Genomic DNA, 144179 nt, shown 5'->3' on the forward strand with positions numbered 1-144179 from the left:
AACCTAAGCTGGGTCAGGGCAAAAATAATGACACAAGGAAAGTGGTAGATTTAGGATCAATGAATTAGAAGTCCTGAAAGTGTGAACACTTGCTGGAGTCTGAGTATTAGGGATATGAGTTGGAAAGAGGAGTGGTCACAGATTTGGGTACCAAGTCAAGTTTCAGAGGTCCTCTGGTATCCGTGACCCCAAGCTCCATGGTGATAGCGGGGGCTGGAAGCACTGATTCCTGGAGGTGCTGCCTCACTTCCCCAGCTCCTAACACACCAAGTGACTCGCTGATGTCCCTCTGAAACCCCTCCGAACCTTCACCCCTGTTCCTCCCACCTGTGTGCCGTCTGGCCCATGCCTCTCTGTGGAGATCCCACTGACCCACCAGGTCTGGGAAAGAACATGGAAACAGGAAAAAGTGCTATTTTAAAAAGCTACTGTTCTCTACCCGCCAGGCTCAGCTCACATATTATATTCCTTTAGTCTTAAATCCTTCTGGAGTCTCCCACCCCTACGTGTTGTGACCTTTTCCTGCTGGAAACAAGGAAACTCACTACCTTAGAATGATTTGTCAGTGCTCCCCCTCCCCCCACCGCACAGACCTGAGCAGCTTGTCTTTAATTAAACTGACTCATCCGGGCAAGTTGCCACCCAGTGATGATAAACAAAGAAGTGCCATTCAAAAGAGTGGCTTTTTAGAGTAGAGTTTCCTAAATTACAGCCCTTTCATACCCCCTTTTCATGTTTTTGCCCTCTGTGTGTTTCCATCTGTAGTCTCTATTTACTTAATACCTTTATTTAAATGACTACCTTTTAAACTTGGAAAAACACCTCACTTTTAAAAGAACCTTCATATAAATAACATATAGATAATATATATATGTTTGGATATAAATATACATATGGAGCATCAATAACCTCTTACCAAATGTAATCTTTAAAAAAAATGCATATAGAATGCTGAGAAAACAGTATTAGTAAACTAGCTGTGTATACTAGGATGCTGAAGGCTCTGGGCCTGGGACTGGCTCTCTGTTATAAGGACACATTGACAAGAGCTGCAGAATTGTTACAGCTCACTAGCACCAACCAGACCTCCTCTCTGACATGTTAGAAAGACTAGAAGAGAACTAACTCAAAAGAAATGTGTAGGCAAGTTTCCCTAAAGACGTACGCCAGAATGCTCATAGCCTCAGTTTCCAGTTTCCAAAAACCCGGAAACTACCCAAATGCTCATGAAGAGTAAGATAAGTCTCAATTTCATTCCTGGACATATATCCACGGAAAACACTAATTCAAAAAGATACTTGCACACCAATGTTCATAGCAGTACTATTTACAGTAGCCAAGACATGAAGGCAACCTAAATATCCATCTACAGATAGATGATTGGATAAAGCACTTGTGAGATATACACACACACACATATATATACACAATGGAATATTACTCAGCCATAAAAATGAAATAATGCCATTTGCAGCCACATGGATGAACCTAGAGATTATCATATTAGGTGAAGTAAGTCATACAGAAAAAGACAAATATCATATGATACCACTTATGTGGAATCTAAAAAAATGATACAAATGATATTTACAAACCAAAAACAGACTCACAGACAGAAAACAAACTATGGTTACCAAAGGGCAAAGAGGGGGAAGGGAGGGATAAACTAGGAGTTTGGGATTAACAGATACACATCACTGTTAGATAAACAACAAGGACCTATTGTATAGCACAGGGAACTTTATTTATTTAAGCATTTAAAAAACCTGTTTATTTTGGTAGTTATGTTTGCATTCATTATATATCCTTTTTCTTTTTTACTATTTTTTAATTTTATTTTTTATTGAGGTGCAGTTGATTTACAATGCTTGTTTCAGTTGTACAGCAAAGCAGTCCTGTTATACATATATATATTTTTTCCTTTCCAGATACAGGGAACTATAATATCTTCTAATAACCTATAATGGTAAAGAATTTGAAAAAGAGCATATATCTGTATAACTGAATCACTTTGTTTTACACCAGAAACTAACACAACACTATAAATCAACTATATGTCAATGAAAAAAATAGGTAAGTCAAGTGTGGTACATGCACAGTATAGGATGCTTGTCAGCCACAAGGACGAGCCACTCTGAGGGAGGGCAGCCATGTGGATACCTTGTAAGCACTCACCCTGGCGTCCCCGATGCCTAGAGTGGGCCTAGCACGTGCTGGAATCTTAGCAGATGTTTATTGAATGAGTGGCCTCACTTTGTCCTCACACAACCTGCGATCAGAGGGACAGGTATCAGAGTTCCTATTTACAGATGAGGACTCTGAGACGTGGAGAGGCCAGGTGATTTCTTCAAGGTCACGCAGAGCGCGGCCGCTGCATCAGGACCCCCGAGAAGACAGCCTGCTCCCTTGCATAGCTGTTCCCTCGCCTTTTAGCACAAATAACATATTTCAGTTTCTTTTGTTGTTGTTAAATCATCTTCTGAGGCCTAACTTGGAGATGTTTATTTCCATCATGGGATATTTTGGACGGGCTTTGCAAAGGGAAAGGGCCAGAAGACTGTGCTTTCAGAGGAAGGGGGTTGGGATAGGGGGAGAGAGCTTACTGGGGAGATTTATGTCACGGAATCACAGCAAACGCTGTCACTCCGTCTGAGTAAGTGTGGCTAGAAGCAGGAAGGGGAGGACAGGATATCATGGTAGCACACGGGCTTAATGGAATGTCAAGGGAACAGATGGGACTGAGCTGTCCTGGCAACTGTCAAAGGAAGAAGTTTGAGACACAATCTCGACACAAAGGCAGGTGGACCGGGGCTGGAGACCCGTGCTTCCTGTGCATTCAAAAAGGGCTCTTAGTGAAGTAGCAAAAGACATCTCTCTAGAATCAATCCATATTCAGGTCGGAAGTAAGGAGGGGTCCAGGGAGCGGGGGTGGAGAGTGGACACATCTATTTAAGTTTTTCTTAGTTTTGTTTTTAAATGAAGTGTAGTTGATTTACAATGTTTTCAGGTGTACAGCAAAGTGATTCAGTTATACACACACAAACACACATATATATTCTTTTCCCTTATAGGTTATTACAAGATATTGAATATAGTTCCCTGTGCTATACAGGAGGTACTTGTTGTTTATCTATATTGTATATAGTAGTGTGTGTCTGTGAATCCTAGACTTCCAATTTATCCCTCTCTTCCTTTCCCCTTTGGTAACCATAGTTTGTTTTCTATTGGACACATTTATTGAGACATAGATTTCACTTAAAAATTAGATTTACATTTTAAGACTCTGAAATGACCAATAATATATTCTTTGATACTCCAAGAATGTTTACTGGGGAAATAATCTTTTTGAAGGACCAGCAGACCCCAAATGACAGGGATGAAATGAACAACACTGTTTGAGGGTAAATAGGGACACACAAGCCCCAACAGGAAAAGGCAAATTCTTGTTGAATACATCTTTCGGGATGAAAAAAATGTTAGTTTGACGCTTTCAAGTGAGACTTACGGAAGACTGACAAATTGGTTTCCATGTAGAATAACAACTTTTGAGTTTTCATGATAAACTTATTTTGAGAAGATGACATTTGAAAAAAAAAAACAGCATGGGGCAGATTCTGCCAATGGTGACAGGGAGCACATTTATTAAAAGCTAATGGAGGGGGGAGGGTAGAGTTTACTGGTAGAGGGCCTGCTTATCATGCAAGAGGTCCTGTGTTCTATCTCCAGTACCTCCATCAAAAAATAAATAAATAAACCTAATTAGCCCCCCATCAAAAAAAAAAAAAAAAAGAAAAAAAAAAAGAAAAAAAGCTAATGGAGGGGGAGGGTATAGCTCAGTGAAAAAGACTCATTCAGAAAAAGTATGACTAGTCTTGATTAACAATTCCCAAAAATTGGGAGTTTGGGATTTGCAGATACAAACTACCATATATAAAACAGATAAACAGCAAGGTCCTACTGTATAGCACAGGGAACTATATTCAATACCTTGTAATAGCCTATAATGAAAAAGAATATGAAAAGGAATATGTATATGTATAACTGAATCACTGTGCTATACACCAGAAACTAACACAACATTGTAAACTGACTATACTTCAGTTAAAGAAAAAATAAAAGTCGAAACAGAACATGGAGCTGGAATCATCTCCTCCGTCCCAATCTCAAATCAGTTAGATTTCACCAGTTGTGGCAGCGTTGGGGAAGGCCTCCCTGTATCCCAGCCCTGCAGCCGCTAAGCCTGCTGTAGAGGTGGGAAGATCAGTCCTCTCTCCCGTGGGCTCTGCAGGAAGGACCCGGACCTGGGGTTAGAAGACGGTTCACTCCCAACTTGGCTAACTCACAGTGAGCTCACCTGATGGCCATTCCTAACTAGTGGGCTTGGCCAGCTGGAGTTGGTGGGTTCTAGTCTTGAAGAAGTCTAAGTGGTGGGGAGGAGCGGGGCAGGGACGAGGCCTGCAGTAGGGAAGGGAGGCCCCTCTGCAGTTGCAGAGGAATTAGCCACATCACTTTCAGCCAGGGGACACTGCCCCTTCAGGACGTCTTGCTGGATTGTCCCAGCCTTGTGTCAGCTCTGCAGATGCGGGACTGCTCAGGTTCACAGAGAAGGAGCAGTGAGGCGTGGCAGTTGGAACTAGGCTGGGACCAGGGAAGTGGCAAGTTTGAGATGGCGTGCAAGTGCTTCTTTGTGGGTTCTTAGGGGGAAGCTACTGGCATTTGTGGCTTGACATTGCTGTGGGGCCAGGGACTGTCCCGTGCATTGTAGGATGCTCAGCTTCCGGACCTCCTCCCTCCTACCGAGTATGTACCTAGTGGCACCAAATCATCGTGATGACCAAGAACTGCCCCCATGTATTACCAGTGCCCCACGGGGTGGCATCTCCTCCCTACATGGGTTTCAGAACCACTGGAGATTAAATGATTTAGCTGAGTTCCCCACTGGAAAATTCCTTAATGCAGCTCCCATGTTTACTTCCAACTTTATTAAGAGGTAGCATTTCCTCACAACCCAACTACTTAGTCCCTGTAAGGCCACTGCCTGGAGCAGGCATAACTCAACCGAGTAACGGTGGCTTCACGTTGAGAGCACATTTTCAGGTGTGCACTTCTGGTGAACCGATCTCAAGCTCACAGTGCAAAGATGGTTAGCCAAGGAGTTTGTGCCCTGGTACCTGGTCTGGCTTCTTACTCTTAATTAACTTTAAGGCAGATCATTTTACATTTTTGAGCTTTGGTAAAACTCAACCATATAAGTGAAAATGAGGAGTTCTCACGTTCCTCCTCTCCCAAGCCCCTTCCAGATCTACCGAGAGAGAGGCCATCATGGACTCAAATATGATGTGAAAATGGAACAGTATATCTAAGACCAATTATTTAGAGAGAAAAAACAGTTTTCACAGGGAGAGATTTTAAAACAGGGAGAAAAAAAATCTGACCACGCAACTTTTGGGAAACATTTTATAATTTATATATAAAATCTCAGTAAGAAACAATGTAAAATGACAGAAATATCCACCTTACATTAAGAGTCCAAAAAAAAAAAAATTTCACACACACTGAATGTAAATTTTAATTATAAAACAAGAATATGAACAAAACATTTTAAAATAATCTCAATTATTTGGCAACTCATCACATCATTGCTAGAGACAAATTTGATCTTAAGAAAAGTTTAATCTTATGAAAAACTTAAGTTGGACAGTTTGCTCATATGGGAGTTAAAACATGTTTTAAAAAGAACCTGGCAATAAAGCCAGTTTCTATCTTGAAATCATTGCGTATAAAACAACATAAAATCCTGAAGCTCGATCGACAGGAGTGACCTAATCTTCAATGCATTTCTCATCATTGAAAAGACACTATGGAACATATGGGTGGAAGCCTCGGAACAGCACAGAGGAGAGGAACGAACACCCACAGAGGCGTTTCTGCTGCGGTGACGGATGTAACTTCACTTGACCCAGAACCTCCTGTGCCGGTGGGGCTGGTAGTGAAGTCACAGATGCGAGTATAATCTAAAAACAAGTGACATTCTTAAAAAACAGAGTCACAACTGTGAGCAGAAAAGCAATGGAGGTCCTTTCTTGAGCTAAACTACTTTACTTGGATACATGCGAGAAGAGCCTATTTCCTGCCAGGTCGGATTCAGATAGTTACAGGGCAGGCGGCATCCTAAAACATCTCTACTGATGACTGCATAACATTTAAAACCCTTTTTATTTTAATTAAAAAAAATAATAAAATAAAATAAACAGATATATAGTAAAGTCCACAGATAAGTTTTCTCTGTAAAATAAATAAAGTGTTCATTGATTAGCATCATACACAGAGTAAAATACAACCTATTTATACATGTTTATATACTGTACATGGGTTACCGGGAGACAGCCTGGTGTCTGGTGGGCTGGAAGGGTTTGCGTTAGTGACGCGTCACATCGGGAAATCCCAATCTCGAATGTTAAAATATACAACTACTTTGTTTAGAGTTCAGATACAAAGTAAACTTATTTTCTTTTATCTGAAATAAATGTACATAATACCTTCTATGAACAATAGTTTATAAAGCTGTTTAGAACATAACAAGAAAAAGCTTGCACCTAGGAACCTGGAGCACATGCACGTCCTTCCCCTGGTTGAAGGCAGCAGCCTGTGGCCCCAAGGCCCGCCCCCTCTCTCCACTGTGTCCCCGAGTCGACCAGCAGGGGCGCTGCAGGCAGGATTACCGCTTGGCCTTCTTCCCAGGGGCCTCCTCCACGCGCTGCTGGCCCCTGGTGCGCGCAACGGGAGGGCTGGCCTCTCTCTTGCGCTTGGCAGAAGGGGAGAGCTGTGCCTTTGATCTGCAGTGAACAAAAGTCGAGGCCGAGGTAAGACTTAAAAGGAGCTGCTTCAAGTAATCTGGGAGTTCTTTAAAATACGTTAGAGTTCTAAACTTGAGAGCCGAGAAGAGAAAACCGGGGTAACGGCTACACAGGAGAAAAGGAGGCTCTAGAGGAGCCCGGCCTCCCGTGCAAACAGGGCGCCAGCGGGCAGTTAGGAAGCCCGTGCCTGCTTCAGCTCTGCCTCGCCCGACATGTTGCCCTTGGTCAAATCCACTTTCTTCTCTAGGCCCTAGTTCTTCTGTCTAAAACATAAAGAAATCAACAGCCGGTCCCACGCTGAGACAACCGGCAAGAACACAGCAGCGCGGCAGCCTGTGTCTGAGCAGGGACACGGCCGAGCTTCGTGCAGGACAGCTGGTGGCGTCAGAGAAGGCACAGGAACTTGAGAAGAGTTTTCTGCCCTGTCTCCCTGCCAGGAGCCTATCCCTGCTCTCCATTCTGCCTTTAGAGTGATTTGTCGGAAACTTCAATTAATCATGTTAAAGTCACTATCTTGTTTATCTGTCTCTACAGAATCAGAGCCTGCATCTTAGCAAGAGCCTCTGTGAGTGGTCTGCACATAATGAACCAGGCTTGCCTGAGAGTCTTCTCCTCACATGTAAAATAAGGAAAAGTGCTACATTGTACCCAACAAGGACGGATGGGACAGCCTATGTGCAACGTGCCTGGCACTTCAGTTTGCCCCCTTTCCGTAAGCTGGGTACGATGACGCATATACCTGTTGTAAGTGTGCTGTGAAGATCAAACGTGATGAGACATCAGAGGAGTTTTTGTATACTGTGAAGTCTTAGTTTTTGATGCTGTAATGTACAGAAAGCAAGACAAGTCCCTGATCTCAAGGAAGACGTTTATAACTCAGAGGGGGGAAGGAAAAGGAACACACTGAAGGCAGTGGCCTCGGCCGCCCTCACTGCGCAGCCCTGACCGGAGGTGCAGCGGGAAGGAGGAAGACGGGCCGAAGCAGACGGGGCGGCGTCCTGAAGGGGGGTGGTGTCTGTGCTGGGCGGAAGGACCTGGCTGCCTGGGGGCTGGTGGCGAGGGGGCTCCTCAAGGAAGAACCAGCACCAGCAAAGGCTCGGAGCAGGCTGGGCACAACTTGTGGGAAGCGGGAACTGGGCGGTGGGGAACGTGCAAATGGGCCAGTGGCTGTGCCTCAGGGGGCTCTCCTGTTGCCTTGCTGCCCCTCCAGTGCTCTGGGCTGTTATCTGCTCGATCATGCTGCACCAATTTAACCAAGCATTCAGATCTGTGACCACTCGGAAAGAAATACGCTTGGCCTTCGGTCCCGGTGGTGGGAGTCTGCACGTAAGGCTCACAGGATCAAGGACAAGCCTGTGCGGGAGGCCATGAGGTGGGACAGACTGGCGAGGCCGCCAGGACTCCTTCTGGCTGCTCTTCCTGGTCCTGTTTGGAGTAGGTTTCCATTTGGGAAACCAAGTGATTCCCAAAGACAGTTATTTGGCAAGACAGAAATTTTAGAGAAACTTAGGAAGAAAGCATCACTGCACCAGAAACAGTCTCGGGGCTAAAAGTGACCCTAAGTGTAGGCAAGACCCAGCCTCCTACTGGGGGAGATTTGCTTTTTTGCTGGTAAATAAATTCTCTTTTACTGATTTTTGGCGCTGTCTAGGAGAGACTGTTTGTGGGCTGCCACGTTTGGACGCTGTGCATGTAGACGGCTCGCTGGGATGCTTTCTGAAACAGATTACAGAAACACCGGGCAGGGGAGCACTGGGCACGCCAGGCCCTGGGACTCAAGAAAGGTCCAGGCTCCTGGAGGGCAAGGCAGGGAATGGGGACCACAAGCAGGAAAACGGTTGGCTTTCTGGCCCATTGCTGGGGAGCAGAGCTGCGTTTCATCATGAAGACTAACTCTGCTTGCAAGACTCTGGCTCTGCCTTCACTGTGCAGGATGGCATGTTGTGATTTGAAGATGAATCTGTGATAAACAGAAAATACCCTGGCTGGTGAGATAAGATCCCAAAATGCTCACCAGAGCAGAACGAGGGGCCAAGACTGATGAAAGCACAGTTCACGAAGCTGAATGGTCAGGCCCCGTTACTGGGTCCAAACAGTCGATGGGCCCAGTATCAGGGAGAGGAGGTCTGACTCCTGAGCTGAGCTGGTGCGCAGCTCAGGCCGAGGGAGCCAGCAAGCCGGGGCGAGCTGAGGTGCGGTGTCTAGGAGACACGGCGGACAGTCCTCTTCCGGATTCATTAGCACACACTTCGTGTAGAACATTTGCTTCTTAAAGAAAATAAAGGTAAACTGAAGCTGAACGAACAAAAGGAGAAGACCTGGAAGCTGGCCCCCAGTGTGTCGGGGCAAGTTGTACGGGGGGCTCCCAGGGGAGAAGCTGCGGGGAGGAGGCTTCCACGGAACACAGGAAGAGAGCTGGGGAGGCGACCTACCCGGGCCCCGAGGCAGCGTGCAGGAGCCGAAAGACCCTTCCAGAGGAGCTGCTGGGTAGTGACGGGGGCACTGACGGGTAGGCAGTACCTCCCCAGACCCCATCTGACCCTGAGAATCTGTGAGGTTGTAACCACTCCAGAGCCCTGGAACCAATCAACTGAGGCCGAGGTATCTGGAGGGGAAAGAACCCGCCTGTAAGTCACAGCCCCTCGAGTGCATTGAAGGAGAAGCACCAGTAACCCAGGTGATTGCAGAGCCACACGTCACATATGGTTTATTTTTGTGGAATGAATTTTAAAAGGCAAATCTGTTAGCTACTTTCAGACACTCAGGGGGAGATGCCGGGAAGAGCTACGGAAACTTCTCTGGGTTGGGCTCCACTGTACTGGACGATCTTCCAGGACTGTTAAGGGGGAGGCGGTGGTGCTGGGCGGTGTCTCATCCGAGTGCACCCCCATTCTGTCTACCAGCAGGAACCCTGATTCTGTGGCTTCCGTCTACCCGAGCTGCCCCTCCTAGACAACACTTGTGCGACCACCACCGCACCTCCAGCCCTGTGAGCGCGAGTCTTCTGGCTCTAAAATCTGATTCTCTCAGAAACTAACCAGGGCACGAATGGCTAATAATGTACAAGTTTGGAGGAATTAGAAATAGGTTGTTTTTTTATGTAAACATATTACTTTATACTACAGTGGCAGGTGTTAGTAAGTGATACTCTTGAAATAAATGTTCCCGAACTTTCTGACTAATCTTGGGTAGTGAGATTATAGAAGACGATGACAAGATGAACAGCTTGTGAACCACGTTAAAAACAAAGTATTCTTGCTTCAGAGAAAGCTAAGACTGTAAAGAGACGCAGCATTTCTCAAAATGTGCTGTGGGGAAAGGAACGCCGATGCTAACAGGCACAGCGACACAGGTGAGGGTGTGCAAAGTCTAACTGACGAAACTAAACAGGTTTCCTCCCTTCAGGACTAGGACAGGCCCTTAATGTCAATGTACAGTGTGGCTTACGAAGGAGAGAGAACTCAGTGGCACTCCCCAAACTCATTTGACCACGGTCCTCTTTTTTCCAGAGGCCTCTGGCTCTCCTAGGGTTTGGGAGAACGTACTCTGGGAAATGTACGCAAGCCCAAAACGGCCGCACTTAGGTGGTTTCAGGGGGCGGGCCTGTCCCAGGTGCTCCTTAGCGCAGGGACGGGCAGGCTGCTCCTCTCGCGCCGCAGCTAAGCGCGCTGCTGCAGGGGCTGCGTTGTATGACCTGTGTTTCCAGCACAGCGTCAGAGGTATCTACTCACGCTCGATAAATATTTGTGAAGGAACTGATCTACCAAACAGGTATCTAAAACCTGGCGAAGAGTCCAAAGTGATCCTCAGAAATGGTTTAAGAAGGAAAACGGGTTCTCCAAGCGGAACTGAAATGTCAGAGGGCTGAGCATGTGCTCTCTGAAGATAAACTGAAAGGAAAGGGCTGATGAGTGGCGGGAGTGAGTCAAAGAGAAGAACCCTGAGAAACCCAAAGCTGCCTGCTGGCTCGGGAAGCTCTCCGTGGCCCCGTTACCTCTGAGCCTCTGATCTGGCGCTGGACCTCGTGGTGGCTCCAGAGGGCTCATCCTCTTCCTCCTCTTCCTCTTCCTCATCAGAATCCTGGTCTTTCTTGTCCTCAGCCGCTTCAGAAACTGATTTCTGGCGTTTTCTTTCCGGCTCGGAGGATTCTGTTCAGAGAGAAGGGTAACACCTGGATTGTACACTTCCCAAGGGCAGAGTCACGCCATTTGGAACATAGGAGATTAGGGACCTGGAGGCAGAAGAAGTGGTTTTCCACTTCCTTTTTGTTTCAGCACTTGCAATTCACAACTGTTTAACTTAATCTCAAACACATTTGGGATAGTTTACTTAGGCAGTTCACAGCCAGCATTTGCGAAAAATTCACATGTACTCAGAAAAGCATCTGGGATGTACCATTTCTGACACAGGATTAGAGCCATTTCACACATATTTATGTAATATTAATACTAGCTGCACCCCACTGGATTTCCCCTCCTCCAAAGAAGGCCTCTTAAAAAGGTGATTCTGAAATGATAAGACTCTGGAATTAAGAATCTGCCAGGAACGTACCAGCATCATCTGACAGAGTGAGCGAACGTTTGGGCTTTCTTCCTCTCCGCCGCACACTCGCCACAGTTTTTTCATCATCATCCTAAAGGCAATAAAATTAAAGTTGAAAGGGTGGTCACTGGAGCATCTACTAAGTTTATTTCTAAAGTTCACGTCTTGATAACAGCGTTAACACTTACATTGCTTCCACTTCGTTCTTGTAGGTTAAGTGTTTCTTTATTGGACTCATCTTTAAGAAAAGGAAAATCTCTGCATTAATACTTTATCAAATTTAATTTCAACAGTCTGGCTTGTAGTCTATGAATGTACCAGAGCTAATTAAGGTACTGTTACACAATTTATCATTATTTTTTACAGCAGCCAAGCAAAGATCGTGGTGGAATACCTAAGCAGAGAGCACAACAGAACAAAAGCCAGGACGCTGAAGTCTGCATATTAGACCTGTCACAAATAAGCTATGTGATCTGGGCTTATTACTTAAATTCCCCAAGCCTGAGTTTTTTCACCTGTGAGATGAGGAGTTGGGCTACACCACCTTCATGGTCTCTCTTTCAGCTCCAATCCCCTGAACCCGAAAAGGGAAGAGGGAGGGGACAACTAGGGAGCCCCCCCAGATGCAGCAGGAACCGCAGGTCAGGATTACAGACTTCACTGAAACCACAATGTAGCTCTATATATAGTACAATTATAGTATATTTCCCGTTTTGTAGTCAGGAAAAATGAGGTCTGAGTAACTAGTTCAGAGTCACATAACCAGCAGGTGGGGTGGTAGGTGGGATTCTTTCGACTCCATGCACTTATATCATGGTATCTAGAGAAGTGACATTTCATAAGTCCATTTTAGGTTGTATTTGCCTATTCTTTATATATTTGCTTTCTGTAGATGTTACCATTTTCTGAGAATGTAGCTTGGTTGAAAAAAAAAAATGAAGCTAAAATTATGAGGATGCTGATGAGACAATCAATAACCCAAAGGTGGACTTAATAGTGAGGAAGACTGTGTCGCTGCCTTTTCTCCAAGTTCACTTTGCTAACACAGAGAGAAGAGTTAAAAACCAAGAACAAGGCCCACAAAGAAGAATCCAGTCTCAAAAGGGTCACCATTACCCAGATTCAGAAAACGACTGATGAACGAGCCTCGAACATAATCACATGGCTTAAAATAGTCTTTAAAGGACATTCAAATTATAAAGATTTCTTCTTCTATGAATTTAATTATAAAATTATGAATAAAAAATGGTTAAAAACGAAACATCAGGAGAATCTTTTGTTAAAAAAAATAAACCTCCTTAATTTTCAAAGAGACAAGAAAAAGCATGATCACAGGATCACACACATAGTTAAATGTGGAAAAACCTTTAAATTACACAGTTGCTTTGCCTTGATATCAGAACATGTACTTTCCTGATCTGACCACGCTGTTTATTTGATTCAAAATAGCTGTCATATTCATCTTTTTTTGCCTATGTCAACACTTAAAAAATCTACCAATCGCTCTTTTTGCTTGTATGTAAAAAAATTTAAACTGTGAATTTAATATATACACGTGGTAAACACTCTGGAAAATGCAGGCAGCAGTAACAACACTGGAGGGCTCCTATCATCTCACCACCCAGAGCTAAACATTATCAGCATTTTGGAATATTTTTTTTCTCCTTGGAATGAGGCCAAAAATACTTCACTGAAACAATTTCCTCTCTTGCATCCTAGCTCTGTAAGCTGCACAGGCTGCTTTCAGAATTCTCCTTCTGAGAACAAGAGCCTCTTGGGCTGAACTCCTGTCTTCCTGATAAGGGTGCCAGTTCCCACGCTGATCTACTTGTCCCTGACACATGTCCTGTAAAGTGTGGTTTGGACACAGTGGTGCCTTCCCTCTTTTGCTTTTTGTTGCCTTCACCCTCCTCCTTAAAGGCTTTCCAGACTAACAGAGAATCTGAGAATGACTCAGATCACAGGAAAAGCCAAGAGCTATGGTCTCTCATGGCTACAAGGACAGCCTTTTCCACCAAGAAAGGCACCCACATCACTGAGAAGCGTGACACTCTACAACCTCCCCTGCCAGCCAGCTCCCCCACCCCTCCCTCAGATCATGCACAGGGCAGGGCTTCAGGTACACACCCGTCTGCATTGCTTTCAGTTTGCTGCCAGGTGGAGACTGTTCTACCTAAATTTAAACAAACAGAAAGTTGAAGTCAGTAGTTTGTCATCATAACACAAAAAGTTAATCAATAATGTAAAGAAGGTTTAGAACTGCTGTTTATTACATAGGCAGCATAGTTGGAGCCTACTTTCTGCAGTTGACTATACCAAGCCATGGCTGCCTATGACTCTGAACACACAGGCCTTTCCAGAAGGAGAACTAGGGCTGCCACAAGCCTCTTCCCTGGCCACTCTGCTGCTGCACCGGGAAACGCGCACCGGAAGTCCCCCAACCCTGGCAAACCATCTTACATGCTGGTAAATGCATTCACACCCTTACATGTGGCTCTTTGTTTCTGTTATCTTGTAAGAATTCTCGTGAGATAATTAATGCAGGTATTGTTATATCCAAGGAAATGGGAGTCTCGAGAGGGTCACATGATTGGCACAGTGTCACAGATCTGCAAGTAAGTGGCAGAGCTGAGGCTTGAATCCCATTTGCTTTTGTTAGGTCAGTGGGCGTGGTTTGTCCCCTTAACAATGCTATCACTGAAACCCAGGCAATGAAGCCTTGATACAATAATTTTGTTGGGTATACACTTCAGAACCAAAGATAAAGAATGTTAGAAAAGATAAAGCAGTACTGTGGATTTTCCTGCACTGAAACTAGCATACATTTTATAAAATTAACTCCACAGAAAGTAGTAAGATGGTGAGACACTTTGAAGGTTTCCAAAAAGAAACTACTATCTAAAAATCATACAAAACAGCTATTTTCCATACTTTAGTCAAGGATGACAAGAAGATAAGCCCCTAAATAATTTTTATATGCCAAGCTCACAAGTGAGGATAGAGCCAGACTGAATTACAACTGATATAATTATGTTTATATGAAGCTATCAGTAATCAGAATATCTTTGGAATGGTTATTTGATGTTTTATTTATGAAAGTCTCTTAAAGCTTTTCAAATACTTAAAACAAAGGTAGTTGAAAATACTAATGTTGCAGTGAACTCTTTCTAGGTCAAGAGCAGACGTCTGAGGAGTTGTCATCTTTTGCAATTACTTACAGTGACGATGCCAGTATCTGTTTTGTAGTCATCTTCTAAAAAATGAAAAATACAAGTCTTAGAAAATCAGTTTGAAAATCTCTTGCATGTGAACTGAAAAGACACCAAATACCTACTTGTTTTTAATGCTATTTCTACAGGGTATTTACGAGGTCTTCCTCTTTTCCTTTTAATAATTACTGGTTGATCTTCCTAAGGGGAAAAGGAAAAAAAAAAAAGCAATAAAAATTTTTCATTCTGTATTATGCAAGTTTGTCTTCCCAAAATAGGATTTAGAGTTCTCTCTTCAGAGGTCTCAAATCCCAGCTGCGTCTCTTAAAAAATACGTGATCCTGGGTTTGGTGCTTCACTGCTCTCAGTGCAATTCCCTCACCTGATAAACATTGCTAACTGGAGTAGAATTTACCGAGTCGTGAGGATTATGGGATTTAGGTAATGGAAATAAGCTCTCAGTGTTAGCTTTTACTTCTGTAATAAATATATGTGTCCATTTAAATGTGGATTTAGTCCTAGTCACTTGTGACCAAATGTGATTACTTATTAAAAAAAAAAAAAGGAGGCCACTGAAAACAAACAGAACTATTAAAAAGTTATATCAAGACTGGCAAACTTGGCAATGTCTAGAAGACCTGGCTGGTGTACAGGTTGTTTCCCTTGATTTATGGGCCTCTGTCTCACGTCACCAGGATTCTGTGCCCTCCTGGTCTCTCGCAAATCTGAAGGGGCCTGGAACGGGTAGTGCTGGAGGTCTGCCTGCTCCTGCAGCCTCCCAGGAGTCCCTGATGTCGCCTTGTCAAACTGGGTCCCGTTCGGCACTTGCCGCAGGCCTTCTGCACACCCTGCTGCTGCCCCCATTTCTTCCTGCCAGACTCCAGGGCTCAGCAGCCCTGTTCTCTGACCTGAACTGGTGCCTGGCCTGGCCGTGCTAAGCTGCCAAGTCAGGAACTAACATGGACACCGAGGTACAGCTCTCGGCCGATCCCACATGGCCGACACAATTAGGTCTCATACAAACGTTTGGATAAAACGAAGATACAGAGAACAGAATTAATCAAAATGACAGTGATCAAGTGTACCGCATGAAATGCTGTCCCAATGTACTAAAAAAAAGCTACTTCAAAAGTACTTAAGAAATATGGGGAATAGCACTGAGTGCATTTTACTTGTTTTTAGTACTTAAATAAATCTGAACAAATAAATACGAAAAACATTCCTCACCTCCTGAGATTTTATGCTGTCATCATCATTCTGCTCTGTCTTTTCACCAGCAGCTTCACCACTGCTATATTCATCTGCAGAGAGAGCAGAGCCCTGTTCACTGCTGGGGACCACAGTCAGCCAGGACACCTACCGAGGGGACCTGTGTCGTCCCTGTCACGTGCACACACAGACTCCGTTCTCAGGCGGACACCACCGAAGTTAATAAGCTGGAGTCTGGTTAGCTGGTAAGAAGCATACTTTGGGTAGGACAGGGTCCAAACTACAAATCCTAAGCCCTAGTGATACTCAGCACATCAGACTGTGTTATAAAAGGGAAGGCAAGTCAGTGAACTGCGGTTTCAGCTGGCGGAGCCTCGTGAGAGATGTGCTGGCTGCTTTGAAGGATTAGTCTCTTCTCAAAACAATTTATCTATGTAGATGTGTTGCTCACCTTTTTCTTCCATGGCCCTTGAAGCAGAGCTGTTTGCCTTAGAACTTGTTTTCGATAACTCTTCCAAATCTTCAGAATTCTCTTCCTACAGAGAAGTTGAACAAGACAAGAAGCTTCTTTTTCATACTTGACCCTACTTCCACTTATCCTCCCCAAAGTTTTCCTTTCAATTTCAACAACATATTCCAAGCAGTATTTTAGATATTTGTTGGAAATTTTTTAAAAGGTAACTATTTTGCTGCTCAGGAGACCATACAAAAAGATAACAAATTCTGCAGGCAGAAAAGCATGAGATAAGGTTCAACTATAAAGCAACAAGGCCATTATTTTTTCCTTGCAAAGAGGAAGTCACTCGGCTCCTTCACCCTGGACTATTTAAGAGAAACTCCAAAGAAAGAACTGAAAGGAATTTACAACAGATTTTTTTTTCTTTGTTGGGTGGTGGAGGGGAGGGGCTGGGGGAAAGGGATAAAGCAGAAGGTAACAAAGAGAACTGCTGATTTCTCAACAGTTGAATTATTTGCCTTTAGTTGCAAAAAAAGTTTTGAGCATGAAATACCAAATTGTTTGTACTATAATACTAATATAATTATAAACAAAAATATACAAATTAAACTTAAAATCAGAATACTGTTTTATAATATTATTATTTGTATATATGATTTTTAAATGAAAATGGTTAAGGTAGAGTATATTTAAATTTAACATTAAAAAATTTACATGAAATTGAAGGGAAAATAAAAGTATACCCTTTAACTGCTTCTCTCCAAATTCAGGAGTACTGTCTCGAGGCTTTTGTTCTGGATAGGGCACGGCAGTGATGGGCTTTTTAAAAGCCAGTTTCTTTCCTTGGCCATGACCAACTGAAATTCATGGCAAAGTGTGACTTTACCACTTTCGTTGTTAAAATTCTTTTACTACGTTTTATTTAGTTTATCAGTTACTGTGTGAAAAAGAGACTATAAGCTGGCTTTAGTGAGCTGGAAGTCAGCTGCATGCTTTTATAAGCTGACAATTACAAAACAAAGTGGAGAAAGACGAATTAGGGAAAGAGAGAGAATGAGAAGAGGGAGGGAGACTGAACAGACAATGGGAAGTACTGAGTCTCAGAAACAGGAGGACACCTAAGAAGATTATCTACCAGGGAATGGAGAAGCCTGGGCCCAGAACAAGAGATGGTAAGAGCAGAAATAAAAAATCGTGAGCCACTTTCCTGAGTCACGGATGAGAATAAGAGTAAAATAATGTCATTTGCAGCAACATGGATGGACCTAGAAATCATCACTCTAAGTGAAGGAAGCCAGAAAGAGAAAGAAAAATGCCATATGATATCACTCATATGTGGAATCTAAAAAAAAAGAAAAAAAGAGGACACTAATGAACTCATCCACAAAACAGAAACAGACTCGCAGACATAGTTAACAACCTTATGGTTACTGGGGGAAAGGGTGTGAGAAAGGATAAATTTGGGAGTTTGAGATTTGCAAATGTTAGCCACTATATATAAAAATAGATTAAAAAGAGCAAATTTCTTCTGTACAGCACAGGGAACTATATTCAGTATCTTATAATAACCTTTGATGAAAAAGAATATGAAAATGAATATATGTATGTATATGCATGACTGGGACATTGTACTGTACACCAGAAACTGACACCTTGTAACTGACTGTACTTCAATTAAAAAAAAAAAAATCCAATCTGGGGGAAAAAAGAACATAGGAGAAAAAAGTAATAACTGAGGAGGGCCCATCGTTGGACTACCTATATTTTAGGAGCTGGAGGTATGGTAAAGAGGATGAATATTCAAAATTTTAAATAGTATGTATCACTGAATTTCACTGTTTGGATACAAGTATTTCTGTAATAAAGCATACTACATTTTGGAAGAAAGCACCTAGAAACCTAAAGAAGTCAATAATACGACTGAACAAAAACCTAAGCAATGATCATATTTAAAATGTGGCATTAATACAATCTTGCAGTTTAAGATTATAAAGTGCAACATTTTTTTTTCTTTGAGAGCCTAAAAAATATACATCTTTTATAATAAAGTGATTATTATTAGAGATACATAAAGTAAAAGGGATACAAGAACGAACTCTCTCTCTATATATATAGATAAAGTAAGTATTCACAGTGATATAATTAGGTTACTTCTAAAACTTAAAATTAAAATGTGGAAAAAATACCTTTGCATCTTGTGGCTCAGTTTCAGAACATTGCCTCTCTGCCGTTTCTATTTTGGAATCCAGGACATCTGGATTATCATCTGTAAATCAGTTTGGACAGAATCACAAAGGAATAAAAGCTAAATGAAAAATGAAATGCACAGTTCTATTTTAAGACCATTTGAGACTTCTTTCTTAGGCTTATGATGCAGTGAAACCAAAGTTATTCTAAACGTCCTTATAATGTCATGTGATTTGAGCACCAAACACTGGCCTTGGCCCTAGCAAACTGAAAAAATAAAAAACAAAACAAAAAAATCTACAAATGCTCAAATGACACCAACAAAGCAGGAGCCTCTATGGAGAGGGCTCAGGACATACAGAGTTCCCAGAGATACCTTTAGCTTCCTGAATGAATTATCACCTAAGAGGCATGGCTTAGTGATTAAGACCATGATCTTGGGAATCAGATTTACTTGGTGGAGATGGTCACAATTTCTCAGAATCTTAATTTCTTTATTTATAAAATGGCAACAATACCTAACACACAGTTATTAGGAATGTGTATAAAGTACCATGAATAGTATCTGCTTACAGCATGAACTCAGTAATTATAAAATGATCACATGCTCCTAACCAAAAAATGAAAGCATTTAATTATCCATTCTTTCCCACATATTATTTAACAAGTGTTTATTAAGTTGGCACTTTGTGTCAGGAATCAAAGTGTAAAAGCCTCTGCACTGTCAGGAGTCATCTGCCACGTGTGGCCACTGAAATTTAAATTAAGTTGACTACAATTAAAAAGTCAGTCTTTCATTCACTGACCACATTCAAATGCTCAACAGTCACACATGGCTGGTGGCTACTACTAGACAAGGCAAACAGAGAACACTTCCATCACTGCAGCAATGGCGTCGTTACGGACCGAGACCACAACCGTATGAAGCACAGAAGGGCTATTATCACATATACGTTACTACGGTGCTTCACTAGTTCGGGGTGGGGGGGACCTGCTTATGATATAAAATAAGGACCTCAGTGACATCTGGCTGGGTCCCAGGCCCAGGTTACAGAGAGAGGCTGGGTTTTTGTGATTTCCAGGGGCTGGGTATTCTGCAGGAACAATCTAGTTTCTCAGTCAAGTCCAGAAAGACCCTGGAGGTATCAAGTAAGTCTGGAAACAAACCAGACTCAAGCGTTATAAAGTAAAAAAATTACTACCCTCAAGAATTTTCTATGTTATTGGCCCACCATTTTGGATACGAAGATAATATGATTCTCAAACACGTCTGAAACAGAAACACAAATACTCTCAGTACCTAGCTCATCTTCTGAAGAGAGGTACTGCTTCTTCCTTTTTCTTTTAGGCATATCCGTTTCTTCCTCTTCAACCTGGAATTAAGAGTGACTATATTAAAGGCAGTAGAATTTGGATCCAAACCTACTAAAAGAGGGCACATATTGTATTAGTTTCTAGCTTTTGGAATAAAATTTCTAAAAATCTAGAATAATACTTCTGACATTTAGATCTGGATTAGATTCATTTTATAAGCTTGAGTCTTCTTTTTTTTTTTTTTTTTTAAGATTTGAATGTAAATCCATTCAAAACATCCAAATCTATTTCTGGTTATTTCTAAAATATGTTAAAATATGCTAAAATAATTCTCTAAAATATATTAAAAAAAATTCTCATTACTATCTCTGAAATCAAGCTATGTCTTATAACTGATGGCATGCCATAAGTTGATTGGCCGCACTTCTCTCCTCTCAGTGGCCCACTAAGGAACTGACGAAAGGCAGTATATGAAAAAACATTCTTGGCGATCCAGTATGGACATGCCCAAATAATCCTGGACCTGCCAAACTACCTAAAGCTTACAAGAGCATAAACAAGTCAAAGTAGTGCGGAGAACTCTTAACATATGCACTCAATTTTTAATACATACAAAGAAGCAAAGCCTTTGTGCACAGAAGGAAACACCACGCATAAAACATGAAATATTTGAATTTCGTATGAAAACCCACCTCTTCAGTAGGATTTTCTCCAACACTATGACCTCTTGTGGCTTCCGTGTTGTCTCTTCCATCACTGGATATCTCTGAGTAATAAATTGGGAAAATGAAAGATCCTGTTTCAACATCATCAGATTACAAGCCTTCAACACCAAAAGTCTGACAACACCAAACACGGGAGAAGGCGTGGAATGACAACTGCCGCACACTTGGGGACAATGCGGCCCATTCAGAAAGCTGAAGAGGTGCCTATCAAACCAGCAACTCCACACCTAGAGTTACAGGGACACTGCATGTACACTGGGAAATTGGTGCGTGGTGGCTCTCTCTGTGGCTGGGACAAGCTGCAAAACCCCTAAATGTCCACTAACAAAAGAAGTAAAACAGTAACTGTGGTATAGTCACACAGTGTGACACTAAAGAGCCACTGAAATAAAGCAACTAGAATTACACATATCAATATGACAAAAAAAGATGGGGATTGTGGAGGGTATAATGTGCATTCAACTATATCTGTAACATTTTAGAAAAAGGTTATGAAGCAAATGTTAACATTTTTATGTCATTTTAAGATAAGACAAATCTAGGTGATGGGTACATGGGAGTTTATAATTATTGCTGCTTTGCTTTGATTGAATATGGCACATAATACGTTATAAAAATAACCGTGTAGGGGATTAAGACCTCTTTCTCCATTCTTGGAATAAGGAATCAACATAATTCCACATTTTGTTTGAGAAGAGCATGATTGCTCTGGAGTTGGCAGCCCCTAGGGCTGCGTGGACTGAGGGCCGGCTCCTGGGTGACGAGCCACACGAATGTGACTCCCTGCTCTGCCGCCACATGGAGGCTGCCTGTCTGGAGGCAACACAGTTGAGTACTTAACACAGAACTTGTCCTACAGTAAAAACCACAGGGACAATACACCTTGTATTTACGCTGGATAAATCCGTTGTGAGGTTACCAGCAAAGTCCTGGTAGCTATTTAAGCACAAAGCACCGTGTACAAGCTACGTGGCCTTGAATGAGCCGCTGGACCTCTCCATGAACCAGTTTCCTCACTGGCACATGTGATGCCAGTCAACATTCACTTCACCAGATCATATGAATTAAATGAGAGAACATCTGCTAGGTAATCGTAATTAATATTAAAAGTCCTCCTATGAAATTCGTAACTTACCTTCCTTGTTACGAGATATGCTATGAATTTCATTTGTTCTTGAGCCTGAATTTTCGACCTATACACACAATAGAAAAGGTTACTTACAGATAATCTCACAAAAATCTCAAAGGTTGGAAAAAAAAAAAAAAAGGAAGGTAATTTACATAACCTGGCCATTTGTGGGAATGTTAAAAGGAACTAGAATATATGTTCTTTTAAATTTTACCCAGAAGCTCAAGAGCACAGGGTAATTTTCTTTCTGAAGAAGTTTCAGTTTAACAGGTTAACATCACACTGTTTATTCTTGTCTTTAAAATGGTTATGGCAAAAAAGCAAGATATAGGAGAGAAAAAGTTTTGGAATTGCATGAATTCTCTTCCCATCTAATGGCCTCTCATGATTTTCTTTTCTCTTTACTTAAAAATATTGAAGGATTCTGTCATTCTGTTATAAGGCTTCCCTTTGGCAAATCTCACCAATTATACTTTTTTTTTTTTTAAACTGAGGGGAAGTCTCAGAATATCCTACAACATTCTAATTCCTAATTACAGAATTTCATATTTGGAAAGGATGGTTATACTTAGACGAGGAAGAGGCAGCTGCTGGGGGACTCGGGGAAACAAGGTAGGACCAGCACATGCTGGGGGAGTTCACAACACTTCGCTGGCTCTGGAGGTTTCAGCCACATTTAGAATTCTTTTAACTTCGGGGTGGGGCTAAACCTGAACAGAATCGGGGGAGCTTTTCTCTTCCTTTTACTCAGCAGACTGTGTGTGTTTCTAGATGCAAACTGGGATGTTTCAACAAGGTGGGGTAAGCCCTCTGATGCTGTGGGTGTCTGGTAGCAAGCAGAGCTCTTCTGAGTCCTCTGGGGCACTGAGAGACTGTGCTGGCTGCCTGCGATTTGCAAGCACTTTACAAAATGCTCACTCCTCTATGCATTAAGAAAAACAATCAAAAAAACCACAAAAAAACCTTTCAAGCACAAAAGGGATTGTGAGAACCGCAGCTGGGAAAAAATTTGTATATATGGCAATTATAGTTCAGTCTGTTCAAAAAAGCTTTCTAAAAACATAAAGTGAACTTTAGTTCTTAAATTCAGTTTGGCCTATAGTACCAGGATAATTTAAGACATGGTCCAATTTGCAATTCCATTATAGTAATAAAAAAAATAGAAAGTTTCTAGTTCTTTGAAGGGTTTCATTAGGATTACCAGGGGAATTGCCTGGTCTGAGGGGCCTGGGCCTCCTTCTGTTTCCTAGTTCTGGCTCACGACATTGGCCTAAAAAGCCACTAGAACACAGTGCTGCTGAATTCAGGCGGACTCCCTTTTTCTGACGTCAGTGCATATAGCTGAGCGTGGAACTGGACGTGTCAGCAGGCTGAACCCGAATGAAGAGCACGTTTCAAGGGTCTCCTGTCTCCTAAAGAAATGTGCAGCGAGCCCCTCCCCTAAACGTAACCACTCTCAAAACACCAAACCCAAATAACCCCAACCGATAACAACAAAACCCAAGCCATGTTGGTGACTTACGTTTAGTGATTCAATCGCCAACGAAGGTGCCCTCTGAACTTCAGCTGTTCAAAAATGAGAAATAAGGAAACTGAATATTGTTTCTGAACCACAGAAAACTAATTTAGAGACTTCTGGGGTAGTTAAGCAGGACTGTGTCACTAAGTGGCCTAGCTGCCTTTGTGGATTATAAAATTCTGACCAATTATTTTCTCCAGTCCGTGTGCTGTCACACTACAGGAAAACAACAAAAACAACGTTGCCTGCATTTTTACAATAATGGCAGTGATCCATTAAATCACTACAGTGACTTAACCATGTTGGTGATCTGAAGCTTCAAAGGAAGGTGGAAGGGAGCCTTTGCAGTTAACTGTTATGCCACAGTGTAACACTGGTTTGTTTAAAAATAATGCCATCAAATGAAAAGTTAGGCCCTATCCCCTCAAACTAGCAATGGTCTATTTATATTCTTTGGAAACTTGAAGTACAAAGTCTACTGTTTCTACTCAACGATGACAGAACACACATTTTTCTTTTAAACAACTTCCTTTTACGTAAGTAGATCTCCTATTGAACTGCACCTAAACACAGTAAAGTAATCTGAAATACTACTATGGGAACAAAGGACTTCTGAATCTAAAAATGTTCCCTCCTTGACAATTAACAAATGGGATGTTAATTATCTGTACTGTAACACACACATACAAATTTTAACTAATGCATCTGTTCAAGTTTTGGGTAGATCAGTCATCGTTAGGGCTTTAGTATGTCAGCATGAATGACTTACCCAGTCTCGGGGTGGTCTTCCAGGACTGTCTGATACTTCTGTTTCTAAGGCTCTTGAGGTCACATACCTTGAAGGCTGCCCTTTCAGATGGTTTTGCCTTGGAAGGTGCCCACCCTGACTGCCCCAGATAGTCCTGGGTGAGGATTTAGACACACTACTCCTTACACGCTGCCCTTCCCTTTGCCTTGTCCATCAATACACACCTATTTATCCTTCAATATTTGGCTCCAAATTAGGGGGAGTGGCAAGTGCTCATGAAAATTCAAAAGTTATATATGCTTGGACCTCTCAGTTCACTTTTAAGAAAATACCTGGGCAAATACATGGTTACATGCATATGAAAGTTCATATTTATAACAGTACAAACTACAAAAACTAGAGACCACTAAAAGGTCTAATAACAAATGAGAATAGTACATTACAGATGACTAATAAAACAAATGAAGTGGACCTGCACACAATGACAATGAAGAATGCCCACAAAATATGGCTAAGTTAAAAAAAATTACAGAACAATATAATATATTCAGGTTCCTAAACTGAATCAGAGTAAGTCTGTCTCAGGGTTTCTGCCATGAATGACAGCAGCAAAGATATCTTCCCAGAGGCCAAGAATGAGAAAGCAACTACCTCCATCTGGGGCGAAGGGAGAAGATAAGAAATTGGACTTTGCAAGATGTATCTTTGCTCCTGGCTCACTGCTTTGCCTGAACTCTTCAGGTTTTTTAATGCTATGGACTGGATGTTTATGTCCCCCCCAAAACTGAATATATTGCACCCCTCCCCCCATACATTGAAACCCTAATCCCCAGTGTGATGGTATTGAAGTCAGGGCCTTTGGGGGGTGATCAGATTTAGACGAGGTCATGTGTAAAGCAGAACATAATCCTGAGACCAAAGTGTTTGAGAACTGCTGCCCTAATCCTGTCTGATACTAGGATCTCCCCTAAAAACTCTTCAGTGGATGCTGAAGGCTACCGCACAGAGAGACTGAGAAGAGGCTATGCAAGCTGGGAATAGCTTCAGTGACTCAGCCACAGTCAGAGTCCAAGGGCCAAGAGTATGAGGTTAAAAGAAGCAGGCACACAGGCTGCAGATTGGCCTTTGGAAATGAGCTGTGATAGCCTCTGGAAGGGCAGGAAGGGCCACAGAGACACAGTTTTGGGACAGAACAAGGGTTTGCTTCAAAGTAAAATTTTTGGGCCACAATTATTTGGAGAGATCTGATTTAAACAATTACCTTTCATAATACTGATTGACACAATACTGATTTGACACTTCATGAGAAAAAGTATACGTTAAAAATGAAAATAGTACAGAGTCTTCTCTACTCTATGTTAAAAAGCGAGAGGTAAATTCATATAGCCTGTCAGTGTTTTATGAATTAGCGATCAATCTTAAGCTGCAATAAAAGGTAAAACCACATGCAAGGAAAAAATTATGTGAATAACTGCCAAAAGGAATTTACCTATTCCACTCAGATTTCTCCCACTTGGACTTTCTGGTGGTGCTGGAATTTCATGATTTTTCTCTTCCTCTGATGGCGCAAATATCTGAAAAGTCCAAAGCATCATAACAGGTAAGTTAACTGAGGTTTTTAAAACAAGACGACTAATCTCGAGTGCGTTAAACAAAATACACAGCATCCTGTGACAATATAAAGGTCTACTTTCAAGTCTGTGAAATTTAAACATGAATATATGTCAACCTTTAAAAACAAACAAACAAACAAACAAAAGAAAATCAAACTAATCTCATATTTCATCCATCAGTGACTCTTCTATTGCTTTAAAGTAAACTCCAGCTGAGTCCAGCACACAAGGCCCTTCCTGATCCGGCCCCACTCCTCCCAGGGCTTGTCTCTCCACAGCTCACCCTGAACCACTGCAGTACCTGGGACTCACTATCTCCTCTGCCCTTTCTATGTCTAGCCCACTATTCTTGCCTGGAAGACTCTTTTTTCTGTCTCCTCTGGTACACTTCCACTCTACTTGCAGAATTCCACTCAAATGTCCTCCTTGCAAGCCCTCCTGCCTGCTGCCCACTGCTCCTGCTGGCAAGTCGAGCCTCCTGTGCACTGCTGTTCACAGCCCCCACAACTGCCATCTTGTCTCGCATACTCGGAGGGTGCCCTGAGATCAGGCTGGAAAGGAGGCATGGAGACTAAGCTGTGTAAGGCACATAGGTTGTGATAAAAAACCCAAACCAAAGAAACCGCTAGATTTTACTCTAAGTATGAGGGGAAATCACTGGAAAGTTCAAGCAGAGCAATGACATGACCTAGTTTATGTTTTTCAAGATAACTCTCAGGGCTGTGTGGGGTCTGGAGGAGGGGTTGGAGAGGAAGGAAGTCCAAGAGAGAAACTACTGAAGTGGTGGCTTAGACAAGGGTGGCAGCTGGAGAAACAGAAACAGATGGATTCAAGCTATATTTTCAAAGTGGAAACAATCAGAATTGGCCGTGGACTAAATGTGGGGTTACAGGGAGAAACCAGGGTGACTCCTGGGGTTCTGGCTGAGTAGATGGAACCGACGATGGCACTATTATCTGAGATTCTGAGGGTCTTAGCTCTTCTCCCCACAGGATGTGACAGTAACAATACTTAAACATCTTAAGCACAATGAGAACAGGGGCTATGTTCTGCTCAAGTGTACATGTGTCTGCGTGTGGGGACAAGGTACTTACACCACTGACAGCTCAGCACAACCGAATCATCAGCCATACCTCAGTTTCCAAGTTGGCTTTCGGTCCCTGTCCTCTCAAGTCACTCGATGGAGACTCTTCACTGCCTAATGAAATTCAAACCATTAGATCAATTTAAGAATCTGTGAGCAAAATACATCCTGAATCAAAAGGTAACAGAAAGTTGTATCTAGCATGCCATTCCCTCTTCCTCCGCTCTCAGCAGAAAACAATAAAAAGGAGTATATATGAAAATTCTCAGATGAAAGGCAAGGGGTCATTGACTCTTTTTTGGGGGGGTTGGGGATAAAAATGCTTCTTGTTCTTAAGATGGCCACCCAGAAAGAATGACACAATATTATTTGTGAAGTCATCGTATTTCCAAGTGCTTTTCTACAGTGATTTGCATTAAGTATGTCCCTAAAAGAAAGTATTCTCTGCCACTGAGATATATTCTCAGTAAAGGTGATTTGTGAACAGACTCACTTTACATGCATCATGCTGATACAGCAAAGCTGAACATACAGTTGAAAAACTGTGAAGTTGATAAAAAGAGAATGGCATTTTCTCTGGTGGAGACTCAAATCTATCTCGTCCTGGCCCTCTCTTTCCTTCTCTCCTCTGTCCTGCGACTCGCGGCTTCTAGCTTCCTTTACCTGCCCACATGCAAGCCTCAAAGAAAAGCCTTCCTTCCTCTAAGAGGCTGCAGGCTTTCCCTTGCTGAAAGCCCTTCTAGTTCTGCTTCTTCAGGGGGAAGAAAGTGGGGGAGGGAGGGAGGGCGTAGCAATAAAGTAGCAGTAGCAATGGTTGAGTCACAAAAACTTCCAGAGCATCCAATTTATCTCAGGCTAAATTCAATGGAAATTTTTAAAGTTACTTATTTCAACTGTTGGAACATTTCTTAATGTCTCCTATAACCAAGAGGACTAAATCTACTGGTCTCAGCCTCTGGAGGCTGCATTTAGATGATGTCTAAGACCCATTCCAGTTTAGAAGTCCAGGATACTACAATTTATAAAATTAGAGTGGAAAAGAAGTCAACACTCCTGACTGCTTCAAGCCCAGCCCATGTGACCCCTGAGTTCTCACAGCATCCTCTGGTTAACCCTATTCTAAGTGCCTGTCACATTGCAGTGTCACTGATTACGTACAAAACATTGCAGAATTCACAGCTGTCTTCCCATCTGGACTATTGTTTTTGAGTCCACAGTGGTACCTGGTGTAACATGTCTGAAGTGGGAGGGCATGAATGACCGAGCTCAGAGCTTGTACGTTTGAAAGTTATCAACTATTTCTAATAAGACCAGCACTCTCTGAAATCTACCAGGAGGAAACACGTTTCTTTTCTTTTTTCAAACAAATTCTAAACCGGAAACTAACTTATTTATGTGAACAATAAATTACAATTAAAAAAAAAAGTGCTCCCTTGATTAGAAGCAGCCAGCCCGCCGGCACTGACACGTCCTTTGAATCTGTAAGTCAGATGGAGGTTGGACTGATGCTTGTTTTTGTACTATTATCCCCCTGTCATACAAGGCTCAGAGCTAACCTTTCTTAAGTAGCATCTGAGTACTATTCAAGTTATTTAAACTCTCTGAACCTTTTTTCCTCATCTGAAAAAGGAGGATGATTTAAAATAAATACCCATTTCACAGGGCTGCTGTAAAGTATCTTCATTTTGATTCATAAGAACCCTGAAGGTCAAATAGGTTTAGTAACTTGCAACCATCCTGCGGATGACACTTGTCCAGCTGACGTCCTGGCTCTCAGCCTCCTGCCTCTACACTCATTGCACGTAAGTAAGTGGGTCTAACTTTAAGTTTTAAACACAATTTTAGAGAAGCTTGACCTTCAAGATGGATGAGAGTTATTCTGTGACATTCTAGAACCAAAACCATCTTTTAAAAGATGGTCTTAAATGTCCTCTACATACAATTATCTTTGTAAAATGTGAAAACTTGCAGTTAGAGATTCTCACCTATGTCATGCAAATTTTCTTCAGATGAAACACTGACTTCAAGGCCTCCTTCTTCCTGGAAGGACTTCTTCATGCTGTTACCATCTCCCGTGTGCTCAGGGTATGCCGGAACGGTCCCTTCGCCACTGGGATCACTCTTGAAAGTCAAGTCCTGTTCGCACTTAGGAGCCAAGAGAGCTTCGTCATAGGTAGCTGTAAGGACTGCCGTGTGGGAAGGAGCAATTTCGGATTCTTGGCCATTAATACATTCGGTGGTGGGGGCTGTCAAGTTGCCCTCAGGCCCCCACTGGTCAGGAGGAAGAGAGGATGTGTCATCAGCTTTTCCAGCACCGGTATTTACTGCACGGCGAACACTGATGGGGGAGTCCTCGGCGGCCTGCTCTGGTCCTCGCAGGTCGACAGGCAGGTCTGCACCCCTCTCCAAGCCCCTCCCTGCTGAACAGCTTGCCGGAGTACTGTCCCCTGAGGTCCCTGCCTCGGGGCTTTCATGTTCTCTCTGAGCTTTGCCCAGACAGCAGGCTTCCCTTTCTTTGGTGCCAGGCCTCTCTTTCTCTGGTGCACACACAGCACCGGCAAAGCACATGCTGACTGACACCCTGTCGTGCTCTTCCCAGGTGCCCACTGCCACCACGGGGCCCGCTTCTTTTCCTCCTGTGGATGGCCCGGGACACTGACAGTGGTGCTCAGGCATGAGGCTGGGCCTAGGGACCTCACACTTGCGCACCTTTGCGGCTGACAGGTCGTCTCTGCCTTCTGGGGGGCCTGCAGTCGGCTGAGCCTCTTCGTGCCTGTCTGGACCCGTGGCGGCCAGCACACATTCAGCTGTGCTGGTGGAGATGAGGGCAGCATCGCCCGGGTCCTCCACCCCCGCGAGAGCCGTCTGATCGTCCCGGGGGGCGGCGCCCATCATGACCGCTTCCCGTCCTTCAGAGGTGCTGGTGGAAATCATGGCGGCGTCACTCATCTCCTCCGCCGGCGTGACCGAGGGACAGACCTCCTCCCGAGGGACGGCACTGGACACTGGGCCGTCGCAGTCCTCCACGGAGCTCGTGGAGATGACAGCGCTCCCGTCCTTCTCTTCCAGGCCCGGCACGGCCGCCCCGGAGCCGGACGCCTCACACTCTTCTGCGATGCTGGTGGAAATGAGGGCGCATTCGTCCTTCTCCTCCTTGCTGGTTGAAGCCAGGGGACTTTCGACTTCTGTGGGTGCACTGGGCATGGGCACCTCGAAGTCATCGGCGCGCACCAGGCTCGGCCCTCTCGCTCTTTCTTCAACCGCTGGGGCGGGCGGCTGGCTTTCGGAGCGCTGGATGGTTGTCGCGCTGGAAATGGGCACTTCGAGCTCCTCCCCTATGCTTGTGGAAATCATGGCGCACTCGTCTTTCTCCTCGCCTCTAGGAGCAGCGGGCTGGCTCTCATCTCCTGCAACAGCGCTGGGCATGGGGGCCTCGAATCCCTCCACGTTCACTCTGGTGCCGTCGGCGATTTGTTCGGTCCTCAGAACACGCGCGTGACCTTCCTCCACGTCTACAGCCGGGCTTAACTGCGCGGTGTAACCATGCGTGGTACTGGTGGAAATCGCCAAGCCTTTGCCTTCGCTTTCGCCCCTTGCTGAACAGGTCTGGTTGGCAAGGCTGTCGCTGGCCGTGGTGGCCATGAGGCCGTCGCAGTCTTCATTGTCCACAGAGGTGATGACACCCTCATCTTCTTTCTCGCTCGGCGATGTGTGATGAGCTTCGTACTCTGGGACGGCCCCGGATACGAGTCCCTCATAACTGCCCCCGGCCAGGCCAGTGGAAATAGTGGTCTCGTCAACCTTTTCCTTTCTGGTGACCTGCCCGCCACTTTGACCTGAAGCTGCACTGGTCATGGGAACCTCACAACCTTCACGAACTAGTGCCGCTTCGCCCTGGCCTGCGGCTGCACTGGTCACGCTGCTTTCCACGACGCCTTTTGCACTGGAGCAGATCTCTGGATCTTTGCTTCCCTTCCCAGCACCGCTCACGCTGTCAATGTTACTTTCGGTTGCGTTTGGGACGGCTGCTCCGGCCTCAGCTTCCACACGCCCCGCCGCGGTACCAACCCGACTGTCCCCCTCCTCTGCACTCTCGCACACTGCTGCCCCGTCGCCTTCCTCTTCCATCCCCGCGCACATCGACGCGTGCCCGACTTCATTTCCTCTGCCGGTACTGGTCACCACGCCCTCCCCTTCCTCGTCCTCCTCCTTCGCGCCGGTGCTGGTCACAACGCCTTCGTCGTCGCACGGGCCGGCAGCGACTACCGGGGCGTCAGCGACGTCTTTAGCTACCGTGCTGTCCATGGCACTTTCTCCGCCTTCTTCTGATTCGGAACTTAGAGCAAAGCCTTCGCTGCTCTCTTCCGAACCTGTGCAGCTTGCCGGCCCCTCTCCATCCTCTTCCGTGATCCCGGTGCTGGTGACAGCGCTGTCACCTTCCAGCCCGTCGTTCACAGAACCGCCTCCCTCCTGGGCGGCACTGGCTCCTGCTGGTGCGTCATTGCCCAAGGGGACTACAGGGGCACCGGTGACCCCGCGCTCTTCCTGTGGCCCCACATCAGTTACCGAGCACAGGACAAAGCTGTCACTTGTCCTCTCTGCCCCCGTACATGTCACAACCCCCTCAGTTTCTTTCTTGGGGCCCATTCTCGTCGTATTTCTCCGGAATCCATCTCCCTCTCCGCTGCCCAGGGACCCCTCTCTGATTTCTGTCCCAGCACTCGTCACCGCCCCGTCACTTTCCCCCTCACTAATAAAAGCGACGGTCCCTTCCGCCAGTTCTGAGTCTCTGCTTGAAGAGCCATCACACTTCCCTTCCAAGCCTGCACTGGTCACAGCGTCGTCCTTCTCTTCCGTCGCCCCGCTGTTGACATCGTCTTCAGTCGTGCCGGCGGGAGTCGTCACCGGCTCTGTTGCTCTCTCTTCAGGCCCCACCACGGCGCACTCCCCACTTTCTCCTTCCTTGGTGCTGGTAAGGAAAGTTTCACTTTCAGCAAATCCTTCCGTGACCACGGCGCCACCTTCTTCAGCTGCGGCAAAGACAGTGCCTTCGCTGGCTTCCGCCCCGACGTGAAGAGGGTTGTCCCCAGAGCGCATACCGGTCGTGAAGCCTTCGTCCGCCTCGATACTTGTGCAGGGCACGGCCGCCTCGCCCTCCCCCATTTCTGAAGACGTGGTGGTGGCATCACCTGCCTTTACGGGGCTTAAGGGAACACCCCTGTCCTCCCCTCCAGCACTGGGGGCAGCAGAAGCCTGTTCTGCTCTAGCAGACCCCGTTGTTGCATCGTTAGCATTCCCACTCCCTCGGTGGAGAACAGAGGACACAGCGTTCCTCCCAGCACTGGTGTCCACCTCACTGTTTTCGCTCCTTCTTTCAACATCAGCTGACGTGTTTTCTATTTCACCTGGGCCTCTGCTATGCTCAAGCCCAGAAGTTTCCGCATCTTTTCCTGTGCTCACGCCTACCGTATGAGCGACAGCAATGCCGTCTTTTCTGCCATTTTCTATGGGAGCTCTAACTGTCTGCTTTGAACTGGGCCCTGTGTTCGTGTCACCCTCTTTCCTGGCCGTGTCCATTGAGCCTCCTTCTTTGTGAACGTTCTCATTTTCCACAGTCATGTCTGCTGACTCACTACCAAGAGGCACGTTCACTTTCCCTTGTTTGCTGTGTGGCATGGTGGCCTGGGGACCTTCTGGGATGTGTCTTCTGCTCCCTGCGCTGGCTTTGGCTGCCTTATCTACTGTGGAAATGGCATCACCCGGTTTGCTGTCACATGCCCTGGGGACCTGTGACTCTCCAGCAGCCAGACTTGGGTTAGGGGTCTCAGAGCGGCCCACAAGTGAGGTGCTGGCTGGGCCTCCTTCCCCAGCAGTTCTCTTCTCAACCACAGGAATTACACTTGGATCATGGGACTGCTTCTGAGGTGCAAATGTCATGGGGCTTAAGGATGGGGAAGGGTCTAAATCTGTGGGACATTCAGGAGCTGTGTCTCCTTGAACAACACACTGCTCACTGGGTCTGGTGGTGTTTTTCAGATTCTTTTGTGCCCTGCAACTTTCTGGGGCCTGGGGTAACAGTCGATGACTAGTTTCTGAGTCTACGTTCATCTCACGAGCTCCTTGCTGAGTGTATTCTTTCTCCCCTGGGTTCGGTTTGGACACAGTGCTTTGGAGATGCACTTTCTTGGTCAGGATGCTTTTGTGGTCAGCGTGCTTTTCAGAATTACCAATGGCTCCTGTTCCACGTCCTGATTTACAGGCCAGGGCTGCTGTTTTTGAATCTACCATAGAAGTTCTTAACTCATCCTTTATAACTGTCGTGGCAGCCTTCTGTTTCGTAACATTTTCCGAGTCGATGTCTTGCTGAGGACTGTTGCTGCTGCTGTCTTGGGTTTTAGATATCTCCAGTGCATTTTCCATGGCTGGCTCTGGATCAACTTCCATTGGCTCCTGTTCAGGCATCAAGGTGGGATCACTGCATTTTTTGGGTTTCTGAAGGAAGGAACTGCTGGGAGTGCCCAGAGGGTTTGCTGCTGGCTTTTCCTCTCCTTTGGTCATTTCTTGGGATAAGCTCCCTCTTCGATTTTCACACAACCTTCTACTTAATTTTTTCTCCATGACTGAACTATTTCCTCTGGCCTTTTCATGATTACTGTCAACTTCTTTCCCATCCCTGTCTTCTGATTTACTTTCTGATTTATTTTCTTCCTTCTTTTTCACATCCTTACTACTGTGCTTCAAGCTTCTGCTTTTGTGACCATCTGATAACCTCCTCTCAAGTCTGGTGGCACTTGAATCTTTCTCACCCTTGTATTTCTCCTTTGCTGGCGGTACCTTAGCTCGGTGACTAGACTCTTTCTGGGCACCATGTGCTGAAGAAGCAGGGCTCTCTGACGCAGGCTCAGCGCCACCTTCCTCAGCGGGTCTGTCTTCAGCTTTGGACTTCCGCTGCCTCTCTGGGTCACCTTCTTCTGTGTTCTTCTCCTTATCTGCTTTTGGAGTGGTTGCCTGTTTTGTGACATTTTCCTGCAATTCTGTTTCAACCACTTTTAACGGTTTACCCTGGCTTTTGGATTTAGACTTTAATACAAGTTTCTCTTCTAACAAGCTCTTGGTTCTTCGCCTCTCCTTGTGAACAACCTCTTCTGGCTTTGAATTACTGTCCATACTCGTCGATTCTGTGTCACACTTATCCTCTGAATAACTTTCACTTCTTCTCTGTAATGTGATTCCATGTTGCTTGGACCCCAGAGAATCTTTCTGAATTTTAGAATCACTTGATCTTCTTGATTTGTGCTCTGACTTAGTTTTCTCGGCTGACAAGTATCTCTCTTTTTTGCTGTTTTCTTTACGAATGTTCTCATCGGTTTTTATAATATATTCAGAGACTGGTTTGCCATCTTTGCCCAAAATTGATAATTTCCTTTCATTCCTGTGTTTACTTTTTCGTTCAGCTTTATCATCTGAAGAAAGCTTTGTCTGTTGATTTGGCTTCTGAATATTTTCATCGACTTTTAAGCCTTTCTCACAAGAGTGAAGCTCAGTCTCATCACCTGTTTTATGTGTGGGGTCACCTTTATATTTATGTTTCATTGACGGTTTGTCTTCTGACAGAGTTTTCTCTTTTTCAGGCTTGTCTTTGGAGGACTTTGCCTCTTTTTTAGGTAGGCTTTTCAAGTGGGGTGTTTCAGAATCATCTTTCTTTGGATGCTTTTCATTCTTAAGTGTGCTTTTCTGTTTCTGGGGCTCTTCTGTGCCAGTTTCTGAGCGTTCTGCTGGCCTTTTTCCATCTCTTGTGTCAGTCTCTTCCTGTGCCCCTTCCACCACAACAGGGGTCGATGTCCGTCTTTTATGTTCCCTTTCTATTTTGGATTCATTTTTATTTTCATCAGCTGAATGCAAAGACTCTGAAAGTCTCCGGGCAGGTTTACTTGGTTCACTTTTTGCATGAATATGCTTTGAATCCTTTGAAGAAGACACTTTTTCCTTTTCACAATGCTGTAAGAAAATAACAGTTAAGATATAAGAAATACTAAAATTAATTTTTATATTCAAATTTAACATCTGGCTTCATTTAGTATGTTGAGTGCTGTCACACGTTACACCTCAGTCAGTCTTTGCCAGCAGCCTATAGTATTAATAACTTCATTTTCTGCAACCGGGACCTGATTCAGCATGATTCAATAACTTGATGCCTAGGCAACAAGTTTAGATGATTTCATCCTGAGTCCAGTACTCTTCCCATGACATTGTAGCATCTTTGTAGAGAGTCTTTCTCCTGAGATGTGTCCATGCCTTTAGGAGGCCTTCTTAAACTCTAATTTGCCAAAGCCCACTAATGCCCAGTGGTCATTTTTAGTGCAGAAGCTTAATACCTAATGAAGGCAATTTAAAAATTTTATTAATGAAATAAAGGTTTCTTGTATCTTAATTTAGAAATCCAAATTATATATGGAAACTTCATGAATTTAGGTAACCTGTAAGACAATGTACTTAGGAAATGTCAAATGAACCCAGTAACTCACAGTAATAGAAATCGTATCACATATCACGTATATATGTGTTTATGTATCAAGGGAAGATACTGATAGACCAAAGCCTCCAAACCTCCCCCCATCCCACCGAGTACGGCACTGAGTGAATTAATGTTAATGGCTAAGCACATTTTAATAAAGACTCACTGACTAGCTGTAAGTATTCTTATTCACACAGTGGGCTGAGTCCTCAGAAGGGCCTCTGGGTCAGTTTATCAGTGCACCTTTTGACATTTTAACATGGAAGATTAATGTAATACTAATGTAGGGACCAGAACATAGCAAGATCTTTAAAAATACTTTAAAATTAAATTCCTCAAAAAAAGAACTAACAGGGATTTCATCAACCTAATTTTACAGTAAGTTCTAACCAATTAATGTGAATAAAATTTTATGAGATCATTTTTCACAGAAATGTCTCATAAAATGGTTAAATATTTTAAAATATGCCATTAAATATCAGAATATAATTATAAATATGCCTCTAGTTCCTGGATAAAGACATCAGGAATAATTACTGGCTATGAATAAATAATTACTAAATTATCAGTGTTCCCCTTATAAGTGTCAAGATAGTTCAGCTAGAGAATTATAAATATGGCAGACTATATAAAGATTTAAACCCAGTGAAAGCAAAAGTTTAACCCAAGAACATGATGAAAAAAGAAGAAAGGTATTTATTGCATATTTTTGGGGTACTTTTAGGTAGATATTTTTACTATCTAAAATTATCAAATCTTGGAAGCAATCTAAGCACCAACTGTAAGGAAATGCTTAAATTATGGTGTATCTGTTCAATACAACACTACGCAATCATTAAATATAATTAGGAAGCTATAAGGTAACATGAAATGAGCATTAGGGAATGTTAAAAACACTTTGCAAGATTACATCTACTCTACAAAATTATGTACATATGTGGATGAGAAATGGAAGAGAATGAAATGGATAATTTGTTAGGTGGAAGGATTTTAGCTTTCTCCCCCTTTTCTTTTTCATTATTGTTACTGGCAGTCTTATTATTGCCAATATAAGAAACAAGAGCAGGGGAGTAGAAAAGTAGCTATTATCCAGATAAAAGATCACATGAATCAACTCACCAAAATGAGGAATTTAGGCCATAACAGAATGGGGGTGCTAGAACGCTGAATGTGCTGGACTTTTTATTCAACTCGGAAAAGATCAAATTGTATTCTAAATTTTACTACAAAGGACTGAATGGTCTGTATCTAACAAAAGAACATTTAAAATGGGATTTTATTAACTAAGACACACCTCACTTGTTTTGAGGGTTTCTTTGGCATCTTCTTCAGATTGCTGTTTCTTTTTAGAATTCTCGTCAATGTTCCTAGGTGGGGGAAAAATGAAATATGAACTTCATTTGAATCGAATGTAAGAACTTCCCAGGAAGGTTAAGAAAAAGGCTTAGCTTTTCTTTACCATGAACACTTAATCCATACAAAGAGACTTGCACATTTCAATTTAAATCCTACTCTCGGACAACAGAGGAGAATCCAGTCCCAACTGTGACACGGACTGTTCTTGGCCCTATAGTATAGCTAAAACAAAACTTCCTGAGTTGTTGCTTGAAGATGAATACTGTATGGGCTATAATTTCATTTTGAAAGTCTTATCTTTTGAATAACATACAGGGTAGTTGTATTTATTCAGATCGACAGAGATGGGGTCTCTAAGAAAAATGAGAGCTAACTCCTCTCACTGAGGTCTGTAAATTACTGATTCAGCTATCAAGTCCAAGATAAATGTACATAACTGCATCACGATGGAACAGCAAAACTGTGGCCCATGGCTGCACAGCCACATTCAGTCTCTTCTTATAGAATTAACTATAACTCAGTGTTAAAGAAAAGTTTGCTTTAGACCTCTGGCTTACAGGGAGAAGCATGAGATACTGGTGAAGTGAACTGCCTGCAAAGATGGGAGAATGGACACAATCACTGCCAGTAAGAGGTAACTGAATGTTCAGAGCAGGGACACTTCCCGGGTACTTCTAGAGGGTCTATAAACTTTGAAACTCTAGGGACAACTGTGTGTTTGCACACATGCATTTTTGAGGAAAGAGTCCAAAGCTTCCAACAGATTATCAAAAAAGACAGGGACCACCCCTCCAATACACTACTTTGAAATATTGCAGGTACTAATACAATGAACTATGATACTGAAAAGGAAACCCTAAGGTCTTTCATGGAACAACATGCACATTCAGGGTCTGGCTCTTTACTGTCACTTTCAATGCCTCGCTTCTAAAAGCGTCCCGAGAGAATGCTACAACGGGAATGTGGCCAGATAAAATATGTACCTGGAATCCTTTTTTCTTTTTTTGCTTAAGGCTACCTTTTTCTCTAAAACTTTCCGTTCCTTAAGAACTTCTTTAATTCGAGGGGCCTTGGGTTCCAAACTCTTTGCTGATGATTCTTCTAAGTCCACACTACTTTTGCCTGGGAAAGAAGCAATTGATAAACTGTGTTTCAGAACAGAGTTTTAGAAATAGTGTAATATTTTTTTCATTAAGATTTTCTAATCATTGTAAAAATGAAAAATGGCTTCAATATCTCTAAGCTGTGCTGGAACAAAAACATTTTAGACAGAGAAGAGTCATATTTTCTATTTCAAATGCTCATATATGTACATGCATGTATTTCTATACACACGATCAGTGTCCAGAGGAAGTTCAACTTTGTTCAATGAAATATTCCAGATAAATGTTTGCCACTTCAGTTAACTTCAAGTATAGATTAATTCCATTAGTATCACTGCAAGGCTTGATGACTCACATGTTAACAATGATTTTTCCAGTGATAATTCATTCCATTATCACTGGAAAATAAATTACTAACATGTGAGTTATATCATCTGGTACATGATAGAATGCTTAATTAATTAATTATTTTTATTTTTTATTTATGTATTTATTTTACAATATAATTGTTTTTAATTGAAATATAGTTGGTATACAATATTATATGTTACAGGTATACAATATAGTAATTCACAATTTTTAAAGGTTATACTCCATCTATAGTTATTATAGAGTATTGGCTACATTCCCCGTGTTGTACAATACACCCATGTAGCTTATTTCACACCTGATTAGAATGCTTAATTCAGATACAGCAATACAATAACAAAAGAAAAGGGACTAAACAAATCAGATTAACAAGTAAGGAAATCTTCTACACTTGAAAATAGATCATTTAAAAAACCTAACAGCTTTACTGAGATACAATTTTGATCATTTTATTGTATAATCATATCTCGTAAGTTATAATAACATCTAGCAAATAATGGAGTATATAAGATAGTTTAAAATATTAAAAGCTCACATCTCCTATACCTTGACTCTTAGCTTTCGAAGACTTCGTCTTTTCTGCTTTCTGTTTTCGTTTTTCTTCAAGTTTCTCTCTATTAATTTGCCTTCTTAAAAGCCTCTCTTCTTTTTCTTTAGCCTAAAACCACAAAATACTCATAGGTGTCCTGAGAGATTATCAGGGAAAAGCAAAAACACTCTGGGATAAAAAATATGCTTGCCCTTCAGATGCTTTTACAAATCTGGGTTCTGCAAAAGTGCATATACAGCCGTGTGTACATGTGTATGTGTGTGTATGTGTTTCAATTTGGAAGCTACCAGGAGACCAATAGAGACAGATGTGAAACGTTTTCATTACTCTTCAGAATGTCATCAGTTTAAAGAATGAGAAAGATGTTATTTGGAAAATGGTGGTTTAATAAACTGCTATTTTAATTAAAAGGATAGCTGTAAAAATATCTATGAGCATCAAGTGTATAGAGGTAGGTCTCCAGAATTTTTTTATTTTCTCTAAGGCAAAAGTTGAAATGCAGATTCAAGAGACAGGCTAGTCCTACAACAAATGTGACCTGCTGGCTATATTGTTAGGACCCAGGTTTTGGACATGGGACTTTCTGCAGCCGTATTTGAAAGCCAGGGAGAATCCAGTCATTGTGTGTTACTCCCACTGTCCTTTTCCCACCCAGAACTCAAAGCCTCCAAGTGCCAAAAATCCTAAACTAGGACTAACTTCTGATCAACTAGCCTCTTCAAGAGATAAGCCACCATTAACATTTTGGTGTACTTCCTTCAGATCATTTTTTTACATGCAGTATTTCCTCATTCTATGATGCACAGCTTTTTATATCTTAATGTTTTTGAAATTGTAGGCCATCTTAAAACTAATGTATACATAAAATGAGGTAGCAATTTTTTTCTCTAAAAAGCTGTTAGTAATTCAATAAACAACAAGTTTATACTCTATAGCACAGATAACTATATTCAGTATCTTATAGTAACCCATGGTGAAGAATATGAAAACAAACATATGTACGTTCATGCATAACTGAAGCATTATGCTGTACACCAGAAATTGACACAACATTGTAAACTGACTATACTTCAATAAAAATATATACATACAAAAAACAATTCAATGGCACATCTCAGAAATATTTTCAAACGCAGGAAATATGTGGACTGACTAATCTCCCCGTTAATATTATGTTAATGGCTGACAACATCTCTCTTTATGGCTGGATTCACACTTGAGTCAAACATTTCCACACTATGAAACACCTAGGCCATTACCAGTTCTTCACTACTATTAATCACAATGATACGAACACCTCCAACACATGTCTATTCTACCTGGAAAAATGACAACGTTCCTGAAGGCAGAACCTACATGTTGCTGTTTCGACTGTTTACCAGTACCTGGTAAAGAGATTTGTCAAGTTTCCCAACCTGATTTAACAGGTGACCACAGCAAGGGATTAAGTCTGACTTACGATGGACTGCCGCCGCTGTTCTACAGTGAGTTCATCATCAGAGTCACTGTAGTACCTTGAGTAAAGATACGGTTTGTGAACGTAAGCATGCCGTACACTTTTTGCTTTCCCTTCACTGGGATCACTGGCTTGAGCTTTTGTTTTGTTCTGCTTGTTCTTTTCTTCATCTGGAAGAGAGTCAGCAGAAAGAGGAGCGTGCCTGTCAGTCAGCAACAAAAGCAACATGAAGCAGGAGAAGTGCTATCAACGCAGTGCGAGTGTATCTGTGGGCCCGACGCAGGGACCTCAGCATGTGAAAACTAAGAAGCTGCCATTTTTAAAGGCTGTAATCCATATCTTAATTTATTTCTTAATTTTCTCTTTCAGCTTCTCACGCATCAAAAAGGCAAAGAAAAATTAGACCTGATAGTTATTTATGTTTTCTTGACAAATAGTTACTCCTCGTTTGTGTGTCAGTAGACTTGGTATGAATGCTTTACCACTGCTAAGTGGAAAAATTCACCTGAAGCCATACTTCAAAGTCAAAGAGATTTTAATGACCACCTGTGATCTCTTGTTTATGGAAGAAGCAAGAAGCAATAAGTGGCCCTACTCCAAGCAGACACTAAAACCCCTCTACTTTAGGAAGGAGGGTCAGTTCCCTGTGACACAGCAAGGAGTAAAGAAGAAAACTGTATGCAAAGTTTTCATTCCCTACCATTCGGTACTCTCAAAATAGCCATCTTCTTACTTTTTGGATCCCAGACATGTAAAATCTAGCCCTGTCCATGAAGAACTTTGAAAAGACCCGATAAAGCATCAAGAAGTAAAATTTTCGTTCGGCTGAGAAGTGGAGTGTTCACAGGATGAGAGCTGCCTCCTACACTGGTACTCAGAAATGACCTCGTGAGGATGATTGTGAAGAGTGGGGAGTGCTGCCATTGCATTTTGGGGCCGCTAATTTAGTTTTTAAATGAACACTAAGAATGAAGAATGGGAGAGACTGAGAAATACATCTTTGGCATTAAAACCTTCTTCTTTTTCTCCTCTATGATTTTCTCTCTAGGCATTCTATCCAAAAGCCAGCAGCAAATTTACAAGATGCTACCTATAAGCAACTGCAAATAATACTCAATATTTTGGATTTTTTGAAAAAGTCATAAACAATATCCAATCATGTGGTAAAGAGCAGCATAAGGTGTTGGTCAGTAGCCCAGACTCGGGTTTGAAATTAGTGCTTGTGGTTGCTAGCTCCAAGACCCTGGACAAGACACCTTCTCCTGGTGACTGTTTCCTCACCTGTACCTGCACAATAGTGTAATAACTGAGCACGCTGCCTGGAATGCCGTAAATGCTTAATGAGGGTTGGCTGAAAAATAAACTCTGTAACAAGGAGAAGTCTAGTCTTTGCCCTTGGTTCTGCGAGGTGATTTCTAACCTTTGGAATGCCATGTATGATAGGAGTGTTCTTATTTACCTGGAGTCTAGATCAAGTCAAATTGCTGTGGGTCATGGGGTATCAGCTTGATCTCCAGAGGGGCTGGAGACTGAGGACAGACATATGTCTACATGATGGAGCCCCAGTAAAAACTTTGGACATCCAGGGTCTAGTGAGTGTCCCTGGTTGGCAATAATCTGTATACATCTTCAGATGTCAATGCCAGGGAGGTAATGCTTTCCACAATTCAACAAGGAAAGGACAACTGGAAGCTCTGTGTTCAAACTTTCCTGGACTCTAGCCTATGTGCCTCTTCCCTTGGCTGATTTTAATGTGTCCCTTGGTGGTAATAAATCATAACCATGAGCTTAACAGTTTTCAGTGAGTTCTGGGAGTCCTTCTAGTAAATTACCAAACCTAAGGAGGGTGGTGTTGGGGACCCTGAATTTGCAATTGGTGTCAGAAGTGAGGGCAGTCTTGTGGACTGTGCTCCTCCAAACACCATCCACACACATGCACACACACACACACACACACACACGGCCCCCAAGATAGCATATTCATACACGATCTCATCTAAAGCTTGTAATAATCAGACAGACAACCTCAGAGCTGGGGCTTAAAGAAAGGTCCCACGGTCGTGCCACTACACCACAGTCTTTCACGATATAGCCATCTGAATATACACTAATACCCGATGGGAAGCTTCAGAGGCATTAAGTAAAACACTTTACCGTCTGATGTAATCTCCCCTTCTTCCATGCTATCAGACATTACAACTTCCTCCTCAGTGTCTTCTTCAAAAGATGAAAGGTCACTGGTATGGACAGAGCTAACTGTGATGTCTGTAAGTCCATCCACATCAGAATCTATCGAAGAGAAATCTTCACGAAGAAAATAAAACATAAAAAGTACATCATCTTGTTATAAGAACATACTCAACACCCACATCTAAATTTTTCTGCTTTAAACACATGTCAAAAAACTTTAACTTCAGAACTAGTCTCTCATCATCAGTAACCAGTATCATCAAATAAGGGAGAGTTGTTTCTGAAAAATACAAAGGCACACTATTACCCTGTGAAATTAATGAAAATGTTAACTTATGATGTAGATGATGTAAGTAAGGAAATCTTAAGTAGCTAACTAAAATATTTACTATCTAATATTTTAAAGATTAGGATATACAAATATGAATAAAGTTGCTTGGAATAATGCATGTGAATTAATTACAAGAGTTCAATTGTAAGGTTTAGAGCTTCTCTGTTCATTTACTCTGTGAACTGGTTAATTCACATGGTTAACATTAATACAGAAAAGAAAAATACAAATATTTATTCCTTATTTTTTAGCAAAGAGGATATGAGTTTTCAGGCTTTTAAACACAAGTATCAGATGTATTTATTAAAATTTGAAGGCAAATTTGATGTGCCCACAATGGACACTCATTGTTCTTTAAACTGTTGTAGATTTTTCTAAGTTTTTTACCTTCTTTTGTCCCTTCACCAGTTTTAGCTTTATTATTGTTCTTTTCTGACAGAAGTTTTGAACATTCTCCCTCTTTTTCCTTTGCTTGTTTTTCATCTTTTACTTTTTGTACATCTTCACTCCTTTTTGAGTGATCGAGTTTCTTTTCAGTCTTTTCCTTCTTTTCTTTCTTTCTTTCTCCTTTTTCATTGCTGTCTGGTTTCTTTTCACCTTTATCTGTTGATTTATTTTTTTGGTCACTGCTTTCCTGTTGAACATCCTTGTTTGGCAGAACTGAACTATTACTCTCTTTTGTGTGACTTTTAACTTCTTCAACTGGACAAGGGAGATCACTAAATTCTTCAGACTTGGGGGCTGTTTCCTGTCCTTCCCCTGCAGGGTCAGGTGTAGATTTCTCTTTGTCAGTTGTCTCCTCTGAAGTTCTCTCCTTCTCGGCAACAGTGTCAGTGCTTGGCTGAGAGGGTAGTTTTTTGGATATTCTCTCACTGGACTTGGCGTTTGACGTTTCTGTTGAGGACCTGGCAGCACTAGCTTCTTGGTTAAGAGATGTGATGGTTTCCAAGATTGACATGGCATCACTGGCCACGTTCGCACTGGGTCCAGGGGCAGGGACACCTTTGCGGGAAAGACATGTTTTAGAATAAATTTACGCAGAAGGTAAACCCCTCTGCTGAACAAGGTCACTTGCCACTGTCATCTTTATATGACACATATGTCTTTAGCCTTTCAGGTACTGGTGCTAGTGCCTCACACATTCTAAATTTTCTACCTCGCTACTATACTATCTTAGGAAAGGCACCATGCAAATCTGACAACAGTCTAGTTTCCAGAAAGAGTACGTTCTCTAATTATTTTAATTATTCCCTCTATTGAACCCCCCCTCCACTAAAAAGCCTATTATTCTGTATTAATTTTAAAAGAGAGAAATGTTATGCTAGTTGAGGAATTTGGGTGATAATTAAGATAAATACAATCTCACCGGACTGGCCAAATAGAGAAACGCTTTAAAGAACTAAATACCCCTAACTTGATACTCAGTTCAAGAAGAACAGCAATGGGACTGACCAACAGCAAAAGCAGCACACCTGGTGTGATGACGGAAGAGTCTGGTTTCTCCTCGTCGGGAGCTGTGCTGCCACTCGCTTCCTCTCTGTGATTCAGTGTGGCCAAAAACTCATGCACAGCTTTTTCCACCTGAGGTCTGAATGTGTGGTTGATCTTTGGATCCACAACCTGAGAAATAATTCGGTCAATGCCAGACTCCAACATTCCTGATCTGAAACACAGGATAATTAACAGAAAAGTAAAACAAACAAACAGACAAAAACTGCATTATGTGCATTAATTACTTTTAAGCAAACTTGTCTCTATTGCATATATTTTTAATCTTCATTTGGATATACACAAAGAATACAGAATGGAAAGTAAGTTTCACACCATAGTGGCACTTAATATGCCATACTGCAAAAAGTGCATGAACTTTCCACCACTGTGTCACTAGTGGAAATTCTAGAGCAGATAAAACAAAACCAAAACAAAACAGCCCTAGAACTAGACACAGCACGTGATCTAAAGGCCAGCCCTGTGGGTGATGCTTATGCCGCCCCAACCCTGCCCACGGCCGACAGGAATAAATGATCACTAAAGCTGAGTTCTGGGTGTAAAATAAATCGATGGGCTCTGCAACTTAAAAATGTAAGCCTCTGTAAGAATTAGAGTCTTCACACAAAGTGTAAATTCACCAAACTTACAAAATTAAAAAAAAAAAAGAAAAAAGAAAACTTTAGAAGAACAAAAATACAATATAAGACTTCTGGCCTTCTTTTGCTTATCTTCCTGCTATAAAAACAAAATGACTTATTCATTCAACAATTATGTTGTGAGTGTCTTCTACGTAACAGGTACCACATGAGCCGCTGGGCTGCTACAAGTCACACCTGGTCCCCATTCTGCAGAGCAGACAGACATACACAATCAAAATACAAGATGACAGGCACTGGGACACACCGCACACTGTAAGAAAAGAGTAGGATAAGGAATTATTAGCCATGTCTGAGATCATCTGGGAATGCTTCACAAAGGAGATGACATTTAAACCGAGTCTTGATTTCCAGAGAAGAAAAGGGGAAGAAAGTGTTCAAAGAAATACCATCTATAGAAAACGGAGGAACCAAAGGGACACAAAGTCTGAAGAGTGCCCAAAGTCACAAAGGCATCTGAGCAAAATAAGAGGACAAGAATTTATTTTAAGCAACGCACTTAACCCTTGTTTCTTTCTAACCAAGCACTGGAGGATCACGGCTCCCTGGACGGTGCTGGAAGCCGGGGTGCTGGGCCTCTCCGGCTTCCAGGCCTCAGGCTCTCCCTGGAGAACGGGTGGGGTGTTTCTCCTCACACTCCACAATGCTATTTCTGAGTGCAGCTCCGTCTGGCGTGGAGGATGGATGGGATTTTCATTTCCGGAGGCACCTCGCAGCCCCGGGATACTATAATTCCACTTATGTAGGCCAAAGAGAAAAATGAGTCAACACTGCATAAAGTAGGTAACCTGCTTTCTAAGGCTCTGCGATTGGGAAAAAAAAAAAAAAAAAAAAGAGCAAGTCCTGCAAACACTGTTACATCTTAGAGGCGTCTTTAAAATGTAGCAGGTGGAAAAGAAGCTAGGACAAGCAACCAAAAAAATGTTTTAAGACACAAGTACAAAGGCACAAAATAAAAAATAAAACCCGCCCAACCCCAAATTACTGATTCAGTCTCTTTCCCTGTGTGTGGATACTGTGGGCCCTCATTTACTTTAGTCCACTCTCACAGGGGTCAGATTGGACCCTAAAAACAGAGGCCATACCATACTACGGGAAGAAAGTCAGAGAAAGACAAGTATCATATGACATCACTTATATGTGGAATCTAAAAAATGATACAAACGAACTTATTTACGAAACAGAAATAGACTCACAGACATAAAAAACAAACTCAGTTACCAAAGGGGAAAGGGTGGGATTAAAAGATACACACTACTATATACAAATTAGATAATCAACAAGGACCTACTGTATAGTACAGGGGACTATATTCAATATCTTAACCCAAAATGGAAAAAAAAATCTGAAAAAGAATATAAACACACACACACACATATAAACGGAATCACTTTGCTGTACATCTGCAACTAACACAACATTGTAAATCAACTGTATTTTAATAAAACAAGGGAAAAACAGAGGCCAGTGCTAACAACCACTCTGCTCTTTCCGGGCTCACTACAGTGAAGTGCGGGCAGAGACGTCTCACCTGAGGGAGGCAAAGCCACAACCCAGCAGACTGCATTGTCCTGCTTAAAGCTACCTCCCTTCCTTTTAAATCCTGTACCTTTAAGGTCGTTATTTTTTTGCTCTCTTGCATTTTTTAGATTCTGTTGCACAAATGAACGCAAAAATAGAATAAAACTTTTTTCCACCTATTGAGTTGGCAGGTTAGTTACTAAACCTAAACATCCAAAATTGTTGACACTACACTGCTTTGTCCTACAAAAATGGCAATTGTAGATGCTTCAATCTAACGCAGTCAATTGAGTATTTTACAAAGTGTATAAGAAAAACTGTTTGAAATTGTATTTACAGGTGCTAATCCATCCCTATCGCATTAGTTAGACACAACTAAATAGTCTTTAAAGAAACTGTAAAATGTTATGTAAGAGACATAAATTTATTACTGGAATTTAAACAAGAGAATAGTTCAATTAAAAATAAATAAGATAGCTAGAAGGAGATTTACAGAAGTCCCAGGAAGAGCAGTCCCTAAACTACCCACAAGATCGCTATCTCTCCGATTCTGAAACGTCCCTAGGGGAGTCCTCTTCACCCGCAGGCAGCCTGCTCCGGTGCTAGTCTGACAGTCACAAGAACCCCTTACTGATGTGTATAGCAGTCCCTCGCCAAGCAAGATTCCGTGAAAACAAGGTCTCATATTGGCATAATTTTAACTTAAGAACCCCTTACTGACGTGTATAGCAGTCCCTCGCCAAGCAAGATTCCGTGAAAACAAGGTCTCATATTGGCATAATTTTAACTTAATAATTTTAAGTGTCTGATTTTACATGAGCAAGACTGAGTTTAGTTCCCTTTGAAGAACAACTGCTTTCGTGCTTTATAGGTTTTGTATGCCGAGGACAGGCAGTTCCAGGAAATTTGCCTTCCATTTAGCCTCTCAACATATGAGAAAAAAAAAAAAAATCCAAGACCCTCTTTTCCAAACGAGCTTTTAAAGCCCTGGTATCAACTGTGAAAAGGGGGGAGCCATGCAAACTGACGTGACAGCACTCCGTGATCAGCAGAGTGCTGTGTGAGCGTGTGGGCACACCAGTGACACTGTCGGGAAGTTTCCCTCTCCCATCCCACCCCCTCCCCCCAACCAACCCTAATATTTTGGTTACTGTTCTCCTGGAGGTCTGGAGATGAGGTACCCCCTAGGTCTGCCACCCAACAGGAAAGGCTTCGACCTTCTCCCACAAGGCATTATTATGCAACCCTCTAATGGCATCTTTTGATCTCACCTGGACTCTTTTACAGGTTCCTCAAACATCCTTTAAAATGTAGACAACAAAGCTATTGTCAAATGTCCCTCTTTTCTTATTCATTAAGAGACACAGGCTGAGCCCCTAGGCTCCCGGTGTCTAGTATTACCTGCGGCTAAATGGGCCTTTGAGTCAGAGGGTGAAGTTTTATCTGTGGGGCTTCCTGTGGGTGGAACTATCAGTGGAGTAGCACACAGGTAGGTTTGCAAGGTTCCTAAGGGACAAGAGGGAATTAAGAGGTAACAGCTATAAAATAGGTTTGTTTAACTGTTTAAAAGCCACATTTCATTCTAATAGATGAGCCTAAAGGTAAGTATTCGTCAAGGCAGGAAGACTAAGGCACTTTTTCAATTAAGTAGTCACCTTTTCTGGGGGGTACAGCAGGGACAGAAGGTCCAAGTCTTCTTGTTTTGGCAAATACAAAAACAAAACCAAAAAAAAGCAAAAAAAAGAAAAAAACAAAAAAACCCAAAAAACCAAAAAAACCAAGAACAAGATAATACTGTAAATCTGTTTTTTGGGGGAATACATACGATTTTTCTAGGTCCTTCTAAACATTCCAGTTTTTTAAACCCCCTTTAGGCTTACCAAAAAAATGGCTCTGATGTGTCCAAATGCACTTTAACCCCCTTTTTTGGTTACAGCATCACTACAAAGCATAGGTAAGAATAATAGTAAAATGCCAAAAAAAAAAAAAAAAAAAAGAGAAAGAAAAAAGAAAAAGCAGGGGGCTATATTAGAACACAGAAGACACAGCCTCAAATCAGGAGGAAATATTTTAATTTCAATGATCTTTAATGTCTTTATTTGTAAAACAGGAATAATAAAGTCTGCTTTTTTAGGGCCAAGAAAATAATTGTGAACCTAACAGTATAGGATACATTAACCTACCTGGCATTTACTATCTATTCATGTCATATCTAGAGGTTTTTTTTGTTGTTGTTTGTTTGTTTTTTGTTTTTTTAAAGTCATACTGTGATTCCCTTCCTTACTTCCAAAGGACTACAGGAGAAATCAGATTGTTGAACGTATGAGGGAAATGTGAAGCGATTAGAGCCTGCTCTAAAACTACACTGAATCATAATATGAAGTAGCCACAAGAAAACTGACAAACTTCACAATTTATCATGAGGTGAACAAACTTCTGCATAACTTCTCTGCTTGCAGGCAGAGTATAGCGCGGCCTTCCCAAGCCCTCCGAGGAGCTCTGCAATTCTGAGACTCACTTGAGCACTTGCTGTCTAATATTGTTTCTTAGCTGGTTCTTATTGAGGTGGGGACTCCATGTATGAGTTGCTAAATGGTTCGCAACAAAGTTGTCAACGCGTTGTCTCAGATTCTGATAGGCAGGCTAGAGAGAGAGAGAGAGAGACAAAAGACAAATGTTAAAAATCTCCACTGTTACACAGTATCAACACTGACAGCCTCAGGAATTTGAGTATCTTTAATAGCGTTAACAATTCTTAGGTTATAGTATCAATGGGGCAACAAGCTTTCACAGTTTATGACACTCCTGCTTCAGGATAATTTTTAAGTCATTTAAACACCTTTCATTTTGTTTAAGACAAGAAGTTTGGAGATGAAGAACAAGAAGAAGACAAACGTATCTCTTATTTAAAGACAAGGGACTAGAAAATAAGGTACCAGTAAGTATTACTGTTAGATGATTTGGAGCAAAGAAAGGGAGAGGAACAGAGGTAGTAAGCCTCCATTGAGAGCATGGCATCTAAACTGGACCTTCAAGGTTTCACAATGCAGCTGGGATTAGGAAAGGCAGGCGTTACCAGTATGGCCAACAATATACACAAAGAGCAAGTAGATGAGAAAACACGGGGTCAGGAGCATTAGGGAGCCCCACGTTGTTAAGGTGGAGAAGGGAATACAAAAAAGTAGAGCAATGAGGCTGGAGACATAGCTTGGGGCCAGAGTCTAGAAGGATTTGGGTACCTGTATAAGAAGTCTGGAATTATGGGAGAGAAAATGGGAACCCCCTACACATACAGAGTGCTATGTGATAGCTGAGCTTTCTGATGATTAATCTTCCTACAGTGAAAGGGGAAACTGAGACAAAATATATTTAGGAAAGTATGCAATAACTAGAATACTGAAGGCCTGTACTGGGATGGTGAAAATGGGCTGAAAGGCATGGCTCCAAGAGAAATTATGAAGGGTCAACTACTGGAACTAGGCATTAAATTTGATGTAAGGTACTGGTTCTTAACTGGGAGCAATTTTGCCCCACTCTCACCCCAGGGGACATTTGGCAATGTCTGGAGACATTTCTGATCATCACAGGTGAGGGGAGCTGTTACTGGCATCTAGCGTGGAGAGGGCAGGGATGCTACTGAATATCACACAATGCACTGGGCAATTCCCCACAGCAAAGAACTATCCAGCCCAAAATGTCAGCTGTGCTAAGGCCGAGCACTCCCGAAACAAAGGAAGGAGAGAGAGAATACACGTGTCATCTCTGCTTCAAAGGACACTGCCTAGAAGGATGCTTGACTGCTGAATCGGGACTGCAAACTTTCTTCCTGGAAGTTGCCCCCACTACTCATGCTTTTTATTTTTATTTATTTATTTTTTAATCTTTCTTTTAGGTGGCTTTTAACATAGATGAGTTTGAGTGTTCTCGAATGATTTTAAGTGAAACTGTACAGCCTCATCTTCCGCTATTTGCTCCCTTACCCGTCAAAGCTTATTCTCCAGTGATAAGTTCTCACCCCTTTAATCTTGTGCACCTACCACTCCCTGTCCCTGTCATTTGGCAAATTTCTCATCTTCAGAGCTCACCCTAATCTGTGAAGTCAAGCTGACACCCCAGGTAGGCCTTTTCCCCATGTTCCACCTGTCTCCTATACATACTATCATTCAAGTAATTCTATGTTGTGGGGAGTGGGGAATATTTATCTCCCTACTGACACGTAAGCCTGTTCCTCCCACAGGAACAGGCTTGCATCTTTGATTCCACACAACTTTTCACACTGTCAGGCAGATAAGCAATTAAAAAGCAGTTGTTAGATGAGAGGACTGGGTAATAATCAAGGCAACACAGATGATAAAGGTTTTATCCCTTTGTGAGACCCCTTCATCTCTTCCAATTTCCAGACTTTTGCTCATACCTATTTTCTATCCTACCAAAAACGGGCTCACGATCATTTCTCATATTCCTCTCCATTTATCTAAAATCAATGTGAACTGAAATTAACTCCCCCCCTCAATGATTCTAAAATATAATTCTTCTCCCCAGTGTTTCCAAATTCAGAAGCATTAGGCTCAAACATCACAATGCAGTTAACATTCCAGTTGCCCCACAAGCTTCAATTTTAACGACAGCATGTAATTTTCCTGGTTTCTAGGTTCTCTTTTTGGTAAAAAGCCTAGTGATGAGAGAAGTATCTTGAGTTCCGCTGTTCTCCTGGGAATAGTTATGCATCTCCTTCCTCTTCTGGAGCTCTGGTCAAAAGCCTTGGAGTCACCCTTGACCCCTCCCTTTCTCTTCCATCCCATATTCAAAACAACAGCAAATCCTGTCATCATTAGCATCAAAATACAGCCAGAATCTGACCACTTCCTGCCATCTTTACTGCTACCCCTCTGGCCCAGAGCTTTCTCATCTCCTGCCTAGAGTTATGGACCTCCTTGCTTCCATCCTTGCCTGTCTGAAGTCTATTTCCCACAGTGCTAGTGCAAATCTCCTAAGATTAGGGTAACCATATAATTTATTGTCCAAACCAAATCATGACTGAATGTTAAAGGGACACTGTTGATAATTACATGTGGTCAAGCCATCCAAAATGAAAGTCAGATCACATCCGTCTTCTGCTCTACACCTGCCAATGGCCTCTCAGTTCCAGTAAGAGCTAAACTCTTCCGATGGCTTCCATGGCCTGACAGATCTGCGAAGCGAGGGGGCAAGGACACTCCTACCTCACCTTCTATCACTTTCTCCCTCAGCAGGTGCTGCCCTGGGCCTTCCACACTTGCTGCCAGTCTCTTCCTGGGATTGGAGTGCTCAGCCTCCAGAAATGGACAGCTCCTTCAGCTCCTTCAGTAGTGGCTTAAATGTCATCTTACTGAAATCCTTCCCTGAACAACTCACTCAAATCAGCAAACCTTTCCCCCTCATCCTGCTTTCTTTCTTCCACAGAACCTCTCACACACTATTTATTGTCTGTTTTTCTTTTCTGGGATTCAAGCTCCCTATCAGGATGCACTTTCTGTTCACTGCTGTATCCCTGGCACTTAAAACAATGCCTGGTACATTGCAACTATTTGTTGGGTGAATAAACCATATACTTCTGCCTTTGATATTCCTTTTGAATCTAAAAAGGATTCAATAATCACAGTGACCAGGAGCCATTTATAACTGAAAAAGTACCCCCAAACTGGCCCTTATTACCTAAGGAGAGGTGCCAAATTGACTTAGTCAGTGAGCTCCCTGCCTGGGACTGAGAGACAGGCTCTAATCAGTGCAAAGGGGTCAGAAAGGCTTTATAATCTCTTAGCTTGCTCCAAGGACCTGGGAACTGGGTCTACAGTAGAGGAGCCTCCGTGTTAGCTGAATCTTGGGGCTACATTTTAATGTGTCCCCCCAAAATGTTTTAGGACTCTGCTTTTAAAGGATCTGGCAGGGATATTACAAACACAACAATACCATTCAGCGGGGTTGGAGTTGAAGAAAAAATTGAGCGTTAGATATTGCAGCCCCCCACCTCTCTTCAGTATATTTTAATTTTCAATCTGCATACACAATAATACACAGATTTGTAGGTTTCTGAGAACAGCAAAGTGAAATCTCTACTTGCCTGTATACATAATCAGCTTTATTTAGTTGAGTCACATTTACTTGGCCATGTCCCATGAAAGAAAGGAAGGAAGGAAGAGAGAGAAAAGGAAGAGGGAGAGAGGGAGAAGAGGAGGAACTAAGAGGCAATAGGCATTATTTTCAAAAGTTGGTTGTGCATATTCCTTAAAACAAAGTGAGAAGACTATACACATGCTACATAGATGAACATCCCCAAGTAAATTGAATTCTCTGTGGTGCAGAAACTCTAACACCTCCAAAAGGCACATTCTACTTCTGGTCTACAAGGTGGGCCAGAGTTTTTAAAAGGGAAGATGTCCCCAGATTTTCAGGTAGGTTTTCCCAGAGAAGATAGAAAAATTGTACAGAGTTCACCTCAAAGCCTGAACCCTTTTCTCAAAGAAACATGGTTCTTTAGAAGAGTTGAACATGCTATGAGAAAACGCTCACCCCATCAAAACTTTAAATCAGTGAACCAAAACAGAGCTAAGTAAAACAAACAAACAAACAACCCCGTCCAATTTCCCAGCCATTTCCAACTGAACCTTCCTGCTTCATTTTCTTCCAGACTTCCAGACCCTACTGGGTTTCCACCATCTCCCTGAATGCTCCTTCCGGGTATCCTCTACTCATTCTTAGCTGAACCAGCTAAGTTTACCTGTTTCTGCTAATGCCCTTTCCACTCTGACATTTGGTACAAAATTCCTTCCCCTTCCTAGCTCCAAACTTCTTTTGTACAGGGAATCACTTTGCTGACCTTCCCCCTCTACCCTTTACTCTCCCAAACGCATTCTTTTGTCCAGTCTTTTTTCCACTTCAATATCTGCTGTCATCTCTCGTCCATCCTTTCCTCAGTTCTCTCTTCTCACCCCTCACCCCACTTCCTCTCCCTTCTCACTTCAGAGAAGTGACTTGGTCTAAGCTACCTAAGTCAGAGTCACTGGTAGAAACAAAAGTCCTGATCTCCCCAGCCCACCTTTTCACCGTCCAGCTCTGCCTCCTTACCTTTGCAGCCCTCACAATGTCCAGTAACACACACTGCAAACAGTTTGATTCATTACCGCTTAACCTCTCCAAAGGGCAAACACATGACCCTTACCAGAAATCTTCAAGAGGGGAGGCAAAAATAATTTGGATAGAATGTACCGGGGGTAAAAATAATCAGAAATGACAGCTCTGTTAGCGTTAGTGTTTCCAAACGAGTCTCCAAAAGAACAATGACTTCGTCTTTCTATATTCCCGGCACCTAAGCAGTGCCCGGCACGTAATAGGTGCTTAACTAAGCTCGTCTGCTACGCAAACGGAACGACAGGCGAATGAATGAGAGCAGCGCGCCTCGCACAGAGCCGGGCACCTAGCAGCAGCTCAAAGAGGAAGCGGCTGCACAGGCAACTCGGTGAGAGGCGCGCTCCAGAGGGGCCCCGGCTGGGGAAGCTGAGGCGCCGCCGGCCCATCGACACACGCGGGAGACCGACACAGGTCGTCCCCGGTCCCCGCACGCCCGCGGCCCCCGCGCGCCCCGAACCTTGGTGTCCACGTCGGCCAGGCAGTCCCTGCGGAACTGGTCGAAGAGCCCCTGGCTCTTGAGGTGGTTCACGATCATGGCCACGAGTTGCGGGTCCCCGGCGCCGGCTCCCGCGCCGCCCGCCCCGCCCGCGCCCGGGCCAGCCCCGGGGCCGGGAGGCGGCGGCGGCGGCTGCGGCTGCGGCGGAGGAGGCGGCGGCGCGGGAGGCGGCGGCTGCGGCTGCGGGTTGGTGGCCATGGCGGCCTGGGCCGGGGAGGGCTTGGGCCCGGGCGGGCGGGCACTCCTGGGAGGCGGCGGCTGCACCGGTCCCGCCGCCTGAGGGAAGCCAACGGGATGTTGTTACGGAACCAGCGGATCCGGAGCAACCCCGGAAGTGAAAGGGAACCGGGGGAAGGGAGGAAAAGGCGGCGACAATAGCAACCAAGTCCGGCGACGGGGGCCGGGAGGGGTCATTTTCCCGCCGCCGCCAAGCGCGGGCGCCCTCGCTAGGCCGGGCTGCGAAGGAAGCGGCGGTGAGAAGCCGAGCGGCACCGAGAAGCGGGCGGGCGGGCGGGCGGGCGGCGGGCTCTCCGCTGGCGCCTGGGTCTGGAGTCCAGGGCGGCCGGGCGTTCGGCTCTCGCGACTCCCGGGGCCTGAGGGCCGTCTGGGCGCCAGCTCGGAGCCGGCCGGGGCCCGGGAGCGAGACTCGGGCCGGGTTCCAGCCACGGTGGCGTTTAGGCCTGACGCTCTTGCTCCGGTTTCACCGGGCAGTCGAGATCCGTAGACATTTCTAATGCGAACCATAGGTAGAGCTGCTTATTCTAAACTCGCCCAACGCGCCTCGTCCTCAGCCTGTGATCCTGCCCACTTTTCTTCCAGGCGGGTAGCTCCAGGGGTCTCTCCTCCCCACCCCACCCCGTTTTCCCTTGAGCATCCCCTTAGTCCCCGAGTGTGCCTGTGGTCTAGAACCCGACTCCTCCGACACCTTCTTCCTAACGGTGAAGGCAATACCGATAAGCCTTTAGTTTTTAAAGTTTTGCTGTATTTTTGTTTGATCAGTAGGTAACGCGTATTAGCACGCATTATGTGCCAGGCGTGGCGTTAAGAACCTTTACCTGCATTAATTCTCCCAGTCTTCAGAACAGCTCTAAACTAGGTCTTACCAGTATCACCAATTTGCAAATCAAGAAACTGAAATCCTGGGGAGATTACATAAATTATCCAACAGACAGCAAACTGCCTGATTCTGGACTGAGTTATCTTTAAAATTCTATTACAAAGCAAAATAAATATTACACATTTTCATAATTAGTCAATGGAATGTAAAAGTTATGGGAAAATGCATCTCAGTGAAATAGATTTTGTTGCTTTTTAAAATTCATAGGTCTGTGGATGAATATGTCCTATTGCTAGAAGGGGAAGGATTGAACATAATTTTATTTCTATTTCTAGTTTTTATGGTTGTATGCCCTGAGAAACTGTGTTCATATAAGCAAATACTATTCCTGGGAACAGAGTTTTATGGTAGCAATCTCACTCAAATGTTTTAATCTCGGAAAATTTGATTTGATGCACTTTGAGTTGACTATTCAATTAGGCCCTTCTTCAATTTTGTTGAAAGTAAAGAATTGAAAGTCAGCTGACTTGCCAAAGTATTTGTTTACTTAGGGCTGGGTTACATAAGCCCCTGGGGTATAGGGGCAGGAACCCCAGAGGAGGAGAAAAATTGTGATGGAGGGGTAGGTGGGAAGAGAGGGACAGAGGCCTTCTGGTGAAGTGGGACATATCAGTCACCTTAGTTATTCAGTACTTTATGTGACAGGAGAGTTCTGTGTGGATAATCAGAAAGATGAGTGTGCATCAGAAGCTCCTGGAGGGCTTGGTAAAACACAGTGCTGGCCCCATCCTCAGAATTTCAGGTTTGGTAGGTCTGGGGCAGGGTCTGAGACTTCTCATTTTTAACAAATGCTTATGGATCACCATTTGAAAAATATTGGACTAGACTAACTATGCCCCACAGGCCTAATCTGGTTTACCTGTTTTTATAAGTAAAGTTTTATTGGAACATAGCCGCACCCATTGGATTTGCTTTGTTTCCATTGTCTCTGGCTGCTTTTGCTGCAAGGCCAGAGTTGAGACCGCCTGACTTGCAAAAGTGAGCTTTACCATCTGGCCCATCACAGAAAAAGTCTGCCAGCATCTGGACTAAAAGGAGGCAGCAAAGGTGTGGTTGTGAGACTTTGGAGTTGAGAAGCCTGTATTCAAGAACTTCTGCCGTTCCCTAGACTACAGGTTGCTTCTCTGAACAGTGGAGATGATGTCTAATTCACAGGGTTGTTGTAATGACTAATGGCTTTAGGGGAGGTGTTGGATATACTGAGACACAACTCTAAAATATGAATTTTCTCATCAGTGTTTAAGGACTCTGATAGTCATTTGTGGTCCCCTTAAGTGATTGGTTGCCTTTTTGTTGTATTTTTATTCCATGCTTTCTAGTTTCAACTTGTTTTTTTTTTTGTTGTTGTGTTTGGAAGAGGATACTCCTTTTATGCAGATAACTACTTTTTCATATTTCTTTGCTTTTAAGATTTAAACTTATGCTAGTGATAACAATAAGATTTACAAAAGTAAGAATTCATTATGAAGTTAAGCATCCAGTGTCTATTAATGTTACTGAGTTGCTGGTTATTTTGACAGTTGGGATGGCAATATATCCGATAGCTTGAAATAAAAGTTACTCCTTTAAAGGCTTGTAAAAATGAAAGGAATTTTGCATTTTAAAGAGTTAGTCTTTGATTAGATTGTTTTTATTTAAAAAATGGCCATGTGAGAGTGTGTGTGTGTGTGTGCGCGCGTGCGTGTGTGTGTTTACTGAGTAGTCTATCTAGATGGTATATGGTGACCTGAAAACTGAAAGCTCCAGGAATGAAACTAGAAAAGTTAGAAATGCAAGAAGATCTGAGGAAGTGATGTGATATCATCTGAATAACCCAAATCCAGTCCAAGTCATCTGGGAAGAAATTCTGAGAGGGATGAGAAAATAGTGATTATAACCAAGAAATTATATCCATAAGTAATGAAATTATTCTACCTCTGAATAAAGAATAATTTCAGAGGGGAAATGGCTGGCAGAGCATCGAGGAAAGGAAGGGATCCCCAGCGCCTGGAACTGGCGTTGTCTATGGAAAACACGCATTTGCTAGTAGGCACCAGCCATTTTGTTGATCTAATTCATTCTTTTCTGACTCTGTGGTCGTTAGACAACCTTTGGGTCCTGTTTGGCTTCACATTTGGCTTTGCCTGTGGAAAGAAGAAATGCTGTTCAGCAAATATAGGAAACTCCACAGGTGATTATCTCTCCCCCCATGGATGACTTTTATGCACACAAGGCTCTAAAAGCTTGGTTAATGGTAAAATCACTTGGGATTCAGATCCATTCTTTGTATGTATTGATATTCACCTTCTGACCTTGCAGGTCTGAGGTCTGGGCCCCACACTGAGGTGAGCAAATTGAGGTATCTCTGTGGGGCCATTCTGGATGTTCTGTCTCGGGTAACATCACATTTATTGGCCTTGTTTTAAATCTAAATTTAAATCCCACAAGTTCCTTGTAGAAAATGAAGAAAACCCAGAAGTTTACTGATAACAGCTAATTGTCTAGTCTAGAGATAAACCCCCTGATACAAGCTGCACCAATTAGAACTATCCTGGAGATTTTGGAAAGTATTCGGTGTCCCTCTCTGGTGGCCACACCCGATGTCTGAGTAGTCAACCACCAGATCCTCTGTGGATAGAGCCAGTCTGTGGAAGGAAAAATATCTGACAACCCACAGAGTGAAGCACAGATAAGAGATGGATGACAAAGTCCCTGCCTGTCCTCCGCAGGTTCCTGCAGCCCAGTTATTCTCGTCCTTATCCATCCTTTGACCATGTGAAACAAATACCAAAGAAACATTCAAACTAGTAAAAATTCCTGTTGTTTAATATGGAATATGCCTTGTTATGCTGATGTGAGGGACTGTGAAAATGGGTGGCATGTGCACAGAATTCTAGTGAGTATCAGTACTGGTCACCGTCTCCCGCTGGTAAACAATCTGAACCTTGGCTTGACACTTCCTACTAGTCCATGCTGGCACACCTCAAAACCTCAATACAAATCTGATATTCTGCATGCCATCTGGAGAGAAGCGGGCAGGGCACAGCCACTCAAGGAATGACAGACAGCAATTAACACCAAAATGGTGGAAGATTCAACTCCCAGTAGGGTTTGAGGATTGAGATGGTGGGAGGTTTGACTTCTAGTAGAACTTAAGCTTCATTATATGGCTCCTTGTAACATATTAGCATGATAAATAACATGCCCGCAGGTGCCATGACAGCCCCAAGGCTAACCACAAAAAGCCCAAGAGTGGGCGGTGGCCCAATTCCTGGGAATCTCAACCCCTTCCCTAGGGTAGTTGGAATGGTCCCACCTGTAGGCCTGTGAAGCTACTGAGCCCATAAAAACTGGCAGCACCACTCCTGGCCGCCTCTTGTTCCCTCATCTTTGGAGACAACCTGCACTCTGTCTATGGAGTGTGTACCTACTTTTACTCTAATCTCAGCACCCAACCCCCTACACCTCATGGCCTTTCTCTTGCCCTCTGAAACAGCCTACACTCTATGCAGTATGTATCTCTCTAAATAAATCTACATTTACTCAACTGTGGCTTGCTTTTGAATTCTTTCCTGCATGAAGCCAAGGACCCACACTTGGTGGGGCATGTCCCAGGGACCCAACTGAGACCTGGGACACAACTGTCTTCACGCCCCACATCTGTTTTTCCTGCATTACTTTTTCCTATTAGTGCCTCTGTTACTCCAGGGGAGCCATGAATTTGGGGGTGGGAGTGGGGAACAACTCTCTAAAAGTATTGTCAAACGAAAGTTGACATGCCACATGCACAATGAGGCCAAACTGAAATGGAGTTTGCAGTAGAGGAAGATTTACTGCAGGGCTAAGCAAGGACAACATGTGGCTGGTGCTCAAAAACCTGAACTCCCTGATGGTTTCAGGGGAGAATTTTTATAGGCAACATTTAGGGTGAGGGTTGCAGGGTGTGTGATTTTTTCCTGGTTGGCGGGTGGTGAGGTAACAATGCAATGTTCTAGGAATCTTGTGCTCAGCCTGAGGTTACTAACCTCCACTTGGGAGGGGGCCTTAGTTCCCACAGAACTCGAAGATACATTGTTATGTATATTCCTTGAGGAGGAACCAGGACCCTGCTTTACCCATGGAGTTGAATCTTATGTCTCAAGAGATATCAGAGTTGGTTGGAAAAATAGAAGAAATGCTCACTTGTTGAAAGAAAATTGAATAAAAATACTCATCAGTAATTCTTTCAGACAATGAATACTGAACTGACGATTGTACATTTCTGGATTTAAGTAAGTAAGAAAACAGCCTTGCTGTTTTCTAGCTTTATGACTGTGGGCAAACCGTTCAACCTCTCTGTACCTTATTTTCTTATTTGTAAAATACAAAGAATAACAGACTTACCATGAGGTTTTGGGAAGACTGACTGAGATAACTCATTCATTCCTTAAGTATCTGTTGGGCTCCTACTATGTGCCAGGAAATGTTCTTGGTGTGGGAGAGAAAGCAGACAAACCGTTTCCCTACCAGTGCTTCCATTCTAGTCAAATTAGCTGGTCAACAAATAAACAAATGCACAAATAAAATGTCAAGCTGGGATAAGTACTCTGTCTAGGATGAAGTAGAGTGATTCCATGGAGGTTGACTGGGTAGCAACTCTCAGGTTAGGGAGAATCATTCTCAGATCTGAATGCCACAGTGAGGCTGGCCATGAGGAAATGAGGTGTAGCTGGTGCTAAGGTCCTGGGGCAGGAATCAGCTTGATGTGTTTGAGGATCAGAAATAAGGTCATTGCAGCCAGAGGATACTGGGCAAGGGACAGAGTGGTAGCAGATGGAACCAGATCACGTAGGGCTTGGACAACAAGGATAGGAAATGTGTTTTGTCTTAAGTGCAATGAAAAGCCCCTGGAGAATTTTAAGCTGGTGAATGACATGATTTCACAATGGATGTAAGGTGTTCACCACTGATCCTGGCACAGGGAAAACACAGTGTGTATTAGCTGCTGTTACCTTTTCATTTAATCCTCATATCAATCCTCTGTTACTGTGAAAGGAAATCATTCCAAACTTGATCTGGGGCAGAACTTTGTGGGCTGATGTGATTTTCAGCCTCTTTGGGAAGGATCTAGCATTCCTAATAAAGCTCCAGAGTATTTTTCTGATGGACTTTAAAGCAATTTAGATTCCTTCTGGGAAGTCATATTGACTGCACACCGCTCTTGTAGTTTAGATGTGCCCAGTAACCCTTAGCCAGGTATGCAGAGCTACGGCACTCTCTCAGCTGTGAACTTTCCTGATAACCTTCAAACCAGACATTCCTCTCCTAAAACTTTAATCGAGTAGTGTTTAAGTCACTTTTGCTTTTTCTCCCAAAGATCTTTGAACTATCTTTTTTTTTTTTTTTGAGATCTTTTCTCTTGCCAACAAACTTGCAATGAAATGTGGATCAATGTTTATACTCAGTTCATCCCAGAAACTGCTTTGACAGTGTCAGTAATATGACCCTCTACAGACAAGGAGACTGAGCCTTAGAAATGTTAAGTAACCTGGTCAAGGCCACAGTTTTCCAGCCAAGGCCTATGCCCTTAAGCATTCCAGTGTACTCCCTGCAGGAAGACCAAACTCAGCATAAGCCAGTGTTCTAATAAGAAAAGCAATTCTGAACCTAAGCGATGGCCCAGTCCCCAGGCATCATATTTCCTTTATTGCAGCCTCATTATCGTGTTTTATTTTATATTGATTTTTAATGACAGGTATTCTGTGGTTCACTGTGACCTCCCTTTATTCCCCCCAAGATATGTGTGTGTAGTTCATCTCCAATCCCACTCTGCTTTTTGATTTTTAAGAGTTCTAATTTGTTCTTTCACTAATTGAACCCAATCCTAACAAGAATAGACTTTTTCTCCAGTTTGTCAAGATCTACAGAATCTATTCTTCTGGTCTTGGATGTCACCTACTTGAATCTTCAGTCTATCCAAGCCCAGAGACTTAATTCATTAGTGTCTGTGACTCATGCCAAACACATGAACAGACTGTGTGAGTCTGCCAAGCTGAAGTAAACAATGCATTTGCTCTTGTGAGAAAAATCCTGAATGAAATCATTGAAGGATGCTAAAACACTCTGGGTTATTTCAGACTGGAGGATGGGAGAAGTCCCTACTTCTAACTAACAAGTATTAGTTTCTTAGAACAAAATTGATTTCATGGGTGTACTGGAACCAGTTTAAATAAAGTTATGTTAAATTTTCAGGAAATTTGTGAAGTAGTTGATGCCAAGTTGTTACCAGAGAGTAGGTTCTTGTCTTGTCACAGAAAGAATTCAGAGACGAGACACAGAGGTCGAGGGTAAAGTGAGGATTTATTAAGCAATAGTTTGCTCTCAAGTGGAGAGTGAGTAGACTCAGGTGAGTAGCTGTACTGAATTTCTTTGGCAAGCTGATTACATGAGCTGTAAAAATGAATTGGCAGAATATTCATTGGAGAAGGAGGGGTTTGGAGCTGTATTTCCTGATTTTCATCCCAGCTCCACCTTCCCGAGGGAAAGAGGGATTCTTGTCCTTTTTTAGTCTTGATTAGAAGTGTCATGGAGTTAGTGCATGATAGGTACTTCTAATCTGCAAGGCTAATTTTATTGTAATGACAGCATAATGAGCAAAAGGTTATATTTGGATGTCAGAGATTCTTGCCTTATCCCACCTTTCTTTGTCTGCCTCCAGGACACTTGTCAACCCGAAATGTGTGGTTTCTTATCAGTCTGTAGGTTCCTGCTTTTTGTTGTCTGCCCAAGGGCTCCTGTTGTTCACAAGATGTGTGGTTTCCTGCCATTTGGCCCATGCCCTGCTTTCTCTGCTCATTTCTAGCTCTCTGCCTGCTCTAAGAAAGTCAATAGCTTGAAATTGGCTGGAGTATTTATATTACAAAAATTGGCAAATGCCACACATCAGGGCTTTCTTACACCACAGAGCCAGCTTTTGAACACCCAGCAGCACACCTCACCACTACAAGCACCCTTCTGGCTCATGGTTTTCTTCCACCTAGTTATAGAACAGGAGGGCATGGAAAGAGAGTGGTCCTGTTTCCAAGACAGGTTTTGTGAAGGAAAAGCTGGGCTGGTCTAAAAAGATAACTCACAAGTCTAGGAATGTGAAGGAGAGGCTGGGCTGGTCTAACAAGATAACTCACAAATCTAAGTATTGGAATACTGATTTGAGTTCTGCTGGACTAACTTGTGAATCTAAGTTAATTAGTGTTGGTTTGCTTTTCATGTTGTTTTGCTAGCCAGCTGGATTTTCAAAGATATATATCTGGCTTTGGAATGTTGGTTTGCTGCCTCCCTGCCTCCGCTTTTGTGATAATGATGCTGCTAAAGCTGTTCCATGCCTACTGGCCGAATACCCCAAGCTTGTACTTTACCCTATAAAACCTCATGCGCACGTCTTGGAGGTGCTCAGAGCTTCAGAGCAGAAGCCCCTCTGAGCCCGCCGGCATAATACATCTGAGTACTCCAACCCTCCGAGTGGTGCTTGTTTCTTGGCAGGCCCGTCATTTCCGTAACAGTTTTTGGCTGGCACTTGGTTTCCTGCCTGCATTTTTCCCTGTCACATACTCTGTCAAGAGTTCTATAAAACAGACCCCACATTCTTAGCAGAGATGAGGTTCACCATTATTTTACCCTCAGGTTTAATCCCATATCCATTACCACTTGCTCTGTGACTTGTGCTGGTCAATTATCCACATCTCTAGACCCATTTCCTCATCCCTATAATGAGGATAATATTACTAACCTCATAGTTTGTTTGCAAGTGTGTATGGGGTAAGGGAGGTTACCCATGAAACGTTTTGCTTAGAACTTGGTGAATTGTAAGTTTTTCATAAGCGGTATCTCTAATTAAAATGACATTATTAGCCAGTAGGTATTCACTGACACTCACAGAACTCCTGCCCTTGAGGCTCTTGTTAAGTGCCAGTGTCTAGAGGCCTCGTATCTCTGGTCCAAAGCCTTGAATCAGCCTGGCTCGCACATTTCACCCACAAGGTGGCGTTCCCTTTCTGCCTGTGCTTGTTAAGGCCGGGAGCCCTGGCACAGGGCTTGTAATCCAAGCCACACCAGCCATACCCTCTCTTTCATTCAGTGTCTGCCTCCCAGTGATACCTCAAGTGCATCGAACTTGACGATCTTTTTGGCTAGAAAGAAACGGGAGAAAGAAACCCTTCTTGAAATATGTTGATTTGGCCTGTATGACTTTTCATTGACATGAAGAAGAAGGATTTTGTGTCTCTGTGGAAAATCTTCCTTTTTTTTCACTGCAAGGATGCTTTTAACTGGTAGGAAGCTGAAGTCTTTGTGAGGTTCTTTCTGGTTCCTTTTCCCTTATTGTCAAGAATCCTCAAGGCAACATGATAGAGTGAAAATCAACATGGGGCCAGCAATCAGACAGACCTAGATTTGACATATGATTCTGCTGCTTATTGGCTGAATGTTCTTGGGCTACTTATTTGAATTTCTAACTCTTAGTTTCCTAGTCCATACAATGGGGGTGTCTGTCTGTCTGTCTGTCTGTCTATCTTGGGTTAGTCCTGTACTTCACAATCTGCTTCACATTAGATTCATTTATGGAAATTTTCAAAAATAGTTGATTCCTTGGCTCCAGTTCAAAAGACTGATTCAGTTGGGCTTGGTTTCAGCCCAAACATCAGTCTGTTTTAGCACTTCCAGGTAATTCTATGTGTAGTGAAGTTTTAAGAATAGCTGAGATCCTATTATTAAGCCTCTCTAGGCCTCAGTTGGCTCACATGCTCAGAATCTGAAAGTCCTTGGACCTCAGCAGCTCATACAAATGCAAAATGAGTCTCTTTTGCCAACGGCCACTTTGTGACTGTAATCTTTGACCTGTTCAGATTAGCAGACAGTGCAGTCTCCCTCACACCCACTTCTTGTCTTCAGAGGCTGTTCCTGGGAAGCCCAAGAACCCCTACTGTTGTTCTGCAGGTGAGGAGAACAACACCTAGGACCCTTGTCCCCTGCTGAAGCTGGGCAGTCCCTGTGGTCGGGAGAAACGTCAGCCCTTGCCACGATTGCACAGAGAGCAGCGGGCGATGCGGCTTCTCCTGGGTCACCCTCAGTCAAGGATGTTCATCCCTCCAGTTGGCCTGGATTGTCAGGGACAGGGCCCATCAGGGGTCAACTCTTTCATTTCACACAAAAGCAGACATTTCCTTAGGCACAGCCCAGCACCCTGAGAGCCGTCTCATGAGGCGAAGGAGCATCTCCTCACTGCCCAGAACCAGCTGCTCCTGTGTCCTTTGCCTGGGCTGCCCAGCCCACACTCCTCCCTCTTGATGAACTTCCTCTTGGAAATCCTTTTTCTTCTCACCATCTGGCCTCAAGCGGGCCCACCCTTGTCTGTCAGATGTGTTCTAATAAGTGAAGTAAGTAGATAAATACCAGACTCTTCTCCCAGCAGGCTCCTTGGCCCACCACGCAGGCTCACATATGTAAAAGGATGCATGAGAGAGGGTTCATATCAATTTACTTAGCAACCTCTTCTAAACCCAGGCCCTTCCCAAGTTCCACCTCCACCAAAAAAAAAAAATCCCTTCCCCAGAATCAATGGGTAAGGATTCATTCACTTTGCACACGTGTCAGAGGGACTGCTGAAGTGATTATTTCCATGATAAACAGACAGTTTGCCCCAAAAGTATGTTCAGGTTTTCACCATGAGTACAGAAGCCACATAAAACAACCGAGATAGCAGTGTCCTTAGTTTCAACTAATTCTAGGATTCAATCTCCTCTGGACAGTCCATCACATATAGATGGGATTGACATGAATGGCAACCTCACAGGGTGGCTGAGGATAACAAGTGAGAAGGAGAAAGAACAATTTCTAATGTCTTATTTTTTTCTAATAAAATAGTTTTTTAATAATTTAAAAAAATTTTGTGGGGAGGTAACCAGGTTTTATTTTTTAGAGGAGGTACTGGGGATTGAACCCAGGACCTCGTGCGTGCTAAGCATGCACTCTACCACTTGAGCTATGCCCTCCACTGTAATGTCTTACTATTATCACTGTTGCTGGCTATGCACATCAGCATCTAAAGAAAGTTGCCACTTTGGACAGTGGGTACCTCAGGACCAAGTTATCTCCCCTCCTCTTCCTGCCCCTGTACAGTAGTCAGTATAAGGGTCCGGAATCCTGACCAATGCAACCCGGTAGTCCCAGGTTCTCACCCTGTCACCAAAAAGTCGCAGTAGTTGGAGTAATGGAGCCTCTCCACTTAAATGCAGGGCTGTGGGCCCAAGTGTTGCTTGCTGTCTCTCTCTCCTGCTTTGGTAATGAGAACAATTCAAGAGAGTAACTTTTGATCAGGTGGCCTTTGAGTTGCTTCTTGAGCTTTGGTTTTCCTCTGAATAGACCCAAGTGTCTTCAAGAGGTTAGGAGAAAACTGGAGAATGTCTGGCTTGAGCCATGTTCTCCAACATACTAAACCCAAAGCCCTGAATATTGCAGCTCTTGGGGACTTGCCTGGCCTTTTAAAGAAGTGCAGTACAGGATCTTGATTCTCATGTGGTTCCTTGAGTCTGCTGTCTATTTTTCAGGAATCTGAGAGGAAGGAGGCTTATAATTAGCACTCCTAAGCCTAGAACAGTTCTTCCCCCTGAAAGGCTTAACACTTTCGCCCTGGGGTTTTAGTGACCACTGACATTTTAAGAAATGTGTGCATGTCTCTCAAAGGAAGGTCAGTTTGGGGGTCCTCCTGCAGTTACTAGCTATGGATGATCTGGGTCTGATTACCTAAGGGGCCAGCTTGTCTCCCTTATGGATGGTCATGAGACATACTCTGGAGATGGTGCTGACTGGGCTCAGTGGTTGACTGGATGGAGCAGAAAGGGAGGGGGAGATAATCTGCTGGATGTTTCCTTTAGAGCAAACACTGGCCAACTATAGCCAGCAGGTCAAATCTAACCAGTTTTTGTTTTTAATTTTTATTTTGAAATAAATTAAGACCCAATTGCTACCTGTTTTATAAATAAATTTTACTAGGATGTTACCACACTTATTTGTTTATAGATTGCCTACGGCTGCTTTCATGATACAATAGCAGAATTGAGCAACTGAAACAAATAATGTATGACTTGCAAAGCCTAACATTTGTACCATCTGGCTCTTTACAGAAGAAATTTGATGGCCCCTATGCTAGATTCAAGGATGCTTCTCACAACTGCCTCAGTTTCCTCCTGGCTGCAACCCAAAGGCCACAAGACCCCACTGAATCAGAGAACTCCAGGGTTAGGAGGCATTAGTGGGCTTCCAGTGAAATTTCTCATCTGAGGCCAGAATCTCCCAAGGATACCTTCTCAAGACATCCCCTGGAGGCGAAGGCACACCACTGCCTGCAGAGGCCAAGTCACCTTCTTTGGGAAGTTCTTGCTGCTGGTAAATCACTCCTTACACAGAACTAAAATCTGGTGGAAAAAAAAGAATTTGTTCAGGTTTTATTGTTTATAATCCCATCTCCAGCCTTTGGAGGAGGAAGACACTGTCACCAGCAAGATGGTCTGCGCTGTCTGTCTTGTGTGGGGCGGCACAACGGGTGGGGAGGAGACCTGCAGAAACTGTGGTGCTCTGCGTGGAGGAAGATGCTGGATGCCTCTGGAGAGAAGAATCCAGAAAAGGGATGCTGGAGGGGCATGGCTGAAGGGGAGGGGTGAGAGAGGACCTGCAGGCTGGGAAGGAGACAGAAGTGTGGGAGCTGTCTCAAATTATTCTTCAGTGCTTCTGGAGTAGGACTTGAGTGTGTGGGTGTGTTTCTAGATGCTTCAAGCCATTGAAATGTCCTTCAAGGATATGGTCCAGGTGCATTTGAGTTGTGTCAGTTTCCCTGAGGTTCCCATAAAACAATCTCATACCGTCAGTCCCAAGAGCTTTCAGACCAAGCAGCACCATAGCCATAATGATCCAAATCCCACCTCGCTGTCTTCCTTCCTGGCTACAGGTTTCCTCTTCCCTCACCTCAAAGGTTGCTTCAAACCAGAAGGCATGGAAGGAGAGAGAGGAGGCGGGAGACCATGCGCCATCTCTTTGGCCCAGGGTAGAAGGTTTTCCAGGGCACAGAGTAAGGCACAGATCTCCAGAGCTATGTTAGAGGTCCCGTATTCAAGATCTATACCTGCAATAATTGTGTGTGCAAACTTTTGTTACCATTTCTCTTCTTTGTGCCTTAGTCACTTCCTCTGTACAACAGGAGGCTGGGGCTAGGAAAGTGCTCAAATCCTGCTTGTTGCACTCGAGTGTTCTACAAGGGGGCTTCGGAGGCGTGGGGCAGGACACGCCACAGTGAGGATGCTAAGGGGCTGGGTTTCCTGGCCATCCTACTCAATTTTCATCTAAGCATCTCTGTGCTATCTATTGGGTAGACTGGGATTTCTTAAAATCTGTTAATACTAAATTTCTGCTGCTAAAGAAATAAAAAGGCTAGAATCCAGTGAACTTTATCTGTATTTCTCTATGCTGTAGTGCATGTCTCACTAGACGGATTCATGCTGGGTTGTTTTTGTGATACGTGGATGAACATTATTTTTATTGAGATATACTTGACATAACATTATATTAGTTTCAGGTTTACAACATAATTATTTGATATATGTATATATATGCAAAATGATCACCACAGTAAGTCTAGTTAACATTCATCATTATAAATAGCTATAATTTTTCTTCTTGTGATAAGAACATTTAAGATTTACTCTCTTAACAACTTTCAAATATACAATACAGTATTGTTAACTATATTCACCACACTGTATATTACATAGTCAAGATTTATTTCTTTTATAATTGGAAATTTGGAAGTTTGTACCTTTTGACTTCCTTGACCTTTGTTGTTCACCCCACCTCACCTCAGGTAACCACCAATCTGTTCTCTGTATATGGGTTTGGTGGGGTTTTTGTTTTATTTTTTTTAAGATTCCACTTAAAAGTGAGATCATACGGCATTTGTCTTCGTCTGACTTATGCCACCCTGCAAATGACACGATTTCATTCTTTTTAACTCTGAATAATACTCCATCGTGTATACGTACTACATCTTTTTATGAATTCATCCTTTCAGGACACTTAGGTTGTTTCTATGTCTTGGCCATTCTAAATAATGCTGCAATGAACACGGAGGTGCATATATCTTTATGAGTTAGTATTTTTGTTTCCCTTGGATAAGTACCCAGTAGTGGAGTTCCTAGACCATATGGTAGTTCCATTTTTAATTTTTTGAGGAATCTCCATACAGCTTTCCATGGTGGTTGCACCAATTCACATTCCCACCAACAGTGCATAGTCTTCCTTTTTCTCCACATCCTTGCCAACACTTGTTATTTCTTGTCTTTGTTTTTTCTTCCAGTTTTATTGAGGCATAATTGACATACGTGCTGTAGCAGTTTAAGGTGTCCAGCATAACGGTCTGACTTACATACATAATGAAATGACTGCCACAATAGATTTAGTGAACATCTGTCATCTCATATAGATTTGACGTTAAAGAGATAGAAAAACAATTCTTTTCCTTGTGATGAGAACTCTTAGGATTCACTCTCTTAAGGACGTTCATTTATAACATACAGCAGTATGAATTTTCTTTATCACATTGTACATTCTATCCCTAGTACTAATTTATCTTATAACTGGAACTTTGTACCTTTTGACTACCTTCATCTAGTTCCCTCTTCTCCTGAGCCCCGCTTCTGGTAGCCACAAATCTTATCTCTTTTTCTATGAGTTTGTTTGTTTGTTTCTGAGATGTAACTGCCCCACAACACCGTGTTAGTTCCTAGTACACAACATAGTGATTCAGTATTTCTATACATTTCAAAATGATCACCATAATAAGTCTCATTGTCATCTGTCTCCATACAAAGATGCTGCGTAGTTATTGACGATATTCCCCACACTGCGCTTTTCATGTCTGTGACTCATGTATTTCGTAACTGAGAGTTTGTACTTCTTCCTCTCCCTCACCTAGTTCTCTCCTCTCCCCACCCCATTCCCCTCTGGCAACCACCTGTTTGTTCTCTGTATCTAGGACTGTTTCTGTTCAGTTGTATTTGTTCATTTGTTTTGTTTTTTAGATTCCACATATAAGTAATATCATATCGTATTTGTCTTTCTTTGACTTATTTCACTTAGTACAGTACCCTCTAGGTCCATCCATGTTGTCACAAATGACAAGATTGCATTCTTTTCAATGGCTGAGTAATTCAATGTCTAAAAACACTATGGAAAAAAATATATACAGTAGAATATATATATATATATATGATGTGTATGTGTGTATATATATACACACATACACATCATATATACACATCACATCTTCTTTATCCATTCTGTTGATGGACACTTGGGTTGCTTCCATATCTTGACTATTGTAAATAATGCTGCTATGAACATGGGCTGCATTAACTTTTTGAATTACTGTTTTCATTTTCTTTGGATAAATGCCAAGAGGTGAGATTGCTGGATTGTATGATAGCTCTATTTTTAATTTTGTGAGGAACCTCTACACTGTTTTACATAGTGGCTGCACAATGTACGTTGCTACCAACAGGTCATGGGGTTTCCTTTCTCCACATCCTTGCCAGTACTTGCCATTTATTGCCTTTGGATAATAGCCGTCCTGACAGGTGTGAGGTGAAATCTCATCATGGTTTTAACACTTAAAATTTTCATAGTTACCATGTTTATTTTAATATCTATAGGGAAAATCAAACCAGCACATCAAGTGTATGATTTTATTGATCTATAGCTAAGAATGAGGTCAAATGTAGTCAAATAAGCGGGTTATTTAAAGGAAGAGAAGAGGTAAATAATAGGATCAGATAGGAATATGGCAAATATGATTGACATTTGGGAAGACTGGCAAAGTGGCCTCTGCACCCCTTCTGGCTGTGACATTCTAGCATTCTTTCCCTTCCCAGTCTTTCGTCCTGTTTCCTCTGCTTCCCCAGGAGAGAAAACATTGCAGTGTGTATTTTTAGGCTAAAAAATAGTGGCCCTGACATGCCCGAGGTCGGTGCTCACTGGGTCCTCTCGGTCCTGCTCTGCAAAGGGTTCTTTTTTGTCAGGGAGCAGCTCTGTTTGCCCACCTCTGGTCTCTGATGAGGTACATGAAGCCGGCAGGAAACAGACCAAATTGAGAGCAAGAAAAACAGGCAGAGCTCTGCAGAAAGTGCGTGGCTGCACTTCATGGGATTAGCCAAGGGGCTCTTTGCTCCATTAGCAGAATGCATAATGGGCTCGTGTTCGAAAAAGCAAATCTGCAGAATTAGCAGCCAATAAATTGTTAGTCTTACAAACTGTGGATTCTGTCTTGCTCATTTTAAACCGTCAGACCTCACTTACTTTTCTGTACTTCTTGGCATGAAATCATTTCCAATGTTCTCTTTTTAACTCACTCCTAATGGTATAATGCATGTCTATTTCCTTTTTCTGGATTCTGGATGATTCTGTTTTCTAATGTTAGACGTGCACTGTGTGTTCACAGTTGATGAAGTGGGCATGCCATGGTGGACAGACCTTAGGTATTAGACAGACCTGGATGTGAACTTGATTTAGCCACCTGTGTTCTGTGGACTGGCGTTCTGTACTTAAATAAGCTTGGTTCTCACTTTCTTTGATTACTCAACAAGAATTTTGCTTCTTTCCTAGGATTTTTGTGAGGATTTAAAAGATGCCATAAAAACAACAACAATAAAACACCTAACTTGAGAATGTTGAGTTTTAGATGTTAAATAAATGTCAGTTATTCTTCCATTTTTACAAGCTCGACAAGTCTTTGGACTAGATGCTACAGACAAGGCAAAGATGAATGTGAAATAGGTCAGGATGGCAAATAGGTTTTATTTCATATGCCAGCTCTCAGAGAGCGCTCTGCTTCAGGGAGAGCTGTGTGGAGATGGATTTTAAGGCTCAGCAGGGAAGAGTGTCACAGTTGATTAGCCCTGTCCTCAGGCTCAGGAGGGGGCAGTGGGGGACACGAGCATCCTATGTTTGCCATCACTGACACCAGCCCTGCTTTGGGGAAGTCAAAGCTAATGGAGTGTGAAATTCCTGGAGAAGCACAAGGACAGGGGTAGGCACTTGTACATATGTTATGTCTGGAATCCTCTCAGCCAGCTGGAGAGGGATGAATGATCAGTCTTACTTTATAAATGAGGGAATGGAGGCTCAGACAGGCTAAGTAATTTTCTCAAGGTCTTACAAAGTAGAAAGTGGTGGGAATGAGATCTGAACCCAAATCCATCTGATGTCAGAGGCCTTTTGTTTGCAGTTACTAACTTTTTAAGCTGAGATATTCAGATAGAGTCTTTTTCCTTTAAAAAAAGATAAGGTAAAATGTGAATACTTTAAGGTTTGTCCAAGTGCACTAATCTTGAGTGTCCAGCTTGATGAACTTTTGATTACATCCGGGTAATTTAAATACACCTGTATCACCATCAGTAAGACAAAGGTATAGAACTTTCTCACCTTTCTAGAAGGTTCCTCTGTGTGCTTTCCTAGTCAATAATCTCTCCACCAAGAGCTAACTATTCTTCTGACACTAAACAACATTAACTAATTTTGAGTATTCTTTAGCTTCATATAAATGGAATTATAAAGTAATTTCATTTTTGCATCTTGCTTCTTCTTTCAAAAAAATGTCTGTGAGAGTCATCTATGTCGTGGCAGTAGTTGTTTTTTTCATTGCCGTGTACTACTCCATTGTATGAATACACCACGATTTATCTATCCATTCTCCTCTTGGGGGACATTTGGGTTGTTTGCTGTTTTTGGTGTTGTGAATGAAGCTGTAATAACCATTTTTGTAATGCCTTTGGGTGGACATATGCTCTTATTTCTCCTGAGTATGTACTTAGTAGTGGAATTGCTGGGCCATAGGTTAGGTGAATATTTAACCTTAGTAGACATGAACCTTTGCCTTTTCCAGTGAGAGCTATACCGTATCAGGGGCCAAGGTCTTCTTGATCTTTGTTACATCCCAGAACCCACAGCAATTCCTGGCTCAGAGTCAGTGCCAATGAGTACTTTTTGAGTAAATGGAAGTACTTGCATATTATGCATCTTGGTTCTTGGCTTTGTTTTGGAGGCTACCATGTTTCAGTGAATGGAAAGGTCAGAATCTGTCTCCCTGTGCCCAGAATCCCCCTTTCAAAACAAACGTTTTATAATGCTTCCTTAAATGTCTCAAAATGAAGTTCACAGATAATACAACTTGTCTACACATATATTTTGTTTTTAATCAATGTGATGTCCTAACTTTTATGCAAAGGAAAAATAGAAAGGAAGTAATTTATAGTAAGGTAATGAGTATTTTGATATACAAATAGCTGGGGACTTCTACACTGAAGACATATTGAAATACACAGATTCTCGCAATTGTACAAATGATCAGTACAAATGCAAAGTGAGAGAGAGGTGCAAATTTCTGGTAACTCCTATTACAAATTCCATTGTTGTCAGTGATATGATCTTCCAAATGGCAACCAACGCTTGGCAAAATTTTTCATAAAAGAAAATACAGTCTTCCCTCAATTTGAAAAATTCATTGTATATTAAAACTGTATAAGAATGCTTTTTTTTTTTAATGTAAAATGACGTTGGGGTCTAGGTTTAGAAAGCTTTTCAACAAGAAGAATGTTTTGTGGGATATATATGGCATGAAGCATATTCCTCAATGGACAGGACTGTCCCAAGCATCGTATAGGGTGTCTACTCTTCTTGGTATTCAACCATGAAATGCCAGTGAGTGTCCTCTTATCTATTCCTACAAATTTCCAAAACATTTCCACCCCCAAGAGAGAATCATGGTTCTAACTCAACTCTTTCATTTTACAGGTGAGGGAATCATTCCTTTGAAAAGGGAAGAACTGCCTCCTGGATCTCCCAGGGACTTAGAGGTTCATTCGTTGTGGACAACAATCTCTTGACTCCTTAATCTAAATCAGGGTTCGGTCCACCACAGCAATTGGAACTGGGTCTTTGAGTCAAATAGGTGGGCTCAAATCTTGGCTCCGATCTTAGGCAAATTGTTTCATCTTTTTGAGCTTCTGTTTCATCATCTGCAAAACTGAGATTAAAAATAACATTTCCCTCAGAGACTTGTGAGGATCAAGCAAAATTATAACTATAAATTCCTGGCACATAGTGAGATCTCAATAAATGGTAGTTATTCTATTACTCCTTTAAAGCTCATTTATCTAAGTTCTCACAGAAATTGGTATATCCTATTCTGGGAGAACTCCATTTGAATTTTTCTCTGCAGAGAAGCACTTGTGTATCTTTTTTTTTTTTTAATTGAAGTACAGTCAATTACAATGTGTCAATCTCTGGCGTACAGCATAATGTCCCAGTCGTGCATATACATACATATATTTGTTTTCACATTTTTTTCCATTAAAAGTTATTACAAGATATTGAACATAGTTCCCTGTGCTATACAACATAAACTTTAAAAAAAATCTATTTCTATATATAGTGGCTAACATTTGCAAATCTCAAACTCCTAAATTTATCCCCTCCTACCCTCTTTCCACTTATTTATCTTTATCCTTTGTTTCCAGTGATCCAAACAGTCCCTTTCCAGGGCTAAGTGTCCTTCTAACCCCCTCCACACCAAAGCTGTCCTAGGCCATAGTCAAGGACAAAATGCCTTGGGCTAAGTAGCTCAGAGCACCCAGACACTTTGGCTTTTGTTAAAGAATGGAAGAAGAAACTTTGGGGCTGCAAATGACTTGAAAAAAAGGGAAGAAAGACGATGAAATTTTGTGCCAGATGCACGGTGAATGGTCTATCTCTTTTCACTCTATCAACACCTGTGAGGTAAGAATTGTTTATTACTACCTCCGCTTTACACATGAGAAAGTGGGGACTCTGAGCTGGCCCTTCCTTGAAGTCACACAGAGCCAAGACTGAAATAAAGCTTGATAGACATTCTCTCAGTGTGGGTTCTTTCAAAATCAGACCCCAAGGTGAGGATTTGGGTGCAAGTAGTTTATCTGGGAGTTGTTTTTATTATCAACTGTTGCCTCTCAGCTCTGATGCACCCTTCAGTATATGGTCTGTGATAAAGAATTTCTCCTTGACATGAGTGTGATGCTGAGCTTTCTCAGTGGAGGATGCTGGAGGGATGTTGCAGGAGGAGGAGGGTCTCTGGCTATTTCTGTGCCAAATGGGTCTCAATTATGGGTGTAGGGACATTCAGTGGAATCTATCCATAGACCAAAAGGCAGTCCTTCTGCAACTTTTCAGCCTTGATGTGATGATAGCCTTTGTGTAGTCCCCTCAGCGTGGAAATCAGAACCAGCAGCACCCCTCACACGGTCTGAAGGGCTCCCCTCCCCACTGGCTCCCAGACTCCACATCTCTACCATCAGTGCTGCTCCCCCACATGCACTCTGGAGGGTGAATTCTTGCTTGCAGCACCTCCAGACCAGCTCCAGCCTAGCCACAGCAGCAGACCTCTCCACTATCCAGTGGGCTGAACCACACCTGCTCCAAAGATGTCTGGATGCCTCCCATGTTTGTCCTTCCATGGGCACTTAGCTTAAGCCATAGGCTGCCTTGTAGATTTTCCTTGTATCTTACAGTTACTCTTTATCGTAGTTAACGGTTCTCTGTATTACATCTCCTCTGTTTAAGTTACTGTGTGTTTTGTCTGATTGGACCCCGACTGTCCAAGGAGGGGATCACAGGGGGAAGGCAAGAGAGTGGGGAAGAGAAAAAAGCCAATAAGGACCGTGTCAATGAATGAGCCACTATTGTCCATATCTGGGACTCAATCACACTGGTGTTCCTTTGAGAGTCTGGGTACCACACACTCCAGCATTGCCCCAACAAGAGGCAAGAGGTCTGGATGTTTAGCCACCAACTTCTGTTCCTTGTTGATTAAGGGTTGCTTTGGGCGACTTTAACTCCCTGACACTTTTGTCCTGCCCTGCATGTCCAGACATTCCAGAGCATAATAACGTAGCCAGAAAAAGCCCTCATGTAGAGGGAGACAGATCCTTGAAGGTTAGCTCTCTGAGTGCCTGGTGACCTCTAGGGTGGGCCAAGGGGATGTGGGTGGCCATGATGTGTCTACTACAGACATGTAAGATGCCAGGCAGCAGAAGGAAATTGGTCAGCTGGAGGCCCATGAGTGGCTCAGACTGATTCAGGGTGAATTTTCTGGAAAAGCCCAGTTGCAGAAGATCAAATGTTTTCCTGACTGGTATAATTTAATTGTACAGTCAGTGTTTGCTATGGATAACCAGGTTTTTCTTTGACCTTAACAGTCTCACTGGCTTGCTACCTGCACTGGAAGACACTGTTTTCTAGCCGTTTCGAATATAAAAAGCCAAACCTGACTTTCATGAAGAGCTGGCAGCCCTGCCGTTTTCAGGAGGTGCTGAGTATCCAACCAGCAAAAAGGCATTGGTGTTTGTGTTTTCTCTCTGCCCTTTACAAGAGTATTTCAGCTAAAGCAAAAGGCTTTTTTTTCCTTCACCTTGGGTGTTTTAATAGAAATCTTGGTGACATTAAGCCCTTTTAATACTGAGCACCAGCTTCTAAAGTTCAGTGACGACAAAGCTCTGTTCTGCCAAGGAACGCGGTGGGTACCAAAGTGATGGATTCTCATTACCAGGAATACCAGAATAAAAATACAGTCGGAAGACAAGTTTATTACAAAGGGCCACGGACGGTGTCTGTCTGTGGGAAATGGGCTGAAAGAGGTTATTTTTATATTAAGTTTTTTAAATCATTCACATTTTGTGGTAATTTAATCAATTGATATGGTTTCACAACTGCTGTTGCGTTCTTTCTGCGTTTAAAATATTCAGTGAAGAAAGAACAAGGAAACTTATTCCTGAAATGGAAAGCTCTCCAAGACGGGTGTTAAGTGACAAAAGCAACATGGTGAACAATATCGAGTAGCTAACTATGGTCTGAGAATGAAGGAAAAAAGATTATCTAGTCACCTTTGCTTAGGTGAAAATCTACTGAAAGCATCTAGGCATGGGTAAAGAGGGCAGAAACCAGAAGTGAGAGTTTTCTGATTTATGACTTTTATATTGTTTTGATTTTACAATCACATCATTGCATTTCCTGTTCAGATAAATAGATAACCAAAGCCCAGTGAAGAACATAATCACTGGAGACTAAGCCTCTGTTCTATGATCATTTTTCACAACCTTTGAAGGTAGCTTCAGATGGGAAAACGCATTCCACGAAGTTCAAATATCTGCACAGAGTGATTCCTTTGCAAACATTTAGGGCATGAGTGCTTTTATCTGATCATGGACGATTTTTTACATCTATGCTGCTATTTACCACACAGGCAGCAGGGGGAAGTGTTTCTCTGTTTTATTTTGTGCATTCCCTGTCTCCCCAGCCTCATATGCAAAACCAACCAACTATTCTCTAATTCAAACCTATGACAAAATGCACCACATTTTCTAGATTCATGTTGTTACTCTCTCATCTCAAAGATCTTTGGGGAACTTGAAGCTTCCAACAGGCTGCTTAATGATTATTCAAAAGGGGCTGATTACTGGGTCTGCCGGTGAGAAGTCCTTCCCTTTTCTCTCTGTCCCCTCTTGTCATTCCACTCAGCTCCTATACATCACTTTCCATAATCAATTCATAGAAAAAGACCGTCAAATTAGGAGAACCCACAGCGCTCCCTCTCTCTCGCCCTCTCTTACTTTGCAGATGAGACTCGGGGTTTGTAAGGCAAAACGAACAAACAAATAAAAATAGAGTGGATTTTGGACCAAAAACAGCTGAAAGGGAAAGAGAAAAAGTGTTGGCTGAGTGTTTATCTGTGTGCCTGGCTGGCACTGTACCTGCTTTAACGCCTGATGTCTTCACTACAGCAAGACTGTGTCGTTAGAGCCATTTTGAGAAAGAGGAGATGAAAGCTCGTAGGCGATCAACAACCCACCCAGATTTATGTTGCTGCAAAAAGATAGAATTGGAATTGGGAGGCAGACTGCATCCCCAGCTGGAATACTGACATTTTTCCCTCTACACCACACTAAATACATGGAAAGCAGTGCCTCCCTCTTGCCCCCTGCCCCCCCAGGTCTCTGAACCTGGTCTCTCACAAGTGTGCGCCAGCCTCCCCCTCCCCCACCGTGTCTGTAGAGAGAAAAGGGAGAGAGGGGAGTTGTCTCAAGAGCTCCCCAGTGTTAAGTGGTCTTTTTGCTGTGCACCAGCAGTGATTCCTTTAGAAAACGCAGCAACATTGAACTGCCCGAGGACAGAGATTCCTCAAGGTGTGGACATGGGGCAGTGCTGGCAAAGGCACTGCCCTGTTTCCAAAGTGCTTAGAGTATTTTGTGCCCATGTGTGTTTGTGTGTGTGTGTGTGTGTGTGTGTGTGTGTGTTTCTAAGTGTTCCTGCTTTCTCATCTCAGCATCCTGGCAACGCTTTTAGGTGAAGATGGCAGTGAAGGTGACAAGTGAAGATGCAGAGATGGACAATTTGGGGCATTGGGTGGACTAAATTACAGCAGTAAACCAGGAAGAGTGGTAAAGACATTTTACCCAAAGGGAATTTCCTGGGAGTGATCTTGTGATCTTGCGTGGCATCCAGCCTCTGTAATAAAGAACACCAGCACCCCTGGAGGGGGAGTGTTGGCCCTTTTCAGTGCTGAGTAGGGCAAGGAGAAAGTCTCCTTGGGGGCAAGCATGACTTCCGCGTGTTTTAACACTTGCTGGGCTGCCATTTCAACAAAGAGGGGCGAGCAGCAGGCTGGGGTCCTTCGGCGGCCAACAGCACGCAGCTAGAATTTTTTTCAGTTGTTTCATTTTCCTTTAGTTACGATTCCCTCTGTGGCAAATGATTATGATTTCCTATTTACAGTAGGGAGAGGTGTCCTTTTCAATTTGTGCATTTAGATAAAAACGTCAACTTAAAAACAGCTGGGCCAGTGATAGGGTTGACGGTCTGGAGATGTTGGCGAAAGTGATGAAATGGCTTGAAAATGATGGAAAGGTGGGGGTTGTAGCAGATTATTTCTAAACGTGTCTTCCAACTCAGACAACTTATGACTTTAACTCTGTCATTTGAGAGTCATGGGGAAGTTGGAATTGTGCAATTTCAGAACAGAGTGGGATAATCTAGCCCAACCTCCCTGTTTTATGGTTGATGAAGGGGAGGCTTAGAGGCATGTGACTGGCCCAAGGTCGCTCAGTGTTCTGTTGGCTGATAATCTGTGTGGGGTGGGTGTGTACTGGCTGGAGAGGGAGGGCAGAGTGGGGGTAGCAGGGCAGGATAGTAACCTAGACAAAGAGCTGCTTTAAGCAATTCAGGCTGTCTTGGCCTCATGGAGGTAAAGAGGGAAGAGGAAGGGGGAGACAATCTTTGAACAGATAAAAGGAGAGAGAGAGTCCTTAAAAATCTAAGTTTCTTCTGCTTGCTGCAGAGCAGGGACAGGAACTGGCTGGTTTCCCCCAATAAATGCAGCAGTAGCTTTTTTTTGCTGCAGAATGTGGCGTTAAATACAATAGGTCAGCACTGAGCTTGAATAAAATGTGATGACTGATTGGGAAATGAGTGGTAAGTCCTGCACGGCAAGTCCTGATTATGGAGATGCTTATCAACACCCCCACCCCCCACCCGCCCGGAATCAACAAAGCTGCACTTGCAGGCTGGCAGAACGGAACCCAGATGTCCTTGTCCTGGGGACACTTTAAATCTGGCTGGGACAGTCATCTGCGAGGAAACCAGACGTTGCAGAGAGAAAGGACTCAACTTCTGGTGCTTCAGGACCTGCTCTGGGGGTGAGGCAGGGGGCAGGTCACGGCCCCGCCTTCTCTTTACTGTGAAGTGGGCTCTGAGCTTTGCTTTCCTCTGGGTGTACTGAGATTATAGATGCGGGATGTAGTCAAGGATTCAAGACAGCTCTCCCGGTGGATGGGGCTGCGGAGCCCAAGGCATGGTCCAGAGCAGGAACTTAGCATCTATTTGTGGACTGAATGGCCAAGAGGCAGGATAAGTCAATCAATGGGCCTTGCACCCTTCTTGGCATAGAGCCAGCCCACTTATCACCCACATTCCTGGGTGGACAAGTCACCCGATGTTTCCTCTGTCACTATTTCTTCATACCTAGTATTTAGGTAAGAAGCTGTTCTACAAGTACATTGTTGGGATATGAGAGATGACTCTAATGAGTGTGGTGGTAGCCTTTTCACTCAGTCGCTCATTAAATCATTTATTCATTCGATCAGCTGATACTTATTAAGCACTTAGTGGGGAGATAATGTGGGGCCCCTCCTTATAGATTATGATCTAGTGGGGAGGTCAGATAACAACCTTGTAAATAAGTGGATACCAAAATAACGCTTTCTAGACTATCAAACACCTAGCATGAAATAGCGATTAGATAAAAAGTAATCGTAGTAATAGTGATAAATGCTGATATACATTATATACTTCCTGTGTGCTAATCCTGTTGTAGACAATGAACAGTATGATGCATTTAATCTTCACCACTGTCCTAAAAGAGGTCTAAGTATCATCCTTCAGTTCATGAAGGGAAGGTAGGGCAAAGAGCTAGATGGCACTGGGGAGAGGTGTAATATTTCAGGCAGCATGGTCAAGAAAGACTTCATTGGAGGTGACATTTGAGCAGAGCCCAGAAGACGTACTTTCTTGTGTATCTCTAAAATCCGTAATTCCCTTTCTACCCACCCCACCCCACCCCATCATTGTCTAGTGAGGGCTACCTTGCCACTCACTGTCCTTGCAACTACCTTCTAAGTAGACGGGCTGTCCTTGCAGCCAGAGTGGTGTGACAGCTACTGGAGGGGACAGGTAGATGGACTAAATGCATTTGATCCACTCCCTGCTCTGTTGACCTTTCAAGAGTGTGGCTTATTGGTGTCCTCGGAATCTGAAGGATACAAGACTTAGACGTCTGGAGTGACAGCATGGAGTAACAGTTTGCCACTGTGCACTTACCCATGCGGAGCCTGGGTGTTTTCCTCCTCTTCCCATAAACGTTAAGTCATGGCCATTTACTGTGGGACCAGGGGTAGAAAATAACCCAATGGTCAGGGCAGTAATCAGAGTAAAATCACCCACACCCATAGTACAACAAGTTCTGTATGGCCTTTCATTTCCCAGATTCCACCTGGGTCTCCCAATGACCTTGTGGAGCAGAGGTAGTCATGCATTTTTGGAAGATCAGAGACAATGAAGGCTGAGATGCTTTAGAAGCTTGGCCAAGGGCGTACAGCTGGTGGGGGACGGAGCTAGCGCTTGACCTTTCTGATAAAAGAGGAATATGTTAATCCATCTGACCACAGGCTACGGAGAGAATGTCTTGCTTAGCAACAACGACTGTTTGTTCTTATGAATGCTTACCTTGTGCTGGATTCTAAACCAAGAATGTTACGTACATTAATCTATTTAATTCTGTTGTGTACCACTTGGAGAACATTTGGCACAGTGTTTGGCACATGGTTAAGAACTCAATGTTAACTTGTATGATTATATTTTTGAGTGAGGGGAAACAGAGGCCCAGAAGGGTTAAATGACTTGTCCCAAGTCACCTGTCAGTAAACAATGGGGCCATGTGGTTACGGGGCCTATCTTTCATCCGTGATGTAGGCTGCCTACCTGCCTCAAGGCTGGGTCCTCAGTTCCTCAGTGAGTACTGTGGGCACTGCACACTGAATTTTAGACTTCTGCTGCTTGTCTCTGGCAACATATGGTTTATTCCATTTTTCATTTGAATTACCATTCAAAGCCATTTCAGCCTTGCAGAGATGAGCGATGCTGAGGCCCTCTCTGTGGTTCCCCTCTAGAACCTACTCACCCCTCTTTTCACTCACAAGAGGCTGAGAACCTGAGGTACTGGAGGGGCAGTTTTTCTCCTTATTGAGGGCTGCATGTTTCTTGGAGGGGCTGGTAAAATCCCAGCCCTGTGAATGCAATTGGATTTGAATTCCAGTTGTAAGGGTTTCTTGTTTTGTATTTTGCCAGACTTTCAAACATAAATCTATTTCCTAAGTAGACAATGCCTTGGAGCTCCCTAGTCTCTGCTCCAGGCTGCAGCTCCGTGTTCACTTTGCTTCATTCCAAAAAGAACCTGTGGGGCCCTGTGCTCAGCAACCCAGAAAAGGCAAATTGAGGGGAATTTGGGTTCTGTTTCCACATTGCTGGAATGGGGCAGAGAAAGGACAGATAATTCTCAGTGGAAGCTTTCATCAAGGAGACAGAGTTTTAGCCAAGCTCTGAAAAACATTTGGATTTTGATAGCTGCAGGGGGAAGACAAATGCAGCAAAGTGTATATCTGATAAGGGGTTAATAGTCAAAATATAGAAAGAACACAAACAACTCAATAGCAAAAAAGCAAATAACCTGATTAAAAAATGGATGAAGGATCTGAATAGACATTTCTCCAAAGAAGACGTACAAATGGCCAACAAGTCTATGAAAATGTGCTCAACATCACTAGTCATCAGGGAAACGCAAATCAAAACCACAATGGGCTGTCACCTCACACCTGTTACAATGGCCATTATCAAAAAGACAAGAGATAAGAAGTACTGGTGAGAGTGTGGAGAAAAGGGAACCCTTGGGCGCTTGCCAGTAGGAGTGTAAATTGGAGCAGCAGCTATAGAAAACAATATGGAGATTTCTCAAAAAAATTAAAAATAGAGCTCCCATATCTAATCCAGCAATCTCACTTCCAGGTATATATACTCAAAGGAAATGAAATCAGGATCTTGAAGAAATATCGGCACCTCCATGTTCCTTGCAGCATTATTTACAGTCGCCAAGATATGGAAACAATCTAAGTGTCTGTTGATGGTTGAATGGTTAAAGAAAATGTGGTACACATATTATTCAGCCTTAAAAAAGAAAGAAATCTCGCCATTAGTGACAATGTGGATGCACCATTATGCTAGGTGAAATAAGCCAGTCTCAGAAAGGCAAGTACTACGTGATCTCACTGATATGTGGAATCCGTAATTGTCAAATTCATAGAAGCGGGAAGTAGGATGGTTTGTTGCCAGGGGCAGAAGTGTGGGGGAAATAGGGAGATGTTGTCAGAGTCTGAAGTTTCAGTTGTACAAGATGAATCAATTCAGGAGACCTGACAGACAGTACGGTGACTATAGTTAATGATATGGTTTTGCATACATGAATTTTGCTAAGGGAATAGATCTTAAGTATTCTCAGTACACACACAAAAAATGGTAGCTGTGAGGTTGATTTGCTTGATAGTGATAATCATTTCACAATACGTGCTTATATCAAAACATCACATTATGCACTTTAAATAGACCCAATTTTTATCAATTTTACTTCAATAAAGCTGGAAGGAGAAGAAAAAACCAAAATGCCTTAGAGTGAGTGGCTTAAACAATAGAGATTGATTTTCTTATGGTTCTGGAAGCTGGATGTTCAAAATCCAGGTGTGGTCTGGTTTGGTCCTGGTTTGCAGATCCTGCCTTCTCGCTGTGTCCTCACATGGTCCTTTCTCTGTGTGCATGCATCCTTCGTGTCTCTTTACCTCCAAATTTCCTCTTCTTGTAAGTCAGACTCTCCAGTCAGATTGGCTTAAGGCCCACCCAATAGCCTTGTTTTAACTTAATCACCTCTTTAAAGGCCGTCTCTCCAAATACTGTCACACTCTGCACTGGAGAGTAGGTCAGTGCTTCAACATATGAATTTTCAAGAGACATGATTCAGTTTATCACAGACATCAAGATAAACATTTTACATAATTATTTTAATGTTCATAGTAATGCTCATGACTAGTCCTATAAGTGACTTCATTTTTCTGAGGCCAACAGAGGTTAAAGTATCTGGTTTATGGTCACACAGCTGGTAAATGGCAGAGCCAGGATTCTTCTATAGCCAGCTCTGGCGAATACACAACTGGCCGCATGAAACACGGCTGCCGTCATGACGGGTACATTTGGAGTGTGACCAAGGGCCAGCTGCACCTTATTATCAGCTCCCCCTAATCAAGTGTGGAAGAACAGCACCTTCGGGGGAAGGACTCCAGAAAGGTGGAGAACTTGAGGGCACAATCAGGTTTACATTGTTTCCAGACACACATCTTGATCTTGGACCAGAGCAGCAGATTTGGGAGGGGCAAGGCCGGCTGCATAGATTGGGTTGCATAATGGGGTAGGCATCCTGAGCTAAGGAGGAGGTGATGATGGTGGCTTCTGGGGCTGGCTCTGTCCCTGAGCATGAAGAACAGGTTATTTATTCTGAAGTCCAGTTGACTGAAATGCAGGGATGCAAAGTCACTATTGGAACAGTGTTGTGGGTTGAATTGTGTCTCTTCAAAAAGGTATGTTGAAGTCTTAACCCTGGTACCTGTGAGCGTGTCTTTATTTGGGAACAGGATTGCAGCAGATGTAATTAGTTAAGATGAGGCCACACTGAGTTAGGGTAGCCCTGCATCCAATGACTGATGCGTGATGATGGAGGCAGAGATTGAAGCAGTGCTTCTGCAAGCCAAGGAACACCAAGGATGGCCAGCCAGCAGCTGCCAGAGGCTGCAAGGGGGACGTGGGACAGACTGTCCTTCAGAGCCTGCAGAAGGCATCAACACTTTGGATTTTGTAATTTTGGCCTTTAGGACTGTGAGACAATATGCGTCTGTCATTTAAAGCCACTAGGTTTGTGGAACTTTGTTAAGGCAGCCCTAGGAAACTAATATAGATGGGGAGGGAGAAACATTCATGAAAGTAATTGCTTCGAATGATAATAAGTATGACTCAGAGAGAAGGATGGAGGTGCAGAATGTGTCTGGGGACTTGGAGGAAAGAGCAATTTTAAAGGAGGACGAGAATTATGCTCTCAGAATCTCCATACAAATGGGTGGATTATGAGAAATAAAAGAAACTAATGGTAAAAGGTGGTGGATGTGATATTTCCGAGTCACCAAGACTTGGGATGGGATTCGGTATTGGTACATGCTGAAATGCAGGGTGTAACCTATTACGTCGGGACATAATTTGTATTAAAAAAAAGACAGACAGACTTATGGAAGTCAGATGGCCTGAGAGGGGAAACAGACCAGCAGGGCATAGGATAAGGACATAAATAAAGACGCGTGGAAGTTCTGTCCTTAGAGGTGTAATAAGAGCCATGTGACTCTTTAAATAAAGTGGCCTCTGTCTCTCTGGCTCAGGTCACACAGTTGCTCAGAGGTGGGGTGTTGTGACATTGGGGATTCACGTCACCTGTCCAGACACCTGCTGAACGTGGGCAAGCTTGACCTGTTTTTGTCTTGCTTTACTGATAATTTCATCTCACAGGGGCGGGGACTACACAATTCCCACTCTGACTTCATAATGAATTGCCACTTGGTTAGTAAAGCAGAAGTGGCAGAATCTCAACATAAAGCCAGATGGAACGTCTACTTTTGGGGTGACTGCGGCCTCATACAGTTTACGAGCTCCAGTGAGAAGGAACAAATGAACTTGACCAGAACTGTGCCCTAGATTTCAGGAAGAAGGATTTTTTTAAAGAAATTTGGAGAATACCCTCTCCTCAGTTCTTGTTGATGGACAACGCAAAATTCCAAAGGTCTTTTCTTCTCGCTTGTCCCTCCTTTTCTTTTTACAATTAATGCCAAGTACTTCTATCTTTTAAGTGAGTCATTAAGGGATATTACATTTTAGCCTTTAGAAGATGAAGCTAGCCAGAACCGGAGTCTGTGGAAGGTTGGAATCGGTGTTGAGCAGAGAGTCAGGCAGCCTCATCCCAAACCCCCCACACCCAGCTGCACCCAGGCGGCCGGCACTCCCACTGTATTCTGGAAGGACGATTAGTCATTGCGTAGCATCAGGGAAGTCTGTTGGTTGAGTTTTTCACAAGCTGCTAATCATACTTGTTAAATAGAAATGGCAGCTTGTTTTGTTTCGTCATTATGAATTTAGACTGTTGTACATTATTAGATGAACCTTACAGTGGTTTGTTGGCCTTCTTGTGGGAAATGAAAATATGAAAATACTTGTGTCCCTTGTATTTTGGAACTATGGTTCTCTCATAGCTGCATGTTAAGATGTATATTATTGTGGATTTTAATGTGAAACAGCAAGGTGTTATCACTAAAACAGGGGTCTACACCATCTTTATCACCCCCAGATATTGTGCAGTGTACAGTTTAGTGCTAACATTAGAGCCAGCCTGATTAGTTTGAATCATGGTCTCACCTAAGCTTTTTAAGGCTCAGTTTCTTTATCTATGAAATGGGAATAACAGAACCTACCCTAGTGAGGATTAAACAACATCATGCATGTGCACTCCTAAGACACTGCTCAGTAGAACGGGAACTAATCATTACCAGTATTTAAAGAATACTCACAGTTTGCTAAGCACCATCTGAATGTTTTACATATATTGAGTAATCGATCCTCAGAATGAGGTGGACGTTACTATTATCTCTGTGTTACAGATTTAAAAAAAATAGGCATTTGGTAGTGCTCAAGATCGAATAATTAGGAAGTGGCAAAGTGGGGAATTGAACCTGGAAAGCCTGGTTCTAGATTTATTGCTAGTAACTACCATACCACTTCTGATAATGACAAGAACTCACCCATTTATTTTCCAAACGGGCCATATTGTGAGATCAAGGCCAAGTGAATGGTCTCTATTCATTTACAAGCCATTTCCCTCCTCACTTGCTGTGGGCATCTGGAGGGGCTGTGTCTTACTTACCCCCAAGTCCCCAGAAACTAGCTCAGCCCTTGGTCTGTGAATGGTGGAGTCAAGGCCTTCCCCTCACTGGCCTTTTCAGTTATCCTAGTCTTTGCTGATGATGCTAACAAAGTATTGCCCTGCTTGGGAGCACCACCTGGAGAGAAGTCTTCTAGATTCCACTTTGAATTCAGTGCTCCTTGAGTGAAACTTGTTGAAATTTCACAAGCTTAGGCATCCTCCAGGCTGGAAGCCATCCAGTTGAGTATCTGGAAAATGTCACTTTCTACTAGTACTTCTTAAAATTCCTGGAGCTCACCAACAATAGCTTTTTAGTCTTCAAATGAATCTTAGCACTAGTCTACAAGAAAGGAAACAGGGGTCCAAAGATTGGACATTTTATGGAGCTTACGTGGACAGCCAGGGGTAGATTCCAGGCTGGACACCAGGACTCCTGACACTGTCCAGTGTACCTTCCAATTTGCATCTAGAAGGAGAATTTGAAATATTATGAATTTTACAATATGAGTATTGCTTATATGTCCCATAACATTTGGATTAAAGCTGAGAAAGTCAAGCAAATACTCGTATACTGCTTTTTTTAACTAATAGACATCATAGCTTTAAAAGGCTCTTTAAACAATGAACACTTTCAGATTTAGACAAAGACATTTGTAGAATGCTCATGGCCAATAAAACTATGACAGTATTACTTAAGGCATTTAATGAGATCTTAGTGAAAATTCTGTACAATTAGTGTTTTGTTTTGCACATCAAAAATCAAGTAAGTGTTCTACAAAATATTAAAGACATCTGAAACATTCAGAAGTGTATCATTTGTGGAAATTTCTAAGCATCCATGAAACAAACTAGACAGTGGTTTGGACAAACACAAATGATTTCACTAATGGAAACCTTAGGAGAAAAGGGTTTGAATCAAAATTTGAATCAAGATCCATTAAAATATTACTTGAACAGATAGGCTATTTGTGAAACTGGATTTTCAAACAAATGACTATTCCATATTTTGAAATGAATGGCTTATGATTTTGCTTGGAAAGGAAGACATTTGTGAACTTAGGGGAAAAGATATTTTCCTAATAACTATTTTAATAGTGGTCAAAGATAAGAATGATTATCAATTAATCAGTGCTGGGTGATATATGGCCCAGATACAGTCTCTCACTCCTTTCTCAGAGCTACCACTGTCCTTTCCAGATGTTTCTAGTGTGGCAATCATCGCACCCTTGAAGTGTAGATGGCCTGTGATCTTCTATGGGCAGGGGCCTTGTCTCTCTATTTGTGGATTTATTTTGAACAGGTAAGTTGAATTATTCAGTGTCACATGTGGCACCTTTTGACTCCAATTTCAAAATGGAGGGAATAAATGGAGATCAACCAAATGAGAAAAGCAAAGGCTATTTTTTTCTGAACTTGCTATAGCAAAGGACTACCATTTGCATTTAGGCAGAGACTAAAAAGCAGGCAGAGGAGTAAAGAAACTTTGCTGAGGAAAAAGGGAAGGCTTTTCTGTGCCCTGATTGGGGGCTACTGGCATGAGGAAGCTATGGGCGGGATCTCTAGAAGCACGCACGACATCCCATGTGAGTGGTGGGGGGTGCATATTTAACTTTCTCTGGTTGGTCCCAAGTTGGAAACAGAGACACAAGTTAGGAAGGCTGTCAGTTATCAGTCAAGTCCTAGCTGTTTGGGGCTGATTGTTACAGGAGTTATTGTCTAGTTTCTTGGACCAGTTGCTGGCGATAGTGATCTGACTTCCTGCAAGTCTGACTTAATAGGTAGCAGGTTGACTTCCTGAGCGAGGTACTGTAGGCAATGGATTGGTTTCTTGGGCTGGTTGCTGTAGATTGTGGGTCAGGATTCATATGGGCTCGTGTGGGTCATTTTTGTATGGGGTCTGGCCAGTGTTGACTTGTGTACTCAGTCTGTCATTTCAGTTCTCTTCCTTCTAAATTGGGGATATCAAGCTTTCTGTCAAGGGCCAGAGAGAAAGTGTTTTCAGCTTTGTGAACCATGCAGTCTCTGTTGCAATTACTCAACTCTGACATTTTAGCACAAAAGCAGCCCCTGACGACATGTAAACAAGTGGATTTGGCTATGTTCCAACAAAAGTTTATTTACGAAAATAGGCAGCACGCTTGATTTGGCCCTAGGGCTGTAGTTTGCAGATCCCTGTTCTACAGTGAAGAGTTTGCACAAAATCAACAAATGTGCAAATAACAGCTGTCTCCTGTGTCATGACTCGTTTCCTTCAGGCCCGTTTTCATACTGATGAAATTATGACCTTTGTGATCTAGTTTCCGAGTGGCGGCTTATTCAAGAAGCGTAGTTCAACAACAAAACTAAAAAAAATTCCATTATTTCCCCCTTCCGCTCAAAGGACATTTTATGATACCCATTTAATAAGTAAAGTGATCCTTCTTATAATGTTCTTCTTCTCATTCCTCCATGGCGCAAATTCCATTTTAAGAATCTCTTATCTGTCAAAACCCCCAAAGAAATCCTCTGTCATGTACAGTGAATCAACACAGTGAACTATCTTCTTGGTATACGTCACAAGGAAGATGAGAGTGGGTGAGTGGAACGTGGTTAAGTTGGCAAAGATGGTCTGTCCTTAGTCTGGTCCCCTCATGTTTGCAATATGGCTGCCACAGTTCCAGGCATCACAAATAGACAAAAAATGACTACAGCAAGTAAAGGCCATTTCTTCCTGCTTCTCCTTATGAGTAAAAACCCTCTACCAGAAGCTTCCTAGCAGACTCACACTCATGTCTTATCCACCCAGTTGCATCACGTGCTCATGCCTAACTCCACGCTGGTAAGGGGAATGGGGCCACCAGGACTGGCTTCGATTAAGCAGTAGTCACCTGCTGAGGTTGGGGGTACATCCTGCCTCCTCTGTTGCACATGGCCTTCAGGGGAGGGTGGACGTGAATGAGTGCAGTTGGGGTTCTGTAGGAAGGTTGAGGGAGAGGGAGTCAATACTGAGAAGCCAATAAGTGGTATCTTCAGCAAGAGGCAAAGGGGCAGGGGGAGCAATGGCTGTAGAGAAAAGGTGGTGGGAGGAAATAGAGGACCTGTGAGGTTTTAAAACCTCTAGATTTTTAACATTCACCAAAGTAAAAACAGTCACAGTTTCTTTTTTGTGGCAGACAGATTCTGGATGGGATTGTTGGATTCTTTGATAAAGAGTTGTATTCCGTCTTCCCCTGAACACATCACATATCAGGCAAGAGCAGGTAAAAAACACTTTGTTTTTTCATTTGGGTTAACCAAACCCATTTACTCATTGTTCCCTGAAGCCACATAGTTGTTTTGTGATTTTTCTACCTTCATATACCATTTCTTCTTACATTTCCTCCCACCCACCCGGCCCCCATTGCAATGCCTTTCCCCCTCTTCTCCACCACGGATCTTACCTGCGTCTGAAGTCTGGCTTGAATCCATGTTGCTTGTGAAGCCCTCTTCTCTATTCCAGACCCAGGGTGCCATCCTCTGAAGGAGCCATCAGGGGCCTGTGGGTTGACAGGGCATCACTGGGGAAGCCCTCATACAGTCAGATGGAGCACCAGAGGGTCATCATTTTCTAGGAGATAAGTGGTCCTCAGAATTATCAGAGCAGCAGAACCAGGAGGCTGCCAGGTCTGGGATCAGGGGCTATGTAAAACAATAGAGTAGGATTCTAAGGCTGAACAGAGAGAAAAATTATTCTGGGAGCCCTTAGCTGGTGTCCTGGTCCTTCCACGTGACATTTTTTTTTTCATGGATGAGATGTATATGTTATTTGAGCATTAGTTTTCTCATCTTCAAAGTGAAGTCTATGCTTATCTTTTCACCCCTCCCATACTCCATGAGAATCTAAACTCCAAGAGACAGGGACTATATTTTATTTTCAATTTACCAATTACATCCAGCTCATAGTGTATTATCTGGCATCTAGGAAGCACAATACATCCTTGTTGAAAACTAAAATGAGCGTAAAATAAGGAAGCATCGATGTAAATGTCTGTAAACTTAAGGTATGATACAAGTGGAATACATTTTGTTCTCACCACCTCCAAGATTAGCAACCATTTCTATGCCCAGTAGGTATGCTGTCTGTGTCGGCTAATACATCCTCTGTGCAATGCATAGCATACTGTGAAGCTGTTTCAATAAAAATGTGGCATCTTTTAGAGCAGGGGAACACCTGTCTTGTGTCAGACCATCACCTATAAATCTTGCCTTCAGGTTGTCTAACGTCTAATGGCAGATGAATAGCATGCATACCTCTACCTGCCTCCTCTGGATGCAGGGCGGACGTTGATAACTGATCATGAGGCTTTCCCACTGATCCTGGACATGGCACTCACATTCTTTAAAAACCATTTTTACAGGCAGCTGCTACCAACTGATAAGAGTTGATCAGAAGTCCATTTGACGGGAAGTCTATTTGCTATCCCTGGTCTTAATTGAAGAGTGCTCTCTTTTTGCTTGTTTATTTATTTTCCTGAAGATCTCCATCTGTGGAATCTCCACAGTCTCCTCCTGTTGATCATTTCTCCGTTTTCTTCTTTGGCTGGAAAGTTCTCATATCCAAATGCAGAAATAAGGCTGTCTTTGTCCTTCAACCCAAACAAATATCCCAAAGAAATATGATTTGGTTTTGCTTCTAGGAAATAAGAGAAGTAGCAAAGAGGGAATGAATCAATCCACCTCAGTGAGGTTGCTGTGAAATTTATTAGAAACAAACCTCCCCTCTGGCATACAAAGGCCACACCTACAACAGCAGATTCAACTGCCCTGTTTCTGTAACGTGCTGCGCCTCACCACATTTTTTACCTTTTAAAGCACTTTACAAACATTTCTTAATTGATTTATTGCCCTGGTACCAGTTTAGAACACAGCAACAAGAGTGATTAAAAGGCCAGAAGAACTGATTTATGATGAAAGATTAGAAATGGAATATGATCTGAAACTTGACCAAACAAAAATCCACAGGCAGACATCTCAGCCACCTGTAATTACCCAGCGGAGTGTGAACCCCAAAGCAAGAGATGAATGATTTCATTCTGCCATTAGGGGTTTCAAAAGAGAATGTTGATTCTTTTTTTTAATGAAGAAAAATTTAGTCGAGTAGATTGATTCTCCAAGGACTATGGGCTGTCCCAGAAATCTTCAGACTCAAGGTTGCTGCAGGACCAAGGTCGAGAGCAGAGAATGACTTTCTTCTACAGTCAGGCAAAAAACCAAAGCCTCCTTCTGCTCCACTTTTCCCGTCCTCCCATCTCTCATGATCCGTTGGCTTTAGTATATGATTTTAGGAGACTTTACTATCTTTGTGCTTCTGGGTATAAACTGACAATCTGCAACACTCAACCTAAGGAAAATTACAATTTGATCCTCTGTAGAGGATGCTTCCTGTCAGATTGCCTATTGATTATAGGTACCAAAATGGGTATTTATGTGATGAAATCTTTCCAGTTTTTGGTAAGCTCTCTTCTCAGGTTTTCCAAAAATGCATAACAATAAAATCAACAAAATAGTTCATGGATTCTTAACGTTTCAAAATAAAATTTTGGCTTAGTTTTGTTTAAGAAGGCATGTTTCTCAACTAAAGATAAGTAATGTTTCTTGGCTTTAAATTATTCATTAGTTTTTTAATATAAATGCATTCACCTAAAAAGCATTAAATGAGTATTTGTGATGCACACGTTATGATTTAGCCACCTTGGGAGAAATGTTTTAAAGACATTAAAGGCATGACCCCTGTTGGCAAGGAACTAATTTAGAGACTAAAGGGGTAAAGGATTTCAAACTCTCCCTGGGTGCTTAATGTGGGGCTGAATTTCTTCCTATTGGTGACTGAAGCCAGGGTGAAGCTTTGGGAACTGGGACTGTGCAGGGAAAGCTGCTGCCTATTTTCATCAGCAGTGGCTCAGTGGAAATCAATGATACTGACCCAAGTGAAGTTGAGCTTAAGAACTATTGAAAACATGAACGCTTTCAAATCCCCAGGCATAGGGTTTGCAAAAGGGGTTAGCTTGATGGAGTAAAAAGGGTTCAAAAGAATGGTTGAATCCAGAAGAGAACCTGGGGACTTAAGAGGCAGAAGATGGAGTCTCTAAAAAAGAGCTACGATCATAGAGATAAGCGGAAGTTTGCTATGGGGCATGAGAGGAAGGTGGGAGACAGGCAGGTAAACAATTGATTCAGGCGCAAAAGCTCAGCGCTGCCATCTTGCTCGACGCCAGAGAGATCACTCTTTTTGTGTTTAATGTGAAGAGTGTCCCTGGAGTTGGAGGAGGCAGAAGCTCTAAAGAAGCTATGACAGAGGGCTACAGGGGTGCAGAGGAGGAGACACACGCTATTCAGCAGTGTTTGGGAAGAGTTCTGGAAGACATGGCATCTAAGCTAATTCAGGATGATACAGAATTAACTAGGAGAAGAGAGAGTAAAACATATTTCAGGCAGAGCACAAAGCAGCTGCAAACGTAAGGGGGTCTGGGAGATTCTGAGTTGTCTGGGGCATGGTCTGTTAGAAGGGCAGAAGGGAACACATGAATGTGTAAGTAGGGGTGGTACAGAGGAGCTAGGGGAGAGGTAAGTCACTCCATGGAGATCCTTGGCCAGCATGTTGGAGTGCGGGCATCATTCTGCAGGCATGGGGAACATTGCAGAATTACATAGGAAGCTACCTGATTGGAGAATGAGAAAGCTCACACTGTCAATGGTGTAGAGAGTGGAGGGAGGGAGACACTGGTGGCAGGGGACCAGTTAGGAGGCTGTTGAAATAGCCCAGGCAAGAAGCAATGAGGATCTGAACAACGTCACCGCAGTGGGGGGAAGAAGCAGCAGGGAGAAGACTTCATGGCTCTTTCCTTCATACTTTTACCGACGTCTGCCTCCCTTCTGCTGAGTCGGGTTGGACGTCTTTCACATTTATGCTGTCGAGGTCACTGCTGCCTAGTGCATGGGAATATCTGGAAATGTTTCATTTTTAACTTGCTTAGGTACGGAGACTGACAAATATCTGGGACAGCAGAACCTGGCACGTCCTTCATCATCTGGCAAAATGACTCTGCCTTATTAATAGTGGGAGCCCGTTCATAACTCCTCACTGCATTTCCAACAAACACTTTTCCTTTCTCTGGGGTTGATAAATTTGATAAAAATTTGGGGTAGTGTGGAGAGGTTATGTGGAGCACATTACATATCCCACAGGTTGAGAACCAGATGGATTTTAAGTCATAGACTCTAATAATGTGTGACATGATGGGGAGCGAGACACGAAAAATATGACAGCAAGTCCCAAGCACCACGCCTACCACGATCTCCTGAGTTTACCGCCCTCCCACCAGATACCTAATATGTAAGATTGCAGTCCGACGCTGTAAAAGGACTTACACAGTCTATTTTGAAAAACTGGTACTTCAATAAATAAGATAAGTGGAGGAACCGGGATATAAGAAAACATATAAAAAAACCTTTAGAAGGTCAACGAAGCCTGGGGAGATAAAACTCAATAGTTCAGGGACAGAAACGAAATGGAGTTTTCTTTGTTTCAGATAGAAAATTATAAGGCACTGTTGGAGGATTTAGCTGGAGTTGGAGAAGTCCCTTGCAAGAGTGCAATTTAACAAGCCAGCTAGGAATCTGACCCCATCCGCATAAAGGAAACATAACTTTTTGCTGGCTTTTCACCAGGATGAGAAATGTCTCACAAGTAAGAAAACTTTAGAGAGGATGAAAAATGTTCTGTGCTTTGTTCTGGGTGGAGAGTGCTTAGGGGGTGCACAACTGGCAAAACTCATCAAATTGGACACCCGAGATGGGTGCGTTTTATTGGTATCAGCCCATCAATAAAAATAATATAAATAATTTAAAAAAGCAAAGGAGAAGGACTATACTGCCACTGTCCCACTGGTAAGTTAACATGCACTGAGCAGTGGAGTAGATCAGACTTGGAGTGGTCAGGATCTCAGGATCACAAACCTCCCCCGATCAGACCTATTAATTAGAGGAGGGGCCAAATTTTCATTTAATGTACTTGGGTAGGCCAGGCCACCTCTGAGTAGCAGATAGACCGGATTACATGCACCATCTATGCCTTTGGCTTCTCTGGCCAAGCACAAAACTAATTAAGCCTTTCTGTGAACTTGGAACCAAGTGTGGGTTTCTCTTATCCATGAATCACACATGAAGGACTTGGCTAATCAGGATTCCAAGACCTCATCCATGCCCAAAGAGGAGGATCAGCATTGACTAGTGATGTCTGTTGAGGGTGTAGTAAGGGGGATTGGAGAAAGTATGCCAAATATTTGCTAATCTCTGCTGCCCTAATTCTTTTGCAGGAAGACGGCAGATAGGGGGCTGGATTCTCAAGGCCACCAGGAAATTTCTCTAGTAGTGGAAGCAGTGACAGTGCTGGTGCTGGGAATGTTAAGGCACATTGGGTCTGGAGATCAACTTCTTTTTCTTTTTTATTGATTTATAATCATTTTACAATGTCGTGTTAAATTCCAGTGTAGAGCACAATTTTTCAGTTATACATGAACATATATATATTCATTGTCACATTTTTTCCTCTGTGAGCTACCACAAGATCTTGTGTATATTTCCCTGTGCTATACAGTATAATCTTGTTTATCTATTCTACTATTTTGAAACCCCGTCTATCCCTTCCCACCCTCCGCCCCCTTGGCAACCACAAGTTTGTATTCTATGTCTATGAGTCTGTTTCTGTTTTGTATTTATGATTTGTTTGGTTTTCTTTTTTTTTTTTTTTTTTAGATTCCACATATGAGCAATCTTATATGGTATTTTTCTTTCTCTTTCTGGCTTACTTCACTTAGAATGACATTCTCCAGGAGCATCCATATTGCTGCAAATGGCTTTATGTTGTCGGTTTTTACGGCAGAGTAGTATTCCACTGTATAAATATACCACATCTTCTTTATCCAGTCATCTGTTGATGGACATTTAGGCTGTCTCCATGTCTTGGCTATTGTAAATAGTGCTGCTATGAACATTGGGGTGCAGGTGTCCTCCTGAAGTAGGGTTCCTTCTGGATATATGCCTAGGAGTGGGATTCCTGGGTCATATGGTGGAGATCAACTTCTGTTTTTTTCCAGAAGTTTCCAGAGGTGAAGCTGGCTTGGGAGAGCCAAACAGATGGTGTGATAGAGGTGGAAACCAGGTCTGTGAACAGGTGACCAAAGCAGAGAGAAAGAGGAAGAGCGAGTGAGTGTTGACTCATTTAGGAATTGGCTCTGGGTTCCCTGATTCGATGGGGTGTAGGCTCAGGGGTTTGGCAGGTGGGGTGCTGCTGTCAGGTTGTATTGCTAAATTCTGGCTCCTTTAACCACGTCTCCCTTCCTTGAGGACATACGGGGTGCCAGGGCCTAGGGTTGAATGATCTGATGTGAGGGAAGACAGAGCAGGGAGTGGATGAACTAACCCGCAAGGAGCCTGGGATGGAAGGAGCCTCTTTGTAAGGACAGAGACTGTATACATACTGTGAAGTGCATCAAGTGCTGTAGTCTTGGGTGCCGAGCATGATAATTTCCACATGTGTACACAGCCACATAGCCTCCTTCCTGATCAAGGTTTCCATCTCCAGCCTCCCAGGAGTTCCCCTTGTGACTCCTCCTAGGCTGTAACCTCCCCTTCTGGGGTGATCACCAGGGTGACCAGTTGTCACACTTTGCTCGGAGCTGAGGGATTTCCTGGGATGTGGGACTTTCTGTCTTAGAACTGGGAAAGTCCTGGGAAAAACTGGGATGGGGGGCACAGCAGCACCCACAATCTTGATGTTGGTCATTATTGATTACTTTTGCCTCGTTTCTAACTACCGTCATTCAATGGAGTCAGACATCAGCCCTTGTTTCCATCTAGCTTCCTCTGTATAACAACACACCTGTGTGAGTTCACTCTTCTTATGGCATGTGGCCATTCTTTTTCAAAGCTTGATTGCTGGTTAGTGTCCATGGTGTGACTATACTGCAATTTGTCCATTTGCCTGATGAAAGGCATTTGGGCTCAGGTACTTTCTGGTGTAAATAATAAACACACTGACTAGCATGCAAGGCATACCTATTTTTTATTGTGAGTTTCCTCAAATTTGTAGGAATTAGGTGGAGGGATAAATTATAAGCACTTCTATAATCAAATGGGGGTTGGCAATTACTCCATTTCCCTTAAATAATTTCAGGGACTAGGTAAAGAGCTTCATTTTTCAGTTTTCATGATGGTCCTATCTGGTACCATAATCAGCCCCCATTTACCAGTTGAGAAAACTGAGGCACAGAGTGGTTAAGTAACTAGTATGTGTGGGAGTTACAATTTGAACCCAAGCCACCTGGCCCCTGTGCCTGCTTTCTCAACCATTTTACTCAATGCCTCTGCAGAAATGAGCAAAATTTTATTAGGAGGGTACTCAGCCTTAGGTATCCCTGAATGTAATACTGAAATCTGCATGGCCCTCTAAATTTGGAAAATAGCGCTTTCCTGTCTACCGTAGGGTTATATGTGATTGTAGACTCTAAAGTGGTGTGTGCTCATAAGAAATTACAAATTTCCTTCCAGTGGTACAACAGTCTAGCCATTCTATAGCTTCTAACTAAAGACCTGCCACCTTGTTCCCTGTGTTTAACATTCTCTGGTATTTCACGAAGTTCTCTGCACTTGAAATATGATCATCCCAGAGTTAAGGCATTCATCAAGTGTGTTCTGTGTTTCACACAGCTGGATGCTTTGAAGGGCGTGACAAAGACAGAAAAAGGAGATCACATTTTCATCAGCAGAGTGAAAATCAGTGTTTCCCTCACGGTTCTCCTGAGAACACCGAGGCCCTGGTTGCCCTCAGACGGGAGGAAGCTCTGTCCCCAAGTCTCTAGTGTCCGGGGGGTCTGGAGAGAAGGGACATGTGAGCAATTTGGTGGAATGGAGTTAATTAGTACCACCTTTAACTGAATTGTTTTCCAGGTAAGCCAAGGCTAAAGGTGAGGTGGGCAGGTAACTTGAGTAATTGCTTCATTTCAAGGGTGAGTCATTTCTAGCCCGAGGCACCAGATCCGGATTTCAGTTTGATGTCATCACATTCTTCTAGCAGCTTCTGCTTTAGCACAGAGATTAATTTCCATCCTGGTGGGCTTGAGTGATGAAATCATTCTGTGAGATGTTCAGAGGTTTAACAATTAGAGCAGATGAAGATCTGTGAATAATCCAAGTTTCAAAGGACTGTGGCTTTTAAACAATGGCCTGATGAACAGTAGGTCATAACTTAAAATCAACATTCATCTCAGAAATCTGAGTTCACCTCTGCTATGTCTGTTTCCTCTCTTCTTAGCTTTCTCTTCCTTCTGTTTGACTCCCTTCCATTTCTTCCACACTTCTCTGGCTTTCTCCTACATTCACCAACTGGCCACATGTATAATGGAAGCATTGAACCGAAGATATTGAGGGCAGCCTCCGTGTCCTGCAGATGACGACGCTGGGGCACAGGCTCGGGAAGGGATTAGAAGCAGAGTCAGAGTGGGAACTTGGCATTTGTGCTTCTCTGTTCCATATTCTTATTTAGTATTTTCCAAAAGTATTTAAAATATTGATTATTTTATTTTGTTGTAAAATAGATATATGGCCCTTGTAAAACATGTTCTCAACTATAGAAAACTTCAAAGTGCCCTGGCGCCCTGTCTGTTCTCAAGGAAGGGAGACGTGGTTAAAGGAGCCAGAATTTAGCAATACAGCCTGACAGCAGCACCCCACCTGCCAAGCCCCTGTGTATTTCCTTCAGTCTCTTTTCCATTCAAGTCAACAGAAATTACATATATTCTAAAGAAATAGGATTCTATTGTTGAGGCACATTGGGATCTTGACTTTTGTGTTTAACTCTCATTAGCATTGTCTCATGGCCTTAGATATTCTGGAAAATATGCCCTTAAAGAGGGCTTGCTACTCCAATCTGTGGCTGTACCAGAATTTAACCACTTGTGGAATGAAATTCCCGGTTTTTGATTTAAAAAGCAGGCAAGGGAGATAGTTTATATCCCAAGGGGGAAAAGGGAGATCAACAATCCTGCATGGGTTGCTTTTTGCTCAAAGCTCTCAATTGATTTCTCCCTCTGTGGGTCAGAGACACTCACAAAGGAGAAAAGGATGGTTCTGTACTCTGATAATGTTGATTTAATTACCATATTTGTCTAGAGACTTCCTTCACTCTTCTCCTGTTCCCGCACCAGTGGAGAAGCCGCTTCATTCTGTGCCTTTTCTCCTGTAGTCAATGTCATCCTAAAATCCAGTCGCTTGCTCCTGCTGCCCGCAGTATGTTGATCCCTCCCCACCTCCTCCTCTCCCCACACTGGTTTTGCTCAAAATCCTCCTGAAGCAGAAAAAGTGCTTGCTGGGCACTTGCAAAGCATTGCCAGAGAAGGCAAAGAGAAGCTTTCTCACTGAAGATGGCACTTTACAGTTTATGAGTATTTACCTGCTCTCGGAAAGGTAGAGAGAATGCTCCTGAGGTCCCAGGAGACTCAACAGTGTTGCAGTCACAAATTGGACCCAGTTTTTGGAATTGTTCTCCATTGCAATGATGAGACAGTATATAAAGCACAGACTTTGATGGCAAACAGACCTTTGCCCTAACTTGTGGGATGCTGGATGGATAATTCATGGAAATCACCTGTGCCTCAGTTTCCTCATCTGTGACTCAGGGATAATCATAGGTTCTGATTCATAGGCTTGGACAAGGATTTAAAAAGGCATAATGCACCTGAGGAGGTCAGCACGGTGTCTGGAATGTCAGGGAGTAACAAATGGTGGCAAAAACCATCACTTACCCTACCCGCCTGGCTCTGTTGTTTCCATGTTCAAAGGTCAACATTTATCTTCTCAATGAATAACAGAAAATTAAAATTAAAGTGACAGCCTTGAGAATATATGTGTGTGTGTGTGTATTTATCTGAATCACTATGCTGTACACCAGAAATTAACACAACATTGTAAACTTACTATACTTCGATTAAAAAAATTTACAAAGTGATAGCCTTGAGACGATCTCTTACACACACACATAAAATAAAGCATGTCTGGGTTTAAACTGAGGAGTGAGAGGTGAGAGCCTTCATTACTGCAACTGGATGCGGAGCTGGAGATTGAGTTTGAGAACACATTACTAAATGCACTTAGAGCAAGGCATTTTGTAATTAAGTTTATTTATCTTAAGTGGCAGTATTGGGGAATTGAACCCAAGACTTTGTGCATGCCAGGCATGCACTTTACCACTGAGCTATACCCTCCCCCTAGAGCAAGGCACCTTTAGGTTTTCCTTTTCTAGGTGCTTACAGGCCTAGGAAGTGCTGTGGTCTCTGACTATAAGTCTGCATTCTACCCCCTGAGCTTCCTGGACCATGGCCCATTTCTGGGAATCTGCATGATGGAGCTTCCTGGTCCTGGGCGGCCAACAGGCTGCCCTTCCGCTTTGGAACCCGGTTGGAGCTGTCACATCCACTCACAAGGACCATAGGTGACCTTCATCCCACACCTCAGGATGTTCTCTGTGAGCCCAGTGTGGGTGTCCCTGGTGTCGAAGCAACGTTCTGTGCTGTGGAGAACAATTTAGAGTAATATCTGCTCGTAAACACGGCCGCTTCCTCCGAAAGCGATGCATTAGTAGGTGGGCTGGCTGCTTGGGTGCCCTTTCAGGCTGAACGGCAGTGACGTCTGAATCACCTTCCGGAAGCACCTTGTGGCAATTTGCTAATTATTTTTATGATGCCAGGTCAGCAACAGAGGGGGCCTTCCGGCTCTGCTCTTCCTCCCCCGCCGCAGGACAGGAGAGATCATTTTTCAAATGAGTTTGAGCTCCCAGCCCGCCAGGCACAGGAGGCCCTGAACCCAGCCGAGTTGCTGCGTGTTCCTTTCTCTCTGGATTTCCTTGTCCCACACCTGGGATTTTGTCCTCCTTGGAGTGGGAACATGTTTTCTAGTTTTCTAGGGCTGTTACAACAAAGCACCACAAAGTAGGTGACTTCAAATGATAGAAACTTATTCCCCCACAGTTCTGAAGGCTAGAAGTCCAAGGTCATGGTGTCAGCGGGGCGCTCCCTCTGGAGGCTCCAGGGGAGAGGCTGTTCACGCATTTCTCTTGGCTTCTGGGGTTTCTGGTCATCCTTGAGGTTCGCTAGCTTGTGGATGCCTTCCTCCAGTCTCTGCCTCCTTCGTCCCGTGGTACTTTCCCTGTGTGTGTGTGTGTCTCCTCTTCTTATTAAGAAACTATCTCCAAATAAGGCCACATTGTAAGGCACTGGGGTTAGGGTTCCAACTTATGTTAGGGGGAGGGACACAATTCAAATTATTATTTATTTAATTAATTTTTTTCCTGAAGTATCGTCGATTTACGATGTGTTAATTTCTGGTGTACTGCAGAGTGACTCACATACATATATGTATATATACATTCCTTTTCATTTTTTTTGTTACAAGCTATTACAAGATATTGAATATAGTTCCCTGTGCTCTACAGTAGGACCTTGATGTTTATCAATTTTATATACAGTAATTAGCATCTACAAATCTTGAACTCCTAATTTATCCCTCTCCATTCCCTTTCCCCCTGGTAACCATAAGTTTGTTTTCTATGTCTGTGAGTCTGCCTCTGTTTTGTAAATAAGTTCATTTGTGTCCTTTCTTTTTTTTTAATTCCACATGTAAGTGATATCATATGATGTTTTTCTTTCTCTTTCTGACTGACTTCACTTAGTATGACGATCTCCAGGACCATCCATGTTGCTGCAAATGGCATTATTTCACAATTCAAGTTATAACAGAAGGTATCAAAGGGCACTTCATTTAGGAAAGCTTGGGGTATGATTTCTAACTGTTGGTCAGGCCTGAGACTGGTTAGGAGCTGCTTTAAGTGTTCGCTTTGCAGGTAGGAAGAGGCGGCTCAGCTCCGAGCTCACACTAGTGTGTGCACATGTGTTTACAAGTGTGCCCTCTGTTGAGAGACCTTTGTTCGGTGAGCACAGCTCTCTTAGGATTCTAACAAGATCACAGTGTTCCAACAAATATAGAAACAGAGGCTTCCCACCTCCTTACGGAGTCACAAGACTCATACGCTGAGGCACCCTCATTCTGGTGGTGCCTCTTCTGAGACGAAACCCTGTTTCTGGCCTGAGGGAAAACATTTATGGGGTCGCATTAAAATTACCACAGAAAAGTTAAAACTCTGGAGTTAGTCATTTCAGAGAAGCCCAAACTCTTTTAACTAAACAGGGCAGCTTTGAAATTTAATGGAAAGCTCACAAGCTGTAATATAATGTGAAATCCTTTATTCCTTACAGTAATTTCATGAAAAGTCAGGCATTTCTGTGCTCACTTTCATCTGAAGTGCCTCAAATCCCACGCTGATTATGCTGTCCACGGGGCTCTGATTCCCTGCCCCTGTTTCTTCCTGATTTCCAAGTCCTGTGGAGGTTCAGCCCCTCTGGGGTCCAGGTTTTGAAGGGTTTTGAAGGGCTATGTGTGGTAACAACTCTCCTTAAATGAGGTGTTTGGGGATTTTGAGAATTTCTCTTCCTGATTGATATCATAAGGAAATATCTGGCACAGTAGAAAGAAATGTGGATTTGCAACTAGCTGTGTGAATCTCAGTTTCCTCAACAGGAAAAATGAAGCCTTTGGACCTAGGACTTTGGACTTAGGACTTCTGAGGTGGTCTTCTGAGTCTAAACTTCCAGGAGCACTCTGGTTCACAATGACTTTTTAAAATTGCTTCAAAATGTTGATCAGGGAGTTAACTGTGCTTTTAGGGAACAGTCTGTGACTTGGCATTCTGCTCAGGCTCTGCTGACAAACATCTTCTGCTGTGTGAAGGATTTCCCTAGTATTTGACCCTCATGTTCTCCAGGCTTGTCAATGCCTGTAGCACAGCAGTGACCTTGCAAAAAGAAACAGCCACTTTGCATTCTTCCTGCCAGCGTTCTTGCTCCCTAAATGCTGTCCCGGAGATTACTGATGACGGCTACGGCCCAATGTGATCCCTAATATTTGGATAGCTCTTAATACTTCTCACAATGAATTCGTGAACATTCCTTTATTTAATATCCACAATAGTCTGGAGGCATGCTAGACTGGCATTATTATTCTCCTCTGAAGAATGAGGAAACCAAGCAACATTGAGCCAACATCACCTTAACAAGGTCACAGAGGAAATTAGTGGCAGAACAAGGGCTGGAATACAAATTTTCTGGCTTCTAGTTACATTTGAACTGAACTGTTCAGATGAGGAAGAGAAAGACCTTAACATCGACACCTACTATGTGCTGGAAATGATATTAGACAGGATTCAAACCACCATCTATTTGATTTCAGTGACTAAATTCTTTTCATTACCTAATACTTCTTCCTTGACTGCTGGAAACAAAATTTAAGAACCAAGTGTCATTATACGAAGTAGATCAAATTAGTTTGGTTTTATAGGCAGCTTGAACTCTCCTGATTGTGATGGACTAGTATGCTTAAAGATGCAAATAGCCCTGGGCTGGGTTCAGTCTCCTTGGCATCGCCCAGGGAGAGTCTATGGGAGATGAGTCTGGAGTGAGGATAGCTGCACTGGGAGCATGCTGCTTCTACGTGGGAGATGGCACAGGAGGATGCGAGGAGCCAGGAATGTCACTGTCCCCTCTCCTGAATGGCCGGTGTGATGTTTAGAAATACAGTTGTCCCTCAGTCTCTATGGGGGATAGGTTCCAGGACCCCCTGAGGATATCAAAATTGGCTAATGCTCAAGTCCCTTATAAAAAATTGCATAGCATTTGCATATAACCTACTCGAATCCTTCGGTATACTTTAAATCATCTCTAGATTACTTATAATACAATGTAAATACTATGTACATAATTGTAAATACAATGTAAATAGTTTCTGGCATGTGGCAAATTCAAGTTTTGCCTTTTGGATCTTTCTGGAATTTTTTCCCTAATATTTTCCACCTGCAGTGAATGAACACAGGGATATGGTGGGCCAGCTGTACCAGGAATTCCCTGTGGATGCTCTTAAGTCCTCCTCCCCGATGGCTGGACCTACAATTATATCTCTAGGGACTGACCTCAAGGAGGTATTGCCAAATATTTATGCCTGCCTTGTTTTCCTTACTGGCTGTTGTGAGTATCAAATGAGATGATGTATGTAATTGTGCGGTGGAAATACAGCCAGCTGGTCACAATAAGAAAACAATACAGTGTTTTCCTGAGAGAATGGACTTAGGGTGTAAAAGCTGGTCTGCCACTTACTAGTTCCGGGTTCCTGGGCAGGTGCCTTATCTAATTGGACTCTGGTTTTCTCATCTTTCCTGATGGTGGTTCTGAGGCTTCAGTGAGGTGGTCTCTTTGCAATCCCAGACCCAGTGCCTTGGTCTTTTCTACATCAGTCCCCAGTAAGAAGCTCCCCTTTCTTGTCACTTCTCTTTTGAATTAATGACTTGATTCCTGTTAAAGTATTCTGAAAAAAGAAACATTTTTTTCTTTGAAACAGGAAATTTTTTTCTGAAGTGGCTTATGCCCCTGAGGAACACAGGATCTGCAAACATAATAGTTTTCTTTTAAAAAAAACAAGTTTTCAAAGTTATTTCCTCACATCAAGCTTCAACAGCATGTAGTTTATTTGTTCTTCTTGTATATACTCTGCCTGAAGGGTATCTCTTCCTTCTGGGAACTCTCCTTCCTCTCTCCATGTATTTCTGGTGGGATGGGCAATTATGTGGCTCTGACTTCGTTGCCATAGCGACTGGTCCAGGGATGGCCATGTGACCCTAGAAGAGCCAGTCATGGTCTTTGCTTGAGTTTGCTGTGGTCAGTGGCAGATTAAGGAGCAGCATTCTTCTCTCAGAATGATATCTGTGAGCAAGGCCAAGCCTGGAGCTGCTGGTGGATCTCTCTCATGCTTTGTGCAGAGACCCTCCTGAGGATGACACCCCCACAGCGGAAAGCAGAACATTCGAGAGATTCCTGATGGCATATCTGAACCTCCATATCTCACCTCCGTATCTGAACACTTCCTTTGCTCTGACTGCTCAGCAACTTGGAACAAGAACTTTCTTTATGGTTGAAGCTAGTTTAAATTGGTTTTCTGCCATTTTTAACTGACAAAACCCTAATGAGTACTTGGAATGGCTGAAGGAGCCAAGAGTCCTGGGTGTCTCAGGGAGCATGTAGTGAAGGGGTCCCTATGGAAATCAGCCAAGATGCACGAGTAGTTTGGCCTAACTCATGATGGCCAGGAGCTGGCTTTCTTTGCAGAACAGATTTGCATAGAGAATTCAGGGCATACACATTGACTCACGATGTCCAACGTAGCTCTAAGAATGATAGATGTTTTTGAAGAGTCCGGCTCCAGGCCAGGATCCTACACGTGATCTTCTAGGCCTGACCAAAGGCAATCACCAGGCTTTATCCAGCAGGCCTCCTGGAAGGGGGAAGCTGCCCTCCTTACACCAGACTTGCATTGCTATTTTCTGGGGAGAGATGCAGCCGAGGATCAGAACCCCCTGGAGCAGCATATCTGCATTCCTAGGCACGCACTTCCATTCAGAGGCCTCTTTACTGGGGGCCTTTGCAGGGGTACCTTTCTCTACTTTGACTCAGTACCTGTCTCTAGTCCCCCCTCTATCTCTCTGGCCCACAGGTCCATAAGGAGGTAGAAGCCTTTTATTCAGAGCATCCCTTCCACCTGTGCTGAGTCCACCTGACCCTCGCCTGGTGCCATTCTGTGGGAAAATATGGAGCAGTGGAGAGCCAGCCTTTCTTTTTCACATCTTGCTCTTTTTCACTTGCAGTGAGTGAATAAAGCCTCGCTTGTTACTTCCAGTTTGGCGCATTGTCCTAATTGACCACCTGGACACCTGGAAGCACAGCAGTTTTGCATTCATTTCTCTGGATTCTTCTAAACAGTGTTATGCATAATTATCCAGGCTGGCCAGGGACATAGGAGCATGATGAGAGTGAGTGGATCTCAAACTCCAATGCAGAATTTTCAACCCCAGCTGTTCATTTTAAAATATGGATGCTCAGGTCCTATCCCAAACTATTTAAATCAGTATGTTTGTGAATGGAGCCCAAGGATGGTATTTTTAAAGCTCCAGGTGATTCTAATATTAGCCAAGGTTGTGAACACTGTTTTAATGGACATCTAAATCATTAATCTGGGAGACGAATAGCAGAGGTTCATGAGTTCTCCTTAACCTACTGGATGAGAAGCATATAGGGATGGATCCTGGGGATCTGAGTCCAGGTGATTCTGATACAGGTGGTGACTAATTTGAGGATGGTTGAAAAATATTGGTCCAGCATATGAGTGTATGTGTAGGTGTGTGTGTGTCTGTGTGTGTGTCTGTGTTTGTACGTGCATGTACTTGCCTGTTGGAGGGGAGTACCCAGGGAAAACGAAAGCAAAGAACCAAGAATCCAAAGAATTAACCTCAAAATAACTATATTCATCCACTCATCCATCTGTCCAGGTTGGGTGGCAGTGCGGTGCAACAGTTAAGAGTGTAGGACCCCAGCGTAAACATGTGAATCCTAGTTGTGCCAATTGTTAGTTCTGTTTCCTTGGGCAAATTTTGTAACCTCTGTCAGCCTTAGTTTCTCCATCTGAAAAATGGGAACAGATATCTATCTTCTTGCAGGTTGTCATAACATTTAAATAAATAATATTTGTAGTGGATATAGCATATGCTTAGAACTTCACTGTCCAATATGGTAGTCACTAGCCATGTGTGATTAATCTGGCTAGTCCAAATGGAGATATTTTGTGGATAGAAAGTACACACTCAATTTTAAAGACCTAGAATAAAAAATAAGAGAATGTAAAATGTGTCATCAAGAATTTAAAAATATTGAAATTATAATTTTTTGGATATGTTAGATTGAAATGATAATCTTAGATATTTTAGATATATTGGGTTAAGTAAAACATATTATTGAAATTAGGTTTAACTGTTTCTTTTTTTACTTCTTTAAAATGTAGCTACCACAATGTTTAAAACTAACATGTATGGTTTACTTTCTATTTCTGTTGAACAGTGTTGGCCTAGAACACAGTAAACTCTTAGTGAATGTTAAATATATTATTGTTATTAGTATTGTTTTATGTATTTAATTCAGAAGCAGCTAGTGGACACTTGCTGTGAGAGAAATAAGCATCAACCATCGATCCGATGGAGTGCTTAGGGTCTAGTTAAGGCAAGCAAAGTAATCAGAAGGGTGTGGGAAGTGATTTACTCCTAGGAGCTGGGGGTATGCGTGACATAGTCCATATTTCTAAAACAAATGCAAGATGAGATGCAGCATCATTCCTAGAACCTCACAAATTGTGGTGATCGCCTCAGGTACCCCAAAGCTTACACACTGTCTAGTGACTAGAAGGTGTCTTAGAGAGGGCACCAGAACTGAAGAACGTCATGGAGCCAGCAAACTATTTAAAGAAACTTAATTCTAATACACATCACGAAGCCCATTATTCGTCCCCTTCCTGACACTACAAAGAAAAGAATCAAGGCTGGTCGGGGAAGTGGAACCAATAGCTTTCCCCTCCCCCAGATTCGTATCTACCTGCACCCTTAGAACACGGCCTTGTTTGGAAATAGGGTCTTTGCAGATGCAATAAGTTAGCATGAGGTCATTTCAGGTTTGTGTGCGCTCCAGTACAATGGCAGGTTTCCTTGTAAGGAGAGAAAACAGAGACACAGACAGACCCACGGGGAGAACACATGTGAAGAAGGGGGCAGAGATTGGGGTCATGTAGCTATAAGCCAAGGCACGCCACAGCTTCCTGACGGCCACTGGAAGCCAGAAGGGGGAAGGAAGGACTCTCCCCTAGAGTCTGGAGACCACTGACACCTTCATTTCAGACTTCTGGTCTCCAAAGCTATGACAGAATAAAATTCTGTTTTTATAAGCTGCCTGTTATGACTTCCCTAAGAAACTAATGCATCGGATATGAATTGAGCCAAGGTTGATCTTCTTAACACTTTGTAAGATGTAGTCACATTTTTTGCAGGGGCCTGACTCCTGATCCTGAGAGAAGCTGATAAGGGCATATCACACCGATGGTTTGGGCAAAGGTAGAGACCGGTCCTGGGAGAGAACAAGGTGCATCAAAACAATGGAGGAAGATTTTCAAACGAAGAGGAAGGGGCAAGCTAAAGGTCAAAGCCAGAAAACAGTGCCAAGGATCAACATAAGGTGAAGAGAAAGGGAACAAAAATGGCTTAAACTGTGGTTAGGTTGGCAAGCTGCAAGTAAGGTGGGTCAGGATGGAGAACTTGGGGAAAAGGCTGTCCTCAATGTGAGCAGGCAGAGCCCCCTTCCTGAGTCGGGCCAAGGGTGTGGCAGGGCTACAGTCTTTAAGGCAGGAACGCGAAGTCCGCATTCCTTCCAATGGGACATGTCTGCGTTTGGGCACATGGGGATGTGACAGGAGTTTCGTAAAACTACAGAACAAGCACGGACCATCTGCTTCTTTCATTGTAATGGAAAAGCAAACATATGTTTAGGAGTATAATGTAAAATTTCTGTGAATGCATAATCTAAAATAACAGATTTGGAAAGATTTTCTCTTGTGGTATTCACTTCAGGTTACCTTTAGAGCGCCCAGCTGAACACAGCCACTTTTGTGTGCTATTGTGGGCACCTCTACAGCTGGAAAATTTGAGAAGCACTGATGTAAAGTGCTTGATTTACATTGATTATATATATATCTGTATATCTGACTACATCTGTCTATCTGAGGCACTGATTATATATAATATATCTATGTATCTCCCTTGCACTATGCCTTCATATTGTAGATACTCATTAAGCATTTGTTAACCGTTTTATAACAGCCAAAGTTAAAAAAAACAGTAATGCATTTTTTTGCACAAATTTTGAACTGTGCTTTGGCGCACGCTTTTACAAACAAGAGAAAAGCATGTATAGAGAGGATACCTTTGGGAGGGGTAGGGAGGTGTACATGGTACGGAATTCTTGAAGAGTCTCAAACTTGCAAAGACATGAGCACAGCAAAGCAAGAAGTGACCAGACCAAGTGCTAATCCGCAAGCACAACTCTTTCTAACTAAGAAATAGCTGGGGTTGAAATGACCTGAAAACACAACTGGCTAGCTTTTGTTGAGTCCTCCAGCTGCAAATCTGGAGTCTGTCTATATATTTTTCTGCCACAAAACCACATTCCTATGACTCTTCTTTCAGTTAATTATGTGAAGGTGTGTGTGGTTTTAAGCCTCTGGATCATCAGGAGGAAATGGCATTTTTTTGAGGCCAATTTCCCATGCGGAGGAGCTACTGCTTGCTCCTGATATGCTAATGAGAAGATGAGACTCTCTGCGGAGCAGCCGGGGAGTCATCCCAGATTCCTCCCTCTTCCTTCTAACAGCTCATCAATTACCACGTCCTGAAATCTTTCTCTGCAGAGCTCTCAGATCCGCCCACTTCTCTTCATCCTTTTGCCTGGCTGAGACTGGAGTCCAGTGCTCCTGGGGAAAACGGGTAGGGGTGGTAAAGAGTCTGGGATTAACATATAAGGTAAGTATCAGCTGTAAAGTTACCTTGGGAGAAAAACATAGGGGAGAAACTCTTTAAATCATACTTAAATCATCAGACCTTGGCCCATTATAACTCAGAACTGTAGAATGAACTGTTGTTTCTCTTGCTTTTCCAACTGAGGCCATCCTTCACCTGGACCAAAGTCTGTTTTTGACAGGAGGGAAGGATGATTAAGGCAAATAAGGAAATCTCTGTTTTTAAAGTTTCACTTTCTTCCTGCTAAACACGATTGTGAAGGAAACACATGGCGGCCCTCCCCGACACTGGCAGGCCTCTCATCGGTCTTTTCTGCAGGCCGCGCTAACCCCGTCCACTTAGATAAGGGCATTAACCAAATAGGATTATATTGGCTGACTTCAGTTCTGCCACAAAGTGTTATTTGTGCCCGTGATGTTAAAAGAAAAAAGCCAGTGTTAGACTCAGCAGGCCAGAATCACAACAAACCAGAATGTGGGTTTTCTGGGGGTAAAGCCAGCTGGGATTATTGATAAAGGACACCTTGGCCTTCTCTGCCTGCTCCCAAGGGCTAAGTCTGGATGTTCCCTCTTCTTTCTCTCACAAAATGGCCAACCGTGGGAAGTTTTCCTGCTGACCTCATTTCTACTGCCTGAGATGGGAGTAACAGAAGGTCGGCAGGCCCGGTGTTCCTGACAGGCCTCCTGGACAGAACCCTCAATATCTGCAGCCGTGGGAGGAGCTCAGGGTGGCTAGAGCATCTCTGGGGTGGACAGACCTGAGTTCATATCCTGGTCTTGTCGCAGAGCTGGGCATCTATGGGAAAGTTTACAAACTAACCTGCCCCTTGTTCTTTTCATCTGTTAAATGGGGAAGTTCCCGGTGGCTGGAAGGATTACATAGGAATCTCCTGGAAGGCTTAACAGTAGAGCTGCTGCTTCTCTGTCCAGTCACAGTGCAGGGACCTTCCTGGAGGTTCCTAGAGGAGGCAGGAGGCTGGGGAAGTCTTTTCTCATCTCAGCACACTCTGTGTATTAGACCTCAGAAGTCACATGCGGGAGAACATGACTTTGAAAGCGGCTTTATTTGAGCACTCTTTAATCCATTTTCCTGTCTTTTCTCGAACACAGTCACCCTCAGGTGACAGTGCAGCTTTATCAGCTGCAAGCCCTGGGCTCTGTTCAGAGAGGAAGGTCACCGTCTGTGACCACAGAGTTATATATGGACATCTGCCTGGCTGGCCTGCCTGGGAGAGAGGAAGGATGTTTGTCTTTCTAACTCCTGACTGAAACAGCATTTTTCACCTACTTTCTAGTTTGTGGCCACGTATGGTAACACCAGGATAAACCGAAGAAGGGAAGCCCGACTTCTTTCTCCTTGTAATGTAGCCCCCCCTTACTATGACCTTTCACACCACCTAGAAGCTCTAGCCCTTTGGAGGGGCAAGTAGTTTTAACTTGGAAGCCAGCCTGATCCACTGGACATGGGTGCCTCTGAGGCTTTAAGAAGGGGCCTGAGCTCACCCCTACACACCAGAGAAAGAGAGCCCTGATTCCTTTACCAAGTCTTCCGCGGGCGTGGATGGAGGAGTGGGGCCACGTGTCTCCCACATCTTATCCACCCTCAGAATTCTTTCCTTCATGGTGCCCAGCTCCTCTCTCCACCTTTTGCCTTCTTGTAGGATATTGGCAGAACACGGGAAGGAAATGCACGAACAGGTGACATAGCCTAACCTTTCTCATCTTTGTATGCGCTCAGTACTTTGTTCCTCTTTTAACTAGTGCCTCACTGAATGTGTAGCCATGATTTGTCTTTGTCACTGTGCGTGTCTCCTTCCATTGCCACTCTGCAGATGTCTTGAGGTCAGGGATCTTTGTCCTTCTACTATCCCCCACCTCGTACCTCCCGCTCCAGGACCTGGTACAATGCCTGACACATAACAGTCATTGTTCTATTGCCCAGCACAAGCTTTTAATTCTACTCTCTTAAATCATCCACCCTGCCAACAAAAGTTTCTCTCTAAAATACAAGTACAATCTTGTCCCACTTCTACTTAAAACCCTTAGTGACTCCCAGCTGGCTAAAGGATGAAGTCCAAGGTCTAAATCCTTTAATTTTTCACTAATTTTTTTTATTATTAAAGTAAAATTGATTTACAATGTTGTGTTAATTTCTGACATACAGCATAGTGATTCAGTTATACACACACACATACATATATACATATATATATATACATACTTATATTCCCTTTCATGTTCTTTCTCTTAAAAATTTTTTTTTATTGAACTACAGTCAGTTACAATGTGCCAATTTCTGGTGTACAGCACAGTGTCCCAGTCATGCATATACACACATATATTCGTTTTCATATTCTTTTTCATTAAAGATTATTACAGGCTATTGGACATAGTTCCCTGTGCTCTACAGTTAGACACGTTGTTATCTATCTTGTATATAGTAGTTTGTACCTGCTAACTTCAGATTCCTAATTTATCCCTTCCCTCCCCTTTCCCCTTTGGTAACCACAAGTTTATTTTCTATGTCTCTGAATCTGTTGTTTTGTAAGTAAGTTCATTTGTGTCTTTTTTTTTTTAATTTAGATTGCACATGTAGGTGATATATGATATTTGTCTTTCTCCATTTAAATCCCTTATTTTGGAAAAACACATTTTTCAAGATTTTGTTCTCACCTAGTTCTCTGAATCACTGGCCACTACTCTTTCATAAACACTGCATTACTTTCTATTCTGAGCCTTTACATCTTAGGTTACTGCACTTAGACACCCACTCTCCATTGCCCACCCCGTGGACTGCTGTTCATCTTTTCGAACTCCATGTCTTAAAGGGAGGTGATGTAGTATAGTTGTTAAAAATGTGGGTCAGCCCCTGGGCTGCTTGGGCTTCAGTGCTAACTCTAGTTGTGTGAACTTGTGCAAGTTACTTACATTTTCCCAGTGAGAGTTTTCTTATCTGTAAAATATGGGGCAGTAATGTGTTTGGTGGGAGAAATCGATGCGCTAATCTTTACGAAGTACGGAGTATTTTGCTTCACACCTGGCACATAGTGACTATTCAGTTAAATTGATCTACTTTCTTCACTGGGATTCAGAGCCAAGCTCATAGTCTGTTGAGGGAAACAGACAAGACTGCCAGATAGCTTGATAAGGGTTGTACCCACGGTGTGAAAAGGTTGCAAAGAGAGCACAAAGGGAAAGCCCAGAAGCAGAGCACCAGACCCAGCTGGGGGACAGGGTGTCTGAGGAAATGCTTCTGAGAGGAGGGGACGCTTGAGCTGAGTTCTGAAGGATGGGTCAGAAGTGTGGCACAGTGATGGGGATGCAGTGATGTGTGGCGCTGGGGCTTCATGGACCTTATCTGGCTATAACATGCAGCTATGTTAGGGTCAGAGACAGTTACCCAAAAGTGAATGTCCTGGATGTGAGTGTTGTTGGGTGCTTTCGGATGCAGTAGACCATAAGCAATTTAGATACTGTGTCCCTTTCTCATATGCAGAAGAAAACTGTAAGGAAGAGTGCTCAGGCAGCAAAAGCTTTTTCCCTCATGGAAGAGCAGATGAAAGGTAAGTATGTACCTTTCCCTGTGAGCCAGAGTGTGGGAGCCTCCCAGGGAAGCTTCTCAGTCTCTCTCCTACTCTTGATAAATAGAATAAATAGACATGGGTTATATACTTAGCCTTTATCCCCTTCTTCATGGAGAAAGGGGTGAGAGTGGGTATGCTGGGGCTGAATGGCCCCCAGGAAGGAAGAGCAGACTATTTCACCCTTACCATCCCAAGGTAGACCAGTAGCCCGAGGGCAGTGATGACAGTTCAAATTCCATTGCTGCCTTTAGCACGCATGAAGCAAAACAAACTCTTGATCTCTCTCTCTCTCTGTCCAAGAGCATCCTTTGTGATTTGTCGAAGTAATTTCCACCACTAAATGGAAAAAGGAGGGAAGCAATTTTTGTTGTGTGTAGGAGTCCAAAAAGAGCGGTCCTCATGGGATTTTTTTTCACTGAGTGGAGGAAACTTTATTTTAATGCACAGGAGTTTGATAGATAGCAGAGTGTATACAGGGTGAAGTGGGGAGAGAGCACTGGAAGAAGATGGCATGGCATGGCATGAAGAAAAGTGTGACACTAGGATATGTTAAAGATCAGAAGAGACATCATAAAATATTTTTTTTCTTTGAAATTGAAATTGGACATAAATAACAGGGGAAAAGATCAAGTCTGACATGTGAAAAGGCAATGTGAATGCGATAGATGAATTTCAACTGAAAGAAATGCAAGAGAAAATAATAAGAAACATATTCATTAGTAGTGGCCCTGTGGCTGACAGAAACGCTGAGTAAAAGATGCGTAGAAGAACAAGTATCCCGTAACATGGATATTTAAATGAATACATGCCTTCCTTTTACATTCCTGGAGGCGGCTTCTTCAGGAGTTCCTTTCTTTAGCAGCTGATTCAAAAGAGAAGCCGCAGATTAAAATATTACTAGTTATGTGGTTAGGATTCTTGGGAGTCTGTGTGCAGACGTCTGATAGGTGCTGGGTAATCCCTCAAAAATAGAAGTTGCCGTTACTGCTAGCCGTTATGTGGGTATCTAAAATGAGGTGGCTATCAATCCTTTGGGGGAAAGAAATAAGAGTTTATAAAATGTATCTTTGCTACATGGAGGGAGAGGTGTTAATATGTTGTTTTGATCAAACACTGACATTTTGTCTTTCATAAGAAAGAATAGATGACAGAGATTCTCACCCAGAGTCTATGAATAGGTTTTGTGGAGTTTAAAAACATTCTGAAAATTTGTTGAAAGTGTATGTGTGTGTGTGTGTGCACTGCGCACGTGTGTGTGCATGTGTGTGCACATACGTGTGCGTCTGTGTTGTCTCATTCTGTAAGTGGACGTGAATATTGGACTCCTTTGCTTTCTAATTAATACCTCGGTTACCTATGAAACTGTATAGCCCTCTTTTATTAAAGAATCAAGGTCTAACGTTTGTGACATAACATTATTATTACACCTGAGGCTTCAACCCAGCTTTTCTGACCTCAGATTTGTTGGCATGCATTTCCACTACATTATACTGATCTTGTTTGGGGATTTAAGCATAAACATGGCACAAGTAAATTCAGTTGGTTTTGGGGAATATTAACCTTTTCTGAATACCATTTTATGCTACTGTCAAGAGCTCAAAAGAGGATGCCGTTCTCTCCTAAGTGTCATCCACTGGAATTCTTAATAATGACCAGTGTCTCTCTTTTTCCCCCATTCTAGATGCCCACATGGAAATTTAAAAATCAGTCAGTAGTCTATATTGTGTCTCCAGATTGAGACAGCATGTCATGAGGACAGAGTAACTAGGTCTTGACCTGGGTGCGTTTGTTTCTATCAGACACTTCAGTGTCGTGGGAATAAGGCCAACACTCTCTTGTTTCATCCTGTGATCAGGCTGAAAATCAATGCTCCTTGTAGATGACATTTATCTGTCAAGGCTAGCGACTGATGGTTCCTTCATTCCTTGTGAGGAATTTGAATTTCAGAACCAATTTTCTCAGCCTTGCTCGCCTTGCTCGCCTTGCTCGCCTTGCTCAGCCATGAGAATTTCTTCCCAATGCTATGTAGAATCCTATTTTACCATTTCAAATGAGTTTGGGTTTCTTGGTTCTCCTTTTTTCCCTAAAACATAATTTTTCTGTTATTTAAAAATAATTTAATAAATGAGCAGGATGAAACATTTAAACAGTGCAAATGGTACAGAAATTCTAAAAGTTACAATGAGATGTTTTCACATTTGGGAAGTGCAGTCCCCAGCACGCCCACTCTCCAGTGAAGAAGAGGTCCACGCCGTCATTTATTTTGTATTCATCCAGAAACGTCCTGAGGGACTTCGTACAAAAAGATGTACAAATAACTTGAAACAAACTTGAGACAGAATGGTTTTGCACTTTTTTCCCCCCATTTAAAACTATTTTGGAGCTGTCAGCATGATGTTCTAGCTTACTTTTTTAAATGGCTAGCTGGCTGGTATTCTGCTGTCATGATGGGGCACACTACAATCAGCCCCGCAATTTAGTTGCTTTACTCTCTTCTTCCTTGGCCGGCAACCACTGCTACCGTAAACACCCTTCCACATACATCTGTGCACACATGGGCATGGATACCTGTGAGATGTATCTGTACATTATGTTTCCAGAAGAAGAATTCCTGGGTCCGAAGAATCTGTTCACCTTGCTCCGTTTCACCATCTTTATTTCTATATTTATCCAATAGCCTAATTAATTAATTAACCAATTAATTGTTTTAAACTTTTTTTTAACAAAGTTACAAATATACATACTCGGTTAAGGTTGAAAGCAAAAGCAAAACAAAACAAAAAAGCCAAAAAACAATGAAAGCTCCCTAGTCATTAAATTGAGTTCTTTTAAATAACATATAAAGAAAATTTTCTTTCACCTATGAAACTCCTCCAGGAATTTTTGCTGCCTCCGTATAGTTACTGCCTGCTCCAATCTGAATTTGACTTACAAAAGTGTAAGTGTCATATTGCTTCTTTACAATTTTTGTCCCCTTTGAGCACTCTGTGGTCATGGAATGGCTTAAATTTTCTCTTGGTTGATTTCTTGGTCCATAATTGGCTTTCCTACCACGTAGCCACTTGGTCTTCCTTTTAACAGGTGGCATAGTCTTATTTTAGGTGTGAATATCTGTTATTTAATCAACACTTTGAAAAGCTACAATAACTTTCACTTCATTCTCGGTTACAAATGCTTATATATGAAGTTGAGGATCTACCCTAGGTCCTGGGATTTGTCTTAATCCTGGCAAAACCCAATATTGCAGAGTAGGCTCCCATATCAATAAATTCTCCTTTACCTGCCTTTCTGTTTCACCCACACCTGCCCTGATCCAGCACCCTCTGATCTAGTCCTGCACAAATTCACCCAGAAACTGCTGGCACATGCTGGCCACGCTCTGCAACTCCTTCGGAGGACAGCCCGTTTCCTCCCTTTGCAGGCCAAGCACTTCCTTGGCTGGGTGATACTGTGATTTGACCCCAGTTATTGGTCTGGTGGCCGGGTAGGGAGACAGAGTACAGACCTAAGATTAAGGGAGGGGCCAACTTATTTTGCAAGGGAGAGACTTCTGCATCATATCGGAGCAAGGGGAGGAGAAACAGGCTTTAACGTGGAGGGATGGGCCATGTCTCCAAGTCCACAGGGCCAGGAGAATCTGAAAACTGAGGATTTCTGAGGGCATTGACACCGAGATTTCCATCCTACAGTTTGGAGCTCCACTCCTTTCTAATCAGACCTCAGACCAAAGCAGAGCAGACTTGCCAGGGCTGAGAATTCAACCGACTCTGAGCTCCTTTTCCCCTATGCTTGTGTTCTGGGTCTGATCCTTACTTTTTTTCTGTCCTCTGACGGCAGAAGTTGAGGAATCTGTATGCTGCCAAGGAGGCCCTACATGACTTCTAATAATAATAGTGAGCTTGAAAAGGACACAGCTTTTATTTGATTTGAAAGTTTAAATAATTTAATATTTCTTTGCCTACTGTACAAAACCCTGTTCATATAAAACTGTTTTTGGAAGTGACATGAAAGGGCTCACCTAATGAGATGGTGGGGGTCAGCTCTACTGGGTAAAAATTTCAGCTCACTGGGCTGCTCACGTTTGAATGCTCAGCCTTGACTTTCCCCAAAGCATCCCACAGTCAGTATGTGTCTCCCCAAAGTAAAAGTCAATGACAATCTCCTGCAAGGGGAAGATCCAATTGTGTCTCTAGAATGAAGATCAATGCGATCACTACAAGTAAACCATGTCTGACCTTACTCTTTCTAAGAAGGAAAAAAATCAACGGGGCATGAAAAGAGTCAGCAGATTCAGTTTTGAGAGGTGAGAAATGGGGAACAAGTTCATACTGTGCTCATCCATCATTGGACTTTAGTAAGATCATTAAGGTTCAAACTACAGATAAAGAAAAATTTATTCAGTTCTGCTGTTGAAAATCCTAGCACCAGTTCAGCTCAATTCAATTCAATTCTTCAATTCAATTCAGTTCAGCAAGCATTCATAAAGTATCAACATTGTATATGACTTTATGCTATCTGCAAAAAAAAAACAAAAACAAAAACAAAAAAAAAATAAAACCAAAAACCAAAAACCAATCTCTGGCTGCTCATTCGATTATTTTATACCAGACTCTGCTAGGTGCTGGGAGTAAGCATATATAGAGAGAAATGCAGACACAGCAAATCTATTGTGGTAAATGCCAGAGGACATGATTAAAATGCTTCAGCGGGAAACACGAGCTGTGTGTTCATGGAAAAAGCAGGTGATGTCTGAGCTGCGGCCACAAGATGATATGAAGGGTTTAGTTTAGTTCCTTCTGACGATTATTTATTGAGGTATATGCTGTGTGTTGGACCCTAGCACGGGCGCTGGCATTGGGGAGGCAAGGAAAGCATCGCAGCTGCGCCCAGGGAGCTCACAACACGATGCAGCAAGTGGAAGCAACAGTCTGAAAGACCTCGTAACCTGGCTGAAGAGACAAGTGAGCTCACAAGGAAAGTCTCATTTGTAAACTGGTTCAACATGTCTACTTTCCAAGACAGTCTTTGGTCTTTTTGCAGTTGTTGTGTTTTGCCCTCATTATGGCAGTAACACTCTCAGGAAAATGCCACGTAACTGGGAATAAGAACGTGTGCACAGGTACAGTGACAAAGAAGTTTCCAGCTTGTTTATGGATTACGGTGCATTCATACAATGGAATACGTACAACGCCACTGTTTAAAAGTGGTGCAAATAAACATGCAATAGAACGGGAAGTTACCTATGATATATAGTTGAATTAAAAATTCAGGTAACAGTACAGTATTACAATGTGATTCCACTCCTGTAAGTTTTTATTGTACATTCACAGAAAGAATGTAAGAAGAGGATCTAAGATGTTAATGGGTTCTCTTCGAAGGCAGTAATTATGAGAAGAGGCTGGGAATGGTACCCCTCCTCTCCTTTCCTCTCCCCTCTTCCCCTCTTTTCTTTTCTCTCTCTTTTACTTTCTCCCTCTTTCCTTTTCTCTTTCTCTTCCTCATTCTTTTCCTCCTCCTCCTCCATTTCCACCTCCTTCTTCTCTCCTATTGCCATGTGTATTTCCTTCCTTTTTCTGCAGCAAATCTAAGTTACCTGAGGAATGGGGAAAAAAAAGCTAAGAAAAAGTTAATTTAACAAAACCCTTTAAGCCAAATAAGCACTTCTATAGTTAGGACAATCCTCCTTTTATGGCATTTGTTCCTCAGAAGAATCCAGTGCTGTTGGAAGGACAGATATCATTACTATTTTTGCTGCTGTTGTTACTTTATTTCCTTGGACTGGTAACATTTTGAGGTTTTAACTGGTGTGCCTTCTTCACGCCCAGATCGTAAAACAAGATACAAATAATCGGCAGAATTAGAAACAAAGGCTACAAACACTTGCCACGGAAAGATCTGGATGCGTATTTTGCAGAACAAATTTTCCCATTGGCAGAGGTCATGGAAAAAAGGTGGCAAAGGCTGGGGAAGAGACAGGAAAACATGATAGAGAGGAGTGGAGAGACTCAATCTGAGACCCCTGGGGCTGCATGGAAGCTGAGTGGGCGTGGTCTTCAGGCTCCTATCCTTGTCTAGGAGGGACCACCAAGTGATACCCATTCACTCACCATCTGTCAATCTTCTAGTCTGGAGTGTTGCTCATCCAAGCCAGAGATTCTGCCCAACTCCCCTGCATCTGTGTGGACACTGCCTGCCTCTTAGCCTGAGCAACCTACTGTTGAATTTCCATTTTGTTGACAGGAGTGGAGATTTTAGGAGGCTGAGTATTGCCTAGAAATTACCAGCATAGTGGAAGCTAAAACTTGAGCCTCATGAATCCCTCTTGAGCACTCTTTCTTGTGCCCCCACAATACTGATGAAAATTTGACTTGTGGATCATGGTTATTCAAAGCCAACAGTCCTGTCCCTCATTGCTCCTTGGGCAATTACTTCTTTTTGTAATGAGAAATAAACAAGAAGGTGACAAGCTCCTGAAGTAGTTGTGTCATTTCCAACCTGGTCCTCCACTCCTGCAGCTAGAGACAGGGTTATTTCTGGTGAAAACCTTGCTGTAAAGTACACCAATCAATTTTCCTTACAAATGGTTTCTAAAGTGTAATTATGTAATCAAGCACTCTCATAAACAAGCCAGGCCTTGACACAGAGTGATGGGATGCAGTAATATTTTAAATAAAAGATGATCACACAGCCATTTATTTTGTAGTCCAATTTTCAGGGTTGGGAACTGAACATTAATGGCAGTTTCAAGATTAGCAGCAAGCTAAATGTGAAACTCTGTGAGCCAATGCCTTCGACATAAACAAATATACAAAAATAGCACCCTGCAACTGTTTGCAAAGTCTGACAGAGTTTCAGAGTTTTCCGCAAAGCAGAGGGTGCAAAGAGTACCAGATTCATCAAATTCTGGCAGCGATCTGTTCAAAAATAATGGTTTTGTCTACAAATGGAAACTGCTAACAGCTTTCTCTGTCCACTGCTATCGTCTTTCCATCTGTTTGGGTTTTATAATCATGTTGCCTTTGGAAAATTACAACACAGAGCATATTCTCCCGGAGGTCTGTTGTGGAGCTGAATATTCTGGGCCATGAAATGGTGACAACGGTGAACAGTTTCCCTGCAGAAGCGTTACAACTGTGGCATCCCAAAAAGCTGCCCCAGTGCTGCAAGGCTCCGGCAGGAGTGGAGCATCAAACTGCGTTTAGTAGAGCACAATTTGAAAAACTTTCACGTACACTTGAATGGCCACAATCTAACACTTGGGGTGCTTCGGAATACAGCTGCTTCTATCTCCCTCCTTCTTTCATCTTTCCTCCTTACTCTTTTTCTTTTCATCTCCCTACCAAAGACATTTTTATCCAGTATGTGCCAAGTCATGAGGCATCTGGACAGCTCCTCTGTCTAGCCTGTGATCTGCCCAATAAAGAACACTATTCCTTTGTATGTCCAGATCCTCTGCTCAGAGCTTGGCTCATGGTGGGTGTTCAGCGCCTAACTGCTGAATAAATAAATGAACGAATGATGCTGTATCTTTTGTGTAATGCTTTATACCTTATACATCCCTATATGCTTTGTAAAACATTTTCACTGATAACTGTCCTCAAAACTTATGAGGACGTCATCTCAATGTGTTGCTTCAAGTCCTTCAAGAGGCAGATGCTAAGATGCCGTTAAATGTGCAAGAGATTAATTATGGAAACTGGCCTTGAGGGAAAAAGATGAAGGAGCAGTGGAGAATGGGGAACCATCAGACCATGATGAAGGTTTTACTCCTATGGAGGAGAGAGAAAGGAATTTGGAGGAGTAAAAGCCTTTGACTGATATGCAGTCTGAAGAATGTTTCATCAAAGCTGATGGAGAGTCTCTTGCCAAAGTCACCAGTCAGAGGAGTCCCACATCTCCCTAAGATGCACCTTCCTCTCTCAGAAGTGACTCTGCCACATTTAGACTTTGGCTGGTAGTGCCAGGATAGTGATGGATTTCAGACAGCATGACTGGGGCCCCTAGTTAATTACACTCCACGCAGTGGGACATCTGAGAGGTACATTTTTATGCTCACCACATTCTGTTTTATAGATTAAGGAAACTGAGACCCAGAGAAATTAAGAGACATTCTCAAGGGCTCATAAGTGGTGGAGTGGGGATGAGTGCCAGGTTCCTGAATCCTAACTCATGGTTTTGCTTCACAGTCATGACTACAGCTTCATTTTTACTGTGGATCCCCTGTCCCATCTAATTGGGAGTGGCTTGTGGGGAGGGAAGAAACCCTGAGTGGGTCAAACTCCCGGCAGGGGCATTGGAAGAAATGGGGGTGGGGTTTCTTTTACTCACGGTAGAAAGCAGAGTATAAGGCTGGAAGATGCAGACTAGGCACCTCATCCTAGAGTGAAAGTATGGAAGATATTCACATAATCAGAATATGCCATATGTAAAAGGAAATCTTTTGATAATTAAATAGCAGACTATGCTCTAGGAAGTCACATAAGTTTCCTGAAGGTAAAAATGCTCGGGGCTATTTTCTCAAGGCTGGTTTCCCAGCACCTTGGCAGTGCTTGGCACAGAGGCACGGTGCAGATGCCTGCCTTCGTTGAACAAGTGTAGCGTTAGCTTTGGAAGGGACCTCAGGGAGCACCCCTGTATTATAGAAGATAATGAGTCATTGAGTAATTGTCAAATCCCTTCTCGGAGAGAACGAGACCCTGAGATTCCTGACTTTCTGCACAGGGGTCTGTCCCCTTCCCATCTGGGGTTACTCTGAGATCAGGGCTCTGCTTTGCACACCCAAGAGAAAGTAGACACTTTAATATTGGAATCTCTATCATCTTTGACCAAAAGGAAGACTTCTTCATTTCTTGAACTTAAATATCAACGTGGTGAGATTAGAACCAAATTCTCAAAATTGAGTGGGTAGAACAACAAGCCATTTGGAGAAAAGCGATGCATGAAACCTAAAAGGATGAGACCGATGTTTTGGGATTATCACGGGAAACCCCAGCCGACAGCTCAAAGATAGGAGAGAACTGGAAGGGAGCATATTCATTGCCATTTTATAGCTTTTTGAAACCACTGGCCTTGAGGGGTTGCACTGCAGAATTGAATGTTGATTCTGCTACCCACTTGGTCAATATTTACTGAGCAAGAACTCTGCAGCAGGTGCTAGGCTCGGCTCTGAAGATTACTGGAAAATAAGACCCTAGTCCTTCTTTTATAGAGCAAGGCATCTAGTGCAAGACAGGAAGTAAACACAGTAATTCCAGATAGCTGGGAATGTTCCTGGGGTGTGGAAGTGCAGCAATTCTGCGGTGTTGGGAGGACTCTGAAGCAGTGAAATCGATGTGAGATCTGAGTGATAAGAAGGAGTTACCTCTGTGAAGATCTGAAGGCAAGCGTTCCAGGGAGGAGGAGGAGCAAATGCAAAAGTGCCAAGACCCCTAGCAAGACCCTGAGGAGCAGAGAAGAGGCCAGTGTGGATGGAGAACAGTCTGGGGAGATGGCAGGAAGTGAGATGAGAGGCAGGCAGGGCTAGATTCTGCGGGACTTTGGGTTTTATCTGAAGTGTGTCAAGAAGTCATTGGAGGCTTTTAAGCAGGAGTGTCATGACCTGATTTATATTAAAAAGAAATAAAGTTGATCTTCAGGAAGGCAAGTGTGGAGGGAGGGAGACCAGTTGAGTCCATTGTCAGAGTCCTGGTGAGAGCTGGTGGGGACTTGAGCTTAGCTGGAAGGACAAGCTGGAAGTAGCCAGGTGGACAATGAGACAGGGACTTCTGGCTGAAGGACAGCAATGACGAGGCAGAGAGGTGTAGAGGAGAGGGTGTGGTGTATTGAGGCTCGTGCGTGGTTTGCAACGGCTGCAGTACTGGGTGTGCGCTGGGTAGCAGGAAGTGATGTAAAATAGGAAGGGGGATCTCTGCTTCACAGTTCAGGGGATGGCGTGAGAACACAGGCCCCTGTCCCTCTCTGTGCCTCTCAGTAAAATGGAGAGTGGTGTCACAACACAAGCACTAAGACCCCTTCCTTTCTGTGATGCCTCCACAACCCAGGACGTGCAACCTGACTGAGATACCTTGAATCTGTGGCATTGGCCATGCTGCGGGCTTCAGCATGTGAATTTTCATGGTCCTGGATGATGGGAACATGCTTTTAGAAGTCAGAATAATAAATGAATGATGGAAATAGACATTGGACATCACCACGTGCTGAAAACCCCTTTCCTGCACAACACACAACAGGTTGTTAGAGGGGACACCTAGCACAGGCTGTTCACCTCTTGTTTCTTGTCCTTGTCGGAGCCGAATCCCTTCACTGTCCTGAACACAGAAATCCCTTCTATAGAAAACACAGAGGTCAAGACATAATGATTACCAATTTATGTTTTTGTTTTAAGAGGCTGCTTGATAATAATAATGCTTACTACATGCCAAATGCGGTTCCAGCCAGCTCATCTGTACCAACTCCTGTAATCCGCACAAGTCTACGACATTGATGATGTTATCACCCCCACTTCAGAGATGGGAAAAGGGAGGACCAAAAAGGGAAGTAGTTGCTTGAGGCCACGTACCCTTTCTACAGCGGCCATCAGTTGGGAAGTAGCAGAAAGCACTCTGGGTTCAGCCTTCAGGGACTGGGCTCTGCCATTTGGCAGGGTACGGCCTTTCAAACCACCTAACACTTATTCTTGCTTTTCTTCATCTGTGAAATGGGGATCATAATAGCTAAGCCAGGGAGCTGATGTGAGCATTGAGATAAATTGTGTAAGTTACCTGGTGCGATAAATGTCAGTCCTCTCCACACATACAGGTGCTTTGTAAACCACAGTTATAAAAAAAAATTAATACAACCCCTCTCAGTATTTCTAAACTTGGTTTTGTACACAAATAGCACTCAAAGTGGAGATATTTGTAGCACGAAAGAATTCTTAGGGTTCTTGGGTTTCTGTACAAGCGTGGAGGGAGGTGTTGAGGTAACATTTCCTCTGGAGATTAGAAAACAGTGAGTCAGAAAATTGAACAAGTTAGTATTAATTTCAGCACCATTTCCTTCTGCTTTATGAAGTCAATACTGAAGAAGTAAACCAAATACCTACTAGGTGCACAGCCTGCTCTAGGCACTTTGGGCAGAAGGAGTGGGGTGTAGAGATGTACCAAATGACTGAGGGCTTCAAGGAACTTGCTGTTTATTGTCCGGTGCAGTGGCTGGAGGGGCTGGCCTTCTGCTGGGGGAAGAGGAGGTCTCAGGGTAGAATCTGGTGTGTATGTCTGTGTGTGTTAGGGAGAGAGAGAGAGAAAGGGGGGCGGAGAGGGAGAGGGAGAGAGAGGGAGGAAGAGAGGGGGAGAGAGAGAGAGAGAGAGAGAGAGATTTTTTTTCATATTAGTTGGATTAAAAATGTTGGGAAACCCTGGCCTAGACAGAGAGATACATGACAGAAAGAATGAATTAGTGAGTTAGTGAGAAATTATAACTAGTGTTGTAACCAAACACTAGCCAGGGGGCTCCTGGATCTACATTAAGCTGCCCAAAGGCAATGATTTGCCTCCTTTTTACTTGCATTCTTTGTTTTCAGAGGGGGAGGTGATTAGGCTTGGAGGAGGTACCGGGGATTGAACCCGAGACCTTTTGGGTACTGAGCATGCGCTCTGCCACTTGAGCGACACCCTTCCCCCTGTCTCCTTTCTATAATAAATATTTCACAACACATTCTTCATGTCATAGAAAAGATAACACAACCCATCTACAATATGATTTCAAAAGCAAATCAATACAGCAAAAGGAGAAGTTAAAGGAAAGTAATTGGAGATGAAGTGCCGTTGACCCTCGAACAACACGGGAGCTGCGGTGCTGACCCTCCACACAGTGGAAAATCCTTGTGTGGCTTTACAGTCAGCCTTCCATATCCACAGTTCCACATCTGTCGATTCATCTGACCTCAGATGGTGTAGTGCTGTAGTATGCATGTAATATGCATGTAATAAAAAAAAATGTGTGTAAGTGGACCCTTGTGTTCACACCTGTTGAGAGGGCCCACTGCAGAGTGTACAGTATTTCAGGATGTGATGCTCAGACTACACGAGAGAGATGGTGAACTCGTCAGATGCTTGCACCAAGGTGGCCTCAGGGACACATCAGGTGCCCCGTGATGGCTGTTGGTTGGGACACTTTGGTTTCCCTCCGTGGGCTTTTCTCTGCATCTCGTATCTCACTGTTCAGTGGTTTAGCCTGAATTTCTTCACAAGGCAGCTGGCTCTGACAGGGAAACAGTCCAAGGCTTCCAAACTCTAGGCTTTGAAGTCACACAGCATCACTTTGGCTGCATTCTGTCCATCAGAACAAGTCCCTAGAATACTCAAGGGAGGAAGTGGGTGGGAAACAGTCTCCACTTCTGTACAGAAGAAGTGATAAATTCATATCACAGCTGGGCATGTAGGGGGAAGATCATTGTCCTCATTCGTGGAAACACTTAACCTAGAAGAGGAGCCCTGAAAAATAAAAATAAAAACAGTAAATCACTGTATTGAATTCTTTCTGTATGCCTGACAGTGTGCTAAGACTTTGCATGTATCATATTAAGTAAAACTTTCAGCAACCCTACGAGGTAGGTGCACTAATTATCTCTACTTTACAAATAAAAGAACTGACACTCAGAGGTGAAGTCACTAACCATAGTCACATAGTCCATAGAAACTGAGATGGCCTTATCCATGGCTTAAGTAGCAGCTACCTAGAGGACACACAAACACACCTTCTAAGTGGAATAAAGGGATTGGCTTGAGTATTTGGATGGATCCAGGGACTGGACACAATGTTGTTCAATCTCTTTATAGCAGAGAATCACAGCCATCTGCTTGATGCTCTTCAGTTGAGGGAGACAGAAGACAAACCCCAATGATGGCCTGTGAGCTTGCTCCCACATCATAGGCCAGTCAAAAAGGCATTGGTTATGTTGCAAGTCTGTGTATCGCAATGGCTGTAAGACGTTCAGATCTTCACCCTTCCAGAAAACACTTGGCTCTGGAATGCCAGTTGTTTGAAGGATGCCCTTATGAGTCATGTGCAAGGATGATTACTGAGTGACCTGGAGGACAGGAAAGAGGACAGCATGAGAATGATTATGAGACCCATGCTTACTGGGTCGACCACAGTGGGAGAGACCCTGCGAGGAACAATTCGTGGCTGGACACGTTCTTAATGTAAGGTAGAAACAAGCAAGAACATCCCTGATTTTTTTGAATCTTCGTCCATCACCAAGCAAGGTTAATCTTTATGAGGATGTGAGACTCAAGTCAGTGTTTGTTATCTGACTTGATTTAAATGCTGCAACAATCTCTTTATGAACCACCTGGTCTGGGGTGGTCCTCAGCTCAGCATTTTTCAAAAGGTTCTGTTGAAGGGCACAGGAAATCCCCTTAGCATCGCAGTATGGAACCTGATTCCGATTTTTACTCCCACCTTAATTGTAGCTTTGGTGTGTGAAAGGTTTCTAGAAAAGCTTCTCTGTCCTCATATCCAAGAGTTCCCTCATCTTCTCATCCACTCGTTTATTCATTCACTCTGCAAATATTTTTGGAAGCCTCTAGGGGCATTGTTTTAGGCCCTGGGGATGTAGACTGAAAAATAAAGACATGAAAATAATTCATATTCTAGTTGGGGTGAGGGGAGCCAGACTTTATTTAGTGTGTCTGGTGGGGGAAGATGCTAAGAAGGAAAATAAAGCCCAGGAAGAGGATGCAGAGCAGCAAGGTTATTTTGGACAAGATGCTTAGAGGAAGCCTCTCTGCTCCATTCTAGTGTGCAGTGCAGGGGAGACTAAAGGGATATCAGGAGAAAGAGATTTCCTGGCATGGAAGTAGACAGGACGAAGTCTTGGAGGCACCCGGGGGCTTGGATGGATTAGGAGCAGCAAGGAGGCTACTGTGGCGGGGGTGTGGCCGGAGCAGAGTAAGAGAAGGAGACACTGGTAGGAGATGAGGTCAGAGAGGGCAGGAGCAGCCAGGATGGGACACTAAGGGCTTTTTAGGACTGAATCAGAGCTCTTAATTTTATTCTGAGTGATATGAGAATCTATTAGAGAGTTTTGACAATAGGAGAGGAATAATTTGACTTACGATTTTAAAAAGTCATTTTGGATGTTATGTGGGATACAGAGTGTGAGGGGGTAAGGGTGGGAAAACTAGTTCCAAGACTATTTCAGCAATCATCCAAAAAAAGGATGATGGTAGTGATTGCTGTGGTAAGTGGTCCAATTTTAGATTTTTTTTTTTTTTTTTTTTTTTAGAATTAAGGTCAGTTGAAATATTGTTGTTGAAAATAAGGTGTGGGATGAGAGTGAAAGATGATTCTAACTTTTCAACCTGAGAAACTGGGAGGATGGCATTGACATTTACTCAGATGGAAAAGACTCTGGGAAGAGCAGATTGGGAGAAAAATGTAAGGAGCTGGATTTTAGGAATGTGAAGTTTGAGACGACTAAGAGATATCAAGGATATTTTGAGTATGAAGTTGAACATAGGAGTCTAGAGTTCACCAAATGTGTCCAGGTTAGTGATGCATATTTGGGTATCATCAGCATATAAGTAATATTTAAAACCATGGAGTTGGATGTATTGACATATCCGAAGGAGTAAGTGTAGATATATATGTATGGAGATCCAAGGACCGAGTCTTTGAGACTCTAACATTTAGAAGTTGGAAAAAAGAGAAGGTTCCAGTAAATGAGCCTGAGATGGAATAGCCAGTGTGCTAGAAGAACTGAGTGATGTCCTGAAGGTAAGTGGAGGAAGTATTTCAAGAAGGAGGGAAAGTTTAATCATGTCAAGTGAGGCTCATGGGTTGAGCTCAGTAAGAATGGAGAATTGATTAAGAATGGCGATTTTAAAGCCACTGGTGACTTTGATAGACTTAGTTTTGGTGAGGGCATGAGGTTGAAAGCCTGACTAGAATATATAAAAGAGAGGATGGAAAGGGAGAAAGTGGAGACAGAATATGAATTATTTTTAAGAATAATTTTTCTACAAAGGAAATGAACTGTAGCTGGAAAAGGTTTATGGGGAATATTACTCTCTATTTGTTTGCTGTTGGTGATGATCCAGATGAGAGGAAATGACTGATGATGGAGGAGATGAGGAAGCTTTGCTGGAGCAGCTTCCTTGAGTTTGGTGAAATTGTATAGGATCACAGAGGGGTTGGCCATAGATGGGCGCATGCCACTTCATCATTATGTGGGAGGGGATGCAGTATGTATGGTCCAGGTGCACTTAGTGTAGTAGATTTGGTGTGGAATGTGTGGAAGTTATCTTCTGATTGCTTTACCATCTCAGTTAAATAAGATGCAAATTCATTAGCTAAAAGCAAGAGAGTGGAAATAGATGATGGAATTTTAAAGACACATAAGATGGTGAGAAACAGCCAGCCAGGAAAGTGGGAGAGATGGTTGATTAGGAAAATATAGTGTATTTCATGACTAGCAGTGGGGACTCTCTGGGGGTTAGTGCTCATGAATTCAAAGTGGAACCATCTATGTGCTTGTGTGTTTTCCTCCAGCCATGTTTTCAAGCACAGAATGGATGGAGAAGTGATTCAGTTTAAACATAGTTTAGCTTTTTTATTTTTTATTTTCCAAGAGTGAAGGAATGAAAAGTTGAGAGCATATGTAGGGGACTGATTACAGTGATGGACTATGGATTTTAAGTTTGAATAAAAGCAAAGGGGACAGAGGAAATATGGAAAGAATTTTAATCTAGGTGGGGTTGAGGGATGGTTGGAATATGAGCATAGTAGGAGAAAGCTGGATATGGAGTTGGTAGTTAGTGTGGGATTTTTAAAGATGATATTTTAGAGGGATAGCAGTAGAATGTGGTAGTCTGGGATATGATAATGGAGTGAGTAACTTGGATGTGATGGAGGACACAATTGTAGGAGAAGTCAAATAATTGAGAAACTAGGGTATTGGATGGATCATCCATATTGATACTGAAACTACCAACATAAAATTCTCTGTATTGCCATTCACCAGGAGCTTCCTTGTCCCTGCAACACTAAATTCTCAGGGAATATTTGTTGAGTGACGAGTTGTTTCACAATGACAGTCAAGTTACAGTCTGAGACTAGTTTCTCATGTGCACAGGTGAGACAGAAATAAATGGATCCTATTCCACAGTGAGCCAAAATGAGAATACTAACATCTAAAAATAGAGTATAGTGAATTAGCTCTTTAGGGGAATTACTTGGTAAATTCTCTCTCCCTGGACTCTGCAAGCACTGAGCCTCCCAGATCCCCAACAAAATGAATTCACATCACATCAACAAGCATTTTTCTCTTTAAAAATATTTCTATTTTTATATAATCAGGTATTTGGAAAGAAGACAAATATAAGAAAAGGGCATTATGTACAGAGAAGGCGTTGAAAGGGAAAGGAGTCAATAGAATTTGGATTTTTCCTCATCGTTATAATGGTCCCTAGACTTTAGCTTTTTTTTTTTTTTTGGTTCCAATTAAAAACGATAGCTGACCCTTTCTTAAGAAATAGTGAGTACTGTGAGGATAGAGTGCTATATTTATACTTATAAATGGATTGAGTTCCCAACCTTTGGGAGTTGGTTTGTTTGGAAGGTGGATTGTATTTTCTCATTGAAAAAATGTTACATATGGAAGTGAGGTTCCCAAGCAAGTCTATTTAATCATAAAGTCCTCAGAGGAAAGAGTATTATTTTCTTTTGTCTAAAAATAGGGCTACAATATTTTATAGTATTATGTTAATATAATTGGAGGAGGGACAATCTCCCCCTTCTTTGGAGAATTCTTACCTCATATAATAGGCTACTTCAATATTTCTTCCATTTTAAGGAAGAGGTAGGGTCCAGGCTGAAGTGTTGGAAGTGAGTCTTTTGCATGGCTTAATATCTTAGATTCCTCTAGAATAGGATCTCTGGGGGAATGTTGGGGAAGAATAGGGGTGAGTCATTCCAGAAGCCCATTTTGAATACAAGCATCATTCTACAGTTCAGCTTTACCAGTAATAAAGCAGACACTGTATTTTAATCTTTGTCCATCTCCTGGGTCTTCTTTCTTACTGGACCAGAATCCTTAGGTGAGAAGAAAGTGATATATTGGCATTCTCAAATGTCAACAATATTATATAGCACCCCACCAAGATGCACTTGGGTGAAGCACTTCATGGACGGAAGTGAAGGCAGATTTTTCCAGCAGACTATCTGATGCCTCCACTTCCCCTCAGTATTTGAGAGTGTCTCCCTGCTGTTGACATTGTGCCCCACTCTGCTTCTCTTCCACATCCTTCTCCTGCCTTGATGGTCATGTCTTTGAAGGGGATATATGGCGTAATTTAATGAACTCTGGACAACAACTTCCCCTCCTGTCACCATTCAGTGTGTCTACTATGTAACCATCCATCTTTTGGTGGGAGCAATGTGGTTTATGGGAAAGATAGTAACTTAGGGGTAGACAGTCTGATTAAGCTTGGGTTGAATATCTACTTGTTTTGGAAACTTGGGAAACTTAGCTACCCAAGACTCAGTTTCCTCATATGAAAAATAAAATATGCCAACTTGAGGAACTCTTGTATGGATGAACTGTGCTCATTATGAATATTAATAACTGTATGGCACTATTAGGTATATTAGCATGGATACTGTCTTTCTCTTACTAACTTTAAGGGGTAGGAATGATCTACACCTTATATAATGAGATAGCTGGGGCTCCGAGAGGTTAAGTAAACTGCAGAGCTAGGATTCACACTCAGGCTAGTCTTACGCCCATTACATTGCTCTCTCTGTCTCCTCACAGAGGGCCCTTCATGTCATCTGCAATGATAACATGTTAACTGGGGTTGCTGCTGGTGCCACCCCAGGACCCTCCCACAATGCACCTGTCAGACAGAGAGAAGGTGCCTATTACAGGTGTAGCTAGCCTATTCCAGTCTAGCCTCTTCTAGGCTCTTCCCAAGAACAATTTTCACTTTTGGTGGTAAAGGTTTTTACCAGAAGCTATGCCATTTATTTCCTTCATGAGATACCAGTGAGCACCATTTAAAATAGCTATTTTTCAGACCATGATAAGAAAAAGCCATAATGGGTAGAATTCCAAATCCAAGAGTCTCAACCTGATTAGAAATGAGTATCAAAACCAAAACACAGGGTAATAGTAAGCAAATGGAGAGAGAGGTGTGAGATGCATCATTTTGGCTTTTTTGATAATTAGAAATGAGATAGTTTCTTGGTTCTCAGTTCCTAACTTAGTTAAAGATAAAAGTATGGCTGATCATGGTTTCTCGTGTAGAGCAAAAACACGATGACTCTTCTGAGGTCCACTGATTTGAACAAGAGTAACTTTGTCATCACACACTCAGCACACAACTTTCAATCACCAAAAAAACAAATAGGAGGAATTACTTGGGCTTTAGGAGGTTTTGGGTTACAGGTAACTTCTTGATGAGAAAGTCAGTATTGGGAATATTTCTTCTGTGTGTAAAGTTCAAAAAGTTGACCCAATCTTTCTCTCAAAGGATTAAGCTGTCTTCCAAGAATTTATTTTACTTATAGAAGAGAGATACGGGGAGACAAACTAATAAAAGGAGAGAATGAAAACTGCTGAAAGAGATTGTGAGTTGGAAAGACACAGGAAAGGAGAGGAGAGATTGACAGCAGTAGAGAGAATAAGGGTTACCTGCGATGAGGAAAAAGAAAACATTATGGTCTGGGGTGGCTTCTAGCCAACTCGACAAGCTTTATTTGCTTTTTTCATCAGAAACTCTGGGGAAAGATATAATCATTTTTCTATTGGAATCTGATTCCTTTTTAGCTGCATAGGTGGGAAATAACTTTGGATTGCTGTGCTGGTCTTAACTGTTCAGGTACACTTGTGTCTCGTTCTTCTATTGCAGCCATCTGTTGGTAATAAATCTCTGTGTGATTGCCATCTGTGGGCTGACAGGGAGAACGGTGCACTTTATTCAGGGAACTGTGCATATATTTTTCGTTCTAAGAAGGATCCTGGCACTAGGGACATGAATTCACTCTAGGAACCATGCGTCTCCTGGAAATTGATATCTTCAGACAGGACTGCAGTGGAGTTAGAAGCTTTTAGCACCAAGATTCAAGCTAGTGTGAACTTGGACAAGAACTTAATTAACTCTGTGTCTCAGTTTATGCATCCTATAAAAGAGGACGATGCCCCCATAAGGTTTTAGTAAAGGGCAAATGTAATTCTATTTTTGAAAGGCTTAGCATAGTATCTGGTACTACATATTAAGTTGAATCAGTCAGGGTTCATTCAGAAAAGCAGAAATTTTAATTGATTATTTTAACAGAAGTAATTTAATGTAGAGATTTGATTAAATAGGGATTGGAAGATTAAACAGGAGTTACAAATCCTAAACCCACTGAGGCAGCAAGAGATAGTAACTGGAGAAATGAAGGGAAGAGATGGAATTATCAGAACTTGAAAGAAGGAATTGGAATCAAGCCATCTGGGAAGGGGATACTGGTCAACCTGCACCAGTGTTTCTGATGGAGCACAAGAAAGCTAATCCTGAGAGTGTGGAGGACCATCCAATCATCCATCCATCCATTGATTCATCCATCTATCCATCCATCCATCCATCGATTCATCTATTTATCCATCCATCCATCTAACCATCCATTTTATTTATCCTTCCATTACTCCTTTTTCTTCCATCTGTCTAGCCCACAGATCTCTAGAGAGTGATATGCTTACCTACAGTATGTCAGACTCTACTAAAACTAGTATAGATGTTTACTATGTAGTTCCTGTCCTCAAGGAGCTCAGAGTCTAACAGGGGAGACAGGTACATAAAAACCAAATTATAACAAAATAGTAAATGCTTTTATAGAAATATAAACAAAGTACCAATTTTTTGGTCTGATGGATATTATTAAATATAAATCTAAAGCAACAGGAACACAATTCCTGGGATGTTTACTGTAGCAGCTTAACCAGGTAGTGAATAGTCTGACCTCAGGTCCTGGATTGTGCCATTACTGACCGTCATCTTAGCAAGTTCCTTGAACATTTTTGTGCTTCTATTTTTCTCATATTTAAAAATGTGAATAGTGGTACTTGGCTCATAAGATTGCTGGTAGGATTAAGCGAGTCAACATATATAAAGCACCTAGAATCAACTTAGGGTTAGGGTTACGGTAATGAAAAGCATTAAAAATGTTGGCTAATATTAATATTTGTGTATACCTTAGAGCTTAAATTCATCATGGCATTTAATCTTTAAAACCTCTCCCTGTCCTGGGACAATAGGGTAGTTATTGCTTTCCAAATGGGACAGCAAGGTCTAGGGAAGTTAATTTTTGTGGGGGAAAGTCACAGAAATGCAGAGCAGTTCAGCTAGAAATCTCTCTTAGTGCTTCTTCTATAATGTTCTTTCTCTTATGCCATGAAGCATTATATATATTGACTTGGAAAAGCAGCTGCTGTTCCCAAGTGGCATAGCTACTGACTGGCTGCAGCTGGGCTGACTGTAAACATAGCCAAATGACACAGGCTGCCGCATAACCAAGTCACTGCTGCTTTGCCCTCATCTGCCACTCAATACAAAGTCCCTGGTGATCAAGGGACAGAAGGCGTGGGTCAAGGAGCTGCCAAACACCAAATATACATCTTAATTGGCTGCAGGCAGTCACCTCCATCCAAGTCCTTGATGGGAAAACGGCTCCCTCAGGGGCCCATAGCATTAGGGATTCAATGTCCTTGAAAAATCAAAACTAGCTTTGGAGTTTGAAATCACTCAAGAATGAAATATTTTTGATTGATATTCCATTCACAGCGTGGTTAGGTTTCCTTGATTGTTCCATTTGACTTTGGGGTCTGGTCCTACAAAAATGCATCAGAACTCTGAATGCTGAGCTATGCTAAGCTGAGAGAGAAGGAGGAAATAGTGTAAGAGTCACTGCTTCCCAGGAAGGGACGCACAGATCACACCTGCAGCTGCCACAGAATTAGGGGAGTTGTGATCACAAAAAGGGATGTGGAAGACACAGGTCCCATTCATTTAAATTAGTTTTTTGAATGCCATGTGCTGAGCCCTGGGGCAGTGAAATGAACTAGCCTTACTTTCTAGGAGTTCCTAGGCTAGTTGGGGAGAAGTGCTAACACATACTTATATTATATGTGTATGAGATGATACAACTTTGTACAGGTGGCACCGTTGAGGAAACAATCTGCTCTGTGTCTGGGAATCTGAGGTTTCTAAGGTAAATGCCAACTAAGCAGGGTTTTAAAGCATGTATAAGAATTTTCTAGACATAATTTGAAGAGGGGCATTCTAAGCACGGGCCATAGCATATCTAAAATCCTGGAATCATGTACATGTCCCACTTCACCCAAATTGTGTCTTGAACAGTTGTACCAAGTACCAAGCTAGAGGTTGTCCAATAGTATCTCATTGTGGTTTAATTTTCACTTACTTAATTACTAATGAAGTTCAGTGTCTTTTCATATGTTTACTGAAAATTTATGTTTTCTGTGCAATACTTGTTCATGACTTATGCCCATTTTTCTATTTAGGTTGTTTGTATTTTTCTTATTGTAGGAATTTTCATATATTCTGAATACTAATCCTTTACTGGTTTTGTTTTTTAAATATATTCTATGCATTTATTCTCATTTACATATATTATGTATTTCTTTATTTTATATATATGCAAAGTATATATTATTACATATATAATATATTTCTAATTATATATTATACATTAAATAAGTCCCATTTTAAATAAATACATATATAAAAATATACAAGCTCCTATATATTCTCATATATAATATTTATCTACATACCCCTTCTATATAAATAGATATATCTCTTATGGTTCATCTTTTCATTTTGTATTATTTATTTCTGTATCTTGTTTAAGAAATGTTCTCTGCCCTCAGTCATAAGGATATGCTATTTTACATATATTTTAAAAGTTTTATCTTTCATATTTAAACGTGTAAATTATTTAGAATCAATTTCTGTGTGTGGTGTTATGTAGGCATCCATTATATTTTATTTTTCAAAACAAGTAACTGATTCTCCCAGCACCATTATTAAATGGTTCATATTGTTTCAAATGTTCTGAAATACTTTGACATATATCACATTTCTAGAAGTACATTATTTTTCAATTAAGAAAATATCAATTTAAAATATCTTTATGAAACATCATGAAATACACATTAGCATCCTGACTTGACGTACAGCTTGACCGGAGTTACATGGAAGATGATACAGATACTTTGACAACAGTGTCCATGTTCCTATCACTTGGAGGGGTGAAAAAAAGAACCATATCATGAAGGGATTTTGGGGACCTAGGATTTTACTCTACAGACAATTAGAAGCCATCAAAGGCTTTCAGCAGGGGAGTGACATAGTTTGATTTACATTTTAACATGATTCCTTTAGCTGTTGGATGATAAGTAAGCTGTGAGAAGGTACACGTGGGTGTACAGTGGTCCAGGTATGAGGTGGTGTCACCTGGACCTTGGAGAGTCCAGTGGAGATGGACCATAAGGGAATGGATTTGAAATACATTTTAGAGATAAACACATCAGAACTTGCTGTCCAACTGGATTTAATTGGAGGCTGAAGGAAAGGGACAAATGAAAAAAGACATTTAGATCAAGCAGCTGGGTGGTGGTGGTGCCTGCTGAGATAGGGAAGGCTGGAGTGTAACAAGAGGAGTAAGGAGGACAGATCAAGTTGTAAGTCCTGTGAAACATGCAAACAGAGCTATCAACAGGCACTTGGATATACAAGTTTGGAACTGGGGTGGAGAGGTAGTCTGGTAAACACTTGGATTGATTTGTGACTTTGGTGGGAACACACAGGAGTGGGATTATAAGCAATCCTGATCTTATAAAAAGCAAATGAGAAGTGACATTGGAGATCATAAGTGCAACCAAAATTTTGAAGAAACTCAGTTCTGGAGCAAATAAGATCAAAGGCAGAAGATAAAGAACTAGAGGTAGAGGGTTGAACAAGTGTATTTTTTTTTAAATGGGAGAAATCCATAGTTAGTGGAAGGAATTAATAGAAAAGCAGTGGTAGAAAATACAGGGAAAAGGAGGGAAAACTAAAAAAAAAAAAAGACTGAGGAGGCAGAAAGGATGAGACAGGGGTTCAGGGGATGCTTTTTGATGCGAGGATAGAGAAGAAACACACCATTTCCTGAGAGTGGCAGAAGAAGGGGACACTGTCATGTGACATCTAAGTACCAAGCTTCAGAGCCAGGTGGCCTGAGTTTGCATTAGGCTCTGCTGTTTACAAGGGATGGAACCCTCTAAATCTCAGTTTCTTCAGTAATAACACGGGGATGATAATACTATTACCTGTGTGTAGGACTGTTAAGAGAGCGCTTGGCATACACCTCAATAAACTTGGGTCATATTGTATAAATAAATACAGGTTTGCATGTATAAGTGGAAAGTAAAAATATAATCACACTGAGTTCCTCAGTTTCCTTAGCATGGTGATACAGGGATGGGTTGTGAAGACCCTTAGTTTGCAAAAGCTCCTCTGGATAATGGGAGAAGGAATTGATCACTAGAACTTTCCTCTTTCTATTGGCATTTATATAGCAGGTGAAACTGGTCTAAAGTGAGGCTAAACCATATATAGTTCAGACTGTTCTTTTCCTGGTTAATACAAATGAGTAAGACTGGACCAAACTGCTCGGATTCTTGGAACTGGCCACAAAACATCATGGAGGGTTTTACAAAACTAGACACAAAACCACGCTTTCCCTGCTGCCAGATCTGTGGACAGAGCTGCCTGTCTGGAAGATTGCTTCTTTGAAACGTGGCACACTGTGTGTTGCTTTTTGTTTGCAGTTCAACTGACTTTTTCTTTCAGGTTGTCTGCAATTGTGGGAGGGCAGATTTCAGCTCTGCAAGATTGTGTAGACATTTAGTTAAATGTAGTTCTTTTTTTAAAATTTTATTTTATTGAGTTATAGTCAGTTTACAATGTTGTGTCAATTTCCAGTGTAGAGAACAGTTTTTAAGTTATACATGAACATACATATATTCATTGTCCCACTCTTTTTCGCTGTGAGCTACCACAAGATATTGTATATATTTCCCTGCGCTATACAGTATAATCTTGTTTATCTATTCTATACATACCTGTCAGTACCTACAAATTTCGAATTCCCAGTCTGTCTCTTCCCACCTCCTTCCCCCTTGGCAACCACAAGTTTGTATTCTATGTCTATGAGACTGTTTCTGTTTTGCATTTATGTTCATTTGTCTTTTTCTTTTCTTTTCTTTTTTTAGATTCCACATATGAGCAATCTCATATGGTATTTTTCTTTCTCTTTCTGGCTTACTTCACTTAGAATGACATTCTCCAGGGACAGCCGTGTTGCTGCAAATGGCATTATGTTGTCATTTTTATGGCTGAATAGTATTCCACTGTATAAATATACTACATCTTCTTTATCCAGTCATCTGTTGATGGACATTTAGGCTGTTTCCATGTCTTGGCTATTGTAAATAGCACTGCTATGAACACTGGGGTGCAGGTGTCTTTTTGAAATAGGGTTCCTTCTGGATATATGCCCAGGAGCGGGATTCCTGGGTCATACGGTAAGTCTATTCCTAGTCTTTTGAGGAATCTCCATACTGTTTTCCACAGTGGCTGCACCAAACTGCATTCCCACCAGCAGTGTAGGAGGGTTCCCTTTTTTCCATAGCCTCTCCAGCATTTGTCATTTGTGGACTTTTGAATGATGGCCATTCTGACTGGTGTGAGGTGACACCTCATTGTAGTTTTGATTTGCATTTCTCTGATAATTAGTGATATTGAGCATTTTTTCATGTGCTTATTGATCATTCATATTTCTGCATTGGAGAATTGCTTGTTTAATTCTTCTACCCATTTTTGGACTGGGTTGTTTGTTTTATTCTTATTAAGTCGTCTGAGCTGCTTATATTTTCTGGAGATCAAGCTTTTGTCAGTTTCATCTTTTGCAAAAAATTTCTCCTATTCTGTAGGTTGCCTTTTTGTTTTGCTTATAGTTTCCTTTGCTGTGCAAAAGCTTGTAAGTTTAATTAGGTCCCATTGGTTTATTCTTGCTTTTATTTCTGTTGCTTGGGTAGACTGCCCTAGGAGAACATTTTTGAGATGTATGTGAGATAATATTTTGCTTATACTTTCTTCTAGGAGGTTTACCATAAAAAGGGCTCTGATGGAGACTGACTGGAATATCTGGGGTTGATCCTGGTTCTTTTACTCCCGAAATGTGTGATGTTTCTTCAGCACCTAGAGAAGAAGGGGTTTGGACTGTTGCTGATTCCTGTCTCATTCTCCAACCACCTGCAACACAAAAATCTCACTAAGCAACTCTTGCCTGAGAGATGGTTCTTTCTTGCCTCTTGAAAGTGTGCAGAAGGAGCTTCTTTTAGCAGGAGAGTGTCTCCAAACACATAGAGTTAGCCTCTTGTGTACTATGTTAGTTACTCACCATTCTCTCCTGTTTACTAGTAGATTTACTCAAGATTTACTCATTTGCTGAAGGTCCCCTGTGCTAGGTGCTGAAACTGTGGTAGCCTCTAAGAGAGACCTAGCTCTGTCTTCACGGACATCATAATCTTGGCTTCACCAAAGCAGCCCCATAAGGATGTTCATTTTCAGTAGAGTATGCTTTGATACTTCACTTAATATTTTGGACTCCACTTAATTCCACTCATCAAATATCATGGTTTTTGAAGATTATTTTTTGTTCACATTTTGGTATCTGGTGTCCAGCATAATTTCTGGCATATACAAGGTGTGCAATAATATCTGAAATGATCTCTGGTAATTTGAGAAGGTGCAGCCTTCTCAATAGGTTATGATTATAATAATGTAATTTCCATCTTGGTGCATTACGGAGAAAAGAGCATAATTGTCAGGAAGTTAACATTTGTTTAGCATTTGTCATGCAGCACTGTGTGTGTACTTTACATACATTTGTTAATTTGATTCTTTTCAATTGCCTGTTTTTTAAAATGAGAAACCTTAAATCCAGAGAAGGTATGTAAGCAGCCATGTTACTTAGCTATGATGTAGCAGAGACATGCTTTCTATCATGGTCTGTCTGACTCCAAATATTGTGCTTGTTCTATTTCTACGTGTCTTCTACGATTGCAGGAATTACCGTTGTCATCAGACGTAGAATCCGTGACCGGTGCTATTACATAAGTAAAGGTGAGGACTTCCAGGTCCTGTCTGCCTGTGTCAGACTCTCTCCAGCTTCACTGTCATTGATCACAGAAGCCCCAGGGGTTGCAGACTGAAACAGACTCCAGTCAGATGACGGCACAAAATTACAAATTAGAAGTAAAATAAGTACTGTTGTTGTTTTTCAACCATGGTAATAATAATGGCTTACACTGATCTGATGCTTTGTGGACTGTAAAACACTTGTCCCTGTGTCAGCGCTCCTGGGAAGTAGGTGAGGCAGGGATCAGCAAGCTTCTTCTCCCTCACCTGAACTCACCCTGCTGGTTAGTGGCTTGGATAAGTCTGGGCTTTTTGCTCCTTGTCCAGTGATACACAGAATAATGAAAGAGGCTCTCAGTTTAGACTGGCCACGTGTGTGCCAGCTATAAGCTAACCCAGCAGATGCACAGATTTATAGCTAGGCTTCAAATGGTAACAACATAATTTCATGATGGCTCACAGTTTATTTTTCCTTTCAGAAAGGAAAGATGCCCTTTCTTCTTTCTTCCATTGTGTTTTGTAAGAAAATCTAGTTGTGGGTTGCAGCCAGGAGAGAATGGGGTGTTCTCATTTTTTTTCAATTTTCAGACCATCACAAAGGAAGGAAAAGCTTTTTAGTCATTTGGAAATGATAATAAACAAGATTCTGGGTCAGGTAATTTACAAGAGACCTGAACAGTTTTGATACTTTTACCTGTACTTATAGGAGCCCCCCACCCAAGACCTTTTTTGTTGGCTTTCTAATGTATCCCATCTAAAGCTGCAGCCAGCAAGGGCGCTGAAAGCTCATCTTGCTTTTCCTACCCAAAGGAGCTTATCTCTGAGCTGGCCACTCACCAAGAATTACATGCTGGGGCTTCTGTGGCTTTTAGTGGCAGTGTTTTCTTTTCTGTCCCCTTTACTTCTCCATGTTATGGCCTATGCTTAGAGAATCTCTGCTCCTCTGGAGATAGGAAGTTTGAGTTCAAAGAAGCACTCAGTGGATTTAGGAAATACAGCACCGGGGGTTTGCTGCCAGCTCCACCATTTAGAGGCTTTGTGATACTGGGGGAGTCATTTCATAAGCTTCACTTTCTTCATCTGTGAAATGGGAATAAGGCCTGCCTCACAGAGTTGTTGCGTGAATGACACGTAAAACTGTATGTGAAAAATACTTTGCACACAAAATTGATCTTTACTGTCTTTTCACATTTATGGCTCTCTCTCTGGGTTTTTGAAACTTACTGTCCATTTCCAACAAGATGTTTCTTCCCCAAACTTATTTTAAGCTGTTTTTGTCATTCTTTTTGAAAGGCCTGGGGCTGTTTGATGGTTAATTTTATGTGTCAACTTGTCTGGGCCATGATTCCCAGACATGTGTTCAAGTACCAGACTGGATGTTTCTACAAAGATGTTTTTTGGATAATATTAACATTTAAACCTGTAGACTTTGAGTAAAGCAGATTGCCCTTCATAATGTGGGTGAGCCTTATCTAATCAGTTGATGTCCTGAATAAAACAAAAGACTGCCCCTCCCCCCCAAGCATGAGGGATTTCTGTGGCAGAAGCCTTCAGACTTGACTTGCAGCACTGGCTCTTTCCTGGGTCTCTAGTCTGCTGGCCTACACTGCAAATTTTGGACTTACCAGCCCCCATAATCATGGGAGCTGATTTCTTAGAATAAATCTATTTCTACATATATACACAACTTACTGGTTCTGCTTTTCTGGAGAACCCTGACTAATATGAGCTTGTTTGTGATAGCATCCTTTGTAGGTCACCACTGAGGCAAGAAGTGATGGCCCCTCATCAGAGCCTTGGAGCTGAGTTGTGCATCAGGATGCTGGGCTGGGAGGCTGGCACCTGATGACCCTCAGGTTAGTGTCTTTCTGTCAACATGGTTCCAGCATGATGGGAATGGACCTACCAGTACTGATGTCTTGTACAGGAAGCTCTGAGCTCTCACTCCTTTTCTATGAACTCTCTTCCCCAACAATCCTAGGCAAAGCCTGAATCTTTTCAAGGAGTGCTCCTCCTCTGAATATAGGGAAATTTTTGGACTTTGTGTTTGTTGGTCTTGCTTACACATCAGTTACATTGTGTCTCCTGCTCTTAGACACCCCCAGGAGTTCCCTATTCCCACCACATCAAGTGCAAATGCCCTTGCCTGGATCTGAGCACATTACATCCATCTTTTTCTCATCCCTTGAAAGTGACTTGCTCATTTCTGCCTCCATATTTTTGCTCATTTCCATTCTTTCTAAAGTGGTTTCCATCATGCCACTCAGGGCTGTCTAGGCTTCGGGACTTCCGACTCCCAGTCGGAATCCACCAAACCTCCTTCATCAAACTCTCCTTGATGGCTCCTATTTCATGCTGATGACTCTGCCCTGAGCTTCAACACCCTTGACAAATCTGCTCCACAGGGTTCAGCAATACATTATACACTGCCTTGCAGTCATTTTTAAAAAGGCTCAAACTCAGTTGAGAGCTTTCAAACTCAATCATGTGAGAAATGGTTAATTGAATAACTACTATTCACTCTGTCAGTTACCTGAGCTAAATGTGTAAGACAAAGCTTGCATTCTTAAATGGCTTGTATCTAGTGGGAGAGATAGGCCAGGAACCAGAAAATTAAAGTGCAGTGATATGAGCGGTAAAACAGAGATGTGTGCAAAGGGGAGAGGGGAAGTGAATGTGGGAGGGATCTATCGTTGAACTCCTATCATGTTCTGAGTCCTGTGCTAGTGATTTACATGCATCATGTTATTTAGTACTTAAAAAATCCTTCAAGGAGGATGTGGAGCAATGTCCCTACCTTCCCAATGAGACCAAGATAGAAGTGACTTGCCAACATCAGAGAATTTGGTGGAGTTGGTGGGTCTGATGCCTCCAAAGCCCATTCACTTTTCCATTATCTTGTCTGTCAGGAGGGTTGATTGGTAACTGCCATCAAGTCATGCTCTGCCATTGGCCCCTCAGACCCTTCCCTCTTTTCAGTGATATTTGGGCTGTTTGCACCTTTTCTTTCCTCTCACAAGAACTTCTGTTTTGCTGAGGATTACCAAAGCAAGATAACAAACAATAAGAGCAAGGATAAGCAAAATCAAAACCCCTTCCTTTTTGTAACGTGAAGAAACTTCTAGTTATTAATTTGCTGTTAAAACTTGAATTTAAAGGAATAAGTTTTGACTTTTAAATTAATTTATTATTTGTTTGGTAGTCATACACAATCATTAAACAACCAACATGTGTAAAGACATTCCATCAAATCTAGTTCTGAAGCATTATTTTTTGATGGTTTGTTATAAAATCTCTTTATTGTCCAACTGGATTTGTTTTTCTCAAGAAACAATAGACTTAAGTATGCTTTAAGGGAGGAAGGGAAGAAGGAACAAAGGAAGGAAGGAAAGGAACAAAGGAAGGAAGGAAAGAAGAAAAGAGGAAGGGTGGGCTAAGATGATGGACCACTGCAAGGCATTCTGGGAGTGATCGTCTACTGGTAGCTCTGGGTCCACTGAGAGTAGAGAACATGTTCCCTTGGACATGTTTAAGATTCTGTGTTCACTACCTTCAGGACAGAGGACTCCCTTTCATTACAGGGCTGTCTTAGTAGCTTGGGCTGATGTAAAAATTTACCATAGACTGGGTGGCTTAAAGATTTATTTCTTACAGTTCTGGAGGTGATGCAGAAATAGATAGTTTCTTGATCCATGCTCACATGGCAGAGAGAGACAGAGAGAGGAGAGAGATAGAGAGAGGAAGTGAACACTCGAACACTCTCTGGTTTCTTCGTCTCCTTATAAGGGCACCCGTCCCATCATGGAAGCTATACATCTGATGACTTCATTCAAATCCAATTATTTCCCAAAGGTCACACCTCCAAACCATCATATTGAGGATGAGGGCTTCAACATATGGATTTTGGCTGGACAAACATATTCAGTCCACAGCAAGGATTCCTTTGTCTCTGTACTGCAGCCTCTGCCATTTTGTCTTCTCCTTTGTCTAGCACTTGAAACATCTGATGCCACATGGACTTAATGATCCTGCTGGTGGGAGTGAGACAGCTCTCCCTTGACTGATGAGTCTTTCCAACTATAACCTTTCTTTTCAACTTTATCTTCCAAAACACTTCCTCCCAATCCCTACATCACTACATTCCAGTCAAGCAGATTCCATGCCCCTCAACATTCCTTTGCTTCAGTTGTTCCCTTCCTTTGGGTCTACTGCCTACCATTTCTGCCCTGTCCTTCAAAACCCACTTTATCAAAGCCCCCTCTGCTCTCTTCAATTGGAATCTCTCTCTGTTCTCCTGTTAATAACTTTTATAGGTGGAAGGAACTAAGATCCAGATCTGAATTCTGCTTCTGTCACTCACCAGCTGTGTGCTTTTGAGTGAGTTCCATAGCCTCCCCCAGCTTCACCTCAGCCTCCTCTCTCATTAAGCGAGGAACGTAAACCTCCATCATGCCTTTGAGACTTTGCACATGTTATTTTCTCTGCCAAGAACAATATCTTCTTCTAGTTTGCTTGGCCGACTCATTTTCTGGGACTCAGCTTTGAAGTCACTTCTTCCTAGAAGACTTCTTGGATCCTCCAAATTGGTATTAGGTGTCCTCTGCTTCCCCTGTCAGCACTTCATGTTAAATTGTAATTATATGTTTGCTTGTTTCTATCCCTTTACCATATCACGGGACCTAGAGCATAAGAGTAATGATCAGTAAGTATTGTCAAGAGATACTTTACTTATCATGTGAGGAAAGCACATGGCATATGTAAGTAGCTGCTCGATAAATTATATTGAGCTCTCCTCCCTCCCTGTACCTCAGTGGCCTTTGTTCCTGTCTCTCCACTTGATTTTATACTTTTCAAGACCTGGATACACTTGGTTCTCTACATCTAAAGACCTGGATCCATGACTTAATTATCTTTGCATCCCTCACAAAGTCCAACACTCAGCACCACACATGCAGTAGGTACTGGACAAATGTCAACCATGATATGCATCAGTCTGAAATTCTTTAAATTCAAGTCTTCATGTTAGGAAAACACTTTGCCTACCTTTGCTGGTGTCATAATTGAGAGCTCAGTTTACTTAAAACAGCATTTCTCTTTTTAATAAGAAATGTTCAATGATTGATTGTGGAATGAATAGATGACAAATACATAAAATTCTTGTTTGTGCTTGGGCTGGATTTAAGTTGTTCCCATGAGGACAGGGAGTTCTTGTTCTTCATCTTGTATCTCACTGTGCCTTGCATGTGGGGTCTTGCTGAGCTGGATTGTGGAATAAGCCTGGGGATTCTGCTTTTACCTGGCTATTTGGAAACTTCTTAGAAAACTGCTCCAAAGGTTACTTTGGCTGTTATAGTGGCAGACAGTGCGTGGATAGATGAAGGGAGAGAAGAAAATAGAAGAGCCATGAATTCATTTTTAAATGGAAGACAGTCATGTCAGAAGGCAGGCATGGAAACCTACTCTCTCTCATCCTCTCTTCCCTGTTGCCCATTTCAGGGTCTTTCAGGAAATAGCAAGAGGCTACACTTTCCGTAATGAGATAGAAAGGGCCACAGTATCAGTCGGACAGACCAGGTTGGAAGACCAAGCACAGAAGGAGGGGCTTTTCCCACTCTGTCGTCAGCCCTGCCAGCTGGGTCTTGGCTTGTCTTGAAGTTCCCTGGCCGAGGGTTTCCTCCTCCTCCCCCCAGCCCAGCAGAACCTCCAGGCCAGCTGAGAGACAGAGAGCGTGAGCAGGGCAGGCAGGCGAGGCAGCTGCTGGGGGCATGCACTCTTTTATTTCATACTTAGATTTACAAGTATAATGAGGCTTCATCTGCTGACTGCCAGCCTACCATCCATCAACACTGTTCCACTGGAGGCAGAGCCCAGGTCCTGCTGGGCCTCTGAAACATTGGTATGTTCTCTTCTCCTGCCTTGTGGGCCTGATACACAAAAGGAATGGGGCTACAGATGGAAGCTGTTTGCTGCATGTGTGTGTCTGGGGGCAGGCAAGCCTGCAACTGGTGTCCCTGCCAGGAAACACACCAGCTGGTGATGTTTTTATGTCTGCTTCCCCCAGCTCCAAGTCCAGCATGGAGCAAATCAGAGAACTGATGTGCTAAGCCTGACTTCCTTCTCCTTCCAGCTTCCATTCTGGGTTTATACACTCTTGGCATGAGGGTTGCTCAGCTGTAGGCCTTGCTTCTCAGTCCCCTTGGCAGTG

General features: G+C 42.6%; 1 protein-coding gene and 1 long non-coding RNA gene across 2 annotated transcripts; one reads left to right on the top strand and one right to left on the bottom strand.

The window, feature by feature from the left end:
* Positions 1–5553: 5553 nt before the first annotated feature.
* BOD1L1 (biorientation of chromosomes in cell division 1 like 1) lies at positions 5554–54120 on the bottom strand. The gene is made up of 26 exons (XM_032494161.1): positions 53756–54120; positions 48650–48774; positions 43936–44126; positions 42851–43465; positions 42097–42246; positions 39946–40112; positions 38483–38594; positions 37448–37586; positions 36403–36475; positions 28579–34591; positions 26643–26707; positions 25386–25470; positions 23152–23195; positions 21636–21693; positions 20468–20541; positions 19762–19834; positions 18461–18540; positions 16269–16353; positions 15836–15909; positions 14734–14809; positions 14618–14652; positions 13527–13572; positions 11588–11637; positions 11409–11490; positions 10852–11005; positions 5554–6836 (listed from the first exon to the last, which is right to left on the bottom strand). The coding sequence occupies exons 1-26, from the start codon at positions 53990–53992 to the stop codon at positions 6719–6721; spliced, it is 9021 nt and encodes a 3006-aa protein (XP_032350052.1). The 5' UTR covers positions 53993–54120; the 3' UTR covers positions 5554–6718.
* Positions 54121–54128: 8 nt separating this feature from the next.
* LOC116667979 lies at positions 54129–67361 on the top strand. The gene is made up of 2 exons (XR_004324991.1): positions 54129–54267; positions 66047–67361. It is a non-coding gene; the product is annotated as an uncharacterized LOC116667979 (long non-coding RNA).
* The last annotated feature ends 76818 nt before the right edge of the window (positions 67362–144179 follow it).

The sequence above is a fragment of the Camelus ferus genome, chromosome 2 (genome assembly GCF_009834535.1).
Source record: "Camelus ferus isolate YT-003-E chromosome 2, BCGSAC_Cfer_1.0, whole genome shotgun sequence".
NCBI classification, from domain to species: Eukaryota; Metazoa; Chordata; class Mammalia; order Artiodactyla; family Camelidae; genus Camelus; species Camelus ferus.

Bases quoted from the DNA above. Each gene is read 5' to 3' on its own strand.
- BOD1L1 (XM_032494161.1), bottom strand. From the start codon at position 53,992: ATGGCCACCAACCCGCAGCCGCAGCCGCCGCCTCCCGCGCCGCCGCCT. The intron at 20,542-21,635 runs GTAAGTTACGAA...TTTATTACTCAG, and splicing joins CATATCTCGTAACAAGGAAG to AGATATCCAGTGATGGAAGA. The intron at 11,491-11,587 runs GTAAGTGTTAAC...TATTGCCTTTAG, and splicing joins AAGAACGAAGTGGAAGCAAT to GATGATGATGAAAAAACTGT.